Genomic DNA, 137,380 nt, shown 5'->3' on the forward strand with positions numbered 1-137,380 from the left:
TGAGCAGTAGACATATTTACTGCAGACACACAGACAGTATATCTGCAGTAATGATGTCTACTGCTTAGTATACTGTTTGTGTATCCCGAGCAATATAGATATTTACTGTACACACACACAGTATACTGAGAAGTACAGATATTTACTGCACACAGACACACACCCAGTATACTGAGTAGTACAGATATTTACTGCACACATACACAGTATACTGAGTAGTAGACATCTATACTGCAGACACATCGATGTGGTTCCTTGTGGTTTCTAAAAGTAGATTGGGAGCCATAGCTTTCAGCTATCAGGCTCCTCTTCTGTGGAACAAACTACCATTCTGGGTTCAGAAGGCTGACACGGTCAACATTAGACATAGTAGACCATTACCACCACCATCTGTAAACATACATGTCTCATTAATGCATGTTACTAACTAAACTTCTTCCCTGGAGTTTCTGTGCTCTATCGTCCAGCAGGTTCTCATGGATCGTGGCTGCTGCTGTGGTCCTGCACGACGTCCACTACATCCTTTATTACAGTTTATAGTTAGTTGATGATCTATCTCATCACAGGTCCCACTGCTACTGTAATAATTTTATCATTCATTGTAATTCATTGTCATTTTATCATTCATTATAATTGTTGGGGTCTGTTATGACTGTGGTCATTTTTGTGTCATTTGCTGTGTTTGCTTGTGTGCCTTGCGTGTTGTGTATCAATTTCATATGCAAACAGGGATGTGCCATCCCCAGGAGGCGATTGGTGGAGTAATTCCAGTCCTCACCTGTGATTGGCTGCAGCTGAAAGCACCTGGTATATAAAGAACCAAGATGGCAGCCGTCAGGTGGACAACAGCATTTCCGCATCCTCCTGCTCTCCCAACCAGCCACATGTCCTATTGTGAAGTCCTCTGTTTGCGATTAGAAAGTTTTTCTTTTGTTTGTTTGAAGTGTTTTGGTTGTTGTTTTGGCCTTGGTCCACCCTTAAGATGATTCCTAAGTTATAGTTATTTGACCTTTTGATTTTTGTAAATAAACCATTTTCTTTTGTACATAAAACTTGTTGTAGTGGCTACTTGGGACTCAGGAAAGATTGTGACACCTTTTTGTTGTTATGCTTTAGGCCCGTAGACTGGGGCATAACAGGGTCCTGGAACCCATTGTCTATGGCAGCCCATAGAACCGTATGGTTAAAAAGTTGTGAAATTTTGCACATTGGTTGAGGACAGTTGTATCTTTAATTACACCGAGTTACATGTTGGCAGTAAACACGGTATATCGCCACCAATGGGTCAACGTTGTAGGTACATTTGTGCATGTAACTTTTAAATCGTTAGCCCGATTTTTAAAAAACAAGGTATCGTTGGATTCCTTGGATCATAAGTTAGATAGATAGATAGATAGATAGATAGATAGATAGATAGATAGATAGATAGATAGATAGATAGATTTTCCGCCATCTTGGATTTTGTTGAAAGTGAAAAAAATTTCAGCGGTCACAAATTAGGACAGATTCTCACGAAATCCAGCACAGACCTACAAATGTAGGAGACAGATTTTTCAATTTTGCCTTCGTTCACCCACTACAGCCAATCGGTGGCGAAGGCGCCGATTGGCTGGCTAAATCTGATGCCATGCTTTCAGGCGTTCCAAGTGCAGGAAAGAAATCTGGTGTCATTTGGTTTCTAGGGGGTGCTGTAATTATCAAAACATTTTTTGCTCATATCTGTTGTGTTTTTATTTGGAATTAAATCATGGTATCCGCAGACACTGCAGGGGGGTTGCCCTATTGATAGTTCATGCCAACTTTTCACGTTAACTAGTCGCCATCGGCGGCAACGCCGCCAAATAGGAAGTTTGCTCATATCTCGGTGCCACTTTGACTGTCATTCAGTCACTAGGGGGCGCTGTAAGCAGCAAAAATGCTTTGCTTTTTTCTCTTGACGTGTTTGGATGTGAAACTAAATTTTCATGTCTGCTAATAATGTGGAATGTCCCATTTATGGACATGACAGAACTTTTCATGTCATCATAACAATGCAGCGGCATATTGGATTTCAACGAACTATCGTAAGTTACATGATCGCCTGATTTGCATGGGCCCCTCATTACTGCTTGCAGCTATATTTCAAATATTTTATTGATTTATGTCAAAATTTCTTATTTGCTTGTTTTTCTATTTAAAATTGAACAAAGGATATTATGTCATACTGGACAATGTGAGATAATCCGAGTCCAAGCCCAAAAAAAACATATTCTTCTAATCCTCAATGCTAGTGTAACTTTTTCACCAAGTTAAATCCAATGTGAATATGATTTTTCTTTAATATATACTGTACTTTTTATACTTTTATTAGCGTTTGTGTGCACACAGAACAAATGACATTTACAGTATTACATCACAATCTGTATGGGACATCAAATTTGTGCAATACTGTAAAAAACCTGTCAGGTTACTCTGTTTAAACTCTGTAATTCTGTGCAATATCCCTGTGTACACTTTTACTACTGGTATCACCATTTTAAATATTGAAAATGTTGTAGTATATCTTATGTATATAGTATCCGCTGTCGAAGGGACAGATATAGGAAATCAGGTCATAATTTACCGTCACTGCGCATTTTTCTTCACACAATAACACACATTGCACATTTCTCCTTTCTTACTTTGCACTTAATTAACACCGCCAATTTGCTGTATATACTTTTGTACAATATTATATTTTATCTATCTATCTATCTATCTATCTATCTATCTATCTATCTATCTGCAGTGTACCAGAGCGTCCAGCGGGGGGCAGCAGACATCCATCGGGCGCTCGTCGCTGCACCGGGCAGGGGAAGGAGAAGAAGCCCCGGCGGGTCGGTCTTGTTTGTGTCGGTCGTCGCACGCAGCAACTCTCGCTGTGAAAATGCGCATCGAAAAATGTTATTTCTGCTCGGGACCAGTGTACCCCGGCCATGGGGCGATGTTTGTACGGAACGACTGTAAGGTATGAGAGTGTCTCTGTGCTTTAAAGACCGTGTGGTTGAGCAGGAGCTCGTGTTTGGGCTGTTTAGTGTCGATCCGTTAGCTCAGCCTGCTAACGTAACGTGCTGTGTTCACTCACGTGGGATGAAGACAGGGTTTATTATCAGCCGACAGGCGGTCAGTAACTCAACTTAATGAGTATCTACAGTGTAAATACAACGTGGAGTACAAGTACAACACATTTACGTAATCACTTATGAAATGTTTAATCCACACCGCCTGTAATGATCTGATGAAGAGCCCGGACATTTAACTTCAGGGCCTCGTTTGTGGCTGGTGGAGCAGCTGCGCCCTCTAAAGGAGCTGCAGACTGATGAGCAGCTGTACAAGTCCAGATGTGTCGAGGACTAAATATTAAACATCTCCTGACAGTCACAACAAACACTCGAGCTTCACAAGGGTATTATGTAATCATGTCATATTTTATTTATTTATACTTTTACTGATAGATAATATTATTAGAAATGGTTGTCATTTCAGTATTTAGCTCATGTTTTGAATTTATTACTTTTGTTAGATTTTAAATAACTATGAAATCATTTTTGAAAAGTGCCATATAAATATTTTATTTATTGTTATTATTTAGTAGTGCCTCTGCGCAGCTTGATTTCAGTCACTTGGCGGATTATTGACGCGTTTCCATCAAAACAGGAATGAGAGTTTGTCTTAGGTTTCTCTGCTGTCGATTATTGAAAGGTTGCATGTGAATACTGGTGCTTACATTTGAGGACTTTGTGGTATACGCTGGTATTTCTTGTCTTGTGGCTAAACGGTACAAATCGTGGCATCCCTTCACCTACTAACCTTAAAAATTATCTACTTACACACCTGCTGCCCATCTGCATTTAGTGACACAAAACAACGTTCAAATCCAAATATACACACAAACGGCTTCTACAGGGGTTGTTACAACATACAAGTACGATACTGGTGATAAATATTGCTCATCACCAGGAGGTGAATATTGATTATGTTAATAATACTCATATGATAATATTGCATAATCCATCCATACATTATCTGTAACCGCTCATCCTCATCAGGGTCCCGATGGGGCTGGAGCCCATCCCAGCTGAGTTTAGGCGAGAGGCGGCTACACCCTGCACAAGTTGCCAGTTCATCACAGGGCACATAGAAACAAACAACCATTCACACCTACCGGCAATTTAGAGTCACCAATTAACCTGTTAAATGCATGTCCGTGGACTGTGGGAGGAAATATTATGATATATAATGTAAATAATCCAGCGTAATTGTCCTTTTTGTGTACAGAAGTTCATAGACTCGCTCTCTCTCTCCACCTCCCTACACTTGTTTTGTCTCTCTCTCTGTAATTAATTTGCCAAAAAAGAGACAAAACACACAATAAAAGATTAAAATGAAATTAACTAGTGTTTTTTGGAGAGAGAATATTGCAATCATGAATGCATTTGAAAATGAGCGTCTGATCTCACAACACACCTTCAGCGTTTGGCAATACCATATTTAACACATTATGGAAATGCCATTATTGAAGCTTTATATAAAGCATTTTTTATAACAGATTTATTAGGTTAGTAGATGAAAAATAAATTGTATTTTACATAACATACATAATTTTTTTGGGGTGTTTCTTTCCTTAATGTCAACACCAGTGTATCTGTAATAAGTTAATGTCGGATGATATTCAGTCAGATATTAATAAATATGTACAGTATTAAAATAGGTGCTTGTAACTGTTGACAAATGTCATGGCAAATATTTCAAATGTGCACCTCAACACTACAGAAGAAGAAACTATTCACAGGTTTCTATCTGTTAGAGGTCTCATGGTTTCTTTGAATCTTTTAATTATTTGTTCTTTCTGTCTCTCTCTATTTGAATTTATGTAGACGTTCAGATTCTGCAGATCAAAATGCATCAGGAACTTCAAGAAGAAGCGTAACCCAAGAAAAACAAGATGGACCAAAGCATTCAGAAAGGCGTCAGGGAAGGAGTTGACAGTGGTGAGTTTATCTACAGAGCATCATCTCAGAGTCCCTCATTAGTTTTACTCTTACTTACCCGACAAACATCGTCTCTTTCAGGATAACGCTTTGGAGTTCGAGAAACGCAGAAATATACCTGTGAAGTACAACAGGGATCTGTGGGAGAAGACAGGTAATGTATACGTTTTATTTCTGACGTGTACAGGTTGCTTTGATTTAATTTGTTTTAACCGAAGAGTCATGGGTCACTTTTATATTTCCACAGTGGAGGCAATGAAGAGGGTGGAAGAAATCAAACAGAAACGACAGGCAAGATTTATCATGAACAGGTGAGCAAATCCTTTTGAGTTCATTCTTATTAAACAGTTACGCTGAACTGTTTTTATGTAACAAGTTTAGCATCGTCGGTTTGACTCACGTTTACTGTTGTTGCCTTTACTTTATAGATTGAAGAAGGGCAAACAGCTGGAGAAGGAGGAGGCCATCAGCGAAGTGAAGAAAAATATTCATCTTATCAAAGCACCACATGCAGGTAAGAATATTTAGTCACCAAATAACCGAGTTTTAGTTATACAGAAGTATCTTGTAATCATCATGGTATCTGAATTAATGACACACACCAAGGTACGGCCCTCTCACCATCGATTAACAGATTTAAAAACATCTGCAGTGTTACAAAATATCTTTTCCTCAGACTATAATCGTCAAAATCTTTGAGTTGTTGCATTCTTACACTAGAGGTGTTTGGAATTAAACCTCAGGTTTTCACACTTTAGTGATGATGGATATTTGTTATGGGTTATTAAAATGCAAATCCAGTCGGGGAAACAAATAAAACACTGTTTAATGAATGTCGTTAAGATCAGTCTTTAGATTTTAGCATTGTTCACATTTTGTCTCCGTGCGTTACAGGAAAGGCCAAACAGCTGGAAGACAAAATGGTGCAGAAGTTACAAGAAGACGTGGACATGGGAGCTGAAGATAACTAATCTTATATCCAGAGTGGTTTTGTTTATGTGATGAACTTGATATTGTACTTCTTATTTGGAGTGAAATTTTCCAAATGGCTGATGGACACAATTTTTGCATTCAGTTTTAAATTTCCGTACAAGCATCGAAAGCATTGACCCAAGAAATATCTCTGAAGCAGCAAATAACGACACATCTCCTGCTTAATTCTTTTCCCCCCAAGTGATGATTGGGGCTGTAAAGAATTGACATATAATGTATTACAATAATGCAGATGTTAACCAACAAAAAATTAAAGGACATCTTTTTGAAATTGCTCCTCTGTTTTCTTCTTTCTTGTGACCCCATTGATGCCACATGGACAGTGGATTGAACATTTGTTAGAAGTGCTGATCGTCCTTGTGTCAGTATGAACATAATGGAGGAAGAGCTGCACTTTCCAACACTGCACACAAATGATGTATATATTGCATGTTATCAGCACCATAAATGTAGTGTATGCTAAAACATTTGCCTATGTTTCATAATTTCCACGTCTGTGACTCAACCACATGTACTCTGTAACAGACAGACACAAAATCAAGATTTAAAGCTAATTGTTTTCCTTCCCATTTTATTATATATATATATCTATCTATATATATATCTTATTATATATTATTATATATCATATATAGATATATATTATCTATATCTATATATATTATAAATACATCTATATTTGAACTGGAGGTATGTTTCTGGTGTTTTTTTCTCTACTGTTGTCTTTATCCAGAAATGTAGATTAAATGACGATCATTTTGTTTTTGTTAAAGTTAGAATGAATCTTTTATATCTGCAGTTGTTGAACAGCCATGTTTCTGGGCACATGGGTGCTTTAATAAGCCACCTGTAAAGACACTTACCTGTCAATCAAAGTGACCATGCTGTCAATTATGCACAACTTTAAGCTTTAATATAATTTAAACGGGTGAGTTAAACAAAATAATTACCCCCCTCACAGTTGTCATGAACAGGGAATGAGCTATAGAGACCAAAAACATTGTCTGAACCAGGCTGTAAACATGTTTATTCTGCTGTGAAGTTGGACATTTTAATATGGGCACTTACGGAGGTTGACCCACTTCTGCGGTCTGTCTCAAACAGCCGCTCGAGGAATTACAGTTTTTAGCACTTTAGCTCAGTTGGTAGAGCATCCGCCCCGTGTACAGAGGCTCAGTCCTTGCCGCAGCAGCCCAGGGTTCAAATCCGACCTGTGGCCCATTGCTGCATGTCATTCCCCATCTCTCTCTCTCTCCACATTTCTGTCACCTCTTCAGCTGTCTCTATCCATTAAAAGCCTCACAAAGGCCAAGAAATATCTTTTAAAAAAATCTGACTAAACTTGCAGTAAGCATGCATGACCTCAAATTGGGGCCCCCTCTGCGCAGCTTTTGTCACCACATCTCTAGGACCTAACTATCCCATCAAAAGCTTTACATAACTCTAATTAATTAAAGGCATGCAACTGTTTGGGTCTTGTAGTTCAATAACTAGTACTAGCACAATATTTACTGCTGGTGATTTGTACATGCATGGAAGTCTGCATACAGTATGCAGTGCAGTTCACTATTTAATGCAAGATTAAAGCCACCATACATTTTTTATTTAACTTTTACAGCCTAAAACACGTAAAAACAAAGAGATAATGAATTTCATTATTATATTTGAAATATATATACTCAATGATGATGGTTTAATCATTTTATATTGGTGTTTACCTATTGTTTGGGGCCTAACTTTTCCCCCCTTCCCCTGGTCTCTCTCTCCCATCTGCATCTCTGACATCGATTCACCGGCCTGTTGCTGGACAGGCTGCGTGACAGGCTGCTGCCCTCGCCCGCCTTAGTAGCTGCTGTCTGTCAGTAGCACCTTTCATCTTCCAGCAGAGCTGTTTGCATCTGTAGTGTGTGTTTTTTTTTTCTTTTTCTTTGGGTGTACCAGAGCAGGGATTCAATACAGCTATGTCCGAAGAGGTTGAAGGAACGAGGACTTGTGAAGAGCAGCAGGTAAACAACAACAAACTGCGACGACGACGAGCTGCGGACTGAAACTACTTTTAGCCGGCGCGGCTAGCGGCGAGCTAAGTTAGCACAGGAGCTAGCACGCTACTCTTGTGCTAAAGTAATCAACCGTAATCAAGCGTAATTAGCTGCCAGCGATTGTTGGTAAAGCAAAACTCTTTTTAGAAAAATCCTGCAGTTTCAGGGAAGCAACGAATAGACTAGCAGATCACCTGTAAGTGGATGGTTAATGATGTAGCTTAGCATGCTAAGTTAAATGGAAGGATTGGAGTCGCCTGCATGTTGTGCAACATAAATACAAGTCATGCTAGCTTTAACATGCTGTAATGTGTCCTTTTAAATTAAACTTCATCAAGTCATTTGAACGGGGCCTCGCCATCCATATGTTGTGTGCTCTTTGAACAGGAAATGGAGGACAAAGTCATCAGTCCAGAGAAAGCAGAGGAGGCCAAACTGAAGGCCAGGTATCCAAACCTGGGAGCCAAGCCTGGAGGCTCAGACCTCCTCAGGAAAAGACTCCTTCAGAAGGGGGTACGTACAATTAAACCCGAGCTGGCTTAAAACATTTTTGCAGTAGTCTCACTTTCATTGTCTTTCTTGTTTGTCCAGCAAAAGTATTTTGACTCTGGCGACTACAACATGGCCAAGGCAAAGATGAAGAATAAACAGTTGCCATCAGCCCCGACGGAGAAGACGGAGATCACAGGCGGGCACATCCCAACGCCTCAGGACCTGCCTCAAAGAAAGACTTCGATTGTGGCCAGCAAACTGGCTGGTTGATGGTTTTATGTTTACTGTTTTTGTTATCATTCCAAACCCCCCCACGTCATAATCTACCTGCCGTTTACATTTCTGTTTATTTTTCACCTTTGTATGTATTCTCTAAGAACAAGTTATGTACCATGTTCTTGAGGAAGAATTGGCGACTGTCAGGCGCTGAATCGTCAATGAGTCAAATCCAACAAAGAAAATGTTTCTCAAGATTGTAAAAAAAGAAAAAAAAGAAAAAAGGACTGAGTAGTAATTAATTTCTGTACATGATATCACACTCGTAAATATGAATGGATGTTAGTGGTATCTTACTTTCACCGAACGTTTTCACTTTTAAAGATGAGATATGCCTCCATGCATCAAACAGCAGCTTAAAGAGCCTGCGCAGATTATCTGGTGTCATCACCACAAAGGCATCTTTGTTCCACCGTGTCCCAGCGTTATAAATACTCGAGTTATGACCACAGAGGAAGAGTGAGGTGGAAGTGTAATTCACACTCATGGAGGCATGTCTGTTTAAACAGTGAAAAGTGAAGTATTCTTGTTTTGTTTTTTTTGTTTTCTAATCCTTCGATTGTGTGTCCCTTCCTCTTTCTGTGACGCTGTTTTGATTCTGTGTTTTGAAAGCACTGAAGGTTAGATTACACATACACACGCACATGCTTTGTAGCCGGTTGTATTTTAATTCATTTGCGTGACATTGGTTTGCAAAGATTTGCTGCTGGTCTCCATCTCATCCTGACCTCTAAAAAATGGCCTTAAAAGTAATGAACCCTCTTGAGCAATATTTGCTCCCTCAGTGAGAATCTATCTTAGTTTTGAATTTTGCCTGAAATGTCTGTCACTGTCTGACTGGAATCACTTCGGATTTTATGGAAAGAAAACTCCCTTTGACGTGTCTGGAGTGTGCATGTGCATTTACTGTGCAGTCACACTGTGCCATTTGTTTTGTAAATAAAATAGTTTTGCATAATATCTTCTAAGTACACATATTCAATTGAAATGTGTCCTTGCATTTATTTTCACACCCATATGTTACTAACAAAACCTCCAGTATAGTATTAGCCCATATTTAAGGATTGTATTAATATGGAATAGTCAGTTCAATATAAAAATGTAGTACAACATTTAAGGTGAGCCCAGTGGATACCTGATACTAGTATTTTGAAAATGTAGAAATAAGAGCAAGTAAAATATACATATGTATATGTACCCATCCATCTAAAGTGCTATATGAGTGACGTCAACGCAAGTAATTACTATTTTATTGTGCACGTAAATTTCTCTGTATACTGATGGGGACTGGAGTACTAGTAAAAGCTTTAAGTACCAAGATTTTTGTGTTAAATTTAAATTCACAAATGGGTCACTAGTTAGTAATTTGAAAAATGCAGGTCTAATGGAGCACATTTAAAATCAAAGTGAGATAAAAGATGAAAATGACAAACTGTTATCACGCAATATTTAGTATTAAACAAACCATAATTAAATGCTAAAGGACCAGTGTGTAGGATTTAGTGGTTTACTGACTGCAACCCTCTTGCCTCACACTCCTTTCTAGTGTAAAGGACAAACTACTTTGGCCATGAAACATCCAAAAATAACTTACATTTTTACACATCTGAGCAGCATGGTGGTGCAGTGTCACCTCACAGCAAGAAGGTTCCTGGCTTGAATCTAAACATGGATAAACTAGAGTGGCTGTGAAACAGAAACGGTCCTATCTCCTTGTCTGCTCAAGGATACTGTGTAGAACAATGGTGGATCAACATGGCGGACTCCGTGGAAGAAGACCCGCTCTCCCTGTAGATATAAAGGACTCATTAAAAGGCAGTGCAAACATAGCAGTTTTTCAGGTGATTATACACTAATGGAAACATGCTAATACATATTATATTCCATTGCTGCCAATAGATGCTCCTAAATCTTACACACTGGGTCTTTATCATTTAACTATGGTCTATTTAATCCTTAATATTAATTAATGTGATTATGTGATACATTTTTTATTTCCCCATTTTGATTTTAAACATTGGGTAAAATGATCTTCCTCTCTCCCACCACCACCGTGCCACACATACTGAATATATTATATATTAGTGCACTTGTAAGAGCAGCAATTTAAGAAGCTGTTGTCAATTTTTTTTTACATTTATATTCACACTGCTGTTTATATGTTTTCATACTGCTATAATTACACTGTGTATATCTTTTTATATTTTCTATATTTACACTGTTTATTTTCTATATTTACACAGTTTATATCTTTATATATTTGTTATATTTACACTATTTACATCTTTATATATTTACTATATTTACACTGTTTATATCTTTATATATTTGTTATATTTACACTATTTACATCTTCATATATATTTACAATATTTACACTGTTTATATCTTTATATATTTGTTATATTTACACTTTTTTATATCTTTTTCTATTTTCCCTACTTTTTTATACACATCTTTTTACACTTGTATATTTTATATTCCATGTTTTTTGCTTGTTTTGCACTGGGGATATGAGGTAAAATTGAAATTCTCTGTATGTCCTGTACATATGGCAGTGTTGACTTGGAGTGATGTCTTCACTTTACCTGTCCCTCCTCTGCTCCGCCCCGGTGTAACACGGTGAGAGGAGAGGACAGACAGAGGGTGAAGGTGGGTATTAATACTTCTACTGAAGTACTCAAAGTATCTGGATACTTATTCTTCCACCGTTACTGTTGCCACCACAGCCCTCTCTCTCCTCGTTAGTTGACATGCGCGCGTTGGCCGCCGGGAGGCACGCAAGATGCACGAGAGCAAAACGTGCAGGGGGCAGGCACGCGCAGCTGACTGACAACTGTTGGAGCAGCAGCTTCCTCCTCCTGCTCCTCCTCCTCCTCCTCCTCCTCCACCTCCTGCTCCTCCACAGAGCCCCGGAGAGGAGCTCAGAAAAAGTCCTGGGAGTCCTTAAAATGTTTTAAAGTGGGTTCCAGCTCATTTAGGAATACAAGGAAATGAAAAAGCAGATCAAATGGCAAAGGAGGCAGCAAAGAAAGAAGAGGTGGAAATGAAAGTAAAATTATCAAAAGCAGAAGGGAAAAGTTTAATATGGAAAGAAATAATTAATCAATGGAAACAATATTGGAAAATCCAGGAAAAGGGGAGACATTTATATAAACTACAAGATGAAGTAGGAGAGGTGGGATGTTGTGGAGGTAGCAGAGTGGAACAGGTGACAATGAGCAGATTAAGAATAGGGCACAGTAGATTAAATAGCACACTCAACATAATAGGGAAACATCCAACTGGTCTATGTAGCTGTAGAGACAGTGGAGCATGTGATGGTTGAATGTCAAGGATATGAAAGGGAGAGGGAAGAGATGATGGCAGGGTTGCGGAGGACAGGAGCAGTGGAGAAAAGTTTCAAAAGTATAATAGAATGTGGGAAATGTAGAGAAGGGAGGAAAATCATAATGGGGTATCTGGTTTCAACTGGGTTAATAAAAAGAATTTAAAAAAGGGAAAGGAAATTAAATAGTAAAAAAGTAAAGTCCAGAAGATGGCGGTATATGCAACTATAAGGATGCAGAAGAAGAAGAAGAAGTAAAATGTTTTAAAGTCGCCTCTACGGGCAGAGAGAGTTAGTGAGCGCTCACGGAGCGGACTGCAGAGACATGGCAGCCTCTGAACTTTACTCCAAGGTAAGTGACCGGATGAAATTAGTGTCGAGCTCATTCAACAGTTATCTGCAAGCTGACGTCAGTGAATGTAAATCTCTCTAGTGTTGACTCGTGTCAGTCACTTTGAGATGATAACTTGACAACTTAAAGAGGCTTAAAACTTTATTGATGTCTCTTTTTTATTTATTTATTTTTTTTATCTGCATGCCACTTAAAATACCCCGTAACCACCCACATTACACGCATGACTGCTGTCTCCTGACATAAAGTTAGCTATCCTGCCATTTTCCCAAGGTACACATCACTGTACATGTCACTGCTGTAGTTAAGTGTTTAACTGCATCTCTGTTTATTCATCTATAGACATTTATTTGGAGCTTTTAAGCTTTGATCGGCCTCTCTTTTTACCTTTTACCCCCTGTGTTTATTCACCTTCTTAAACTTCTTTTCACTTTTCTTACTGGCTTTTATTTATTATAACATTTCATTGTTGTAGGGGCCTCATTGTATTGTTTGAATGCTTATAAATCCATATTGAAAGACTCGGAGACTGAATCATTTGGGTTATTGTTGTTTTAAAGATCCAGTATGTAGGATTTAGTTGTATCCAGTGATGCAATTGCTTCATTGCAATCTCCTCACACCATCCTCGCCTATCTAATGTAATGGTGAAACTACACTTGAAAGACCCTGTATAGAGTCAGTGTTTAGTTTGTCTCTTCTGGGCTCTGGTCGCCTCCATGGAAGAGGACCCGCACAAAAACAAAGAGATCTATGATTTGATTACACATGCATGAAAACACTATGAATATTATCTTCCATGTTTGCCTTATTCTAAAAATAAATAAAGGCACCCAATCTTACGCACTGGACCTTTAACTGATGGCTTGTACTGTACTTTCATTATTTTACTAGATTGCTATGTGTTGTAATATTGTCCGTGTGTCTTGTATCTGTTTTAATTTACTTGTTCATAGTTTGTGCTGCTGCCTGTCTTGGCCAAGACTTCCTTGAAAAGGAGTTTTTTAATCCTAAAGGGACCCTTCCTGATTAAATAAACAAAAAAAATGTATTATCAATTCTGCTGGATTCTTTTCATTGTGTCTATTTCTGTTTTTATTTGCGCTTTGAAGCACTAAGGGCTGCATGTTTTGAAAGGTGCTATATAAGTAAATAAAGTTTGACCCGGTTTCCTCTCTGTCCGTCAGTATGCCCGTGTATGGCTCCCAGATGGAGAAGAGGTGTGGAGGTCAGCAGAGCTTATCAAAGATTACACTCCAGGCGACTCGACGCTGACTCTGCAGCTGGATGATGGCACGGTGAGACAGGCAAAACCCAGACAGACACACAAATTCACACACAGGGAGATGGAGGTACTGAAGTGGAAATGGGTGTGTGATGTTGTCAGAGAGCCATGCACACATTTCTCTTTGCAAGAGTACTGGCAATGGACACATGCAAAACTCTGTGTGCTGTGGGATTATTGGAGGCAGCTGTTGGAGGCACAGCATCTTGTGCCCTCTGTGTTTAAAGCTTCGAATCCTAGAAGCCAGTGTTATGTCCTGGGTTCACAGTAGGTGGACTGAGTGTGGTTGAAAATGTTTCGCTCAGTGCTGTAGCTACCTGCAGCTGTGTTGTCAAGTTTGGGCATGCACTTCAGGTATGGAAATGAGGCCAAAGTATTATCATGAGTGAACAAGCCAAGCTCAGTGTTAGTTAGATGGATTTAAACATGAACTAATGTTAGGATCTTTGTACTTAACCATCTGTTTTTACTTGTTTTGTATGATTCTTTTCCTAACACAAACGTCTTGTGTCTTTTTAGGAGGTGCATCACAAAATAGACCCCAAAACCAACAACCTCCCACCACTAAGAAACCCTGACATCCTCGTGGGGGAAAATGACCTCACAGCTCTCAGCTACCTCCACGAGCCTGCAGTGCTACATAACCTTAAAGTGCGCTTCATGGACTCCAGGTTGATTTACACATACTGTGGTAAAGAGCTTCATCTCCTTTGACTCACATTATCACTGCCACTGTAGACTTTGGAGCCCTGCTCACTGACATAATCTACAGTACAGCATGCTGATTATCGTGGCAGAGGCTGCTCTTAAAGAAACACACACTGAAACTTATTACATGATATCATACATTTAGGCTTTTTAATTTTCTGCTTGTTGTATCAAGGAATTGTCCTGGTTGCCATCAATCCTTATGAGAGCCTGCCCATCTATGAAGCTGACATCATCAATGCCTACAGTGGGCAGAACATGGGAGACATGGACCCCCATATATTTGCAGTGGCAGAGGAAGCATACAAACAGATGGCCAGGTTTTGTAACCTCAAAATACATTTTTTAATGGTCACTCCCTTTCATGCATACACTCTAAAATTGTTTTAGCTGACATGTGATGTCTGTATGTCAACACATCCTTTCATACAGAGATGAAAGAAACCAGTCTATCATTGTGAGCGGTGAATCAGGAGCTGGCAAAACTGTCTCTGCTAAGTACGCTATGCGTTACTTTGCCACTGTCAGCTGCTCCTCTGGTGAAGCCAATGTTGAGGAGAGAGTCCTTGCCTCCAGCCCCATCATGGAGGTAACATTTAACACTGCAGGGAAAGAAGACACTATTATAAAATGACAAAGGTTACTGAAAGCCTTTTGTGTGTTTTTCCTAGGCTCTTGGGAATGCCAAGACAACAAGGAATGACAACAGTAGTCGCTTTGGGAAGTACATTGAGATTGGCTTTGACAAGAAGCATTGTATTATTGGGGCTAACATGAGAACCTACTTACTGGAAAAGTCAAGAGTTGTGTTTCAGGTAAATCTCTTTGGTATGGACTTAACTTGCATGTCTTTAGGTGGCCTAGCCTCAGTGTCTAAACGTGTCCCTTCCGATCTGTCACACTTAATTGATTTAAAACACTCTCATATGCATGTAACATGTAACGTGTATCTTAGCAACGTAATAACAAACAGCATAAACAGCGCACAGTTTAGCCTGTCTGGTCCTTGACACAGAAAGATGGCAGCATATTAGTTCAGTTATGCAACAGTCAACTATTTTCAAGACAAGATTAGACGATCTGAGTGTAAGTCTGGGTTTAGCAATGTGCTTGTAGTTTGTTCATGCAACTACAGTCAAAAGAGCTATGAAGCTAGTTTAGCTGTGTTAGTGAATGTGTTTGCACTACTTGTTTATTTTACATCTGTTTGCACTACTTTTAGGCCCACAGCGAAAGGAACTACCATATATTCTACCAGCTGTGTGCCTCTTCACATTTACCAGAGTTCAAAGACTTCAAGTTAGGTATGAGAGTCACTAAAATATCAGTTATCATTTGAGCAGGATTTAGAAAAAAATTCAAAATATTCAGCTGCTAAGCAGTCATAACAGAGAGACTATTTAGTACAACATTTTATATGATGTTTGAAGGTTGCGCAGATGACTTCCACTGTACTAACCAGGGTCAGAGCCCAGTCATAGATGGAGTGGATGATGCCAAAGAGATGTGCAATACCAGAAGCGCTTTCTCCCTGTTGGGTGAGTGTTGGATGCATATCAATATGGTTTGCATTTATATGTTGACTGGAGAGTACTGGACATACAAACATATGCATATTTTTCTATTGGCCCTACATGGTTGATCATCAGTTATCGCTTTATTGTTTTATTCTCATTGTAGGAATCAATGAAAGTGATCAAATGGCAATTTACCAAATCCTGGCAGCTATTCTTCATCTGAGCAATGTGGAGGTGAAAGACCAGTCAGCAGACAGATGCAGCATCTTGGTAAACACTGATTCCCCCTGGACACAACAAGAATATTTGTCTAAAATTATTATTATTTTTTGTTAGTTTTGTCTGGAGGTTTTATTGAGGATGTTAACATCTTTTAACATTTAATGTATTTCCAGCCAGATAACATGCACCTGATGGTGTTTTGTGAGTTGATGGGGGTTCCCTGTGAAGAAATGGCCCACTGGTTTTGTCACAGGAAACTCAAGACAACCACAGAAACCTTTGTCAAGTCTGTCTCTAAAATGAGTGCAATCAATGGCAGAGATGCCCTAGCCAAACACATCTATGCCAGACTCTTCAGCCGGATTGTGAACAGTATTAACAGTGCCTTAAAATCTGCAGTGAAACAACACTCCTTCATTGGTGTGCTCGACATTTACGGGTAGGTTTTCATCATCAGGTTTGTGGTCTTTTCATTTATGTTTCCCTAGCTAACCAGATGACTGTGTTGTTTTAATTTTTTTCCCTCAGATTTGAAACATTTGATGTGAACAGCTTTGAACAGTTTTGCATCAATTATGCAAATGAGAAGCTTCAACAACAGTTCAACCAGGTGTGTGTATTTTCTTGCTCATCAGGTTCATTTTGTAATCCAAACAAACGTGACTTTAAGCTATTACTCCCTTCAGCATGTCTTTAAACTGGAGCAAGAGGAGTACATGAAAGAGGAGATCCCCTGGACATTGATTGACTTCTATGACAATCAGCCGTGCATTAATCTCATTGAGGCCAAGCTGGGTGTCCTGGACCTGCTGGATGAAGAGGGCAAGGTAAAAAAAAAGTTTCTGTTCAGTTACTTTCCACTGAAGGAATCTCCACTGTGCTATGTTTGGAGGTAATGAGTAAGGCCATGACTAACTGATGTGTCAGCATTTCCTTTTTCCATAGATGCCCAAAGGCTCTGACGACACATGGGCCCAGAAACTGTACACCCTCCAGAAGCAACATGCTCACTTTGATAAACCCAGGTTATCAAATCGAGCTTTTATCATCCACCACTTTGCAGACAAGGTGAAACACAGTTGTATGTCTCATACTAAGGTGGGATTGTTTCTCAGTAGTCAGCAGATGGATAAATGACTCATGTTTTCTGCAAGCAAGCTAGTTGAATGTGAAATTGCAATTACTGTCTACATAGTCAGACTTCTATGCCTTCACTACATATGTTTGATGATTATATTTATTAAAGCAGTGCTAATCAGTCTACTGCTGAGTGATAAGCATGACCATTGCATTTTAGTCAAAGAACACTATGTGTGATCTGACTCTTTGTGCCTAGGTGGAGTACCAATGTGTTGGTTTTCTCGAGAAAAACAAGGACACCGTCAATGAGGAGCAGATAAATGTGCTGAAAAACAGCAGGGTGAAAAACAGTTTGAATTTATTATATTTCCACTCCCTAGTCCCCCCCCCCCCCCTCTCTCTCTTTTTGGACATCCAATGAATTCAATGCCAACACCTCATTCGACTAAAACCAAATGGCTGTAGGCTATATTTTGTGTTGCAAGTCCCTGGGCACACCCTAGAATTGTTCAACCATAACTATTGGAGGAAATACACCCACTTTCAGATTGAAAACACTGCCATCTGCTGTTCAGTGATAACTTTGTGTCTTTCAACTCTGAAAATCATCTTCTCAGTTTGATTTGCTGCTGAAGCTGTTTGAGGATGATGAGAAGGCCGCAAGTTCTACTAACAAGCGCACTGGTGTCCTTGGAAGGGCTGGTCAGGCTCAGAGGGAAAATAAGAAGACTGTTGGACTGCAGGTAAGAAGAATATAAGGAGCAGGCGACATGGCATTTGGTGGTATGTGACAGTTTGACATACAGTTCACATTGTTGTCATGAAAAAACAGAAGAAATGGACATTTATTTTAAATTTAGTCTAATATAGGTTTCCTCATATGGTCAGGTTTAATTGCCTTTAAGGAAATAAGTAACCACCAAAGAATGTACGAAAAAGATTATATTGGACACTTAAACTACAGTTTTATAATTCATGTATTTCCTTGCCCACTAATCAAGGATTTATTGTCTTTTTACTCAGTTTCGTCAGTCTCTACATTTGCTGATGGACACACTAAATGCTACAACTCCTCACTATGTACGCTGCATCAAGCCAAACGACCATAAAGCTTCATTCACGTAAGAAAAATTATTTCACTCTTTTGTTTTACACGATTTGCACAACAAGCACAGGTATATACACAGGCACAGCAGTATATTCATTTTTGTAACGTGTTTGCATGTTTTCTTTCATAAAGCTTGGACCCTGTGAGGGCAGTGCAGCAGCTTCGAGCATGTGGCATCCTCGAAACAATCCGGATCTCAGCAGCAGGCTTCCCATCAAGGTAGAGTATCAACAGCCGCATTTGTTACAGAGCAAGAGACCCTTGGGAGTTGTACGCATGCTTTTGTGTTTATAATACATAGACTAAAAAAAAAAGATCTATGCACCTTGTCTTATTTATATGAATATTACAGATGGACCTATCAGGAATTCTTTAGACGTTATCGGGTCCTCATGAAGCAAAAGGATGTGCTGTCTGATAGAAAACAAACCTGCAAAAATGTCCTGGAAAAACTGATACAGGTATGTCTGAATACTGTATTCCCACAATGCAACTTTCACAGGCCCACTCAAATATTCCATTTTATATATGCTACTGTTTTGTGTTTTGCTCCTAGGACCAGGATAAATATCAGTTTGGCAAAAACAAGATCTTCTTCAGGGCCGGTCAGGTGGCCTACCTGGAGAAGCTGCGTTCTGACAAGCTGCGTATGGCTTGCGTTCGCATCCAGAAGACTATTCGCTGCTGGCTGGCTCGCAAAAAGTACCTGAGGATGAAGGAGTCTGCTATCACCATACAGAGACACGTACGGGGTCACCAGGCACGCTGGTGAGTGGAGACGTTAAACAACAGCAGAATAAGAATACGCTGCTCTAACGTATTTCTCACGTTTATTTTTTTTTTCTCAGTTATGTTAAGTTTCTGCGAAGAACCAGAGCAGCTCTTGTCATTCAGCGCAATGTTCGTATGTGGGCGACCAGGAGACACTACCAGCAGCAGCGTTCTGCGGCTATTGTTATCCAGTGCTTCCTGAGGGCCTATATGGCCAGAAAGCAGTACTATGAGGTAATGCCATGCTTTATACAAGTTTGGAGGCTTTCAGAAATTAGATAAGACTTGATAGGACAGATAAGTTTCCTTTACTGGACAGTTTGTAGTCAAAACAAGATTTTACTAATGCAATTCCAGAAACCAATAATAACATACCCTTGGTTTTAGTTGAAGTTTTTTTGTTTTGTTTTTCAGTTTGTTGAATGAGGAACTCAATAGTTAAATTTCAGAACTGGATTTAATATGTGCCACCAAACAAACAGCCTCTTTAAGTAATATGAAAAAGTCTCCGGCTCACAGGAAGCCCAGATGTGCCAGATTCCGGTAGTAACATTGTTGTGGTAGTTTGGTTTTGTAGAATCAGTTCAGCAGATTGTTTTGCACTTCCTAGACCTTGATTGTTGTGTTGGATTCTTAGTAATGAAGTCATATGAATACACAAAATTTCCTGACCTCATTGGCACTTTTATATAAGAAATTATTTTGTATCTAATATATATAATAATTATATCGTATTGCTAGGCAACTGCTTGATTTCCATGTTTACTTCCTGTCAGATGATGCCATTCAAGTACTCTGCAACAGGAAATAAACTGGGACATATTTTGAAGGTTTACTTACTAACTGTGAAATAGTCTGGCCACAGATTTATGTAAGACTAAAAGACATGTTGTTAATGCAATTTAATTTATAGAAAAACACATCAGCACTTTTTATATAGAAATAATCTTTACACACGGCCTGTTGATTTTTCACCTCACCTGTTCTTAACACTTGTTGCAACTCTTGTCATTACAATTTCATGTATAAACATGATATCATCAACATATTTGTCATTCTTTTCACAGCTGATGTTTGAGCAAAAGGCTGTGGTCATCCAGAAATGGGTGAGGGGCTGGCTGTGTAGACAGTATTTCAGAAACACCGTGGCCGCCATCGTCCTGCTGCAGAGCTGTGTACGACGCATGAGGGCCAAGAAGGAACTGAAGAAGCTGAAAGTGGAGGCACGCTCTGTGGAGCACTTCAAGAAGCTCAACGTTGGCATGGAGAACAAGATTTTGCAGTTGCAGCATAAGATAAACGAGCAGGTGAGTAATGAATATCCTCTAGATATATACAACAGAGTATAGATATCTAATTTTATCAGATATCTTTATTTTATCTATGTTAGACAGTTGTTTACTCTTCAATCTACTGTTGACTGCTGAGGAGAAACATTGGGTCATTGGGAGTTGTCATGTCACATGCACAGCATGTGTGTGTCTCTTCCCCCACAGCAAAAAGAAAACAGGGAGCTCAGTGAGAGGCTTAATGCTGTGGAGAAGACTCAGGCTTTGGAGAGAGAGAAACAGAGCAGAGAGATCAAAAACCTACAAAGATCAGAACAGGAGACCAGAGCCAAAGCAGAAACACTTCCTTCACTGCTGGAGCAGCTCTCCTTCCTTCAGCACGAGCTGGATAACACCCGCAGGGAGAAAGGAGACCTGGAAGAGCAAACAAAGGTCTACAAGGAGCAGACACAACAGGTAGGCCTACTGTACCACACTCCATTTAAAACTTAAATGTTTCTATCTACCTAGCAACTTCACTTGAATTTTCTACATAGCACTCTTTCTTGTATTATGTAATAGATGAAATTAAAGAGGAATTTCCCTGGAGAGATGGTATCTATGCATGCAGTGGAAATATTATTATTGTAATTGTTGCCACATGATTGTATAAAACTGAGAAAAAGGGCCGTGGTATTCCCTTTGACTCAAAAGATATATACATCTGACAACTACCACAATTCACTGTGCCACAATGGACTAATAAATGGCGGGAGATGTACTGTGAGTTGAACAGTGCCTGGTTTGGGTTGTTGTCTTCAGGCAAAACAAGAATGGCGGCAGGCTAAAATACATTTTTGAAAACATTTGAGGCACTGCATAATGCCTGCATCGTTTGACAGTTTGATCTGAGTTTTGTGAGGCCCCTCACCCTCACTATAGCAAAGGTGGGATGGTCCACGGAGTTGACACAGGCATGTAAAATGTGGAATTAAAATCTGTAGTTTGAACAACAGTTCTCAGAGTTGTTTCATGCCATCCTGTGAACTTCTGTTGTGAAATGGGCAAGGATCTGGGCAGGCTTACTTGTTCTTAATACTTGTTCATTCATACTGACTTTGTAATGACACAAAGCTGGTTGAAAATCAGTTAAAGTTTTCCTTTAATGAGTATTAGTATTGGTCCAGATAAATCTTCAATGACATTGAGTTAAAATCATTTTGTACCTCACACCGAGTTTGTTCATTTTCCTCTCCGTGTCTTCGTCAGAAATTAGTTCCAGTTTATGAACTCAGTTGGTTGTTTTGCTTCACTTGTTGTTTTCTTACGTCAATAGAAGAAGATCACATGATTTTGTTTCCTCTCACAATCAGGTGGTTGAAGAGCTTAATATGAAGAACAGCTTGTTGAACAGCGAGAAAGATGAACTGAACAAATTAATCCTGGAACAAACCCAACAGATAACAGGTACCGAGCACCTCGAGCCTCCGCTGTTCTTGGGTAATGGCTTTTTTTTAGAATGAGTAAATAGAACAAAACTGTTTTTGTTTCAGATGTTAAAACCAACATCGAGAATACAAAACAGATGGAAAAGGACTTAACTGAAGAACGCGCTCGCTACCAGAGTCTGCTGAGTGAACACCTGCATCTGGAGGAACGGCATAGAGACCTGAAGGAAGAGATGAGTCTCAACATTGTGAGGAATACTTAATTTGGTATCACGGTGTTGACATAGCTGTCATTTGATATATTTTGATCTATGGATTTTAACAACATGGCAGTTTTAAGCTAGTGTCACAAAGCAGAATCACTTATATAGAGACCATTTATGTGTGTCAGTGTTTTAGATCTGGCTACTTGTTCTTTCTGTAATATGTTTTTTTTTCCTCACTCCTAACCAGAACAAATCTAGTCACAAGAGGACAGACTCCAACTACAGCAGTAATTCATCTGAGTTTAGTCAGAGTTTAGGCTCTACCGAGGGAGAAGACAGCCCCGTACAAACAGAGGTAATGTACAAAGTTACATAATATAACGGTGTATCACTTTTACTATAAAGATGGACGATGCATGTCCATTCTCCCACTGTACGAAGCTAAAATATATCCGCCCAAATACACACTGACCAAACCGTGAACAGGGTTCTGCTGTCAATCATGATGTGAACTCCTGTTTTCATAGCATTAAGTAATTAATTAAAATCAGAATTTAGAAAAATGAACACTTGAACATACACTGTTTATATAAACTAAAAACTAAACTGACAGAAACCATCCATGCCAAGCAACCATACTGTACATGTACAGGCTTTATGACCAATACTGCAGCCAGCCACCAGAGGGCGATCAGGATGCTTTAACTTCACTTTTGGGGAGCTGTAATGTCATCCATCTTTATATACAGTCAATGTTGTGTTATCACAATGGCCTCAAAGTGATACTCTGTCCAAAAATATTTGTATAATATTCTCTCTCCCCCGTGTGCTTTCTCAATGTTGACAAAGAATAGCAGCTTTGTGGAGTGAACACACTCTGTTAAGTTAAATCCAAACTTAGGCACCTTTACTGACATATCATTACAACATAGACATATTTACTTATAAATGGATTACATTTACCTAATTTGTGAATTCACATTATTTCTTTCATAGTTGGGTTTCTACTGAAAAGGATGTATTGTAACCTACAGGAAACATTTTATTAGTTAAATAGAAAAGTGGCTGCTTTGATTTACAGAAGACCTGCAGAGAACTGCAAATAATTCCTTTGTTAATGGCTGTTGGAAGATATTTTTCTGCTGTCTGTGTTTTTTAATCCTATTAGTGCAGCATTCTAGCTAGTTTGTGATGCTTGCTTGCTTGCTTGCTTTGTTAGGATGAAACCCAGTCGACGGTGGACCTGCCAGTCCTTCTGAAGCTCCAGAGAAGAGTAAAGGAACTGGAGCAGGACAAACAGGCACTATGGCAGCAGCTGGATAAGAAAGAAGAAGCACAACAAGAAAAGGCAAAAGTATGCACTGAGTCCAGTGGAAAAATTACAAAACATACAGATGAGTTTTGTATCAATACGCTATTTGTTATTTTTGGTTAATATCTGCATTATGTGTGAATATTTTTTTTTAAAGAAGGTGGAGGATCAGAGAACTGTTGGCAGAGCAGAACTGGACTTGGAAACACTGAAGGTATTTCTTAAAAGTGTTTTCTATTGTAACTCATTTTTGTAGTGAAATACTGAACCACAAATAGAGACAGAAATTAGTTTGTAGTTGTCTGATTTGTTCATGTCTCTCTAAATGTCTTAATGTAGCGACAAGAACTAGAGTCTGAGAACAAGAAGCTGAAGCAGGATCTAAATGAGCTGCGGAAGTCTTTGACCAGTGAGGACAGTGCATCGATGCCCCCTGCCCCCGGCTCTCTGCCCTACAACATACTGCTGGAGCAGCTCAGTTCTTCCAATGAGGAGCTGGACATGCGGAAAGAGGAGGTGCTGCTCCTCCGTTCACATATGGTTCGCCAAGAGGCTTTGAAACATAAGGTGAAAAAAAATATTGTTTATTCAGTATTTTGTATTTAAACAGAAGACATCTGTCATTACATATGTGTAATTTAACCAATATGAACTGCCCTCTAGGACTCTGCACTTGGGGAAGGGGTGAATTTGGATCTTGAAATCCCCTCATTTCAAGACTTTAACAGGTAAGACCGCATGGCACGCACAGGTTTAAATCCATCATGTGGTTCAGTTAAGAGTTATTTAATTTCTCTGATGCTGGCCCTCAGATCCACTGACATCCACACACTAAATGAAGATGGAGAGCTGTGGCTCGCTTATGAAGGCTTAAAAGAGACAAATAGGTAATGGAATAATATTCTGTAGTTGGTTGGTTGCCTTGAAAAACATTCATAGCATTATGAATCGAATACTATCCCTCCACCCTACAGAGTTCTGGAGCACCAGATGCAGGAGCAGGAGCAGTTTCACAATGAGAGGTACGGGAAGCTGCTCGAGGAGGTGAACAAATTGAAGAAAGAAAAGGAGCAACAGCAGAACCTGCTGACCCAGAGCCTCCTTCTGTCTGAGGAAGCCCGCATTGATGCAAGCCTGAAGCATGAGATCGCACGGCTGGCCAACGAGAACTTGGTGGGTCTGCCATATCTGTCACTTTACCTTCTATTAATTAATATGACTGTAATTATTTTTACAATGCAGAGCTTTTTCAAAATAAACAGATTTCTCTGTATAACACTGGATCTATATCTTTTGAAAGGGCTCTCTTATAGTTTCCAGATTAAATGTACTGTTCTGTGAGGACACATTGTGATGTTGCATCTACAAAGAATAGCATACACACAAATATACAATAATATACAAACTGAAAGGAGTAACTCAAGTGTTTTTATGAAGTAAAACAAGAGCTTCTTCCATGAAGAAAAAAAAAATTCTCACCATGTCTTCTCCATGTATTGAGGGTTGTTTTGCATTCACACTAATCTAATTATATTTGACATCATTTTAGGAACTCATGGAGCAGCAAGAGAAACAAGACAAAATCATGCGCAAGTTGAGAAAACAACTTAAGTTTTACATGAAAAAAGTTGAAGACATTGAAGGTACCATATGACAATTCACTGTGTTCAAAGGATATATTTTCTATATGACATCAGCACATAATTAATTAATCTGTCTTTGTCGTTTTTAGCGAGCGCTCAGCAAAGGCATAACGCCTCTGTGACGAACGCACCTGTCAGAGCGGTGAACATCACCCGCAAGGAAAAAGAGTACCAGGGCATGTTGGAGTACAGGGAAGGGGACGTGAGCCACTTGCTTAAGAACGTGGTTATAGGTACGTCAAGCCTGTTCTACTCAAGCAAATCATTTTATCAAGTGTTGGAATACAGGACACAGTATTTGAGGATTTAATTTTGAAATGTGGTAATCTTCTCAGATTTGAAGCCTCGTGGTGTAGCAGTGAGCTTCATTCCTGGACTTCCGGCTTACATCATCTTCATGTGCCTACGATATGCAGACAATGTCAACGATGATCAGAGAGTCAGCTCTCTGCTCAATTCCACCATCCTCAGCATCAAAGGGGTCATTAAGGTGCAGTATATAACTTTTATCTATGGTTAAAAAAAAAGTGACTGCGTTTGTTTTTAATTTTTACAATGTTTCTGCAGAGGAGAGGAAATGATTTTGAAGTGGTGTCTTTCTGGCTGGCCAACACATGCAGATTAATGCACTGTCTGAAGCAGTACAGTGGAGACGAGGTAAGGCTTTGATACCTGAGTGATATTTACTGTTGTACATTCCCCTTATTTAACCCTGGATGTCTGTCTTTATACTATAGGTCGTCATGACGCACAACACTGCCAAGCAGAACGAGCACTGTCTGACCAACTTTGAACTGTCAGAGTATCAGCAGGTTTTTGGTGATCTAAACATCCAAATTTATCGTCAGCTCATCAAATCCATGGAGGACATCCTGCAGCCTCTGATTGGTGAGGATATATCATCTCACTATAATAATAAGAAGACTAACCGTGACAGAAACACATGAAATGTATTTTTCCTTAATTTGTGTCTTATAGTGGCAAGCATGCTGGAGCACGAAACAATCCAGGGCGTGTTGGGGTCCAAACCAACAGGCTTGAGGAAGAGAAGCACCAGTTTCCCAGAGGAGGGAGCTATTACAGTGGAAGTCCTGCTGCAACGTCTTAGCCACTTCTACACCACCATGAGTCAGCATGGGATGGACCCAGACCTGATGAAACAGGTTGTCAAGCAGCTGTTTTACATCATCTGTGCGGTAACACTCAACCACCTGCTGCTACGGAAGGACATGTGTTCCTGGAGCAAAGGCTTGCAGATCAGGTACAGCACAGCAAACAGTTGTTATTATACTTTATGAACTCAAATTAGAGGGACAGAAGAGTGCAGACTGAGGTGTGTTGGTTCCTGTATACATAAAGAAAATGTTCTACTGATAGAAAAAGAAAAAGATAATATTTTAAAGAAACCTCAGGTAATATTTTACATGGTTAGGCTAGATAACAACATTAGGCATGGGGATATTTTTTGTGTTTTCTTAAAAGCTACATTAAGCACAGAAAAAGTATTAACATGTCTAAAATTAAATCTACACATTTTAAACCTTTTTCCTCAAGACCTCCATTCTGGATATATTGATGTCTGTAAATACTGGCGGGGTTCAAATAAGTAAAGTAAATAAATAAATTCCTTCATGTTCTGGATCATTCATGGATGATTCATAAACGGCATCGGTTCTAGGATATGTTTTTGCGTTAATTCACTAGATATGAAGTTATAAGAATTTAAAAGCTAATGTCAGAGAGCAGCTGCCAGGTTGGACCTCGCTATGCATTGCTGTGGGTGAGTTGTTTGTCTGTTGCCTCTGGCTTCAGGTACAATGTTTGGCAGCTGGAGGAGTGGCTGGCAGAGAGGGAGCTGGCAGACTGCGGTGCCAAGGAGACCCTGGAGCCTCTTGTACAGGCTGCACAGCTCCTACAGATAAAGAAGAAGACTGAGGCAGACGCCCAAGCTATTTGCAACATGTGCACCGCACTCACCACGGCACAGGTTCATTATCAGTAAATGTTCAGACTTCTTAATCTGCAGACAAATGTGATGCCTGAGCTTTGTTCATTGTTTGTCCATCTTGACAGATTTTAAAGGTGTTGACCTTGTACACCCCAGTGATTGAATTTGAAGAGAGAGTGTCAACAGATTTCATCACAACTATTAAAGTGAGTGGGCAAGAATGCTCTTTTATCCTCAGCCTTGTGCTTATCAACCCTTTCTAACCGTATCTGCTTTTTATTTAATTTAGAACATTTTGAAAGACAAAGGGGAGTCATCCGCTTTGATGATGGATGCCAAGAAGATCTTTTCCATCACCCTCCTCTTCACACCCTCCTCTGTGGCTCTGGAGACCATCCAGATCCCTGCTAGCCTCAATCTGGGATTCCTCACACGCATCTAGAGCAGTGACCTCCGATGCTCTTTTAATTCTGTTTACCAGAGTAAAAACACCAGACTGTTTCCAGAAAGTTTGTACTGGTTGTCACTGATTATTGCAGAATAGGTTGTTTAAATGTATCATCACCAAAGAGTATTAACTGTATGAATACTGAATCTGCAAACATTTTTAAAGGTCATCTCTTGCCACACATACAAGTTAGGAAATTTGACTTTTCACATCATAACATCTACAAGTGGAAGGTTTATGATAAGTGGGATAGATACACAACACGTTGTCTTAAGTGGATTGTTCATGAGCAATGTTAAAATATTAATGTGCATCTGATTTGTCTTGAGATGAAATTCAAGAGCACTGTTTTATATCTGTGGCGTTTTATTTCTCTATCTACTAGTATCAGGCGATGGTATTTATGTCAGGACGAGGTGAAGGAGCAGAAAATCATTTTATGTATTTAAAGTCTGAATGTTGTCGGTCATATTAAAGGCTGGCTTTTCAGTAAAAAACGGCTTGGAAGTGCTTAAAATACTGCCTCAAGGTTCATGGTAATCGAAAACATTGTGTGTACACCTCACATGGAGCCGTTAAGGAAGACAATGGCAGCATGAACAAAGGAGTTTTTTTGGGAAGGGTCTATAAGTTTTGCATCTTGGCAGACTGGATATGTGGCCTGACGCCCTAAAGGTCATTCAGAGTGTTGTGGGCCTCATGACGTGTCGTGGATTTTGTATCGTAAAGTGTGATCTTTGAATCACATGGGAGTGCCCAAGAAAATATAGAAAGTTTTAGTTATGTTTAATATTGTCTATTATTCTCAATGGCAAGCTTACTGTTGTAATACAAGGGTACATATAGAGGTGTAAAACTCATTGACATTAGATATCTTTAATGGGACAAATATAATAAAAGGGGTATGCAGTCTAATCCTTCTTTATTTATATATATATTTTAAATATATATATTTCTGTTATATCTATTATTTCCTTATTTATTCATCTCTATTCACTCTTGCCCTTGCCCTTCACTCTAGGTGACTTTATGCTTTGCTGTTTGCATGTTATCTTCTGTTTCCCATCTCTCCCCCGATCATCATCAAATGTTCAACATATGAAAATGTCTGAAACACTTGATTAATCTGTCGGTTTAATCTTTTCGCTGTGCACACCAGGAATGTGTTTATGTGTTTCCTTGTAGAAGTCTTTAAAGCTCTTGCATTCCCTCTGACTTCACCGGTGGAGTTTTGTTTGGATAAGTTGGTATAAGGTGGTGAAATATTTACTTCTCTTTAAAAACCTAATTTTTGTGGTGAATCAGTGGCTGACCTGAGTTCACATATGGTAAGCTGACTGCAGTCTGTATCCGGTTTCTTTTGTTGTCACAATCCTTGATCAAACGAGCACACCCACTCCGTCAAGCCGCTGTCACAAGACGGGAGGGCGGAGTCACGCAGTCAAAAGTCCGCAGCAGGTGAGCGACAAGTCCACCAGGAAGACACGAGACTTACCTGGAAGGTGAGTGACGGGGCTTTCAGAATAAAAGCACCGTGTTTGTCACTCACTGGTTTCCAATCCATTTAGCTCAAAGATTAAACACTGACTTCTCAAAAACCACATCAGAAGTTATTGTGAGTTATGAGATCAACCAAAGAGTAGATCAGTCGTAATAATAGTCACATATCTGAATGTAAGAAGTCAGTCTATGAAACACAATATAACACTATATAAATACACAGTATAACATTACCAATACATATAATTGAAACTGAAGCTTTATTAATTTAATTTAACCTGTTGGACAGACACTTAGATGCATATTTAAAGAGGTATGTGCGCAGTCAAACTGTGTGTTAATGTGAATTTAAAAGCGACTAAACGATTAACTATTTATTTTGAAAATCACCACCGGAAAAGCGATGTAACTTTGTCTATCTGTTTTGACTCCGGTGACTCTGCCATAAGTTTTGGAGACGCGGGGAGGAAATTTGTTGGCAACCTGGAAAGTAAACTGTCACAACAGGTGATAAACAAAATATACAGAGTGAGGACAAGTTAAGACAGCAATGCACAAACATGGCTTTGTTGGAACTATACACACAGGTAAGAGGAAAGAACAATCCCTGTTTTTATTACAATGGAGAAAAAGTTCAAGTTGTTTCACAGAGACATATGGAAACTTTGACACGCTCAGAAAAGTTACAGGGATGCTCAACTTCTCAAATGTAAAGCTTCATGACGTGTTAATATATCATTGCCAGTTTGTAATCTGATTAGATAAGACTATCATGACTTGGTGTTGATTAAAAATAAATTAATGTCCTCATAGTTTATATTCATACAGGAAACAACATTACTTTTACAGTGTTATATAAGATAAGACAAGATAAGATAGATTTTAATGATCCCATACTGGTAAATTCATCTGTCACAGCAGCTCGTACACACAAGGTGGATAAGAAATTACTCATAAATAAAAAAAAGATGCCATGCAGGTGTGTGCCTGTAGTCTATAGAGAGTCAATAACTCATAGTAAACACTGTCTCTATTGCTGTCTTCTCCTATAGTACAACAGAGTGTGGATACCAGATGCAGAATCTGTGTGGAAATCGGCCGAGATTAAGAGAGACTTTCATTTTGGAGACACTACTCTCCAGTTGCTTCTTGAAGATGGCACCGTGAGTAAAACTGTGACTAATAAAACTTTCACGTGTGGATTTATGGTGGTGAGAAGCAGCACCTGACTCTTTTTACATAACCTGTCTCTGTACAGGAGCACGACTACCCTGTTGACCCATCAAAACCTCAACTCCCTCCTCTTCGCAACCCGGACATCTTGGTCGGGGAGAACGACCTCACCGCTCTCAGCTACCTGCATGAACCTGCAGTCCTGCACAATCTCAAAGTGCGATTTGTGGAGTCCAGAATCATCTACACCTACTGCGGTACGGTTGGAACAAATCTTTGGCTGTCAGACTATAGCCAAGCAATGAGGTGCAGGTTGTGATCTTGGCTCATCGTGTGCTGTTTCCTCATTTTCAGGTATCATACTGGTGGCTGTAAATCCATACAAACAGCTTCATATCTATGGAGATGCAATCATTCATGCCTACTCAGGCCAGAACATGGGAGACATGGACCCTCATATATTTGCAGTGGCAGAGGAGGCTTACAAACAGATGGCCAGGTAAAAAAAAAGCTGTAGTGATCACGTAAAGTAGAATTTACACTCTTATAACAGTGCTCATCACCTATTATTCTCAGAAACCACAAGAACCAGTCTATCATCGTCAGTGGTGAATCTGGAGCCGGTAAAACAGTGTCTGCTCGATACGCTATGAGATACTTTGCTGTTGTAAGCAAGTCTGGAAGTAAGACTCGAGTTGAAGACAAAGTCCTGGCATCCAATCCAGTTACAGAGGTATGATATGAGTGGACGAGTGAACTGGCTTGCATTCATTAAGACATCTTATATTATTTTGATAATGATCACATGAGGTGATTTTCTCTCAGGCAATAGGGAATGCAAAGACTACCAGGAATGACAACAGCAGCCGTTTTGGGAAGTACACAGAGATCAGCTTCGACAAGAGGTACCGGATCATCGGAGCAAACATGAGGACCTATCTCTTAGAGAAATCCAGAGTTGTTTTTCAGGTACGAGACTTAAGATATCTTAGATATCTAAGAATCTTATATCCAATCCAACAACAATGACACTCTGATTTCATACAGGCAGACAACGAGCGAAACTATCACATATTCTACCAGCTGTGCTCCTGCGCTCACCTGCCAGAGTTCAAGAATCTAAGACTGTGTGAGTGTTTGTGCCGATTCACATCTAAGTCTTACAATCATACGCACATTTATTGTGAGATTATTTTAGTTTAAGTCCACCTGATTATATATTTTTTTTCATCTGTAGTGAGTGCAGATAAATTCCAGTACACCTGCATGGGCGGAGAGATTACCATTGAAGGTGTAGATGATGAGAAAGACATGGAGGAGACACGACGGACCTTCTCACTGCTGGGTAAAAAAAACGACTTCATCTGTCTGACTTTAACTTTCTTTTAGTGTTTAAACTTTTGTGTCACACATGCAAAGGAGAGACGAGACAGAGTATGGAAGAACAATCTGCTGACGTTCATTAAAGCAAACAAACAGACGAATGATTGGGAATCTTGTTCAAGTATTTCACTGATGAACAACAACTCAACTGAGACCATGAAGGCAAAAGTACAATTAATTTACTGTTTAGCAACTCTTTACACTATATAAAACAAAAGTGGGAGAGATAACTGGACATTGAAATCCCCCCAGACAAATGGTCTCTTATAATCCACACCCAGATAGCTACTGCACAAGGTACTACTTCTCACAAAGTTGGACAGACTTTTGTTGGAAGAACTGTGTGAGATTTTTCATAACCCCAAAAAGAAAAAAGTCTGGAGACATTGTGGACAATTAATGGCAGACCTCATATTTTTTGATCCTGCCCTTCTGGACTCAAGTACAAAGCTACCATCAAAAGGATTCTGGGATTCAGTATTGAATTTACTTGTCTCTCTTTCTACTTGGGAAACATATCAAAGAAGATAGATAACAGAAAAAAGGCAATTACTGGATGCTGGCCTCTTAGAGAACCTCCCAATCATAAGCCAATGGATAGATATTATAAATAGCATCTACAGTATGGAACACAACGTTTAGTTAGTACGGAAGATGGAAAAGAAAACTGAGCTAACTGGGATACATACTTGGCTAATGAGGAGTCTGACAACTGAAATTTTAGGAAATACAAGTGTGAATGTAAATGAAAGTGTATCATCCTGTGTCTTATCCACATATGTACCACTGCTTCTCCAGGGTTGAAGGAGGACTTCCAGTTAGATGTGTTCAAAGTCTTGGCGGCCGTTCTGCATTTGGGAAATGTGGAAATCAGAAACTCTGGTGACAAATCATCAGTTCCTGTGAGCCTCAACCCACCATGGCTTAAATTGTTTTTCGTTTGCGATGTCAGATCTGATGTGTGAAAGATTAACCTTGATTTGTGTATCCTCCAGCCCAGTGATCCACACCTACAAGTCTTTTGTGAGTTGCTGGATGTGAGCTTAGAGGAGTTGGTGCGTTGGCTGTGCCATCGGAGGATCGTTCTGGTAGCCGAGACAGTGGTGAAGCCGGTGCCCAAGAAGCGGGCAGTAAATGCTAGAGATGCCCTCGCCAAACAGATCTACGCCCATCTGTTTGACTGCATTATTAACAGGATAAACAGAGCACTGCAGGTTCCAGGAAAGCAACACGCTTTCATCGGCGTTCTGGACATTTATGGGTAATGCTGATACAACACTTTTCTCTTGAGCTGCTTAATAATTCAGATATTTTTTAGCTGAATTCTTTAATCTGATCTCGATGTCCTTTGTCTTCAGCTTTGAGACGTTTGACATCAACAGCTTTGAGCAGTTTTGTATCAACTATGCAAATGAAAAGCTCCAACAGCAGTTTAACTTGGTATGCATCTCTGTCGTCCCTAATCATTGCAACACACAGTGTACACCCAATTATCAGCTCAGCGGGTTATTCTCTTGTCTTTATTTAATCAGCATGTGTTCAAGCTGGAGCAGGAGGAATACATGAAAGAGGACATCCCTTGGACGCTGATTGATTTCTACGACAATCAGCCGGTCATTGACCTGATTGAGGCAAAGATGGGGATCCTTGACTTGCTTGATGAAGAATGTTTGGTAACTGAGTGATTTAAATTTTTTACACTTTCGTTTCTGTTTTAATTCCCCCTCAGATGTGTTTCATCTATATGTGTGTTTTTACTTCACAGTTTCCTCAGGGCACCGACCAAAGCTGGCTGCAAAAGCTGTTCAACTACCTCGAAGCCAATCCTCTGTTTGAGAAGCCCAGGTTATCAAATGAGGCGTTTGTGATTCAACATTTTGCAGACAAGGTGTAGTCTGGTGACACATTTATTTACAAAAATTAACTCCTTTTATAATGAGTATCTAATGCCTCTGGATCCTGACAAATGCATTTTTTAAACTATGTATCCATTACATAGGTGGAATATCAGTGCAGGGGTTTTCTTGAAAAGAACAGAGACGCTCTCTATGAAGAACTTGTTGACATTATGAGAGCCAGTAAGGTAATCAAAGGCCCTATTTTCTTGGGCGTTAAATTTTTCCACTATATCACAGTGGTTAAAAAATCAAAATCAAAATCAAAATGTAATGTGTCATTAAAGCCAACCCATGCAGCATTGTATTTTATCTCATTCTAACACATTTCCTCTGCTTGCTACTGTTATCAGTTTCCTTTTCTGGCCAACTTTTTCCAAGAGGAGGAGCGAAACACTGCAAACAGTAAAGGTATCAAAGTGAGGCCCGCCAGGCCTGGAGTGAAACCAGCCAATAAACAGCTGAGAACCTCTGTGGGAGATAAGGTGAGCATGTTTACTCGCTGTCACCACCCACTACACATTGACCTCTCTTATTCTGTATTATAATATTCTGTATTTATGTATAGAACAAAACTGAGTTTGCATCTTGAATTTTTATCCTTTCTCATGAACTTTGTGGTTGAATGTAGTTCTGCAGCTCGCTCTCTTTACTGATGGAAACTCTGAATGCTACCACCCCTCACTATGTGCGCTGCATTAAGCCCAATGATGAAAAACTTCCGTTTGAGTGAGTACAGATGAAGCTGTGTTTGACTTGATGCTCTGCGTCCACCTGTCTTTTCTGTTTAAGTGAGCATTTGTTTGTTCTTTGAGGTATGACTCCAGGAGGGTGGTGCAGCAGTTGCGAGCCTGTGGAGTCCTTGAAACTATTCGTATCAGCGCACAGAGCTATCCTTCCAGGTGATTCTCTATTATTAGATTCTTTAAGAGCCAAATTGCAATATTCTAATCTCTATATTCTTGTGTTGTAATGACAAAAAAACGATGTTCACAGGTGGACATACATTGAGTTTTATAGCCGATACAGTATCCTGATGTCACATCAGGAGGCGGACCGAAGCGATAAGAAACAGACCTGCAAAAACGTCCTGCAGAGGTTAATTCAGGTTAGCCACCTTCTTTGCTGCCTTTATACACAGTGTCATGCATTATTATCATGCACTGCATGGTTGTAAATTATTCAATCACTGCATGTTTGTTTGTGGCCTCATGGCTACATCTCCAGGATCCCAACCAGTACAAGTTTGGTAGGACTAAGATTTTCTTCCGAGCCGGTCAGGTAGCTTATCTTGAGAAGTTGCGGCTGGACCGGCTGAGAGGAGCCTGCGTGACCATCCAGAAACACGTCCGAGGTTGGAGCCAGAGGAGGAAGTACCTGCGCATGAGACAGGCAGCAATCATCCTCCAAGAGTACATCCGTGGAAAGAGGACAATCCGGTTAGAGGTGTTCCCTTACAGTTTTATTGTCCTGCATCCTCTCTTGTATCTCTTGTGGTTCTGACAAGCACTTGTTTTGTTAATCAACCTGCAGTAAAACAGTGAGTGCAGCGACTCTGAAGCAGGGCTGGGCATCAGTGGTGATCCAGAGACACTGGAGAGGCTATCGCATGAGACAGATCTATCTGGTAGTCCGTGTGGCCTCCATCACCATCCAGGCCTTCACACGAGGTTGGATGGCACGTAAACGGTACAAGAAGGTCTGTAGCTGAAGAATCATTACTTATCCACTTGTGTCATTTAATATGACAGTCATACAAAATGCAGCCAGGTGTGATTCACGCCCCTCTGTCTCGTTGTCCATTCTCAGATGATGGAGGAGCAAAAAGCCCTGGTTCTACAGAAGTATGCCAGAGCGTGGCTGGCACGACGGCGATTTCAAACCATGCGTCGGCTGGTGATTAATGTTCAGCTCTCTTACAGGGTGCAGCAGCTCAGAAAGAAGATTGAAGAGCAGGTAAAGATGCTTCCCAAACTTAGTCCAGCTGTGGCTTTACATAGAGGACGTAACTGAATCCCTGTATCCCCACAGAACAAAGAGAACCGTGGATTGATGGAAAGACTGACAAGCTTGGCCAACTCCCACGCTCAAAACATGGATAGGGTTCAGGGTCTGGAGGCACAGCTGGAAAAATTAACCAACCAGAAGGCATCTTTGGAGGCAAAAGAGAAGAAAGGGAAAGAAGATACTACTCTGGTTAGTCTTAAATTGGATGTTTAAAATTTAATGTTGTTTGCTCATGAGACAGTCTTTAAAAAGCACATTTTTATTCTCACTCTAGATAATTGCACAGCTTCAAAAGGAAACACATGCATTAAACCTTGAAAAGCAGAACTTGGAGAAAAAGTTTGAAGCTTCAACCAAAGAGGCCAAAGGTAATAGTCAGAGTCAAGCTTCCTACTGTATGTACTGTATGTTATTCTTATTGTAATAACAAATCTGTGACCATTTTTACACTCTTACAGAAAGCTTTGATCAAATAAAGAGGAATCTTCTGGAAGAGAAAGAATATGAAGCAAGGCTTAGAAAGTAAGAGAGCAAATATGTCTTCAAGTCAAGCCAAACTTTGACTCAGCTGTTCAGTTTGTTCAGTTAGCTGACGAGATGATTCTTGGCAGGATTGCAGAGAACAACATTGAGATCCATAAACAGGACCACGAGAAGGAGGTGGAAACTCTGAAAGAGGAGATAAAGAGACTGAAAGAAGAGCGAGTCAGTCTGCTGAGAAAGATAGAGGAGGGGGGCCAGGTGAACTCTGACCTGCAGGAACAGGTCGTCCAGCTCACCAAACATGTCAAGGTCATCCCCGAGCTACGCAGAGATCTCAGCAACCTTCAAAATCAGAGAAGTAACATGGACCGAAGGATGAAGGAACACTCGGAACAAGCTAGAGGTACTGGCTTTTACTTTTATACCTTCAGTTAAGAATATGATACATACTTATACATGTATAAAGACGGTGATGATGCTCTCTGAATATTTTTCTGCAGCTAAAATGAACGATATTACGAGACAACTTCTTGGTGGTGTTGTTGAAGAGGAGGTTCTTTTGGGGTAATCCAAATATTTCAGGTTGCTGGATCTCTCCTGTAGTTGTTTGGCATTTTATCTCACACATTGTTTCTCTGAAGGCTTGCTCCAGACAACTCTGAGAAGATTTATGAAGTCGAAGATCTTCTGGAAGCCTTTGATCGCCTACAGAAAGCCACCAAGTGTGTTTTTACCCACCAACAATTCACTTAATATCAATGTTGTCCAATTTTGTACCTGTTTGACAAACCTTTGTTTGATGTCAGAATACTGGAAAACCACCAGAGGGAGCAAAAGGAAAACTACGAGACACAAGTGGAGGGCTTCAAATTGAAAGTGGACCACCTTCAAAATGAGAACAGCGAGTTGCAAAAGCTGTTCCAGGAGAAAAGTAACATCAACGAGAAGATTCACCAAGAAGTGTCCAGGCTCAGCAATGACAACTTGGTGCATTATCGCTTTCTTGATTCCATGTTTCGCTTCTTGCGATAAACGAGGTGCAGAACATACCATGATTTGAGCTTGCGATGTGATCCACAGGTTATACCGGAGCTGAAACTGCAGGTTTCAGAGCTGCTGAGGCAAAAACAAGAATTGGAGGTCCATGTAGAAGAGCAGAAGACAGAACTTGAAGGTAGATTGGTGTATTTCTCCCTGAGCTTTTTCAGATTTAGCTCTTTTGCAGATTAGTATTTGATGTCCTCTTTTGTCTGTGTTCTCCGAAAGAAAAAACTGAGGAGATCACGAGCGTTCTTCAAAGGAAAATTAAAGAAGAGAGCTCAAAACGCAGGTAAAATACTCAGATCGGGGTCTGTTTCTTGATTAAAGAAGTGGTCATTTCTGAGCTGCCCTGATTTTTGTTGCTTTTTAGACACTTTGAGGAGAAATCCGAAGAGCTGGAGGAGTTGAAGAGGGAGCTTCAAGGACAAGTAGAAGAGCTGAAAGAGGAGAATGATCACTTGAAGAGACACCAGCAGATGGAGAGCGAAGCCAAGAGCAAACTGAGACAGGAGACCTCACGGTTAACTGCTGAGAATATGGTGTGTGTGTGTTTGTGGATCAAATGGAGGATTACAGTTTAAAAGTGTGAATGCACTGATGGTGACAAACTTTCTTTCAGGACTTTGAAGAGCAGCTTGACCAGAAAGACAGATTAATAAAGAGGCTGCAGAATCAAATTAAGAGTCTGGAAACATCACAGAAAGGTAGATTTTTGGCGTGTACTTGTGCAATGTAAAATAAATCGGTCTCCTCCGTGTTCATCACTTTAATGTTTCTCACACAGTGAAGCAAACATCCACGCCTGCAACTTCCAAAGATTACCTCGGCATGTTGGAGTACAAGAGAGATGATGAACACAAACTCATTCAGAACATCATTCTGGGTATTCGTCTTCTGTTTTATTTTTATTATTTAGCTACTTTAAAGCGGTGATTTGTGTGAGTTTGTCAGGGAATGCATCAGTGTGTATAACAACAAGATGAAACTCGTTCTTCTCACAGACCTGAAACCCAAAGGTGTGGTGGTCAATATGATCCCGGGTCTGCCAGCTTACATCCTCTTCATGTGCATCCGCCATGCTGACTACCTGAACGATGAAGCCAAACTCCAGTCTCTTATGAATGCAACCATCGGTGCTGTTAAAAAAGTCATCATGGTGAGGTTAATTCTCCGTCTAATAGCCTTTATCTCTGCTGTAGATTTGCTAAACAAATAATCCAAAAGCTATTCAGAACCGCATCTAAGATTGGGTTGACAGGAGTGTTGTTTACTTTCATTATTTTATTTTGTGATGTTCACGATCTGAAACGGATAAACAGTAAGCTGCATAAATAAAAGAAAATGTCACATCTGTACAAAGAAATATGTATATTATATATTTACATATTCATTTCAGAGTCACCACAAAGACTTCGAGTTGCTTTCATTCTGGCTCTCCAACACGTGTCAGCTGCTCAACTGTTTGAAGCAGTACAGCGGTGAGGAGGTCAGTATTTGTGTCTCAGCTATAACTTCATGTACAGAAGCAGGCTTTTTTTTTATTTTACTGAAGGTCATTTTATTGCTATTTAAAATCATGCAAAATTCAAGAAAGCACAGCTGGATAAAGACAACATATCCCCCCACCCTGCCAGCCCCCTGTGTTTCTGCTTCAGCAGAGCCCCGTCCCTTTTATAATATAATTATACCATTTTATAACTGAACAGAATCGATTCCAGAAACAATAACATGTACGAGTCAATGTGACAACAATTGTAGGTGAGACACAAACACAAAAGGAAAATAAAAATAGAATTACTACTAATTAAAGGGCAGCACAGTGGTGCAGTGTTTTGCACTGTTGCTGCACAGCGAGAAGGTTTCCGTCCCAGCGTCCCCCGGGTCCTCTGGCTTCCTCCCACACTCTGTGTCAGCCCTGTGATGACACTGCCTCTCTTCCCAATGTGAACTGGAATTGGTTCTTTATAAGGATAAGCAGTTAAATGATAAAAAAAAAAAATAAAAAAAAAAAAAAAATTAATTAGTAGTAAAAAGGTGGCACGGTGGTGCAGTGGTTAGCACTGTCGCCTCAGAGCAAGAAGGTTTGAACCTCGGCTGGAGCCTTTCTGTGTGGAGTTTGCATGTTCTTCCCGTGTCTGCGTGGGTTCTCTCTGTGACTCTAAATTGCTCGTAAGTGTGAATGCTTGTTTGTCTCTGTGTGCCCTGTAATAAGCTGGCGACTTGTTCAGGTAGTACCCGGTCCCTGGCCCAAAGTCTGCTGGGATAGGCTTCAGCCCAACGTGACCCTGATGAGGATAAGCGGTTACAGATAATGTATGGATGGATAGTAGCAATAAAATAATAGTAAAATAATATCCATCATGGGGTCAGTACAGTATATCAGGTCACCATACAGCATCAAATTTGTGAGCATACCCTCTCGTAGAATAAAAGTTTTTCTATGTCAAATGAGTGTATAAGGTATAAGGTCTTTAATTCATTGCTAAAAAGACTGGAGGGAATTTTTCCTCCATTCGATAAATCTTTCAGCTCAAAGAGATGCAGAAGCTGTTATATTTTTTGCCTGGCGATTGAGATGTATATCTTGTGGAGCTATTCCAAATAGCTGCCAGCGTCTGGCATAGTAGCTGGTATGTTTTGACACTCTCTGTCTTGTTTTGCTTTCTGTTCACAAAAGGAGTTCATGAAACAAAATACTCCTCGTCAGAAGAAGAACTGCTTGCAGAATTTCGATTTGTCCGAACACAGACAGATTCTCAGCGACCTGGCCATCCACATATACCACCAGTTTATAACGATCATGGAGAAGAGCCTCAACCCTGCAATTGGTATTTTACACCGTTCACCATTATCACATGCAGACTTTGATAGTATCAACCTCTAGAGGCAACCTGAAATATGCTGCTCTGCTTCCTCTTCCGACAGTACCTGGTATGTTGGAGCACGAGAGTTTACAGGGGATTTCCAGCATGAAGCCGACGGGCTTCAGGAAGCGCTCCAACAGCATCTACGAGGACACAGAGGCGTACACCATCTCCTCCATCATTCAGGAACTCAGCGTCTTCCACTCCATCATGAATCAGCACGGCATGGAGCAGGGCCTCATCAAACAAGCTGTCAAACAATTGTTCTTCCTGGTTGGTGCGACCACTCTCAACAACATGATGCTCCGTAAAGATATGTGTTCCTGCAGGAAAGGGATGCAAATCAGGTCTGAGGTGATTCTTTGGAAAATAAAGGAGTATTCTGTGCAGACAAATATGAGTTTATAGCTTCTCTGTTTGTTCAGGTGCAACATCAGTTATCTGGAGGAGTGGCTGAAGGAGAAGGAGCTGCAGAGCTCTAATGCTATGGACACTTTGAGACCTTTATCTCAGGCCGCCTGGCTACTGCAAGTGAACAAGTCCACTGACGACGACGCCAAGGAGATCACTGAAAAATGCACCGAACTCAACCCCGTTCAGGTACTTTATTTATGCCACACATGCAGCATTTTCTATTTTTAAAAAAGGTTTCACACTGTAAAACAAAACTCACATTCAAATTTGTAGATTGTCAAGATTTTGAACTCCTACACACCCATCGATGATTTCGAGAAAAGAGTGACGTCGTCGTTTGTCCGCAAAGTTCAGGTGAGTCTCTGTTGTTCGTTTTTCTAATTTTAAAATCATCAAATACTTGAACTTTAACTAAATGTGGCAGTCTCTTGCATTCTTGTTGCAGTCATTACTCCAAGATCGTGACGGGTCCACGCAGCTGATGTTGGACTCAGATTATCGTTTCCAGGTCACGTTTCCTTACAGCCCATCCTCACAGGCTCTGGAGCTGCTGCAGGTGCCCAACAGTCTTCATCTGGGTTTCCTCACCAGAATGTGACGCCGCCAGCGTGTGACCTCTCACTCCTCATGACTAACTCATAGTCCTGTGGCCTTTGGCTGTATCTTATTGTACATATAAATATGTAAACACTTTTAATAAACTATGCACACCATATATTTAAAATTTAGATTTTTCAAGTACTGTACAGAGGTCATGTCACACCCCCAACGCACCACCTCCAATATATCGATTATTATAGTATTTTATTAGAGTAGCAAACAACAGTTGCATAATAACAATAAAAATAATTTGATTTATATAGCGCCTTTAAAAAGACAGTCTACAGAGTAGTTTGACAGACAAGCACATGCAGGATACTCAACAGAGAGCCAGGAACTGAGGCCAAACAAAATTAAGATTAAAGAACATGGTATTGGAAATAGTCTGATGTCCAAAGCATAGTCACCTTTTTATCTAAGCCTCAATTTTATAATAGCCAGGAGGGACTCACCTGAGGACTGGGGAACCAGACTGGCTCATAAGAGATCAACATGTCTGCTATGTAACCTGGAGCCAGAACCAGATTTGCTTTAAAAGGTGATCAGTAAAATCGAACATAACCCCAGTTCCACTGAAGAGGGACCAGGGTTGGTATGATGAAACCAGTAAGACACCTAGCTGCTGCATTATGGACTAGTCGGAGCAGTTGATCCACAGAAAATTCAGCTTCTTCATTGTGAGGATTTGTCTTTTTTTTTTTAAATCATTGCAAACTAAGTTTCTTTGGATTTTGAATTGTAGGTCAGACAAAACGATATAAAACATCTAAAAATGGCTGCCCTTGACATTTCAAGGTGTAAATACAGTTTTAAAGCTATCCTTGCAGTGCTTGGAAATAAAGTCTGATGTTTTTTTTTTATTTTGCAGGCTTAAATATTTAATATATCATATTTAAGATGTTAAAATAAAGTCTAAAAATACTGAAATATGAGCCGATACCCAGATGTGTATTTCACCTTCCCCCGGCTTCCAACAACAACAAAGACATGACCTCCAGTGTTAAAATGTGAAATCAATAAAAATTCAACAGTATTTTTATGCATTATATACCATTTAAATATTTTTTTATCTCAGTTTGTCTCGCAAAACAGCTGTTAAACATGATGCAATGTTGAAAGCATTTAAATAAATATCTTTATCTGTTATGGAGTACCACATTTGTCTGCTGTGTTTGTGCATTACAGGCAAACATTGAATATGTATATGAGTGCATTATTTAGCTGTAGGGCGGTGGGGCCGTGTTGTTGCTGAGGATGCAACAGCAGCATCACCGGGATACAGGACCCTCCTCCCTCTCCTCCTCCTCCTCCTCCTCCTCTGGAAACTGGAGGAGCATCTTCTCTCTCTGACGTCATGACAGCAGCATCAGCTGTTAGCCGTGCTTTAAGCCTTTTCGCTGCCGATCGCTGCCTGCACAAAGGAAATATATGAGATCCCCTCTAATCCCTGAAATGGCGACACAGGAGGTACAGCTGAACGAGACTCTGGCCCACCTCAAAACGGAGTCGGAGACGCTGAAGTCGAAGCTGGAGGAGGAAAGAGCGAAGCTGCACGATGTCGAGCGTGAGTGCTGAAAATGGAGAGGCCTCGGTGCACCTCTGCGTTTATACACTGTGACTGGACAGATCACCGCAAATATCTTATCTTACAGACAGAGTGTGTTTCAGAGAGAGAGGGCAGAGGATGGAAACATATTTACAGGGATGTGAATTTGTGGAAAGTGATATTTGTCCTGACGTTACCTCTGATATGACAGGCGACCTGCTGTAAGCAGACTGTTTGTTTGCCTCCCCATTTTACAGCCCAGTGCTTCCATCTGAATTCCTTCCATGTACTGGTTTTAGTGCAATCATGTCTCAAACAATATGGCAACCATGGAGATGTTTGATCAAAATTTGGACGATTTGTAATTTATGAAATGAGAGCTAAAAAAGGCAGATTAATCAAAGATTAATTCACTATATTTCCAGGCCTACTGTAGATTAATCCTTATCACTGCTATTATTAACTCAGTGTGTATTCAATTGAGGGTTTAATTTATTCTACATTATATCTGTGTGTGTGCAGTACATCAGGTGGCAGAGAAGGTGGAGGGGCTGGGTCAGTTTGTCATGAAGACCCGGAGGACTCTGAAGGGACATGGCAACAAAGTTCTGTGCATGGACTGGTGTAAGGACAAGAGGAGGATCGTCAGCTCCTCACAGGTCCGCACACTCTCGTCCTCCATCTCAGAGAGACAGTTTGTCATCAGATAAATGTGTTTTCTATCGTACTAATGTCTAATCTCTTGATGCAGGATGGAAAGGTGATTGTGTGGGATGCTTTCACTACCAACAAGGTAACTGTTTTTTCTTCTTTATGTACAGGTATTTAAAATTTTAAGACCGTTTCAGTAAAATGCTTTCACATTACTGCATCCTCCTCAGTGATGCTCCGTTACACACAAACCAACACTCTCAGAGGTTTTTGGTTCAAGTGTTTGTTCGTCTCCGGTTGTTTTAAGATTTTATTCGATTTGAAAGGATAACAACACGATAAGAATCATTTATCTGATTTCAGACATTTTTTGGGGGGAAACCCACTGGCCTAAATCATTTTTAACAAAGGTACAATAACAACAAATATTTGCAAGTAACAGAATAAAATGAGTAATAAAATAAGCATAAATACATCAAGTCATTTTTATTTATATAGCCCAATATCAGAAATCACAAAATTTTAAGGTTCTTTCCGGGACACATTCCTCTTTTTATTCCTATTTATACACATCAGGTTAATTGTGGTTTATTTTTCACTGTGATATGTTTTGAAGAGATCGATCAATAAAGTTTTGAGAAGATACATTTTATCTACCAAGAATGAATCACATTGTCACAATCATTTAAGGGGAAGAGATAAAAAAAAATATTTTATTATTTATGGGCAACAGTGTATCTTTTAAAATACGGTGCACGAATATCATTAGCTCACATCAACTGCAGTTTGTGTCTTTGTAAATCAATGCAAGAGTTGCCGTCTTATAGAAAAATCATCTGTTTTGCTTCTAATTGAGCACTTCACTTTCCCCAATATCATGTAGAAAATCGAATCAGTGGTTATAATAGATCAGAGGAGGCACAGAGGAGGATATCTACAGTGTGCTGTGGTGCAAAGGATCCTCTTTTATGAACAGGGAGAGAGGGGGGAGAAAACCATAAAGTGCACTGAGAGTTGTCTAAAAATGTCTTTTGAAATTGCACCATTGCTAATGTCGAACAGCTCGAAGCTTACTGTTCTGCTCTAATTATGCTTAATGAATCTGATTCATCTCTCTGTCCCAGTGCGGCTCATGCAGCTTTGTCTTTTGATGTCTATTAGGAGCATGCTGTGACAATGCCATGCACCTGGGTGATGGCCTGTGCCTACGCCCCCTCCGGCTGTGCTGTAGCTTGTGGGTGAGGGTCTTAATACTGTCTTTGATGATCCAAATGTTGTGTATCATGTGTTTTTAACGAATTGGGGTTCTTTTCTGTAACAGGGGTCTGGACAACAAATGCTCAGTGTATCCTCTATCTCTGGACAAGAACGAGAACTTAGCTGCCAAGAAGAAGTCGGTGGCAATGCACACAAACTACCTGTCTGCTTGTAGCTTCACCAACTCAGACATGCAGGTGAGAATACCCACCACACACAAAACAACACATTTTATTTCAGGTGTTATGTTTTCCTACTATTTTACTGACACACGTTCATGTAAAAAAGGGCAGATTTTTTTTATTCATCAGTATTTCTCTCTCATTATTAATCAGAAATCACTTCCCTGCATAAAAGAGCTCTGTTAATAATTCACAGCAGCCGGTTGCGCCTGGTTTAATATCCTGGTCACGTGGCGTTTCACTCAGCCAGGACAATCCATTTATAGCTGTGTGGTAGCCCATTTTTACTGAACTTAAGAACAGCCGTTACTCTTCCTCCTGATTATCTGCTTGTGTTAAAGATCCTGACGTCCAGCGGGGATGGTACGTGCGCATTATGGGACGTCGAGAGTGGGCAGCTGTTGCAGAGTTTCCATGGACATGCAGCAGACGTGCTCTGTCTGGACCTGGCACCCTCCGAGACTGGAAACACGTTTGTGTCAGGGGTGAGAAAGCTTCCTCCTCCACAGCTTATGACTGTTTAGACTTGAACTGAAATGTGCTGAAATATTCTGCATTATTCTATGTTACTGCAGGGCTGTGATAAGAAGGCCAATGTGTGGGACATGCGCTCAGGACAATGTATTCAGTCCTTTGAAACTCACGAATCAGACATAAATAGTGTGCGGTAAGTGATTATCTCGACATGTCCAACTGAGTGCAGAGATAATGTTTGTATAAATCATTTAGTGAGAAAAAGCTGATATCTTAAATCTTATATGTGTGAGTGTAAAATGTGTACACCACTATTCAAAGGTTTATTGATGTTTCTCTTCTTTACTTCAATAGTTTTAACAGACATTCAAATCTTTGTCCGACACCAAAGTTATTATTTAGCTTTGATTAAATCTTCAGTTTAGTCACACAGTGTTATTACCCTTTGAGTTTGTGACCTGAGATCAAGTCTGAATATTGTGGGAACACATTTTTCTTTAAGCCCTCTCTAGTGGTTAGATTCACTAGACTTAAACTTGGTTCAATAACTGATTATATCCTTATTTAACTGTCGCTCAGAGGGGTTCAGTTGTAACAACATTTTGTTGTCTGTTTTTTTGTTATTTGTAAAGAGGACTTTCTTCAACCTAAAATCATGAGACACCATTCAGACGTAAAGAGTAGTAGTCTACAATTTTAAATAAGACAATCCAGGGGAAATTGGTGCCACCTATGTGTTGCTTATAGTCCATTAGTTGTCAGCCACAGTGTCTGTTTTCTTGTTACCACTGGGAGTCGCTAAAGGCAAATAAGAGGGTAATTCATTCCTAACTGTGGCCGTGTGCTTCTTGTTTCAATAGATATTATCCAAGTGGAGATGCATTTGCATCTGGCTCAGATGATGCTACAGTAAGTAATCAGATACTTACCACACAAACACACAAGATGAAAACATGATGAAAAGTCTCTTTAAAATTCAAACACTGACCTTTGTTACAGTGCCGCCTGTATGACTTAAGGGCAGACAGAGAAGTGGCTATTTATTCCAAAGAGAGCATCATATTCGGGGTCTCCAGTGTTGATTTCTCTCTCAGCGGTAAGAAATATATACACTTTGTCACATCACTATCATATTTTAGAGTTATGCTGTTAAAAGCATTCACGTTTTTTTTTGTTTTTTAAATTATTCTTTTTAGGACGACTACTGTTTGGAGGCTACAACGACTACACCATAAACGTTTGGGACGTTCTCAAAGGAACACGGGTCTCTATCTTGTTTGGACACGAGAACCGTGTCAGCACGCTGCGTGTTTCCCCAGATGGGACGGCCTTCAGCACTGGTTCCTGGGACCACACTCTTCGGGTATGAAATATCAGTTTTTTTGTGTCTGATCTGTCGACTTTGCACTCTGCAGTGACCTTTTTGATGATGTCTTGTAATGTCGGCTGTTTCTGTTTTTTTTCTTTTCCAGATCTGGGCTTAAGGATGAAGACAGAGAAATAGTAGACAGATTTACAGAAGACACACCGATGTTTCTGTTTGCTAGAGTACAATCACAGAGATAGAGACTCAGTTTTTGGTTGTACATAATGCATATCAATAGCATTGTATATACTCCAGTCTTATGGTCAGGGTAGATTTACATATTTCAGAGAGAAAGTAAACCAAATGGCACGCTTGTATTACAATATGATTGAAAGAAAATTGCACAGAAGTACTTATGGTTACAACTTAAGATGTAAAATGTATATTGTAGAAAATACCATTGGTAGTGACTAGCATCAGTCTAGTTTAGAAGTGACACAATAAAATGGTGTATTGTATGTTCCCACATAAAGGACATTAATTGTTTATTTATTTGTTTTTTTAGCACAAAAATAATTGAGGAATGCAGTCTGTGGAAGAAAATGGGATGAAAGGGAAACAGTAAAGTTTAGTTATGCCGCAGACTGAGAGAAGAGAGAAGGAAAGACGTAAATGAGATATGTTTGATAATATAAGAATATGAAGGAGAGGGGGGACGATATAAATGCTAAAAATAATATTGGATATAATATAAAGGAGAATTTACATAAAATATAATAAACAAAAGTACAAATTTTTGGTTTATTAAAGATAACAATAGACAGGAAACCCTGTGCTCCCCTCCATTCCTAACAGCAACTCACCTGCCAATATTATACCAATGTAAGGAAAGCACATTCAGAGGTAAATGTAAAAGACACAGTGTAGTTTTCCATCCCTTTGATTTTAAAACATGGTTTACCTCTCATCTCTGTCCTCTGCTCTATGTCCACGTTAAGTCGCTGCAGACACCCTGAACCTGTGGTCCCCCCCACCCCGACTAAATATATACTACTATATGAAAACATGTTTAAATTCTTAGAATGTACTAATTTCCATGCGGTTGTCAAATGGCTGTAATTTCACATTTACTGTAATTATTTTATTGTAGTTTAGTGTACAGTTATACAAGGGACTGTTTATCAAAGTATTACAAACATAATAAACTGAGTTTTGAATATCATCACTTTCTCATTTTGTCATACCCTACACGTTACATTAACAGAGGGTCTACTGACTCTGTGCATTACATTAATTTAACATCTTTTCAGTTATACTACATATATCTTTTGCACATTTAAAATATTCTGCATGCTGTGAACCTTTGCACATTACCTGACTGTGCATCTCTTTTAATTTAAAAAACATATTGTATATACATTTATATCTTTTAGTACTTTTTTTGGATCTTCCTTATATTTTTACTGCACCGAAAAACACCAAGACAGTTTCTTCATATGTGAAAACAAACTTGGGAATAAACCAGATTCTGATTATTATTATCCATCCATCCTTATCTGTAACCGCTCATCCTCATCAGGGTCAAGGTGGAGCTGGAGCCTATCCCAGGTGACTTCGGGCGAGAGACGGGTGTGGTTGTTCTTCAGGTAAAATGCATGTAAAAATTTGATTGAAAAAAACATTGAATTTCCCCTCTTGGGATCAATAAAGTTTCTATTCTGGAAGTGTAAAACAGAGGTAGAAACTTTTCTGCACTGTGTATGGGAATGTGCATCAGTGACATTTTGGGTTAAGGTTGTGGATTTCTTGAGTAACTGGTCAGGCTCAGTGATTCCCCTGACTCCTGCTGTATGTTTACTAGGGGACAGATCACAAATACCAAATATATCAAATAGAACTCTGTCTGTCATTATGGTGGTCACAGCTTCCAGAGTTATTTTAAGACACTGGAAAACTGCTGTATCTCCTAATCTGAAAGACTGGACTAATGCAATGGTGGAGACTGCATCTTATAAGTCATGATGCTTCACAAACAGTCAGGTAACAAGGAGGATGGGATGACCTCTTGGGATCTTTTTTGGACTTACACAAGGACTAATGAAAACTCAGCCTAAGAAATCAAAGACTAGACCAGACAGAGGACACATACAACCCTCATTTTAAAAGCCTTGCACTGGTTACCTGTTAGTTTTAGAATTGATTTTAAGATTCTTATTGGTTTTTAAAACACTGAATGGTCTGGCACCGACCTACCTTGACCTACATGCTACAAAAGTATGCACCAAGCAGGTCCCTCAGATCCTCGGCATCTGGACTCCTAGTTGTCCCCAGAACCTCCACAAAGAATTTTGGTGAGGTGAGTTTTTGGGTCCTGATCACTCCCTGTTAATTTTATCTCTGGTGCTTATTCACTGTACAGGTCTTATCTACTTTTACTGCAACTGTTCTTAAATTATGCTTAATTTTTCTTCTTATTTGTTTCATTGTTGTAGTTTTATGCTTTTTTTCTTTTCTTCTAATCTCTAGTTTTTCATGCAACTGCTCTCTTACCTTAAGAACTGTTGTCTATTTCTTCGGGCTCCAATTCTGTATGAAAGCTGCTATAAATAAATAAAGTTGAGTTAGGTTAAGTTAAATACAGCACAGCTCCTTTCTTTCTTCTGTGGACTGAATTTCCCTCATATTTATTTATTTTTTCTTCTTTCATACTTGATTCTCCTGTTTTATTTTTCCTCTGTGACACGTCATAATATGTTTATGCCAAGATTTTGAAATGTATGATGAACCCTGTACTCATACACTCTGCTATTAAGAATTCAATTCAAGAGAGAAAAAAAGTCTCTTTTCTAGTCTACTCTTAGCAGTAAAATAAGATAAGATTCACTTGAAGCAGCTTTGCAGCAGCATGCATGGAGAAAATTTCACTTGAAGCAGCTTTGCAGCAGCATGCATGGAGAAAATCGATTATAAATAAGAAATATATTGAAAAAAGTGATTAAGTCACACAAGTTAAAGAGTGTGATAGCTGTGGGGATGAATGTGGTAGAGCCTCTTACATGGTGGGAGTAGCAGCTGTTTGTGGCCTCCGCAGTCTCTTGCAGGAGGTGAGATGTATGAGTGTTGTTATATAGTTATATAGCTCCCTGTCAGCACGCAGAGCCTTTTACACCTGGCAGCCACTGTTTTTTAGTGATGTGTCGGAGGCGAACGAGCCGGTTCAAAGAGCCGGCTCTTTTAAGTGAACGATGGGAGCCGGCTCCCGGCCGTCCGTGTGCAAAAATATATTATTTTTTACACTATACCAAAAACATTTTGGTTTTATTCGTCCAGATGTCAGTGGTGGGCATTAACAATGCACATTGTGTGTGTGTGTGTGTGTGTGTGTGTGTGTGTGTGTGTTTTATATATAAAAAAATAAAATGTCAATAGATGTCCTTTTTTTTAAATGTCTATGCTTAGGTTTTTATAGGCGTTTCTATCTGCTTTGTGTAGCAGAGTGGTCTTTCAAGCAAGTTAGTGCATTCATTGGACGGTTTCAGGGAGTTACAAGGGATTTTACAACTGTAAATGCAGTTGGCTAGAGCAAATTATTGAAATGCAGGTGATATATGCGTTCAAATACAAATCACAAGTAAAAACAGCGCTAAATTTGCCTGAATTATAAAAGGTAAAATGAAGAGCCACTTGGGAGCCGAAAGAGCCGGCTCTCCTTGGTGAGCTGAGCCAAATGATCCGACTCACTAAAAAGAGCCGGATTTCCCATCACCACTGTTTTTGTTCAAGGTTGCTAATAAAGTTTCTCCAAAGCACAAGCGGACGTGACGTCACCAAACCAGCCTGGAGTCAGTCTGCTGAATCAAAACAATGGCCGACTGTCAGGCTGCTGTCTCACCTGCTGTGACGTCTCCAGGTGTCCTCACAGGTGATTTCCACTGACTCTGCGTGTCAGAGCCTCAGCTGGGATGGACAGGTGATTTAACTCGCGTGCTGTGGAAGAAGAAAGCCTCGCGGTCGATCCTTAAAAATGAGCGACGTGGTGGAGAAGACCCTGACAGCTCTGCCGAGCCTCCTGTCTCTAGACTCTCAGCCCGGGTCTGCGAAGCTGTCCTCCACCTCCAAACTGGGAAACCTCATCAGAGGCATCACCGAGCTGACGTCCAAACATGTGAGTGTGAGCTCAGACACCGGAGACACGAGATGCGTGTGTGTGTGTCAATGTTTAACCCGCTTTATGCGAAGCATACCGAGCAGTGCCGTGCTAACTTTAAGTCCTAAAAGACTAACTTTATTTATTTATTTGCATGCAGCTCAAAGTGCATAAATAAGCAGAAACAGACAACATTAATAAAGCATAAATAAAATGAGACCATGCAGTTATTAAATGCTGTAATAAATAAACTATTGCACCATTGAAACCAATGAAATGTTAAAAGTAAATAAAAACCTGTAAGGTGAATAAACACAGGAGATAAGAGGTGGAAGGTAAGATAATCCAGACTTAAAAGCTCAGCAAAATAAATAATAAATAATTATTATTATTTAAAGCTCAGCAGCCTTAAATAAAAGCCAGGCTAAAAAAAAGATATGTCTTAAGTTTTTATTGTTTTAAACGTGTACCGAGGTGCCTCAGATCCAGACTGATCCAGAGACACAGTAACTACCTGCTTGGTACATACATATGTGTTATGTCAAAAACATAGGTCAGTGCCAGGACGTTCAGCTATTTGGAAAAAAAAAAAACTAAAAGTAGAATCTTAAAATCAGATCTAAAATAAAGTAATAGGCAAGGATTTTAAAATGTGGGCGGCACGGTGGTGCAGTGGTTAGCACTGTCACCTCACTCCTGGTTCTCCTTTCTATGAGGAGTTTGTACGTTCTTCCCATGTCTGCGTGGGTTCTCTCCGGGTACTCCTCCCACAGTCCAAATACACTTAATAGGTTAATCTGTGACTCTGAATTGTCTGTAGGTGTGTATGGTTGTTTGTCTCTTGCCCAAATTCAGCTGGGATAAGGCTCCAGTCCCCTCCTGCGACCCTGATGAGGATGAAGTGGTTACAGATAATGGATGGATGTGTCTCTCTGTCTGGTCTTTGTCAGTTTTTTTCATTGTGTTTTTAGTGTACTATCTCATATTGTTTTGATTATTTGATGTTCTTCTTATGTAAAGTGTCTTTGAGTACCTTGAAAAGCGCTTTTAAATAAGTATTATTATAATATTATTATTATGTGTTAAGACACATGCAAAAAAAACTGTGATCATTTTAAAATGGTGCGTTCATGTCCTTGTGATAACCTCAGACATTAGAGATGTTGCATTCACAAACACTCTTCCTGTAAACTGTTGAGGCCTTTAGCTCAAAACCCATTTATTCAAACGGACTCTCTTGCCTGCTGTCTCGTGTTTTAATGCTATGTTGATGCTTCTGTTTTATTCTTTGCATCTTTATATTGTTCTGTGCTTTCATTTAAAACGTTTTACTCTTGTAAAGTACTTTGGGAGCTTTCTCTGTGAAAGTTTATATACTACATGAACTTCCTGATATGGACTGAAGTAGGGTCTTTTTTTTTAATCTGACATGAACAGCGCATGGTGGTGCCAACTTTAGCAGTCTCTGTATTTAATTTTATTTTTATTTTAAATGTGAATCTTTTGTTCAGGAGGAGGAAAAACTTATTCAACGTGAACTGGCATCTATCAAAGAACAGGTGTCCTCCCCAAACACCTCCATGGTACGATTCTCCTTTTTTTTTTCTCCAAATTTGGTCTCAGATTATTTAAATCTCGCTCAGTGATACCTGTAATTATTGATGTGTTGGTTTCTTCCTCCAGAGGCAGATGAAGGAGCTCATGGTGAGAGCAATCTACTGTGAAATGCTCGGCTATGAGGCTTCGTTCAGCTACATTCATGCCATCAAACTGGCTCAACAAGGCACTGCTCTGGAGAAAAGAGTCGGTATGTTGTAACTAATTGAAAAGTTGACTCATTCCTCAGTGTCTTTACTCAGAGGTCCTGCAATACTTACTTAGTCTAACACAATTTGTCATCACAACAACTTGTGTGTTTGATTTTCAGGATATCTGGCTGTGTCTTTATTTCTGAATGAAAGTCACGAGCTGCTTCTTCTCCTTGTGAACACCGTATTAAAGGTGGGTGTCGTGTATTCACAGTGTTTGTCATCTGGTGTCTGAAGAAGGGATGTTGATATATTTTTGTGTCTTTTCAGGATCTGCAGAGCACAAACCTTATTGAAGTGTGCATGGCTCTAACAGTTGTCAGCCAGATGTTTCCCAAAGATATGATTCCTGCAATCCTTCCTTTAGTCGAGGAGAAACTTAACCACCAAAAGTAAGAAATGCTCTTTGCCTTTGCAGTTGATTAGTCTCCTGTAAGCCTGTGAAGTGTGTTCATTCTTATGATGGACAATCAGCTTGAATATTGTGGTTTTTAAGGATTTCTTGTTACACATTTTGCAGAGAAATCATTCGGAGGAAAGCAGTCCTAGCGCTGTATAAATTCTACCTAATAGCACCAAATCAAGTTCAACACATCCATAACAAGTTTCGTAAAGCTCTGTGCGACAAGGATCCTGGTGTCATGACAGCTTCACTCCACATCTACTTACAGATGATCCAGGTAATTTGTTTTTTAGACTCTGTAATTATTTATCATGTTACGACTTTGTTTATTGCAAAAACATCATCCACACATCTTAGTTTGGTTTACTTTGGTGTATTTTAATCGTGTCACATATTTTCTTTTGTTATAGGAGAATCCAGAAGGTTATAAGGACCTGACGGCCAGTTTTGTCACCATACTGAAGCAAGTGGTGGGAGGAAAACTGCCCATGGATTTTAACTATCATAGCGTCCCTGCTCCATGGCTGCAAATTCAGCTTCTCAGAATACTGTCTGTACTTGGGAAAAATGACCAGAGGTAATTATTGCTTACATCGTCCATCGTGCTCTGTGCTCAATCCCTGCAAGTTGTGAGTGTGTCCTTTGTTTGACAGCACAAGTGAAATCATGTACGATGTCCTCGACGAGTCTTTACGAAGAGCGGAGATGAATCATAACATCACCTATGGTATATTGAATTTAAAGTACCGTGTTTTGTGATTGTGCTTGTTTGACATAATTTCACATTCTTAAACTCTGTCTTTATTTTCAGCAATATTATACGAGTGTGTGAAATGTATTTACACAATTCATCCCAAGTCTGATCTTTTGGAAAAAGCTGCAAAGTGCATTGGCAACTTTGTTCTGTCACCAAAGATTAATCTGAAATATCTTGGTAAGTTTAAGAAAACCTTTTAAATTAAATACTTTCAGATATACACTGTATTAAATCGATTTATTTGATGTCACTGCAGGCTTGAAGGCCCTCACCTACGTGGTCCAGCAGGATCCTAAACTGGCCCTGCAGCATCAGATGACCATCATAGAGTGTCTCGATCACCCCGACCTCATCATCAAGCGTGAGGTGAGGCAGATACTATCGCAGGCTTTGTAGTATTTTGGTGTCATATATAGGTTTACAGCAGTATGGGCTTTTTTTTTCTGTTTTCTTGTAGACGCTGGAGTTGCTCTTTAGGATTACTAACGCCCAGAATGTCACAGTCATCGTTGAGAAGATGCTGGATTTTCTGCGTGTCAGCACAGATGATTACACCACCATTGACCTGGTGGGGAAGGTGGCAGAACTGGCGGAAAAATATCCTTCCATCTATGTTGATCATACTATGAGCAGGAGCCGTGTTGGTGGCAAACTTTGGAAAACCATTATAAAAATGAGCCGTAGTCAGATAATTGAGCTATAAGTCACAAACTGCATTATTTCACCGATCTCAGAAGAATCAGCTGCTTAAAATCCCACCCACTACATCACCACCTATATAACTCTAAATATTTTTCAACCTTTTACCGTGGCAAAGTATTACATTACTTGAAACTTACTGTACTTCTTTGTTGCAGCTTTTCACTGAGCATAAACAGACCAAAGAGGCAATTATTTTATAAGTTTATAAGTTTTGTTTTCTATAAAATTGGAAGATCACAACCTTGACAAACAAGCCTATTGGTTTTGACAAATAAATACGTGTTAGAAAGCATGATTTGAGACACTATTTTTATCTTATGCACTTATACTCGTGGTTCGAGTCTTAAATGATAACTCTGTTATCGACACTAATCGTGTTAAAACCTGGTGAGCAGCTGAACCTCTCGGTTTCTCTGTCCTAAAGCTAAACACAACATTTAAATCAAAGTTCTAAGAAAACATACTTATAAATATCATATTTTATTTCTGGCATATTCTGTAAACCGAGCCGCCTAAATGTTACACCTCATACTGTGTTTGCTCCTATTGATTGTGTTGATTATTTTTCCTATAAACCATCTATACATATGCACCAGACAACGAATGGTTCATTGAGACCATGAACACCGTGTTTTCAGTGGGTGGAGACATGATGCAGCCTGACATCCCAAACAGTTTCCTTAAACTGCTGTCTGAGGGTGAGATAAAAACACACACACGCCTACACACCACAAACTTATTCTGTCGTGTTCATTATGTAATAGTCCGTTCTCTTTAATGGCCCAGGGTTTGACAGCGTGGAGGAAGACAGGAAGCTGAGGCTGTTTGCTGTGGATTCATATGTGTCTTTGTTGCAAGGAGAGCCTGGCAAACTGCCACAGCGCTTCCTCCAAGTCATCAGCTGGGTGAGTGCTGTGTGCACCGTGAGCAGTTTGTATAATTCTTATGTAATAGTGATGAGAACAAGAAACAGGAGAAGGAAAAGGAACACAAGGTTTGGTTTGCTGGCTTGAAAAATAACAGTGAAGTATAAGAGGAGATGAAAATACAAATCCAAAATAAACATTTGATGACAGTACTCTTCTTTTCTGTCCTTTTAAAATATACATGCATACATTCACTGCATAGTATGCTGAATACACTGAGGTTTTGTTCATTCTCTGCCGTGCACAGGTCCTCGGCGAATATTCCCACTTGAGGGCTGAACTTCAACCATCCACGGTCATGAGGCTGCTGTCCAAACTGTTGGACACAAAGAACACCAGCAGTGAAACCAAGACCTGGGTCCTGATGACAATGACCAAGCTGTGTGAGGGCGCAGCAGGTGTTTCTGTGGCTCAGGAAGTTTCTGAAGCGTACAGCAGCTCGCTGGACACAGTACTAAGACAAAGGGCTCAGGAGCTGCAGCACCTCAGCCAAGACTCTGAACTACGAGCCAGGGTTGTACCTCGAGACGCCGGCCTGGAACCCCTTGAGGTAACATACACACAGACATACTACGATACGATACAGCATTGTGTCATTGTCAGGTCACTTTGTGGTTGTTTCTGGCAGATTAAGTGTTCATGATCTGAGGGATGGAAGCAAAACCTGCACACGCTTGCCCTCCATGACAACACCAATTACCGAAATAACGCGGCTCATCATTTTATTTGTTATAGTAGCAGCTGTTGGAGCATGTCTAGAAAAGTTAAATGGGTTGGGATTACCACAGAACATTACAGCAGAAGTCTCACATCCACTATCATATTCTCATCGACAGTAAAGGAGAAGTTTAAACTTGCTGTTGGTTCCCAGGTGGATTCCTCTCTGTCATTTCTTGACGGATTTGTGTCTGAGGCGTTGGCTGCCGGAGCCGCTCCATACAAACCTCCCCATCAACGGCAGGAGGAACTAGCTCAGGCAAAAGGTAAAAACATATTAGATGTTGGCAGATTTAGTAGCACTGCTTTGTTTTTGGTTTGTTTTTGACTGTGACGTCTGCCTCAGCATTGAGCCTGGAGCCATACGGCCTGTCCCTGCCCATCAGCATATCCTCCTGCAGCATCGCAGACAGACAGTCTCCTACACTGTTGTCCATGAGCTCTGGTCTGTCAGGGGATAGCACCGACCTCTCACACAAAGGAGGGTATGTGGACACACTGTGCACACTTAATGCTGTCTGAATTAAAGTTTTACACCCAAACACATACTTTTTAAATCTTTGTTTCAGCTCTACGACTCTAAAGCTGGATGGCGTGAAGAGGGTTTGGGGCAAGGAGGGCTACCTGGCACAGAGGGAACCTGTAGAGGAGACCGCCCAGGTTGAGGTTCCCAGCCCCTTCCGGTCACCGAGCCAGCAGGCAGAGGCTGACAGCTCACACAGCCAAACTCCTACTCCAGTACCAACCCCGGAGCCTACACAAGAGAAACAGCAGCTGGCCTCTTCACTGTTTGTGGGCCTGAGCTCCCAAAGCTCTGTGTGCCTGGTGAGAGCTGTTTCAGTAATCTATTTCTGCAAAACATAAAGTAAATATGCAATATGTGATAAACTTTTCTTTTTAACAGATGGGAAAATCTGAGTCGGCACCCCAGCGATTCAGAAGAAAAGCCAAAAGTCCGAGCTCGTCTTCGGGTGCCAGCGAGCAAATATCCAACTCCCTGGTCTCTGCTCCGAGCACAGTGGATAACTTGCTGTGTGACAACCTCCTGGACGCAAACATCTCCTCAGAGCTAGCTGTATCTTCACCCACACAGACATCTCAACTCTCTCAGAGCCTCACGACCGCAAACGGCACCTGTGATGTTGAGTTAACTGACACAAAGGGAAGTAACCCTTCTCTCATTAGGGATCTCAGTGTTGCTGTAGCAGCTGATCCTACTCCACACGAGGACCCAGACAAACCTAAAGACTTGTGCCTCAGTTCTCATCTTCCTGCAGAGCTCTCTGGATTTTCCCACTCAGAAATCACACCTCTGTGCTCCAACCAAAGCCTGGATCTCTCAGCCTGTCACGTGCAGCAAAAGGATTCTTTAGTGCTCGTTGTTTTCATTTACAACTCCTCTGACTCTGACATTCAACAGATACTACTAGAGCTCGACTCGGATGATCTTGAGGTACAGTAATTATTGAGCAGGAACTAATTAGTGAAGTCTTACATGCTCCTTTTGCTTTAATGTTGAATTTTCTTGTCGTTTATTTCAGGTATCGGGTGTGTGTGGTAGTCCAGTGCAGGAGGTGGGAAGCCAGAGTGTAGCCGTGTGTCAGTATTCACTGTCTGTGAAGAGGCCTTCAGTGCATGTTGAAGTGGGTGGGATGGTATCTTACCAGTTACCTGTTGGGACACCTCAGTCAGCACTGTTCTCGTACAAACTGCCTCTAACCAGCTTCATCAGGTGAAATGTTTTCTTTTTTTTTATATGGCTGTACAAAGACGATCAGTTGCTTACTTTAATTTCACATGTTTCCGTCAGACCTTTGACTCTGTCCACGGAGGAGTACGGGACAATGTGGCTGGCCTTTTCTCACGATACAAAGCAGAACCTGACGCTGATAAATGAAGGCCAGGAATCTCTCGCAGCAACGCTGAATGTGCTGAAGAAGAAACTTCAGTTGCATATCGTGGAAATCATAGGTGAACATACATTTATTTTTAGGCAGGAAACTCGCCCACACACGTTTCTGTCTCACTAGAAAAATGGATATATATGAAACGTACGTTGGTTTTAGAAACACATGCCGCTACATGTATCCTCAGATTTCCTTTATCCATTTTCCCTGCAGGTTTGGAAGGTATTGTAGCCTGCAGGCTCCTCCAGGATCAGCCGTGTTTGATGCACTGTCGTGTGCATGCGGGAACGCTGGCTGTGTGGCTGCGCTCTCCAGTCCCCGATCTGCCCGACTGCCTGATGTACTACTGCCAGAGAGCTTTACAGGAGCACTGACCCACCCCGCGACTGCAACACCTTCACTGACAGCACTGAGCAGCATGACCGCCTGAACCCTCAACCACTGACAAGGAAGGTACACAGAGCAGTAATGCAGAACAAAACAGGAGACAGTGCAGAGCATCTGATGTTGTGCAGTCACATCTTTATATTACATTGTTTACCATCTCTTCCACTATCACAAAGTAGGATATATTTTGGGTTTGTCCAGTTTTAACAGTTGAATTTGTGGGATAATTAACAGCATCACAGTTGTTTGGCTGGTCAATAACCTCAGGGCCAAAGGATTGTGTTTTTACCCTCTGAGTGACGTTTCAGAATAACACTTATGTCTTAAAATGATGACAGGGCTCCACGATGACTTGAAAATTTAAATGGATTGAACATTTCTTTGTAATTAAAATGAAAACTAAGTAAGATATTCTTGGTGTAGAGGTAAAATCATACGTTGTTTTTTTTGTGTCCTAGGTCTGCATGCTAAATAACAAGAGAGATTGTGTCCTGCTTTTAATTGTGTGACATCATTTTTTCAGCTGCATTTTCTCAGTTTGAACGATAATGAAACTCACCAGACAAACATTTTATTGATCTTATTACCTACATTTTGTTGTTATTTTCAAGTTCATCAATACTGATTGAAGCAATACTGATTGAAATTGAGAGAATAACACAAATTCTTGCTGGTGTTATTTATTCTGTGTTTTGTGAGACGCACAGAGAAGATTGTTTCTAGTATGTACTTTAAAATACTGAATTTAATATTTACAGAAAGCTGCTCGTGTGAAGGATTACATTATACTGACATAAACCTCCAACTGCTGCAGTTACACATATTTGTTACATCTGTGTTGAGAGTATTTTGTCTTAAATGTAGCATTGAACATCTCGCTCTGCGATGTCCGTGTTGTCCATCATCGTGACGAGGAGTGCCTCACTTCTCTCTCATGTTTTGCAGACGCTGCCTTCTGTGTGATATGATTATCTATGCACTCATGTTTCTGGTTTGGTGAGAGGTGGATTTCAGTGGTCTTTGATTATTATATTTTTGTATCAATGCAGTATTAAAAACATATTTATTGGATTTATATTCTTACAGAAAACATTTTATATTAATTTCTCTGAAAGAAAAAAATAAATCATTGTGCTTCATGTACTGTTTGAACTTGGTGTGCCAGATTTGATTTGTCACAGCTGAAGGGAAAGTTTACTTTTTGTTCTTTTCTTTTTTTTGTTTGTGTTTTGCATGTGTCCTAATTTGACAGTGTGACACTAACAAATGTGTCTAAACTCTGACCTAACGCCTTATGTTCTAATGCCAAGGTGGCGTGTTTGATTTGTGCCTGTGGTACAGAGGAAATCATTGTTTCTTAGAGTGCCTGTCACTACATTCTGCTAACTTGTAAATAAATTCAACACATGTCACTCACTTGATTTTGACTCATCGATTATTCATGAAATAGATGCTGGTTTAGACCTGTGATAGCTGTGAAATAAATGTGTTGGACTTGAAGCAAAGAAAATGATTCTCTCCTGATATTTTAAAAATACATCACATTTATTTATTGAATGAGAATTTACTTTGAGCAAACATCACACAATATTAGTAACATTTGATTTAATGCCTGTGTCATTGTTTTCTTTCACCGAGACCTTTAAAAATAAACTATTTTTACCTTAACATAACCTTTTTTTTTCTAGAGATTTAATATATATGCGATTAGAATTGGATTTACAGCATACCAATATTTCACATTTCCCGTGTGTGCTGAAATTTTAACATGACGTTTATGTCTAACACTACTTCCTTTACCATATGACTGATAACACTGATAATGTTTAACACAATAATCTCTAAAGAAACAGTACCGTGTGTAAAATATCAACAGTATTAAACATGTAACTGGAGCTCTTTGTCTCAGTCCAGGTTTTAAACAAGTTGGCACCATGTTATTATTTCTAAAAAATAATTTGTGACCTCTCAAGTTGTAGTCTGTATCTGCCCTGGGTTTCCATATTGCTTTCTATGGGTCAGTAAATCATTCTGCCACTGCTCCAACTTTCAGACATATTCGCCAGAGGTCAGTGATGTCAAAGTGGACAAAACATCCGCTGCAACATCACAAATTTATTGTTTGTTTGCTCTTTGAAGCAGACTCAGAAATACACTATGAAAACCCAGAATACCAGAGGTCATGGGTCACATTTGTATAATTTTAGTGAGGGGATATTAGATCCTATTCATCAGCTACATTCTTCACCATGTTCAATACTTAGGATTGCACTGAATGTCTCAGTCCAGATTGTGTGGAGGTTGTGTCGTCCGAGGGATAAAGCGCATGGCCAGGCTGTGCTCGTCCTCCACGGGCTGCTGCGACAGGTTGTTGGTCTGCCTGATGCTGTTGAGGGTGCAGCCTTGGCGAGGGCACACAGTATAACGAGACAACAGAGTGACAAGGATGGCCTTCATCATCACCATGGCGATGTGTTTTCCCACGCAGGAACGAGGCCCACAGCCGAAGGGCTGGAAGAAACGACTGGGAACCTACCAAACAGAGGAGGTAAAGACTAAACTGCTGGAGGAGGCTTTGCTTTTAGAGTCACATATTGTTGCACAACTTACTGTTTTGTGAAAGTTGCTCAGGCTGAACTCTTTGGGTTTTGGGAAAAATTCTGATTTATGCATGAGACCAATGTTGAGAATGATGTTGGTCCCTTTTGTAATTTTAGTGCCTTCGATGATGTCATCCTCCAGAGCTTTTCGCATTGTGAAATCAACCACGGGATGAAACCTCATAGACTCATTGATAAAACTCTCCAGCACTTTCAGGCTTTGATAATTGATGTTTTCAGCACCTTTCTGACCTGGAAATAAAAATTCAAGAATTCTTGGAATGATTTCCAGCCGTCATAGAGTAAAACTGAGATTACAGTTTTACAAATATACTTACTCAAGACAGCGTCCATCTCCTCCACTATCCTCAACTCTACGTCTGGGTTTTGTTTCAGCAGCATCAGCATGAAGAAGAGGCTGATGGAAAGTGTGTCAGGTGCTGCAATCACCATCTCCAGCACGCACTGCCTGACGTTATCTGCTGAAAGCTCGCCGACATTCTGCATTCATCAAGCGAAAACGTGAGGTATGCAGAACGCAGAAAATACATGACACAAACTCTGTGACGCAAGGAGTATAGACAAACCTGAGCAAATATGAGCTCTGTTGCAAAGTCAAAATCATCATCCAACTTCTCAGACTCATTTATAATCTTTCTTTTAATTTCAAGAAGGCTCTCCATCACGTCTTGCAGCTCCTGGCTGTTGGCAGAAAAAGCAACGCAAACATCAAGCTGATGAAATCACAAGCCAAATGTTGGCTTACTGAGATGTTTGTGGATCTTACGCCGCTTTCTTGTGCTTATCGTACAGCCATCCAATCTTGAAGAATATATCAGGCTTTATTAAAACTGTTTGCCAGGTCTCAAAGTAGCTTTGGATTTTCATCAGCAAGTCCTTTTCTGAATCATGGGGAACAAAAAAAATCAATAGTCAGGAGATGGAATTGTCATCTGTCTTACTATTATTCAGTGAAGATGCAGCTGACCATTGAGCGGCACCCTGAGGAAAAGCCTGTTGGAAATGTCCACCACTATGGCTCTCAGCAGATTGAGCGAGTCCACATGTCCGGAGGGGTCAGTCATCTCCTGCAGGCAGTCCAGGTGTTTGGCTGTGGAGTGCACACAGATTCCCACAGTCCTCTGGAGACCGGGGCCTGTCAGAGCTGTAAAGAACCATGAAACAGTACGGTAATTCAAATACAATGATGCAGTTAGATATGTGAAAACATGTAGAAAGAGATGTGAAATAATACTCTGACTCTATATGCTCTGTGTAAGGAAACTGCTCACCTTTGGAAAAATACGTCCTTGCTTTTTTCCAGAGTGGGACATCACTGTTGAAAATAATACCCCTCCCTTCCATCCCAATACACTCCAACCCTGCTTTACTCCCAAATCTGGCTGTGTAGAGGTCACTCCTCAGAACATGATACACTGCTGAGGACCTACAAGAGTAGCCAGGCTTTGACTTATTATAGATTCACGGGATAAACTGTAATATAGTAATAACTTTTAAATGACTTGCCTGCTCAGAATGATGGTCTCTTCACCATTAATCCAAACCCGGACTATGCTGCCATATTTGTTGTTATAGTAGTTACATGCCGTTCCGATCCCAGTCCAGATGAATCTGGTGTATGTGAGGATCGGACCGAGTCCTGCCCAGAAGGAAGGACCTGGCAGAAAGAAACAGATAATGATTTAAGACATAATAGATCCTCTAATCTCTGTATGAGTGTGAAAACACAGTTAGGTCCAGACAGTGACACATTTTTCATAATTTTGGCTCTGCACACCTTCACATTTTTTATAGACATCCCCCTTAATTTAGGGGCTCAAAAGTAATTGGACAAATTAACATGATGCTAAATAAAACTTTCATTTTCAATATTTTGTCGATAATCCTTTGCAGGCAATGATTGCCTGAAGTCATGGACATCACCAAATGCTGGGTTTCCTCCTTTGTGATGCTTTGCCAGGCCTTTATTGGAGCTGTCTTCCATTGTTGTTTCTTCGTGGGTCTTTCTACATCAAGTTTTGTCTTCAGCAAGTGAAAATGCATGCTTGAGATCAGGTGATTGACTTGGTCACTTAAAAATGGTCATTTTTCGTCTGTATAGTGAAGCACTGTCCAGTCAATTTTGCTGAATTTGGCTGAATCTGAGCAGACAGTATGTCCCTATACACTTCAGAATTCCAGCTACTGTCTTTTGTCACATCATCAAAAAACACTAGTTACCCAGTGCCACTGGAAGCCATGCATGCCCATGCCACACACGGCCTCTGTCATGTTTTACAGATAATATGCTTCGATCATGAGCCGTTCCAAACCACAACCTGGAATCACTTCCAGACCTTTTACCTACTTCATTGATGAAGAAATAATAAAGGAATAGCCCACATCTGTCCACGAAACAGCCTTTGAGTCACTGTCCAGTTATTTTGGTCTCTTATAAAAGAGGGAGCTGCATATTAAAGAGCTGTAATCCCAAAACCTTTCGTCCAATTTGGACATGAAGAGTCTCACATTAAAGCTGAGAGACTGCACTTTTAAGTCTGTATTATTCAACAAAAAACTTGTGATGCAGAAATATATTTACTTTGGCTCTAAATTGAATTGGATTTATGAAGATTTACTGTCACTATTATAAACAACACAGAAGCTGAATCTCTCTCTTACCTGGTATATTTGAACAGTTTGTTCGGCTCCAGGTGGTGAAGAGCAGCAGCAGCAGTAGTAAGAGCAGAAGGACGGTGACTTCAGTCACAGTGTTAACCACCGTTTGGTTGGTGGTGAGTGTGTCCAGGGGCAGCATCTCATTCATAACTGCAACACCTGAGCAGACCTGAGCTCATAAAGCTTCTGTCTCCTTTAAACAACAGACAAACTGATCTGTCTCATCAAAAAAGACAAACCTTAATCTGTGGACAGCCTTCATTTTCATCCCTTGTAATCCCTTTTTCCTTCAGCACAGGGACAAAATACACCCACATAAAGCTCTAGCCAAAGCTATGATGAACTGTCTGAGTGGGGCGACAGACTATTCCCTTATTTTGTAATACCATTACAGGCTTATCATACTCAAAACATTTGAGATTATGTAGTGTGAGATGCAAAAGTAAATTGATTATTTATGGAATCATTAATACACAGTGTATCATAGTGGAATAAAATGAGGAATTCAAAAAAATCTCACATAAATGATGGTAAGAATGACAATAATCATTTATATATTCATTTATTTTTCATATTCAATATTGCATTCCTGAATATGTATCCTGACTTAATAAATTTTAAGTATTTTGAATAGACAGTCTCTCATAGTCTCTCAATAAAGGAACCAAAATCCTCATAGTGAAATGTTTTAATTGAAGTAAAAAGGTCAAGGTGGATCAATGTTTTTTTTCAACATAATAAATGCTTTGATATTTTTAAATCTTTAAAACATTAAATTCATATCTTAACCAGTGTCTGGCTTTTTAAAATTCTTTATTAACAAATTATCATAGAATATTACTTACGTGTGTCGATCTTTCCTACTCCTGACAAGTTAGAGTGCAGTTTGAGAAATCCTGTGCTTCCTCTGCTGGTTTTAAAGATAACCAACATTCTTCCACCAAATTAATCACTGCTTTCAAGGGGTTATAAATCCTTGGTTAAGCCTTCACATTAATGGTTGCTTAGAGACACTGCTGCTTTAGGGTTACAAGTACCATTACAAGCCAGATAATAGTGCATGTCTGGCCCACAAAGCAGCTTTAAACCGACAAATAAGTGTTTTGAAAAATGCAGGTCTTTCCACAGTTGCACTTTGCATCATTGTTTTTTGATGGGCTTCTTTTCATGTTTAGCTTTGTTTAAAAGAAAGAACCCTCGCTGTCCAATTGATTAACCGAGGAGGCTTTTCAAGGGGAAATTAATCAGCTGGGTCAGACTGACCTGTGTCAAAGGGATTTACCCAGCAATCCAACAAAGGAAAGAGAGGAAAGAAGAAAATGTTCTCTTTGTTATGTCAATTTGAAATGGACAATCGCCACATTACTAAAAAACTACACATGGATGAAAGATCGAGAAGGGGAAACAGTGTCCGTGCAGATGTTGTGTGCTTATAATGAGCTGTCCTTCAAGCTCACTATCCGAATGAATGGCTGGTATGCTGTTGATTAAGACGCTGGTCTCACATTTAGAGTTTTTGGGTGAGGGCTTTTATCCCAAGTTGGCTGAAAAACTTGCTTTTCCTCATTGTGTTGGAGACTGAACTGTATAATTAAGGCTTTTTGGAAACTTAAATGTTACCTGTTAATCCAAAAACATGTGTCTATTACTCTATATTTGGAAATACATGAGTGCAATAGATTAAAAAACAAACATAAAAAGACATTTATTAAAAGGAGATTTCAACACACAAACATGCGCACATGCCCATCCACACACCCACAGGCTTTTACTGAAAGAGCTCTGAAAGCTCTTTGTGGATGTGAAGAATGTTCCCCTTGTTCACGACTTATTTATCCCACTTCCATGTAATTTTGTGTAGGACAGACTGTTGACAATATTGAGAGGGAAAAGCACCAGAATGACCACTGTCTGCAGGATATGTCATTCTGGAAATATGTCCATTAGTTTCTAAATTAAGTAAGGCCTATTAGCTGTTAACTGTTTCCCAGATGCTTCTTGTTGTGCAATACATCATGCCTGCCCCCTGTACTACAGGCAGATTTTGACATGTTTATTCCTCTCCGAACAGCTTACAGCGAGTTCCCCCCTGACGAATCATCTGTTGGCAGGTTTTCAGATATGTGCTGTATGTGCTTGTGAATTTCAGAGCCCAGATCACTCTGCAGTGGAGGACCAGGGAACAGGACACAAACATGAAGGACAAGACTGGAGTTTTTCTCTTGTGGAAAGTGCTTCTGTCTGGGATTTGTGCGTCACTGCTCCTGATTTCAGCAGGCTTGTTGTTCCTGCTGGTTCGACAGAAAGAGCTGACAGCGGAGCTGCTCAGGTTGGACGTCCAGATGCAGGTGCTGTCACAGAGCTGCAGGCTGCAGGCAGAGATCCTGCCTATGGACCCTGCAGAAGCTGGAGAGCTGAAGAAGCTCCACCGCACCAGGAGAAACCATGAGAAACCAGTACAAAGTCAAGACGAGAAGGATATGCTGATGCTGATGACATACTCCATGGTTCCTGTAAGACACCAAATTGCTTGAATGTTTGTGACCATTTACTTCTGTTAAACAAAACAAATGAGAAAAGATAGATTTATGAATTATTCATTATGTTATTATGGCCGAAATCAGGGGAGCAATCAACCACTCATTGCTGTCGTATTGAATAGGAACATTTCCTCTGTTTTCCCTTTTGGGACCAGAAGCATGTCTGTGCAATGCAAAGAATCCAAGAGTCTGCTGCAGAGATTAAGCAGAAGTCTTTTTTTTTTTTACTGAGCGTTCCCTGGATAAACACTTTGAGCACTGTGGAGTGTTACTGTTGGCTGCTTCTCCCTCAACTGTAATCACATCCGCTGGGAACTGGCATTTCTTCAGAGGGCGCTACTGTATTTCTTTGTCAGTACAATAACCACAGATTTACCAAAATAAAATCTAGTTTTAATATTGGCCAACTGATTAGTAATCACCAATAATAATTAGGCTGCAACTAACAATGCTTCTTTGATTTCTATAGATTAATCTCTGATGATATTTTGGATTAAATGTTTAAAATAAGAAATATCAGAACATAAATGCTCAGACATAAGTTCTCAAAGCACAAAGTGCAGTCGCCTAGCTGCTTGTTTGTTTGACATTTGATTTACTGTGAAAAGACTAAGAAGACCAGCAAATATTCACATTTAAGAAGCTGGAACAAGTGAATTTGTGGCTTAAAAAATCAATGACACAGTTGTATTGGACAAAATGTCTCTAAAGAAAACCAAAAGTTTGTATCCAAGTGATTTAAGCACACCAAACTTTAGAGAGCTTCCAGATGTTCCAGGTGTAGTTATAATCGACACTGAATTCACCTTCGATGTTTCTTTCTGTGTGTCTGTATTTCAGGTCAAAGCCTTCGTAGATCTGTGTAACAGCTCCAGAGGAATTTGTTTAACAGGTGCACTTCATAAATATTCCTCTTTCCAGCACTTTGTCATTGTTGTTCTTTTGTCTCTTCTGTATTTGTGTAAAATATCCTGTGTTTTTTATTGTTCTCCCAGGACCACCTGGACCACCAGGTAAAAACATGCATTTTAATTAGCTGCATCATGTCCTTAAACTAAGCTGAATTTGTTGGAACAGTCACAGTTACTTTTGCCTTTTAGGTTTGCCCGGTAGAGCCGGTTCACCAGGACCACAAGGTGTGCCCGGGCCGGAGGGGAGACGAGGAAAACGAGGTAAGATCTGTCCATCCAGATAAAGCGTGCACCAGTTCAGACGAAAACAAAGAAACAGAAGTCAGTCACAAGTTTTGAACAGTGCTTCATTGTTCAGCTGCGTTTATGTAATATGATTTGCATTTACTGTCAACAAGAGACTTTGTCTATCGCTGCTACATCAGAAATGCAGAGACCGATGTAGTTTAAAAATGTTTGCTGGACTTTTCAGTGACTCTTGACAGCATCATAAATCCACTTGGTTATACTTGTTATCATTAACACACGATCATCCTGCTTCTAGTTTAGATTTTACATTTTCAACTCAGTGCTTTAAACCAGTGATGGCATGCTGTAAATGTCCAGGTCCCCGAGGTGAAAAAGGAGACCCTGGACCTAAAGGAGACTCTGGGCCTCCTCGACTGAAAGGCGAGAGCTACAATGACATTTTCATTGAGGGTGAGAGATGACAACGTCTTTAAACCTGACACAAATAATGTGATTAGCAGAGAGGCGACATCACATTTCGCCAAGTCAGTGATTACATATGAAAAGCTGATTTTACAAGAGTTTCTGATATATCTTCAATGGCCACTATGTTTGTTTTTCCACACACAAACTGAACTACTACTTTAAATTGGTTTAAATGTATTATTTTATATGTGGTATTGAACAATATTATGGCAATAGTCCAGCAGTTAATGATGATGATGATAAAAGTGAAAATATATGCATGTGGCAGACAGGTGGCAAGCTTTGGTTGGCTCAAGTCTCAGTGAGAGTTTGCCGACTTGTTGCTTTGAATTTTAAACAGCAAAGATTAAAAAAAACTTTTCTCATCATTGTTGTAATATAGTTAAGAATTATAATCTTAGGTCTTTTACATGTGAAAATGTTTTGTTTATGGCCAATGTTGGTTGTGGATGATCACTGAGTGGTTGATTTTGATTTATTTACTACTGATCTCTTCCCTCTATAACCTGCATGTCAATGGGGGTCTCTGCCTAGGACCTCAGCTCAAAAATCAGAAAACAGACAATACATGAACAAATATTGTGTATTTGGTCAGTGTGACATGCAGCTACTGTATGCTTATCCTATGTATATGAAGGTCCACCTGGTCCAAGGGGTCCACCAGGTCCACCAGGCCCACCTGGTCCATCCTGTCCTGCTTGTCATTCTGGTAAAGTGAGAAACAAGACCCTCAGAGAACAAAGCCATCGAACCAACATGTTGATGGGTGAGAATCATCATCTACAATGAATCAACATGTTTTATATTCACCATGACATGGTTATGTTACATGACACGAGATTCAGTTAACTATTTACTTTAAGTTATTGTAAATTTTATTCCCCAACATAAAATGCTTTTTAGAGGCGTCTCCACACTGCCAGGAATACAATTCTGGTTTGGGAATAATGTAATCTTTTATGTATTTATTTATATTCATTTTATTTATTGAGTCTAAAAATAATAAAACCAGCCAATACGATAATAACGCTTTGGTATAGCAGGATAACTCCCCTAGAAAATTGTTATGTTATCAATGACCCTGATCACATACACCACAAAACCACCAGTATTTCCATGTTGTAGTTTTTTTTAGGTTGGTTTAATCATTTAACTTTCATATGCATTGAAGAATCTCTCATTATAATTTGTAGTTGGAAGTTTTAAAGTTAAAAAACAATCGTTGACCTTTCATTTTATTCTATCCTCATATTTAGATTTATCTCCTGTTCTGCTCATTGAGCATGTCAATGAAACCGACACAGAAAACATCAGCAGCTCCACAAATAAGAAGACTGGTAGGAATTAAGAATTTACATAAATTATACAAAGAAATAACAGTAATTACAGACTCACTTAGAGCTTCAAGTTTTTCTTTAATGTTTTATGATGATGTTACAGTTTACTTAAATAAAGGGTCTGAATACTTCCTCCCCCACAGTGAAAAATATATGATGTCTGTACAAACTCATGTATTTCAATCAAATCTTTCTTTCCACAGAATCACAAACAACACATCCAGCCGATGATAGCAGGGATGTATTGAATATCAGCGACTCACGTGTGAAATCTGGTAAGCAACTGTTGAATGGAGTACAGCCATGACACCTTCAGTGTTTCTGTAATCCAGCCTAGAAGCAACAAATGCATGGATTCTGGTAAGCGACCATATTAAGTGGTAGGACGGCTTCATTGTCAAATGTTGTTTTGTTTTTTACTTTCTTTACTTTTTTATTTTACTTTCTAGAGTCAGTATCAGTTCATGAAAAGTACGGCCACGACACCTCGAATGATACCAAGAAAGAGAATGTTACAGAGACACCAATTAAATTATTAACAGGTATTAACTGTGTTTTGTATTACAAGTAAAAGTCTCTTGTATCTTAATTAAAAGTGCTGCCCTAAAACATTGTTAATATTTGTCTTGTTTCATTCTACAGTGCTTCATTCTCCAGACCTGACTGAAAACAGAGACATATTCAATGGCAGCAGAAACATCTATGATACAACGAAGAAAAGTGGTAAATAGTCATATTATACACTTGTTTATTATCTTAAGACTGTATGACATACTGCCTGGTTCAGTTTAAGTAAAGTTGTATGGTTTCTAAATTGTATTTGATTTTTGGTGTCAACTCATTCAGACTACAGACCTGATACATGGATTGAAACCAGCACAGAGACACCAGTGGACTTATTTACAGGTTTGAAATACTTGTTTGTACACACAGATTTTAATTTATATTTTTACTCACCTTTTCAAAATTGACCTGTTTATCTGTATATTTAGTCAAGGCACAAGTATAAAATTTAGTTCACAAGAATATAGATTTATTCCACGGTTTTATACCATAAACTTGTTTATTATTTTGAAATAAGTCTTTATGTTGACATACAGGTGTTTTTTTTAAGAAGTTGGTATCACCTCGTCCAGACTACAGACCTGACACATGGATTAAAACCAGCACAGAGGATGTTACAGAGGCACCCATTAATGTATTAACAGGTTTGTACACACAGATTTGATCTTACCTTCATAATGTTACTCATCTGTTTAAATCACACCTTTCTTTCTCGCAGTTTCAGCAACAACACATCCAACTTATAAAGCCAGAGATGTTTTTACTGTGACTGACTCTGAGAAAGTTCAAAACACACATAAGGAATCTGGTAAACAACATTTTAGTCCCCTTTTTAATCCCATAGACGTTCTTAATATTAGGAAGGAATGTAAAAATGTTGACAGTGACACGTGAAATGACATGTTAAACTCAGTACCTTTGATTTTTCTAGAGTCAGTATCACTTCATAGAGACTTCGGCCCTGACACCCTGAATGACTCCAACACGGAGAATGTTATAGAAGGACCAATAAAATTGTTACCAGGTACCAAAATACTGCAACTCATTCATGCAATATTTGTACACACAGATTTGATCTTCATAATGTTCCTCATCCTTTAAAATTTCACCTTTTATTACTCATAGTGTCACCGACAACACATCCAGCTCATGAAGCCAGAGATGTTTTTAACGAGACCAAGTCTGAGAAAGTTCAAAACACACTTAAGGAATCTGGTAAACAATTATTTAAGTCCACTTTTAATCACATAGATGTTCTTAATGTTTTGTTATGTCAGTGTTCTTCTGAATGCAGGATCCATAGAATAAACTATGAAACATGTTGAGCTCAGTTCTTTTAATTTATAGAGTCATCATCACTTCATAAAGACTTCAACCCAGACACCCTGAATGACGCCAATGTTACAGATGGACCAATAAAGATATTAACAGGTAGGAAATACTGTGTTCTGAATTACAAATAAAGTAAGCGACTGTAACTTTAAAACATTATATAAAATGTTTAATAATTACATTCTACAGTCCCACTTTCTGCGGACCAAAACAGTGATGCCTTCAATATCAGTGGAACAATTACAGATACACGCATGAAAAGTGGTAAGAAGCTGTCTCTTTAGATTCAGTGTGGGTTTTTTTTTCTTACATCAAAACCCATCTACTATCCTCAATGTGATGATTAAAGATTTAATTTATTCATTTTATTTAATGAATTTAATTAATACATTGACAGTGGTATGATTTATATTTGTCTACAAAATAAAACAGGTGTTAGACTATAATTACAGTTTGGTTCAGTTTAAATGAATATTAAACATTTCATAATAGTTGCATTAATTGCTTAAGACTATGGATTTTGAAATGCCTTGGTAGCTAAACAGCAAAGTTGTGGGTTCATTTAGAGCCAGAGTGCATTTGTTGCATGTCTCCCGTTTCCTGTTAATTTTAATAAATGAGGGAGAACATTAATTATTTTCTATTATTATTTTGTTCAACTTATTATTATTATTTTTTTAGACTCTTCATATCCACCCCAGAGCAACAACAAGCTAAATTTGACTAGCAGCCAGAAATGGACAAAACCTGGTGGGTAAACTTAATGATATGTTTGTAATTAATATCTTATATCTATATCATATTCAATTCTATTTAATTTTATTTAGCGTCAAATCATAACAGAAGTCATCTCACGACACTTTCCACATAAAGCAGGGGGTCTAGACCGCACTCTAACATTATTTATAGAGACTCAACAATTCCCACCGTGAGCAAGCACTGTTCTGATTTTTTATACATTATATCAATCTTTTTTTTCCCCACAGAATCACCAACAACACATCCAGCTGATGACAGCAAAGGTGCATTGTTTTTTACTGACTCTAAAAAACAACATTCGAAAACAAGTGTGGAATCTGGTGAGCTACTATTTTGAGTGGTGGGACGACTTCATTGTCCGATCGGTTAAAAAACGTGTTTAACCTGATACTTATAATGATCATAATGAAAACAATTTAATGGTTTTCTAGAGTCAGTATCAGTTCATCCGGAGAACAGACACACCAGCTTGGATGATACCAACAAAGCGGATGTTACAGAGGCACCAATTAAATTATTAACAGGTATTAACTGTGTTTTGTATTACAAGTAAAAGTCTCTTGTATCTTAATTAAAAGTGCTGCCCTGCAACACTATTAATATTTGTCTTGTTTCATTCTACAGTGCTTCATCCTCCAGACCTGACTGAAAACAGAGACACCTTCAATGGCAGCAGAAACATCCATGATACAACCAAGAAAAGTGGTAAAAAAAAACAAAACTTGTATTGTAAAAACTTTGGTATTAGTATTGACCAATTCACATACATGTTTAGTCACGACAAGGTGCAAGTATGACATTTTGAGGTCACAGAACGTCTTTATCAACATAAACATGTTCATTATTTTAAACAAGACTGTATGATCACATACAGCCTGGTTCAGTTTAAAGTAGAGTTGTATAGTTTCTAAATTGTGCTTAATCTTCTACAGAGTTGGTATCAGCTCGTCCAGGCTACAGACCTGATACATGGACTGTATCCAGCATAGTGGATGTTACAGAGGCTCCCAGTAACTCATTTACAAGTATGAAATATTGTGACTTATTCAAGATCAACTTTATGCTCTTAATCAACTTTTTTAAATCTCATCTTTCTTGCAGAATTGACCAATTCATACATATGTTTAGTTAACTGGAGATACAAATATAAAATCTAGATAACAAGCATTTTGATTTTGATTTATTCCACAGTTGTTTTTGTTGTCAGTTATCGTGTAGTGCACCATTAACTATAAACAATTTCCCCTTGAGGGATCAATAAAGTATCTATTATTATCTAACTTGTTTAATATACTGTAGTCTGACACTGTCTGAGAGCATGGGATCAACTTCAAGAGACAAAAATTGACTCTGGTAAGCTGCCATTTTGAGCTACAAAGACAAAACTAATCTTTGTAACATACTTTTTCTAGAGCCAGTATCATTTCATCAAAACGTCAACCATGACACCTTGAAAGATCCCAAAAGAGAGAATGCTACAGAGGCACCAACTGAATTAACAACAGGTAGGAAACACTCAAAAAAATAATTATAATCTAAAACTTTTGATTTTATCTTTATCTATTCATCTATATATGTTATTTACTGTAGACCAGGCTCAAACGACCTTTAATAACAGTGGAAACATCATGGATACACCCATGAAAAGTGGTAAGAAACTCTCTAGCATATTTGGTTTGATTGTTGATTATTCTCATTTAAATTTAGTTTATTAGGATTTCTCTTTTCTCTCAGTCCATCCATAAAAACACTGATTTAAAGATTTATTTTATCACAATGTTCAATTAATACATTACAACTTTTGCTGTATCCTGTGACAATGTTCTTCCTCTTCTTTTTCTTTAGATCCCCTACAGACCAACAACAAGGTCAACGTGCCAACCGATGAGAGATGGACAAGAACTGGTTAGAAGATGTTGTTAATTTGATGTTGTTAATATTTTCTCTACCTATTTATCTATTGGTTAACAGGTTTTTCAAATAGTAAAGTACATATCTCTTATTTAGAGTGCAATATTAAAAGTATTAAATGCTCGGACAAAGCCACCAAAATGCAAAGCACCTTCGGAGCCTGGATGTCCGATGCGTCCCAGCTGGATGACGGACGAATCTGGCTGGCTGAACATTTTTCAGGTAATTTTTTAACCACAGATCTACAGTTCACATCACAGAGATTTGTATGTTTGTGATTCAACACAGACATTTCTTGCCCAGGTCGACTTTTGGCTGAGCACAGGGATATTTCAGCACTTCAGAATAAAAGCAACAAAATTATAGACGTCACAAGATTCTACCAGGGCTGTGGTCACGTTATTTACAAGAGGTCATTGTACTTTCACAACGGAGGAACAAACAGACTTGTAAAGTAAGTGTCTGTGTTAAACATATATGTATGTATGAGACTGTTTTTTCTATATACTGTATATATAGTGACATATTTTTTATGTTTATGTCTTTTAAGCTTCTTAACTTACCTATTACTGTTTTTTTACAGATTAGACCTGAACACCAGGAGAACAAAGACTCTGATCATGACAAACAGCAGATATCACAGCCTGACTTATCTTTTCCGCAACTCCAAGACGTATTTTAAGTTTGCTGTGGATGAAAATGGGCTGTGGGTGATTTATGCACCAGCAACAGGTGATAATATGAGGGTCGCAAAGATTAACACTAACACATTCACTGTGGAGTCATTCATTGACACTCAGTACCCAACAACTAAAGCAGGAAATGCTTTCATCGTATGTGGGATCCTATATTTTACAGACGACAAAGACAGAGCAGTTACATATGCCTTTGATTTAAAAACTGGGAGTCCTCAGGATGCAAGTTTTGATTTAAGGTCAGATCACGGCATATTGGCTATGTTGTCATATTATCCCAACAAAAATCTTTTGTACATGTGGGACAACAGCAGTGTGAAAACCTGCAAAGTTAAATTCAAAATGACACAAAACCAACCATGAAGTTTGTTAAAATGGCACAATTTTTAAAGCTCAGTTGACTTATATTTTGAAACAGTGACCTTATTTTGACACATGATGAAGTTTCTCCTGGAAGTTTGATAAACCACATTGGATATTGTTTGAAATAAACGTCTAACAAAATTACTGACAGGCTGATGTATATCTGTTGATTGCAAGAGACCACAATGCTTGATTTACGCAGCATGAAAGGATGACTACTAGCGGGAAATGTGGACTTTGCATTACAGAGCTATTTTATTAAGATTCACAGAGCTGCAACAGTCTGCTTTTATATATATAGTGTATATACACAAGCATATTGTGTGAAATTGATACACTTAAGATCCTTGATTTAAAGAAACACATAAAAAGGGGAAAGACCTTCAGCTGAAGGCACTCACCGTGGATGTAGGAATGTTGTCCTACATTTTCAACACAGAGCTGACAGACAGAAACACCCACTGCTGTGCAGCTCAGCCGAGCAACCTGACCACGAGGGCTCACTGTGACAGCTGTGAACATGAACTGGAAAAGCAGCTTCTATATAAGACAACCACTGCAGAAAAGTCAAGGCTTGATTACCATCCGGGAAAAGTAGGCCACTGTGCGGAGGCCCACTGTGATGGGGCTCAAACAAAGTTTTCACTGCCTGTCAACTGTTTTTTTTTTTGGGGTAATTTATTAGAGAATTTTAATAACAATATGATCTTGAGAAAGTTCTACATTATTAGCTTGAGAGCTTGACCCTGCCTTAATGGAAACTTGGAGGCAACACAATATATAAATGCACAGACAGTGGGAGGCGGTGGTGGTCAGAAGGGACCCGACCTTCTGCACAGTTTTATGAGCTGTAGAGCTAAAGCCCACACAGCAGAGATGAAACCTTCCCCTATACATCTAAGTGGGTTGTTTTCGCTGGCCATAATTTTCACTGTTACAATACAACAGTAGACATCAGACTTCCTGTACCCCTGCTACAAAGAAAGAATAGTTAAAATGTCACCAGTTTAGAGTTGGTATATTGTATTAGGTCAAAGGGTGACAAAGTTTTTAATAAAACTAAGCTTAATCACATGAGTTGGTTCAATACCCTGTGGACAAGGTTAACCTGTCCGGTGTGACTATTCAAATCACACAGCCAGCCAATGGTTTCGTGATTATCTGGGGAAAAATAGATGACTGCTCACTGTAGATGGCTTTGTTTTTATGCCTCAAACTTTCTTAAAAATCACAATATATATATATCTTAATATTGTCTGTCAAGGTTCAAGGTTCAAGAGGGGGTTTATTGTCATTTCAACCATATACACAGTATAGTATAACATAGTACAGCCAGGACTACAATAAAGTGCACAGGCATTACAAAAAACAAGAAGGGCTATATACATACATTGTCATGTATATATAGACAGTATGATATTGATAGATTTTTTTCAACAATATTTTTAATTGAACTTTATATATATTTTGCATATACAAATAGACAACAATCATAACAATAACATTCATAAAATACGCAGTCAGAAGTCCCACAAGACATTTCACATACTTCGCACATTTAACAGATTAAATAAATTAGATTAAAACACAAACGTTCAACAACATACATCAGCACAGCAGTTTTTAAGATGGTTGTCCTTCCCCTGGTAATATAAGTCAGTTTTTCCAACATATCAGCCTATATTTGGCTGCATAACTAGAAAAAATAACTCTTTATTTATTTCTAAGCTAATTCCAGAGAACCATAAACATGCCTTAATGAATCATAACCAAGTAGTGTTAATTTAGCGACCTCAGAACTCAATGTTCCTAAATATTTAGTTTTGGGACAACATTACATATTTACGAGGATCACACAAACGCAACACAAAGTCACACTAATGATTATTACGAGGGTGTTTGAACGCATCAGCAGCCCCCCTGTGTGAACGCCTCCTCGGGTGATGAGCGGATCTGTAAAAGACGCGGATGGGGTGAACTCCATGGAAACAAGCGAAGCCGCCATGTTGCTTTACCCGGTCCATCCCTTTTATGAATCTGCTAGCTTACTGCACCTAGCAGGCTAACGGGTAACCGACACCTCACTAGAGCTAGTTCATAACAGCAGGCGTTACATCACTTCGGGTCGTGTCCCACCTGGGAAACAGGGGCTTAAAATAAAAACTGGAAAAAAAAACACTTCATGCGATAAGTACTGTGACATTAGCTGAGCTGTCAAATAACAAAAAAAAAAACAACAGCAAAAGAGTGAAAGCTGCGGTGACTTAGCATTTTTGTTTTTTCGGGGTGGGCTGTCAAGACGCGGCTGGTTTCATCGTGCCCTGTGAGTAAAACAAGCTTTTTTATATATATTTATATATTTATATAATGCTGCTGGTGCCGTGCTTAAATTAAACTTGCCTGTGGTCATTTCTTCACGTCCACACAGCAGAGTAAAGCCACTCTTCAGCTTGCTTTAACCCTCTGAGCGACATTGCTTGTTGGTCAGCGCTGGCTTGGGCCTAGCCTGAGTAGCTAACCTTTGCCTGTTTTTTAAAGCTCGCTTAGCTTTCGTTGTTTATTTTGCCATTGATTAGACAGCACGAGGTGCTCAGCTCGTAACGACCCAGTCAATACATTGTTAATAAAACAGCACTGGTGACCACCCTCGTTTGTAAAATGACCTGCTTCGCTAATGCTAACAGTGACGTTGAAGTTATGAAATGTGTGAACCGGCCTGCTACTTTGACCACCTCCCCTCCTCTGTACCCTTGCCACATCGTGTTAATTTTTGTGATTTATTTGCGCAGGATTTGGACCCAAAAGTCGAGTTATGTCCTGTCCATGCACGTCGGCTGCCAGGTTGTTCCTAAACACTGCTCACAGAGGTGAGGAAAGCGCACACACACCCTGTCAGAGCTGACCAGAAACACTGCATGACATTGTGCTGTTTGCTGCAGCCTTGTAAAGTAGGTCGCTGTTTGTTTTGACAGCCGTGTAATGCAAGCAGCAGGTGGAAAAGTCACTTTTTAAAAAATGTTCGGTAACGTTGCATCACCCAGACTTACATATAGTTGCACAGATGTGACGTTTAGAACAACAACAACAACAACACATAAGGGATAAAACACGAAACATTGTGATGCAGTATGTAACTTTACCACGCTTGTATAATGAAGAAACACGTGGTAAAACAAAAACATGCAGCAGCTACAGCACATCCAGTGAACATAATGTCCTTGACTGTTCAACTAGTACAGCATGTTGTTTTTCAGACACTCTGAAAGTAATTTAGGCGCATAACTACAATAATTTGAGGATTATTTTCTCAGTTAACAGACTCATTGATCGCTCTTTTTTAAAAAAAATTGGAATAAAAATTAGGAAGAATGGCCAGCAGTTTCTCAGAGGTTCATATATCTTAAAACGTTCTGTTTACTCTTATATGACTATATGTGACAAATAAAATAAGTATTCATCATATTAGAAAATGTTGGTATATTTGCTTCAAAGATGCGTTAAATGATTCATAGGTAGATACTTATGATCTTGTGTATAGTACGTACACGACATAAAGAGAATTGAAATTTAGTTTCCCTCATAGCCTGCATGCAAAACAAGCAAATAAACATCAAATAAAATATATACAAGAGTAAAGAGATAGAAAATATACAGCAAATATAAAAATATACTAACAGTGTCAATATAAAAAGATGTAAACAGTGTAAATGTAGATGGCATACAGCAGTTGGACTTGCAGCTTATTTGAGCATCAGTTACATGACAGACAGGAACAGTTGTGAAATTTGTATTTGTTTTTTTTTTTGCTATTTGCTTGCTGCATCATTATATTTCAGGGTGTTGTGTGCATTGTCATTCATTTAAAATGTGTGTTCCCCGTAGTCACACTATTGTTTTGTTGTCACAGGATTGTCCTGTTCCCGGATCCAGTTCTTTTTTCTAAGTCGTCAAGGTGCTCGGGAAACTCATCTACCTCCCCAGGTACGGGTGAGGTCGTTTTCAGAGACTGCTGTCTGCTATGCCTCTAAAGACGGGACAACAAAGGAGGGTGGAAGCGATGGTGGAAAGGTAAAGGATAAATCTCATTTGCACCTCTTTTCCATGGGAGTATTATCCTCCAATCTGCACATGGGAGAGATTGTAGTGATGTAATTTAATATATGCTGACGCATCTTTATACAGAAAAGCATCAGTGAGGGGAAGAGACTATCTGGCTCTGGTGGGTCAGGCAAGGGGGGAAGCCAGCTACGCTGCCCTAAATGTGGAGATCCCTGCACACATGTAGAGACCTTTGTATGTGAGTAAACTAATTTCTTCTTCTTGTCAACAAAAAAAACAAAACAAATTGTATGAAGTGAATTTTGGATGCAAAGTGCATGAAATTGCCTTAAGTCTAAGTCTAAGGATCTTCAAAAAAAGAGGAGTAGAGGTAATTCAGGGGAATACATTTGCACACAGCACCCTGGTTACATGAGAGACTCTCCAAAACATGGTACATAACACTGTGCCTTACTGCCGTTATTAGAAGGATGTGGTGGGTGTTGTTGAATGCAACACGGAGGAGGAAAAACAAGGATATGGTTTGTGCATTGGCTGAATAAAGAAACAGTTAAAGGGCAAACAGTGTAGTGCCCCAGGAGATGGAAAAATATGCATTCTAATCTTTTTATTTTATTTTGTACAAACTGTTGTGGTGGACTAAAATCACTATAAATATTGTAGTGTAAACACATGACACATAAAATGGTAATTTCATGGTGCAGTTTATCAAAATAAACACACGTGCATGTTTCATGGTTGTTCGGTAGGCTTTGTGTTGCAGCAGTGACAGTGTGAGTTTATAAACTGCTGCTTTGCTTCAGCTAGGAAGTATCATTTGGATTGTTACATGGAAACTTCCTCTCAAACATTGTAAAGATTGAGCCAACAGTGCATGTGACACTCTGTGAGTAAAGGTTGAGTAACTTTAAGGAGAAAGTTGTCCGCCCTGATTGGAATTTAAATCACACCTTTTTCTTTTCAGTGTGACAGTATGCAGAGGTTAATATACCTATGACTGATCTGGTAAAATCAAAAAACAAAGTTATTATTACTCACTGCACCTGTTACTATCTAGATATATTTCCATCACTTTCACATTGTCTAAAAAAAACATTACAAGTCAAGAGGAGGTTTGTGGTGAACCATTCATGCGCTGTTTATAGCAGCCTCGGTCACCAGTAACCTCTGATGTCTGGAAGCAGCGATGTGTTGTCTTCTGTCGGTAACATAGTATCCTCCTGCAGTGACAGTCTTGCTTGGCGATAGACCACTAGGTCACACATAAAGAGAGAAATTCAAGTAATCCTAGGGAACATGAGCAATCTTTTTGTCACATTTATCCCGTTTGATAACAGCATGCACTCAAACCTTTTATCCACTTGTTGCGTTGATGTAGATTTGAACACTGAATTGATGCAATTCAGTAGATGGCACTATTGTGATGTTATTGAAATGTTACAGTTTGATACTAAACTAAAAGTTTGAAAGCATTACATCAGTTTTATCAACAATTCTTGCTGTACTGTAGGTCTGGACAGTTTTAAGTTCTCAGTTGAAGCAGAAAATAGGTGTACTAAAGAGGCTGCCAAATTGTTATGCTGTAAATGTCTCAACAGTTTCTTTCAAACAGATTGTGCCGTGTATTAAATTTTCCCTGTGTTGTTCTTTTGTAGCATCAACAAGATTTGTGAAATGTGAGAAATGCCATCACTTCTTCGTGGTGCTGTCTGAAACCGACTCTAAGAAGGGGCTAAACAAAGAGCCAGAATCTGCTGCGGAGGCAGTGAAACTGGCATTTGCACAGAAACCTCCCCCTCCTCCTAAGAAGGTGAGAAACTGAAGCAGAAATATGCTTTTTAACGATGAAGTCCTGCTGTAGTAGCCCATTATACTTTTATACCGTTATAAAGTATTTTTTGTTTTTTTTCAGATATTTGCTTACCTCGACAAGTACGTTGTTGGCCAGTCCTACGCAAAAAAGGTGTTAGCAGTCGCAGTGTACAATCACTACAAGCGCATCTACAACAACATCCCCGCGGGGAGTCGACAGCAGGTGGAGGTGGAAAAACAGCCCGCTCTAACACCTCGTGGTCAGTATTACTCATTCTGTTGCTTGTTGGTGTTACTCCTCCCCAATTTGAATGAGCAAACTCTATTTCTAATGCACTGTCTAATGATTTGGAATAAAGTGTATATAAATTAAAGGTCTGTGTTATGTAACATGTAGGGTTGACCTTTGACCTACTTTTAGTATATGCTTTAAATGAGAGTATATATCCAAACAAGGCTGTTTTAGTGAAGAAGATTTAACGATGTGTTGACTTGCAAGTTTTGAAACAAATAAATAAACAATTGTTTGTCACATTGCAGGAGCATTTCTGGCACACGTTTTTATAGTTTGCGCATGGATACGATGTATAATCAAGAGCCATTAACTCATAAAATCAACGCAAGCACTGATAAGAGATTATTACTTTACGATTATAACTCGCATTGAATCATAATCTGTATTATTTGGCATTTGTTCAATAATTATCGCACACAGCAGTTTTTCTAGGACAGTATGTTATATTGGTACTGATAATATTGATTTGAGTACTTTCATCCTCCCTGTAGAGCTAGAGATGAGAAGACGAGAGGATGAGTACAGATTCACAAGTAAGTGATCGATCCTCCTTAGTGCTGTCTTTATCAGTGGCCATTTTAAAAGTCCCAACACTCAAACAGTATTTATTTTAAAGAGTTGTGCAAATGCCAAAATGTACAGACCTCTGTGGCTCCTTGGTTAAAGCTTTGTTTTGTTTTTTCATATAACTGTTTATAGTAATGTATTTCTAGTCATTGCTCAGCCTAAAGAATTATATGACCGAGGTATTAATTTGAAGAAATTCAGCTCCAGTTTTGGAGCAGTGACTGATCATTATGTGTACATTCACCACGTGTACAAATAAGCTACAGAAACTGAAGCAATAAACCGACGCTTGTTAAACTTTTGACTGAGCGGACAGTAAGATAACATAGCCCAGTGACCTATATTCACATCTGTACGTTGCTATTTTCAGCCCAGCTCCAGTCCAGTTTAGTAACTCCACACTGGCATATTTTTAGCCTGTACATGGAAATGTTTACGATGCACAGTTTGACTCATACACCATCAATGAATGTCCTGTTTTGATAGCGTCTTATTGTGCTTTGTAAAATACAGTTCCTGTCAGTCACAAAGCTAACCCCGTGGCTTTGCTTTTCGTTGCAGAACTGCTGCAGATCGCAGGGATCAGTCCTCATGGAAATGCTCTGGGTGCGTCCATGCAGCAACAGGCGAGTCAGCAGGCACCTCAGGAGAGGAGGGGCGGAGAGGTCCTGGACTCGACACACACTGACATTAAACTGGAGAAAAGCAACATCATACTTCTAGGTCCAACTGGCTCAGGTTAGTGTAGTGACAACATTGTCCTAAATTGTAGTATTGCAACATTTGCATTGCCAAATATGCAGCTTTCTGTAAATATCTGTCTTGCCAAACAAAATGTCACGATTACTCTCATTTTGAACAGGAAAAACCTTGTTGGCACAAACACTGGCACGCTGTTTGGATGTTCCCTTTGCAATTTGTGATTGCACCACATTAACTCAAGCTGGCTACGTGGGAGAAGACATCGAGTCAGTTATTGCAAAACTGCTACAAGATGCCAACTACTCAGTGGACAAAGCTCAGCAAGGTGGGCAGAGTGACTACATTTAGCAGCAGTGAAGTTTAAATCATACCATGTGTTTTTCTGTTTACCATTACAGTGTATCAGACGACACACTCACTCTGTCCTCTCATATATCAGATAATATATATCTTTGACATTAACAGAGATGGACTTAGGAGTACTTGCATGTTTCCAGTCATTTTTTTATATTTAAATTGGCATTTTGAAATCAGTGTGCACACACTACTGATAATTTAAAAACAAATCTGATGTACAGTCTGTTTTGTAGGAGCTATTATGGCGATAGAGCTGACAGATAAAACAAAAGTCAGTTGTAACTCCAAGGCACACGTCCAGAGAGACTAAGTCTGTATAAACATTATGACACAGTCAAAGAATATCTGTTTGATGGCAGCAAACAGCTTTATTTGTTTGTTTGAAACTGTCGTCCTGTTATCTTAGTAGAACCAACTTGGCAACTTCTTGCCAACAAGAAATTAAATTTGTGTACACATACAAGAAATCTGACTAAATTGCTTTCAGTGTACTTGCACATAGTTCCAAGAACAATTTACAGATGTAATACGAACTCTAAAACAGTCTTGTCAAAGACTCAGAGAGATGATACTCTTGTAAAGATTAAATTATGTTCATGTTTATACCAAGTACTGTGTCATTTAGCTATAACCTGTTGTATAAATTTGCACATTTATATCAAAGCTCCATTCCTTACATGGGTAAAGTTGGTGTTATTGCCTTGATTTGAGTAGACATGCCAACAGGAAGAGGAAGGGAGGGGAAGGAAATAGACGAGACTGGAAGTAAACGTCTTTTTTTTGTTTTTTTTCTCCTCCACTGGCCTGTTGTGTTTTTAACAATCAAACCTTTTTGACTTAATTTAAGAGGTAGTGAAGTGTAGTGGCATTGTATACATGAATGCATACATACATGTCTAAGGTAATTAGGAGAAGTGGATCTCATACTGCCTCTGGCTGTGTCCTTGTGTTCACGTGCAGGTATTGTGTTTCTGGATGAGGTCGATAAGATTGGCAGCGTGCCTGGAATTCATCAGCTGAGAGATGTAGGAGGAGAAGGAGTTCAGCAGGTCAGTATTCAACCCAAGTTACACTAAATGAAACTTTAATGAAATGTCATTAATCTCACTATTAAACAGCCTGCATTATAAATTCTGTTTAAAAAAACAAACGGCAGCAGATACACTTGTTGATTGTATCTGATTTTCTGTGTTTTGCCTTGTCCTACAACACATACTAATTGTTTTTTTTCTCTCTCTCTCTCTCTTTTGTTCTCTGTCAGGGGTTGCTTAAACTCTTAGAGGGAACAATCGTCAACGTTCCTGAGAAAAACTCCAGGAAACTGAGGGGAGAAACGGTGCAGGTAGACACAACAAACATCTTGTTTGTCGCATCCGGTGCCTTCAACGGACTCGACAGAATTATTAGCAGAAGAAAGAATGAAAAGGTAAATTTAATGACTCGTGTTCCAACTCAGCCAAGGTACGTGTTTGTTATCACTCCTGCCTCTAACTCTAACTCCTCATGTTTCATAACTGCAGTATTTGGGTTTTGGAACTCCCTCCAACTTGGGCAAAGGGCGCCGTGCAGCGGCTGCCGCAGACTTGGCCAACACCAGTGGTGAGACGGACACAGTGGCAGAGATAGAAGAGAAGGACAGGCTGCTGAAGCATGTCGAGGCGAGGGACCTGATTGAGTTTGGAATGATCCCAGAGTTTGTTGGCCGTCTTCCTGTGGTCGTTCCTCTGCACAGCCTGGACGAGGAAACGCTAGTCCGAATCTTGACTGAACCACGCAACGCTGTGGTGCCCCAGTACCAAGCTCTGTTCAGCATGGATAAAGTAAGAGCTCTGATTTAGCGCAGCCCTCTCATTATTTTGAATGTGACCACTGTGTTTGTTCAACGAGGGGCAAAAACTCTACAGTACAATGCAGCATTGAGCAGTCACCTGGAAGTGCACTTTCCTAGTAGATTACTGATTGTGATGTGAACTCTGCTGCTGTTTACTTTGTGGTTGCTACGACAGAAGATAGAAGAATAGTTTCCCCACGTGATAACTGTCCAGAGCTGTAAAATCCTGTCTCACAGTATTACATACCACTAAGCAGTGTTTTAGTCTAATAAGTCTTTAAACACATAGATATAATAGTCAAACTGTCCTTCTTGGACCATAGTTTATCGTCTGGTACCTGAAATAACACACACTCTTTTCTTTTCATATTAGATTTACAGGAGAATACGTTTTGAAGCATTGAAATGAATCTGTTTTTGTTTCAGTGTGAACTCAATGTGACTCCAGATGCCTTGAGGGCCATAGCCAGGATGGCTTTAGAGAGAAAGACTGGAGCTCGTGGGCTCAGATCCATCATGGTATGTGATTTTACCAAAGGTATTAAACTTTTCTTTTTGTAGTGTTGATGTAACACAATAATTAAGCAAGTCCTTTCTTTTTCTTTTCATTTTTAAAACAGGAAAAGCTCCTACTCGAGCCCATGTTTGAGGTGCCGCACTCTGACATCATGGCTGTGGAGCTGGACAAAGACGTTGTCCAAGGAAAATCACAACCCAGATATATCAGGTCGGTCTCTCTCTGCCAACAAGTCAGGGCTACGTGTGTGTCATGTTTGAGATCATTTTCCTTTTACGCCCAGCTCGCTGAGTCTCCAGTGTGTTGGTTTGAAACCTGAACTGGTGTTTGTCATTTGAATTTCAGAACTCCAGCCAAGGAGTCTGCGGAGGAGGAATACGACTCGGGCATTGAGGAGGAGAACTGGCCTCGGCAGGCGGATGCTGCTAACAACTGAACCACGTCACTCATTTCACCCAAAGACAGTCTCTGAAATCATTAGATTACTATAAATCTTTGGATACCAACTCTGGGTTTTGTGATAGTCCCCTGACAAACAAGCTATGGACATTGTATTAGAGGTAACGAAGACTGGTTATTCTCACCGTGGAGTGTTTTATCATCATGAACCAAGCTAAGAGCGTGTAACAACATTTGGTCCTGTGCATCTGATGTTAATTCTCTATTGGTGCACTCGCAGGGTGGACCTTTTTATTAAATATTTCAATCTCTGGGGATTGTCTACATTTTATCTATATAAAGATAATGCAATTTTATTCATGAAAGGATTTGTAGCTAGTTGATTTCTCTTTTTGTGGTGATGGGTCGTGGCAAGGGAAGCAAATGGAACTTATGGGATCATACTGTACACTTGAAAACGTGAGGAGATGAGAAAGTGTCGGATGTGATGTTACCATGTCAAGTAATGCCTTTATATCATAAGGGCATAATATTCCATGAGCACATCAATATTTTGATGTTTTCTTCTTTACCCACCATTGTAATAATGGTGTTCACAGTAAAACTGGGCTGTAAATGTTAAGCTACACTGCTTCAGTAGCATTTGTATGACATGACCTTTTAATTAGGAGAACACATTGTGACGTGTAATGCACCAGCACACTGAAACAGAGCAGGTGAAAAATAATGGTGACCTTATTTTTCCAAATAACCAGAATGGTTATTTTTCAGTGTTTTGCTTCCTATTGTAGCCCACTCTTTAGGGAATGTATCTGTGTTTACTTAAAGACTTCTTTGTCACTGGACTGGATCAGAGGGACGTCTCACAAATCAGGATTAGCAGCCAGGTAACTTTGGTGTTTTTTGTTTTGGAGGTGCTATTCTCCATTAAATTTATATATAAAAAAACATATTAAATATATATAAAAAAATCATTATTAAACCCGTTATTCAAGCTTCATTTAAATCATGAGACAGATTCTCTCTCTGTTAACTGGCTGATGCGTTAAACCCGCTTTGTCAGACGCCCCTCAGAACAGCAAAGGTATTTTTAATTTCGTTGTGCGTACCCCAGCGTCGGAAACTACTAAATGGTACCTCAAAACACATTTGTAATGATGCTTCCATCTGAAATGCTCTCTGACTGAACCGAACCACGCTGCTGTTGTGCTATAAAATGACATTAAACTAGATCTGTTCTCCTTTTTGCTTTAAGTTTCCTTTTTCTTTCCACAGTTTCAAAACTGCTTTTTTTTCCCTCCTCTGTTTTCAAAAGGTCTGTTACAGAACCTGTAAAACCCCCAAGTTTGTGAATCTTAAATTTATTGTGATTGTTTAAAATATATAAATAAAATGTATATCTGTACAGAATTTGAATTGTTCTTTACTTTTAATGTTGTCCTCTGACAGAAACGTACACTTTCCTTTGCTTAGTAAAGTCGGTGTGATGAAATGTTTCTCAGCCCTTCTCTCTGAAACAGGAAGTGACTGCAGTAGGCATCATGTTCCTCACTGCTCCGCTGTCACCTTTATGTAATCTGCTAATCTCTGGAACGTGTCATGTGGTTGGTTGTTTCCAAATACCTCAGCATTTCCATGATCCCCTCTCAAGCCCACACTTAAAATTGCATTGTCTGAAATGTGGATTTCAACATAAATAAAAAAAAAAAGAGTCCAAAAAAAATAAATATATATATATAATTATAAACTGATATTTTAACATATTAATACTAATAATGTATTAATCATTAGTGCCATTGTGAATAATTAATGCTGTATATTTATATAGATATACAGTATATTTAAATACTCGATTATTTGGACTGCAGTTAGGATTACAACAGGCGTCGGGTTGGTAAACAACTCCTGAGATTATGTCAGAGACTTAGTGATAAAGAGATTTATCACACGCGATGTTTGCGTCTCTCGAAACACCTTCAGAGAGCTGTAGACCTCAGAGAGAACGCCTGTCAACGGTGAGTACTGACACAACAATGCAATGGAGCTTTGGTTGTCAGACTTAAAACTAAGGAACTCCTCGTGTTTTTCTTGATGCAGGTCACTTGTTGGTGCATTTTGGTGAAAATGAATGCTCTGGAGGATGTCCCGTTCCAGACAATGCTGGGCCCACTGGAGGAAGAAGTGCAGCTCGTGACAGCTCCGGACATCACTGTACCAGACTGTCAACAGATACTACGAGACAATGAGGTCACACATCAAGTGAACATTTAGAATTTTGAAGTAGAGCTGATTATCAGTTCAATAACGGCCATTCGGTGGCTTTTAAGATTTTCCAGGGTCTTTCTTGAGACCTGATTGTAGATTCTTCCTAAAACAGTTTCTAACTACATCAGATTTTATCACAACCCTGTATATGTTCTAATGAAAGCTGGTTATTTGGACACTGTAATGAAGAATTATGAAGATGAATTTAAGAGATGTGTTTACTAACTAGTAAACTAGATTTGGTGTTGCATCTGAACAGGTTATATGAATCTGTGTCAGGTCACTGCATTTGTATTTTCCTTTCAAGATAAACTCGTGTTTGGTGTTATTTGATTACATTTAGCTGCTTCAGTTTCAGGATCTTGGTACTGTCCAAGCTGGCTCACTGGGAATTTTGAATATAATGGCACCATTGTTAATGTTATCAGTGTCATCTGTGCTTTTCCCTACCATGACTAGTCAAAAATGTGTGCTGTGTACGAGGTCTGTTGCTGATTTTTATTTTTTTTGTTTGCTTGTTCTTACTGCAGTATAAATTCAGTCTGGAGAAACGGATTTTAAGTGGGCAAGTCTACCAGGCTCCATCCTGCCCCCCCTACTGGCTGTTGTTCTACAGCCCTCAGGACAGTCGCAGGTCCAGACGTAGGAGCCATCGGTCCCGCAGCCACAGCCTGAGCGCTGAAGACTCTCACCGCACTGTCAAGTTTCTCGTGCCAGACTCTGAGGATGAAGATGGTTACTATGACGATAATGAAGGCTCATCTGATGATGCACGTCGCCCCATCAAGATGAGAGAGCGGCCCTGGAGCGCTGCACCCAAAGACCCAATAGCCAGAGTCAAAGACATGGAACTTGGTCCTTCCACTTGCCACTGTAGGCCTGTTTCACCTCAGAGCGCCAGAGGCCAAAGAGGCACTTTACCTTCTCGACAAGACTCCAGACAATCTCTGCGACCACTGCAGACTAGCCCCCTCTTAGGACAGAAGTCCACCAAAAAGAGGACGCGTTCACTGGGCCCTGTGGGCAGAAAGCCCCCCCAAAACACCCCACCTCCAAGCAGACCACAGCAGCAAAGACCCTCATCTGCAGGGCCTGCTTGGAAAAACCGCAAACAGGTTGATTTTTTTTTTCTGTCAGTGTCTCTGAAAACAATATTTATCAAACCTTCATCTCTTTTCTACAACCCACTATGTTTGTTCTCCCTTATCATCAGACCTTGAGGACAGGTGGCCCTCGTGGGGTTTTCTTCGATTCAACATCAGAGTTGTTGTCAGCACTCAGCCTGGAAGAGAGAGAGCTACTTGAAACCATCACAGAGAGGGGATATCCCTTACGCACAGCTATTCTGGCTCTGCAGAAGACAGGCTACCGCAGCCCAGATAAGGTAGGTGCTGCTGGGTTTAGAAGTCAAAGCATCTTTCATGGATTAAACTCAGAAATAATATAAATCTTTAACAAAACCCAGCCTGTCGTTCATATATTTGTACCGTTATCAACAGATCCTTAAATACCTGAAGGCCAGTGACCGTCTATGTGGGCTGGGTTATGATGAAGCACAGGTGGAGGAGGCATTAGAGATGTTTCAGAACTGTGAGAGCAAGGTGACTTTTTTTTTTTTTTTAAATGGATAACCAGTCATACCTCATTGCTTCATGCATCTTATTCCTTTAAATTGTCTTTCAGGCTGCGGAGTTCCTGCGCCTTCTGACTCAGTTCAATGAGATGGGCTTCCAGCAAAGTGCAATTAAAGAAGTGCTGCTTGTTAATGAAAATCACCGTGAGAGGGCTCTTGAAGAACTCATGACACGCATGGCTTAAAACGAACATCTTCCCATCTTCAGTCAAGATTATTTTCACATCGAATATGTAAAATGTACCAAGGACACAGTATGTGGTCGACGTTGAATATTTAACTGCCTTCAGTACAGTTAACATAAATCCTGTGCAATTCAACCCTAGAGGCGTAGAATCAGGTATGATTAAAATTACAAGAAAATAAATAGGTACCACTTGGTTAGGAATGAATGTTTTAAAAGTTTATTTACAGCTTGATTTTAAAAAAGCATTCAAGCAACTTTAGCTGTCATTCCAGCTGGAGGAAGATAATGATGGTGCATTGGCTACAGTACTAAAACAATGTAGTGCTCCACTGTAGATCCGGTTATAATGATTCCCTTAAAAAAGGCTGTACTCTGAAAAGAAAAACAACAAATAAAAAGCCACAGCAGCCTTTGTACAAATGTCATCAACTTGCCACAAAATACACAAACCTGAAATAAAAATCGTAGGAAAACAGGACAGATGGAGAGACAGAATAAAATATTTACATTTTTTTGTAAGTTTCCATTAAAAGTTCCCTGTTGTCCACTATACGAAAACTACACCAAGCTACTGCTGAGCTGGACGACTTCCCGGCGATGGAGCAGCTGCTTTCACTCATCACGGGTTACTGACGGTGGAGTTCAGCAGTCCTGACTTCACATTCGATTTAGAAGCCTTCGAGAGGTCTCTCTGCAAAGAGAAGTCCAAATTAACAGTCAGTATCTTTGTATGTTAGTTTTTTGTTTTTTTAAATAAAAGGTGTCAAAATGTCAAATGATTAAATATACAAGCATGTGACAACATTGTAAGATGAAATGACTTGAATAAAAGAAAGAAAATCTGGCGTGTTATCTACTACTATGTGAACTTTGATGCAGATTGGCAGTTTCTAAAAATATTAAAATAAATTCAGTACATTCTGGCAGACTACTGTAAAGCCAACAAAACCCAAACTAAAGATGACTCAAAACTTTTTAAAATCAAGTTTTGTAAGCATGCATTTTACTGGTCTGGAGAAGTCTGTCTTTGCTGGCCTTGCTTTAAAGCTTTATATAAATCAGGGATAAAAATGGAGTGTCTGTAAAAAAGAAAAAATCTTCCTTAAGATTTGCAAAATGTAATTTTGATGTCTCAAAAGTTAAATGAAAGTCTGAAAGACAATGAAAGGGTTAATGATTTAAAATAAAATACTGATCTTGGTGGTACATGCAAAGGAACTTCAGTATTTTCCTTTATCAGATTGTAATTTTGTGAAGTTTTTGTAGTTGGGGACTAAACAAACGTAAAACCGCATTTACCGCAAAGTCCATATAGGAGCCAGCAAAAGAGAAGGTGTGATCTTGAGTATCCTGAGACCTTAGTGTGCCACTTGGAGTGTTTCTATTAAGATGGGAGATATTTTCCTTGTTTCGGTCTAGTGCACGGGGAGTCCTTCCATGTCCAGGGGTTCGCAGGCCAAGACCCTACAACAAGACCAACTGGAATGATAATGTGTCTTTTTTCCCCCTCATTTTACTTCATTTCAGATTACAGGGCCGTAAAGTACAAAAAAAAAAGTTCAATTATAATAATGAAAATAAAAAGATCTATAGCATCTACTATTCTGAGAACACTCCTGCAAAAACTGCCACATAAATATCACGGTTAGATTTTTGTAGAAACGTCCACTGCTTTGTTCAAATATACAAATCGGCAGATGGGCTTTCTTGTTGGTACACTCATGCTGACAATCTGACTAGCACTATTTAATCATTAAGGTGAGCAGTATACAGGCGATCGTTATCAGTGGGGTTTGAGATCTGACTATATAATTTACATATAAATCATCTTGAAAAAACTATTTAATTGAATATAGTGTATGTTTACATCTCCTTTGATAATGATATTTGAGCTTACTTTCTTTTACACCCACTGATCATTGTCCAGGTCTGCACCATGAGAAATACAGCATTCTCATGTGTTAATTTATAATGTTTAGCTGTCAACATGCAAATGAAACACAAGTGACATGAGACATTATTGCACTGCACCATACCTAACTCTGTAACCATGAAGAACAGATTCAGAACATGAGTCAGATAGCGAACAAATCTAATAGCTGTCAACAGTATTTGAATTTTGTTGAGATGATTTGGACGATGGTACCTTGCTGGCAGACAAAGGTGGTTTCTGGATGGAAGACTGGCACATGGTTCCACTGAGGAAGCTGGTTGGAGTGGAGACTGTACCATTGAGCTAAGTGGACAGAAGAAAATACGGCAGCTCAGCTTCTGAATCTATTCACTCACACAGGTACAAACAGTGCTACTGCACTTGCAATAAATAAAACTGCTGCACCGTCTTACCTTTCTGACTTTTCCAGGTGTCGGAGTCCCTGCTACCCGCCGTTTGGATGGTGTCCTCATTGAAGTTCCATATAACATGTCCTCCTGTGTCTGTTTAGTTTTCTTCATTTGCTATTAAAACAAACAAAAATAAATAAGAATGTAGTCATACTGACAAGACGTTGGTCTTAAAACCCTTTTTCCCCCTCTCAGAATAATAACTCACCCTTTCCGTTTTTTCTTTCTCCTTTTCAATGTGGTGGTGTTCCCATTGCTGCTGCACATAATCAAGAAATTTCTGTCCATTCACCAGGAATTCTTTGCCGTGCTCTTGCTCCCAAACATCAATTTGGGCCTTTAGAGTCTTTTCCAGCTGGGAAAAAAAGAAAAAAGACATGTCATCAGATTTAGTACTGATTATCAGTCTACATTAGACAACAGTCCAATCTCTGAAATACCCTTCCTATGACCGTAGAGGAATTACACACAGATCATCTATGTTTAATATCCCCATCTGTTGGCCAGAACTAGTATTGGCCCAACCATCTCTCATCTTTTTTTTTTCCTTTTGAATTCACAGTTTCTCAAGCAAAACATGCTTCAACAGCAATCATGTTTTGTATTCACAGACAAAACGTGTCACTAAACATGACTTAAACATTTCCTCACCTTGGGCAAACTTTTCTGCAGATCAGTTCTCTGCTTCTCTTCTTTCAGAAGGTTTCCACCTCTGTTGTTGAACCTTGCTGGGTCGTTAGCCTTTTTCTGAGATGGAAAGTACATGTGTCATCCAGACGTTGCAACACCAAGTGAAGTTTGTTTTAAATGCTTCCCCACTAAATTCACACGGTTAGTACTTACGTCAAGTTCTAAGTACAAGGTCCAGTTCCCTTGCCATTTTGTTACTCCCTCGAAGAGTTCTTTGTGGTCCTCGTAATACTTCTTCAGGGTCTTGACCTCAGCCTCGTGTAGGTTGAGAAGCTCTTCAGTGAAATCATCTGTGAAAATAAAAAATGCACTAAGAACCACACTCCCTTCATGACGATCAATCGTGTACATCCAGTATGAGGGCTTTGTCATTATACATTACTCACCAGCATGATATGGAAAGAAAGACTGCTGCTGCTCTTGGCTGTAGAAGCATCTCTCCCAGAAAAGGGCAATCTCAGCTCTGATAACCTCGATGACACTTTTCATGCTTTGCATTTTCAGCACCTCCAAACGCTCGACCTCAGCCCGGAGCTGTAAAGACAGAACGAACATTAAAAACTGGCTATGGGAGAAACACACTACTGCGTTCTTTGAAGTCACTTGACACATATGGTAGATTTCTTACTGCCTCAATGTTTCTCTTCTTTGACATAGTCATATGCTCAGAGAGAGCTTCCTTCTCCTCTTGGGGAATCTGAAGTCTTTCCCACAGCTCCTGGATCTTAGTGCGAAGAGCTGAACAACGGAGCTCATTCTCAGTCTTGCGTTCTTGTAACTGAACGGGAGGCATAAAAATCATACAATCATTATTATAGTTATTATTGTAGACTATTAGACTGTTGCATTAGATTAACAAGCACCTAGATGCAAATATCACCTGACTGAGGAGTAGTTTAAGTGCATCAATGTTGTCATTTGACAGACAAAACGCCTCCTCGTCCTCACACATCACATCCACCTCGAAACTGGTCTCGGGGTGCTGCTCGAGATCATTCATGCATACGATGATTTCCTTTTTGATGCTCACAAAGTCATCGTGACGACGCTCCTGCAAAGACAACGCAGATTATAACCTCAATAAGAAAACCTAAAGTTAAGCGATTAACGAGCGCAGAAAGTCAGTATCACCTTCTCTTTGGTCAAGTCATCCAGGTAGGCACGGTATGTCTCTAGTTGCTGCACTGACGGGACACAGTCCGGGTCAATGCAAAATTGGGTAGTGCACATAATATTACACAGCTCACGGTCTTTGCAAATCAGGCTCTTAAGCTCTTCCAGTCTTTGCTTCTTGCGCTCCTTCAACACCTCCAGCCGCGTGCGACTGTTCTTCTCCATCTGCAACATGGTGCAGCCGTCCTCCTCCTTTAAAGAAAAGCGAGTTCAACACAATTTTCCTCTGACATTATTTAAGAAAAACAACCACACAATCCTAAATGAGACTGTACCTCAAAGGGGGGCATCTGAAGCTCCATGCACAAAGTATTAAGTTCCTTAAGATAGTCCTTTATCCGTTTCAGCAACCTCTCCTTGAGCTCCTCTTCTTCAGCAATCATAAGGTCCAGCAAACCCTGGGTGGATTTTAAAAAAGTGACGGTGTGTAAGCTCTGTGAGGTGAAGGGGCCAGACATGAATGGATTTAAATGAATGTGAGACTCACTTTAATGTGCTTGTGGACATCATTGGTCCTCTGTATGCGCTGCTCTTCGGGAATCCCAATTTCTTCCCAGATAACCTGCAACCTGACCTGTGCTCTGTTGAGGTAGGCAACAGACTCGGCTGCGTGGACTTCACTGAAAGCAAACAACACACATAAAAACACATGATACCAGTCAAACCGGCCCAGTACTGAGGTTAGCGCCAGTGACTCATTCAAAAAAACCCCGGCACTGTATTGTAGCATTACATTAGCTCTAACGTTGAACTACACTAGCTAATGAAACATAATTACCATTCAGAATCACTCATTGCAGCTTTACACAGACGGCTACTACCGACTCAGCGTGACACAACGAGCCGTGTGTGCGTCTGCTCACAACAAAGCTAGCTTTATATAAAATTAACACGCCAATCAGGAAGTACGTTTGAATATAACATCGTTATCGTAAACAATTCAGGCTCCAATTAGTACAAAAAAAGTTACGTTACTAACCTCACTCTCATGTTGCCACCGCAGTCCGCTAAAACCTATTTAAAAACTTGTTATTTGACGTAAAAGAGGCTTAAACTAACTAACTAACTGGTGTGTTGTCTGCCCGTCCGTTTGTCGACTGCGTTTGAATTTTGTACCGAGACAACATCCGAGCGCTGATTGGCTGAGCCAAGTGACGTCAGCGAAAACGTTTCTGTGGGTTGTCCTAAAAAGGCTTTTCCGCCCGTTGGCGATTTTTTCGGTTTCAAGCGTAAAAACAAAAAGAAACGCGATTAATTAAAAAGTTAATAATAAAATTATTATTATTTTTTTATCTTGACATGTTGTAGAAGTATTCTAGTAAAGTTAAATAAGCCACCACAGGCAGCTGTAATGTGTTAGCCCTTTATTTTGTTAGTGAAATCATCCGGAAATATACAAAGACTATACGATATAGTTACAACAAATACTTAAAAACATATACTTAAACATCAGTAATGTGAAACAATGACAGCACATATATATATTTTAAAAAAAAAGAATAATAAGTGTGATGAAAAATTTGAGCCGCTGTCAGGATGAGTTACCAGAGGGAAAGTTTTGTGTCCGACTGGAAACATCTAACAAAACGGAACGATTGTGCCTCAAAGGTATTCATAAGATATCTATCTATCTATCTATCTATCTATCTATCTATCTATCTATCTATCTATCTATCTATCTATCTATCTATCTATCTATCTTGTGGTCAAGGCCTTGCCACTTGCCGAATGTTTCATACAGATTCACACCAAAGATCTTTTTTTTGCAAAGTCCCCTGCATGAAAAATGTATTGCATTCGTGCATAAAGTGCCTTGTTGAATCTTCTAACCAGATCTGTTATGCTGTAGCTCTAGGCGGTAAATTGAACTTTCCCCGGCCCCTGCATCTCTGCTATGTTGTCTTTCTTGCTTGTCTTGTTAATTTAAACTAATCACTGCAGCTGATTATTGCCTATCTATACATGACATTAATGCACATCTGTCCTGAAAGAGGGATCCTCTCTCTGTTGCTCCCTCTTTCTCCAAGGTTTCAATGAGATATTCATGATGTATTGAATTAGAAAAATGTGTTTGGTGCTTGTCTAAAGGTGGATTGAGCTCATTTGACAGAAAGAACAGAACATAATATTCATTTTCAAAGTTTTGTGTCATTTTCTCTTGTACACAAACGCACAAAATTAATTTGAGTCTGAAATGAAGCAGTTTATATGGAAGCAAATGCCACAGAGGATACATCACAAATAAATAGGTGAGAACACTTGGTAGAAAAAGTTAAATTGCAAACAAAACAAAACAAAACAGGCAAATCTGGGCTAGGTTAGTGATTTCAGCAAAATAAATGACAGCCATTACTCCCTCATCAGTGAGGATACTGACGTAAGTAGAGGTTCCTCAGGACTGCCTCACTGAACTGGTAGGTTAGCTTCTTCTTTACTTTTTTAATCTCTCCAGTTTTACCATAGTTCCTGAGCGCTCGAGCCATCTTTTGGTAGGTCATTTTTTTGCGGTTTCCTTTCTGAGTACCCCAGTGGCTGGCCAGAGCTTCTTTGTGTTTTGTGGAGAACTGGAAGATGCCCTTGTCCTGGTCCACCCACCAGATACTGTCACTCATGTCACCGTTTCTTAGCAAGTCCAGGAGGAACTGGTACAAGCGGATTTTCTTCTTGTTGTCTTGATTGGAAAATAAGAGTTCAAGCTGTTTTTCCAGGCTTAATATGACTTTCATTACATTTAATGTCAGTAGAAAGAAATACTCACTAGTGTCTTTCCTGAAGGAGGAGTGGTTGTGGTCTTCAAAATCATCCTCTCCATCTGATACTTCGAGCGGGGGACTAATTCCTCTTTGTTCCTCTTCTGAGTAGTATTGGCCAGGCGAGACAGAGGTTTGGTACTGGTAGCACAGGGTCGGGGGGTAATATGGGATCTTTAGGAGAGAGTTAGTCAAGTTTACACAAAAGAGTGATAAAGCTGCAATGTGTTTCTTGTTTTGCAATTAGTCAGTCAGTTTGACATTTTCATGTAAACACAGTCATTGTTCTAAAAGAGGAAGTAACTCTGCCAAAATAGATTTCAGTGCTCAGCAAAACCACGTGGTGCAGATGACATTTAAGTGAAAAGATCCCTGACTGTCCTCATCATGAGCTGTGTTTGTAGACATTTATGTTTTTGTCAAACAGATTTCAAATGATTCCTGAATACATAATGTATTGTTATAACGGTGGCAGCGTGAGATTTAGTCGAAAAAAACCCTTTCTGTTATAGTATATATAGTATATCCACACATTTATTGATTAATCGATCAGTCAGTTCCAGCTGTAAAATGATGACTTTACACAACTTTTTAAAAACGTTATCGACTAAGCAATTGATCCAAAACATAATTAACATACTAGTCAATAATGATTAGTATACAATCATTAGTGAAGAGGGGGAAAGGCAAATAGTGCCAAACCTTAACAAAGAATTATCATAAAAACTAACAAAAGTAGTCTACTCTTTCTGTCTGAATGTCCTGTTCTTCACTCGGTGAGTAATATCACTTATGTAACTCACATTATGTAGCTTTTTCATCAGTACAAAACACCCATATATAAACACACAGTAAGCTCACATCCAAACCTGACCTCATATGAAGTGTAAGGAGCTGCTGTTGTTTGGGTATGTGTGAACATTTACGAATCAATATTTCAAATCATATATAAAGAGATGTGTGTCCTTTCACACTAGTACCATCATTCATTTTTTACACATGAACTCACTTGTTGTGACACGGAGAGAGGTCCGAGTTGCGGGTCCAGGTGAAGGGGCAGGGGCTCACTCAAGCGGTACGGTGGTATCAGTTGTTGAGAAGACACTGACTGAAGCTCTGTGAGGTGATTCACAGAAGAATTATTAAAGTCCGCTGGCTGGACACGCTCAGAGTGGAAGGTCCATCTATGGTCTTTAAAAATGACAGGAAGTATAAGGCAAAGGTAGTGTAGTGATTCAGGCTCATGCTCAAAGATCAAATCCAGTCTCACCTTCATAAATCTCCTCCGGATTAGTGAGATAGGGGTACAGCTCTGCAGGTGCTCGATAATCTGCAGGTTCATTTGGAATGACATCCTCTGAGGCCTTTGGAGGGGAAAAGTTAGATTTTGTCTTAGAGAAAAAAAAAATTTGACATTAATTGTGACACTTAAATTTCTTTTCTCTGTTTCTCTGATTTGATTTTTATTGCTTGTAAAAGAATATAAAGATAGGAAATGAAAAAAATAAAGTAACAGAGCAGACAAGTTCACTGTGGCAATAACACACGCATGTTACTCAAACACGTCTGTTAAACACAATCAAAAGTCTTTCTCTTCCTGTCAGATATAAATATTATTCAGTAAAGTGAGTCCCATCTTAGACACTGGAATTACTCTGTCACAAACATTTAGAGATTTCACAAGCTATGATCAACGCTCGTCTTCCAATCTGTTTTGTAAAAGGGTCAAACATAAGACAACAAACACTTACTGGTGATATGACATATCCGTCCATCGTGTAAACAAGGCAGCATGAGAATCTTGTTTCTTGAAGTCGGTGATGACTTTTGACAACTTTTTCTTGTTGCTTCACAGAGAAAGACGCAATGTCGCCGAGAACTGACTTCACCAGATAAATGGGAACTGAAACTGAGAAATAAGCTGGACTCTATACAGTCTACATTCATGTCAACCAATTGTCAAATACAAGTGACCGGCTAGTTCCTGATGCCCGAGTGTAGTCTACAGTATGAGCCAATCATATTTGCACATGTTTCCTGCATATTTAGATGGTATATTTGTTCAGTAATGTCAGAATGGTTCATCTTTTTAGAGCAGGTTAGAAATAATTCCTCTAAATCATACAATGTTTATTGAATTTGTAGCAACTTTGGGTGATTTGGAAGCAAAACATCTAAATAGACTTGTGCAAACAGTCACACTGTTTAAAGAGGCATTGTTTGTTATCATACATTTAACGGGGTGCCCTTAGTATGCTTAAACTTTAACTTTAACTTCCCCCTCATCAGTTCAAGTGCTGCTGTGATGTGACCTTAGTGCAACGTTAACTTTAATCCTGCACTCACTCCTAATAAACTGACATTAACTTCTCATAATTAAAACTTTTGTTAAATTTGGTTAAACTTTAGGGTAAAATGTGATTTTCTTGTTGTTGTTTTTTAGCCAGTCATCCCCTGTAAAGTTTATTCACGTAGGAATTTTTTGACAAGGTCCTGAATACTGGAGCCGAAACCAAAAGTGAAGTTTAGAATCGGGCTTGTTCCTCTTTTAGTTTGGCATTATGGTTTAATTTGAGGAAGTATTGACCAAGAGAGTGAAACCAGAGAATACATGACTGAAATGTCCGGACCTGCTGCGTCCCTGCAACTTGTTTGTGTTGTAATATTTCTGCCCCAAAGAGTTTAGAATAAAACCCAGACACACGTAGATAGATTAGTCATGATCATAAGTTCTGCTGGAGATATCATCAGCTGAAAAATAATATTTAAATACAATAAACACTATTCCTCTGTATTTGTTGGTGTTTGGCACCATTTGGATGGAAAGTTACCAGAGGCAACATGTTGGATGTGATGAAACTGTTTCCTGTACACCGTACAGAGAAAAGGAGGCCCTCTGTGGGGTCTGTGTTTCATAACTTAACACTTAAATAAACGTAAAGGAGGATCCTTTCTCTAAGTATAAAACTCTAGACATCTTGTCCTACAGATCATGAATATGTGCAGGCCTGGGGCTTGTTTTGCTTTCAAATATTTGCTCTGTCTCCATCTACTGGATATATAAATGTTGGACTGACCAGTATCGATGCCAGACTGAGTTCAGAGGCATAGAGGCAACAACCAAAATAGCTCATCGAGGCCCAGATTTATTTATCCGTGTCGGAATTTGTGACAAATCAAAAGAAATGAAGGCTTTGGGGATTTATCTGCATTACAAATTTCCACCAATTGCTGAATTTGCTCCCCACCTCAAATACTGACAGCAGCAGCAGCCAGGAGCGGAGTCCTGCTGTCCCGTGGAATTATCACGGCACCGAGGCGAGATACGCATGGAACATGGCTGCTATGAGGACTTTAACCGTGGCGGGTCTCTTTTTGGCGTTTTGCGCTTTGGGACTGATCGCAGTGGCGATCAGCACTGACAACTGGTACGAGACTGATGCGAGGAGGCACCGGCTACGCTGCAAGAATTATTCAAACAAAAGAAACGACCCAGGCTACATTTACATCTCCAACAACAACCTTCCACTTCGCATGTTGCCAAAGGAGAAAAATGTGGAGCGGAGGGGCTCCAGTGTCAGCGGCGAGATGCTGCTGCGGGCTAAGCGGCACTTCTTGCCTCCTGCCCCGGCCATGGAGTCCCTCTGCAGTCGGCAGTATAACTCCACCATCACCGGACTGTGGAGAAAGTGCCACCGAGAGGGATTTGACTTGGAGACGGAGGACTCGATTTTTAAAGGTTTGTTTTTTTTGGGTGGGGGTTGATCATATGTTTGTGCTATAATATATTTGTTTTAGTTTTAGTTTTTTGTTTTTTTATATTTGTGTGTGTGTGTGTGTGTGTGTTTGTGAGGCGCCGTCGGTGAATACTTTGTGCACGACTGCGCTATCCGAGGTGCTGAAGCTGCGCACGGACCCTGAAGGCCTACGCAGTATATAGGCACTGTTACAATGCAATCGACGTGTTGTGTTATCTCCCAGCACAAAAAAAGGGGGGCACGCTGTAGTAACGGAAACCTCGAGATGCGTACAAGAAGCCACTCTACATTGGTGTGGGTGGATGGGTGGGTGGTGGAAGAGGGGGGTTGGGTGTTTTTTTTTTTTTTTGGGTAGGGGTTGGTGTGGTGGTGGTGTGGTGGGGGGGAGTGCAGCAGTAGATCCTTGTGGTATCTTCTTCATTTGATCCCAGCGCTAATGTGACATCCTCTTTGTGTTGTTTACATCCTACAGGATTGGTTCCACGCTGCACACCAATAAAATACTACTACTCATCATCAGTGCTGCCCAGAAATCTGCCAATCAATCTAACCAAGACAATAAGGCAGGATGAGTGGCACGCTCTCCGTGAGTAAACCCCCCCTCCCTCTCTCTCTCTCTGTTTTTCCTTTTTCTTTCATAATCTGATGCATTCATGTGGAGGAACTTGGCATCACCCCCAACAAACACTGTCACTTCTCTACTGCGCTTTGCAGACCTCCAGAGGATGACTGCCAGTTTCATAGGCATGGCCATATCCATCATCCTGTTCGGCTGGATCATAGGCGTGCTGGGCTGCTGTAAGGAGCATGATTTGATGCAGTATGTCGCTGGACTTCTCTTTCTCATGGGAGGTAAGATGTACTTTACATAAAGAGCACTACCCTGAATCACCACAGAGGGGCAGTGAGGTCTTTGTTAATGAGAGGGCGGTGAGATGGAAATGAGTGTCTGACTCTTTTCTTTTTTCTTTCTCTCTGGTAGGAACATGCTGCATAATCTCTCTTTGCACATGTGTGGCTGGGATCAACTTTGAACTGTCCCGCTACCCTCGCTACATGTTTGGGATACCAGAGGATATCAGTCATGGTTATGGCTGGTCTATGTTTTGTGCATGGGGTGGACTGGGCCTCACGTTGCTGGCTGGTTTCCTGTGTACACTCGCTCCTTCGCTCTATCCTCCTCACACCCCTGTTGTGCACAAGCCCAGGCAGGAGAACGGCTGCGTGTGACAGGCTGCCACTCATCTAACAGACACCTGTCTTATCCTGAAACAGTGATGAGCCCTGTTCCAGAGACAGTTTCACCCAGGGACTCAGAGCATAGACAGAGAGAGAGAGAGAGCCTTCACACAGAGAAAGCACACGACACTGGCTCTCTCTCGCTCACATGAATATGAAAAAGAGGTGACATTTGACTGAAGACAATTTCAGTTCCTCTGGTGCTTTTTTTCTGTCCCTCTTTATGAATGAACTGTTCAGTGTTATTGCTTGCTCTTCGAGAGGAGAATAGTTATACAAAAATTTTCTTCCTGTAAAATCTGCTAGTTTGAGAAGAAACAAAAAAGAAAAAAAAAGAAAAAGGAAAAAAAAGAAACACTGGCAGAAGATCAATAGCACAACTTTGAAATCTGTACTAAAGATCAAAATATGGATGTGTACCGTCACATTTCAAAGGGCAACTGTGTATCATTATGTACCCATTCAAAAGAAAATATGTACATGTACTTTTTGAATTGTATGTATGCAGATACATTTGTGTTTATTCAAGAAAAAATATGAGCATCAAAACCAAACTGTGTTTGAGGGAAATGTTTTGTTCTTCATCAAAATATTTTTGAAAAATAAAACAGCCATGCCAAACTTTTTCTTCTTTTTTTTTGCATGATATGAACTTCTTTGTGGTGGGCCTTTCTCCTATTATGACATGTTTGTATGTGAGCAGACAGAGACAGGCCTGCTAATGGAGTCAAAGGTTCTACAGCGTTACTTTTAAACAGCAGCTGTTTATGTTTCTGTCAGTGCTACAGGGCAGTCTGTTTTATTCGACCACTTCTGAACACTTAAATGTGTAAATGCCCGGAGACCAAAGCTTGAGTCAGCGACCAAAACGGAGTGACAAAAATAAAACAATCCAAATAAAACGGAAAAGGAAAAAAAAAAGATGTAACTGCCTGCTGTGTATTATAGTCAAACAATAACTCCTTTAATAAACGTCCAAAAAAAAGAAATGAAATCCAGATAACTGCTCTCAGATCACATACTTTACTCTGACAACAGCATCAATTTAAACTTCTATTATGATTCATGACTGTTAAAGTTTTTTTTTGTTTTTTTTTTCCATTGATAACTTGCATACCAGCCACTGTGAGCTATAATTATTACTTTGATGAGCGATTAACTCTTTCTGACATGGTGATTCACTCACTGCTCTCTCTGCTCTTTAGCATATCCTCTTCACTGTTGTATTGCTCAAATTATATTTATTATTTTTACAGTGTTATGTGCAGCTACGTTATTGAAAAAAAAAATCTCTGCTGTTGGTTAAAACCATATCGGCCACTGTAGACCGTTTTAATCATCAAGTAAATAAAATAATAATATGATAAATGATGTGCTGCAAACTAGAAGCAGAAACCTGAAAGATGAATAGTTTTACAATAAAAAAAATGGACTGTTTTAGCTTAGTGCAGCAGAAGTAGTTCTATCAGTACCTCACTGGAATAATCCATTAAAATGTGATTTTATGTCATTTTAATGTATATAAAACTAACTGTAAATAATGTTTCCTGTTGCAGTGTTACATTAGCATTGTATTTGCACTGAGGTCTCTCTGGTAACTGATACAGAACACCTGCACCGCGTGTTTAATGAGGAGAAAATTTACATGTGCCCACAGCATTAAAAAGTAATTTAAGGACTGAGTAGGTGGTCTAATTACTCCGCATACCCCTGGCTGGTTTAAAGTCAAACAGTTAACAATGGGCTGAATCAGTGTTTTGCATATAAAACCTTTCTGCGAGTGGTTCCTAACTCCTGCTGCAGCAGATCCATGTAGTGGAATAAAAAGTGCATATTTACTCCTGAAATGAGGTCAGGGTTAGATAAATAAACACAGTCAGTGCTTCAAATATGAGTACAGCTTCTGAGTAAATGTAGGCTGTCTGAGCAGTGGTGGAAAGTAATACAGTTAAGCACATATTCTCAGTTATTGTTCAGCTTTAAGGTACTTTGAGGTACATTTCCTGGCACTTCTACCAGGCAAGTTGTACTTTTCACTTTTCCTTTATCTGATACTTTTGCATATTCAAATTATTAATGCAAAATACAACCATTTAATACATTATGGTGTATATATACAGTCGATTAAGACATACAGCAGTAGATAAAGTTAAAATAAGCTCCACCTTTTAATCCACTTATGTAATGTGTATGATTCTGAGTACTTTTACTCTCGGTACTTTGAGTATATTTTGATGCAAATACTTGCTTTTTCTTTCACTTAAATAAAAATTTGAACTTAGGGGTTTTACTTGAGTTTTTCTACTCTGTGGTATAAACACTTGAGTAATAGATCTGAATACTTCTTCCACCTCTGTGTCTGAGTAAATATTAGGCTTTTATGTTGTAAGACTTTAAGAAGTTCTTGAACTGAAAGAGCAGTTTGACAAAATAATCTTCACTCAATGTCTTGTTTGTTTTTCTACAGTTTTTAAGCACAGTCTTCATCAGCAGATGGACTTTTCTTAGTTGTCCGGAAAGTTCCTGAAAAGCTCAGTTTTCATGTGCTGACTTGCTGATGAAAATGATGGGGGTGGTTAAAAACCTCCTGTAAAAACTGAGATAAGCAGAAGCGTAATGAAGCTGGAGGATGGTAAACATGTTATTAGTAGTAGTTGCAATATAAAGTAGCATTCATTGCGGTGATAATAATGGTAGCACTAGAAGCAGTTGTAGTATTCAAATAGCTCTCATCTTCTGAATAATAATAACACTGCAGAGCCATGTGGTTTTGGGGCTTTGTACTCTGCACAGAGAGGGATCAGTGTGTGCTCAGGTCAACTCTGGTCTGCATTCCTGACCTTTCTTTGTTTGTCCTTAAAATATGTCAGTGAGGAGAACAGCACGCTCAACTCGCAGGAGTTCCTTCTTCTAGGCTTCATTGACCTCAAACCACAGAAAAATATTTTCCCTATAGGTGGGATTAATAATTTGAGCCAAAAAAGACAAACTAAGTAAGACGAGCGGGTTGCTTATGAGAGGTTCCACCTTTACTTACGCTGTGGAAATTTTAAGCAAATCTTTTAATCAAATCTTGCGAATCATGTGCAGTGCCCCTGAAAATGAAGCACTACACAGACATATAGGGTTTCTCTTCACATTCAGCTCCCGCAGCTCAGGGCTTTTTTTTTTTTTTTTGAATGGACTATGCTGAGCTACAGAGGGTTGTTTTTAAAAAAGGGGGTCCCTCGGGGGAAGCTGGACTGCGAGGAAAAACAGACAGAGGAAATCACACCCAGTTGCGCCCATGGCAGCCCATCTGGCTCCTTCACATCTGCAGAGACATTATCTCTGTAAAAATGAGGGCACGCTTGTGGCAGTTAGTTTGTGGTTATTGTAGACTTTGGCTGGAAAAAGACCATTTTAAATGGCATTGAAAGAAAAAATATACACAGATTACTACTAAAGGCATTCGAAATATGAAATTTAAGGCACTGCAAATAAAAACAGACAGTAGATTCATTTGAGTTAATGGCCTTCAGGAATTCAAAACAATTCTCCTCCCCAAAAAAACAGTGTTTAAAATATGATGTTTTATTTTGACACAGCAGTAAAAAGTGACGCTGTTTGTCTATTTCTAGTGAAATGACATCCCAAAACAACTCATCAACAACTTTTGGACACAATAAACATATCAGCTGAAAATTTTATAGGTCGTGACGGACAAAGGAGCAGATAATGACGAAAGTGACTTCGCCTTCAGCCAAACATATTTCATACTTGCGTAGATAGCTTCCAGATGTAAGTGGGAGGCAGTGACAGACTTCAGACGCCAATTAACCAGGGCCACTTGACGGGACATGTCAAGTCTGCCACTTGTAGTGGCAACAACAAACATGGTGACGTAAAGACACGACAGAGTAGAAAAATCAAACGTTCAGATTTCAAAGGTTTATACTGTTTATGGTAACCTCAAGCTTCAAAGGATGGAGATGTTTTTGTGTAATACAACACTGTATGGCAGTGTATATGTCTCAGGGCAAACCAGTAAGGTAAGCTGTAGAAATGCAACGTGTGTTGTATTACAACAAAAAACAACAACAAGATATGTGAAGAATATTAAGCATTTATTTGATCCATAATAACCTAAAATTGTATGAACGACATAATTTAAAGCATACATAAAAAATGTAGACATTAAATTGATTTAAAAACATTGATAAATCCACTTGGAGAGCTTTTATTTTCACATTCTCCTCTCTCTAGATGAGGTGGCACAGAGTGATTGTGCAGACATAATTTATGTCCACATTTCCTTTTTCCACTCCCAACTCAGAGGAATGTGTCAGATGTTTTTGTTAGAGGTCAATTTAATGACAGAAGTCCAAGGAATGGGGATAACCAAAGGTCAGAGACATTCAAGATACTTAGGAAGGATATTTATAAGTCACAATGAAAGTTGCACTGGAGGGTCTCACTCTCTCTCTCTCTCTCTCTCTCACACACACACACACACACTCTCACACACAATAACCCCACTATGAACCAACATGAAGATACTCTGTCTTCAGGCGGCTCAGTCTGGTGCCATGACTGCGGATGATGAGAGACAGCAGCTCCTGTTTATCTTTAAGTCCTGCAGAGATGTCCATGGTCCCCCTCAGCGCGTCCCTGATATCACCCACTTGCTTCATCACGTAGCCGTTCAGCTGTTGCTCCTCTCTCAGCTCCGTCTCCTGACTTTGTTTAAACTTCACCTCCAGCTCCACCAGAGACTTGTCCACGCTTGAAAAGGCCTCGCCGATCTGGGAGATCTCCCGCTGAAGGAACTTTCCGTAGCTGTCTTCTCCGTCCAGGTCGTGCGCCACAGTCCGGCCGATGCCCTCCAGCAACCGCGCCGCGTCCTCCGCCTGGAGCTTGCTGATGATGAAGTCGTCCCGCACTACAGAGTCCCTCTCTTCATAGGCCCCACATGGATACACATCCGAGAATTTAAACAGCATCTGGCACTCCTCCGGGTCTTCAGTCTCATCGTAATCCCCGTCCGGCACGAAGAAGTGATGAAAAGTGCCATTGGAGATCTCCGGTTGGAGGGGCCCGGTGTAGACAGCTGAACAAAATGGCAAAGATGTGAGTATGATGAGCAGCAGTTGGACGGGATCCATTATGCGCCTCCTCTCTCTCTCTTTGGCGAACAGCATCTGCACCGGCAGCCGGATCCAGCGCGCAGTTTTCAGCCCGGCTCATGTTACACAGTCCCCCGTCACCTAAAAGGCACAGACTGCCCTATTTGAGTCAGGGGGGGCCCTGGTGGCCCCTGGTTACTCCAAGCACACATGTTTCACATGAAACACTTTGACTACGTTTACACTATTACTCTCTTAGACATATTATCAGTGTTTTAAAATGTGTTTTTGTCTATTTTACAACATAGTTAAAAACATCAATCAGTTGAGGAGTTATATCAACTTTAAATATCTTGTGTTTTCAGCAGTTATATTTACATTTTCTATTTTTTCCCCCTTCAGTTTCTGTCACCAGAAACCTTCTCTGAACTTATTTTACAGCTTAATCAATGTCAGTCACTCACACAAACAAGCCAAGTTTCTGTCTTGTACTAAAACCAGAGCTGGTTTTCATAAAATGCAAGTAATGAGCCAAGATAAATGCTGACAAGGCATCCGAACATTTCCTTTATATAGTGTTCTTTTTTTTTTTTTTTTTACATAATTAAATATTAAATATATGTTAAATATTCAAGGCCTGATGGAACACTGCAGTATAAAGTCCAAGTCTCACTTATTGTATATAGTACATTGTAATAATTGATCAAATTGTATAGCTCTGACCGATAATAAATTAATAAATTCCTTATAGAATTAATTAAGAAATCAAGAATGCTGCCATTAAATAAATTGCAATGGTAAATTGACGTTGTCTAAAGAAAATAGAAATCATATCAGTTATTTTAGTTTCTAACAATCAATCAAATCATAACCACGTGCAATAAAAGAACCAATCTATCTCATCTTGGTCTGTTGTGTCTTTATATCACACATGAACAGTAGGAATAGGCTTTCAGTTACCTTTACAGTAAATGTAGTGAATTTCACCACAAAGGAGCTCTCAGTAGATGTGTTTCTGTGGGCTGCTCAGACTCTGGGGTTGCTGTTAGAGCTGACTCTGATGACTTCAGTCAGGTGATTACATTACAGCGCAGAGGGAGAGTCCCCTGGGCTATGATCCCCTCTACTGCACATCCTGTCTTCGGTAATTACATCATCACAGGGTGGTCTACGATACGGCTCTCAGCGTGTCAGCAGAAACACACTCGGACTGGAAACATATGGCAAGTTGTAAACAAAGAGCTGTTTTTGTCCTCTGTATGATCAATGCATTCATGCTCCATGTAGTATTTGGTTGTGTTTTTGTCACCATGCACAGATGTTTTTGGAATAGTGTGTGAAAGACATGATTTAATGATGAACTAAATGTCATAAATGACATACGTAACTAAATGTAGATATCTCAGTTCTGGATTGAGGGCAACAAGCAGACATCACGGGCAGCCGCAGTAGAATCCAACCAGGATTCACTTTGTCAAAAAGCAGGATACAGGTCAGTAACAGGTAAACAACAAAACCAGAGCAACAAAAAGAGATTGTGCAAAAAGTTTAAAGTCCGAAAACTTTCTGGGATCAAAGACTTGAAAAACAGGAAGACGGATATAGGACAACAAAGTTGAAACGCTATAGCCATGAGGCACAATGGACAGTCTGTCAGAAAACTAAAGGGCAGAGATAGAGTAGATGTATGCTGGGAGCAGATGAGGGAATGTGGAGCAGGAGTTCACGTGTGAGAGGAGGTAAGATGATGTGGAGAGGTTTTTCGATGCTTTTCCAAGCAGAAAAAAGTGTAATTAATACTGTTAACAATGTTCAGTTGATCAGTTAATCATCTACATCATTAACTCTTCACAGTAAACAATTACTGATTGTAATGTGACTCTTGGGCTTTCCGTAATTAGCTTACTTAGACATAGTTCAGTGAACTGGAGCCGATATGATCACCAATCATGTGCTTTGTACACTCTGAGCTGTGCTTGAAGCAGCAGTAATGGATTCTTTTGGACACTTGTTGGAACAAGCTGTAAACAAAACGCTGAAATCAGCAGATGTGGTGCAACATTACCATTAATCTGAAGACGTGTTTGTGTCCAGCTGGAAGACCCAAGTACAATATTCACTTCTCCTTTCAGCTCTGTTATTGGTCTCAACTCCATCTTTCCATTTTCCATAACTGCCTATCTTTATCGGGGTTGCAGTGGGCTGGAGCCAATCCCAGCTGACATTGGCGAGAGGCAGGGTACAGGCAACTCATCACACGGCTGACACAACCTATTAACCTGCACGACTTTGGACTGTAGCCGGAGTTCCCTGAGAAACATGCAAACTCCGCACAGAAAGGCCCCAGCCGGCTGAGGGGTTTGAACCAGGAACCTTCTTGCTTCTTGCTCTCGACTCCTGAGGTAAATATCTGTCTCTTTATGTTTGCCAGTTAGTTGCTAACTCTGCCTGTCATGCTGAGCAGGTCATGTACAGTTTACAGTAGTGTACAGTAGGTTTTAAGTGCTTTTTCAGTAAAAACAGCTGCCTGCTGCGACTGGAGATGATGCTGATTACCAAAACTGAACCAAGACAGCAACCAGAAAACCAAAACAATGCGCTGAAAGGTTCTAAAATGCCATTAGAGTCAAGTGATAATTCAACATCCTTCACTTTACACACAGTTTGATCTGCTGTTAATATAAAAATATTTATTGTTGCAACTATAAAAAGCCATATAAAAATGTATGCACCATGCCGCGCTGCAAATATGACTGAACTTTTATCACTGTGGACTGAAACTGATCCTTCTGCTGACTGACTCCATTCTTTGGCACTCTGTATTCAACACAGTTTACACTTTCTATTACATTTATTTTTGAAGTTCTGAGTCATGACCCAACGGTAGCTCATGAGACGTGTAGAAGTTGTGTCATTGCTGCACCACAATAGTGCAGGCATAACATTCAGTATGAAGTTGTGGAGGTATTTTGCAGTGGAAAACCATGTAAATGTTTTTTGCTTCTCATCAACTCTAATTTCGGGTCACCAGTTTTTAGAAAACAGAGTTGTTTTGTTTGAAAAAACACAGTTCAGCACTGCTCAACACACTTTGGGGGATACAAGAAAAGACAGACTTGAGGCTTCTTAAGTAAAACACCTGAATAAATACAGCGTCACTCAACATAAACACTGATAAAGTAAACTGACCAGTGGGCCAAAGTACAGTGAGGTACTGCAGGCCAAAGCTGCCTGAAAGCAGATGTAGCAACAGATGTAACAACAAATACAATTTAGAGGAGTTTGGGGGCGTATATGTGTGTGTGTGTGTGTGTGTGTGTGTGGAGATGTCTTTCAGATGGGGGTGATGGGTTTCCTCTCTGTGCAGCCTGAAGGCGCTCAACCCTGCAGGCTGTGTGGGAGGCTGCAGAGAGAGGCAGCTGACTCACAGTCTCACAGTGAATCTTAATGACCTCATGCGCATCACAATGTAAAAACATATTCATTTAGATTTTAGAATTCATTTCAGTTTTTAGCTCTCAGTCTGTTATTAGCAGTGAGGAAAGGACTGTTCATGCGGTCCATTGAAGGATCTACAGTAGTGGTAGTGGTCTCTCCACCCTAGTGTGAAGGAGAAAGTACAGTGGCCGTGAAAGGAACATTTTGGCAATAATCCTTTTGTTTGTGACACATCACTTCACATTTCCAGAGCAGCTGCATTGGATGCTGATTGCCAAAAATACATCAAAAGTATTAATTGTAATCATCAGTGTTTGGGTTTTTATTCCGAGGAGAAAAGGCTTTCTATTCTGCACCGGTGTTCAACAATCACACAAGAGAAAATCCAATGAAGCAGAGGAAGCAATTCCTCCACTGTCACAAAACCCAATAGACTATAATGCAGTACAGCCTCAAGACACACCATTTAGAGCCATCTTTCACCAACTATTATATTATAATCACTATCAGGGTATGTTTTGTCTCTCTCTTCCTACACATGTAAGCCACAGTTGAATGATGGCACTTTCACGAGCCCACACACTCACCATTGTTTGAAAGTCACGAACCTTTTGAAAAATGCTGAGCACTTTAAATGGATCCACTGGAAATGAACTAACTGAAGGTTACAAATGTATATTCAAGAGTGAAAATGAGAGTAGATGTCTTCATCGTACTGCTGATAGTTTTATTACATCGAACAATGTTGGTGACAAATAAACATCTGCTCTTAACTTTGACAGCAGATCTGAGACACGACACGCGGAAGCTTCTCTACAGTGTGTTTTCACTCAGCTCATCTTGACTCCGCTCTCCCGCTGACAGTAAATATATACAGGACTGTCTTTGTGTATATGAAGCATTGTGTTTGTTGATAGCTGTAGAGGATCACATCTCCTCCTCCTCACAGTTTTGTGACACGTTGCCTCTTCTAATGATAAGTTCCTCCTGTGCAAAATGTTCATGTTTTTCAAACCCCGTGCCTGCCGTCGTTTAAAACTAATAATTTCAAGTTCCCTGCTTCGTCAGCTGTATCTTGTCATCGAACTTCCAAGCAAAGTCTGAGTTTCCAGTACTGTTTGTCGTTTCCAGTGAATTTCGACAAGATTTGTATATTTAAACAGAGGATGTTATTGACCAAGCAACCCAACACCGTGGCTGCTAGTGTGTCCTTTCAATCGTAGCGTGCCAACAAACGTTTGTGTGAACATGGAAACCTATTTACAGATAAATCTGCACCACAGAGCACAGACATAAACCAGCAAAACACCAAGCAGATGCAATATGTCACATTTTCACATGTGAGGACAGGCTGAACGGACGTGTAGGTGTTTGCTCTGGAGCAGGCTCCACTTCACTGACTGCATCCTACACAAGAGGAGACATTGAAAAATATGCGAAAAATGTTCATTGTTCTGGTTTACAAAGGCACAGATGAGCATAAATTAAGCATATGCTACATAATTGCTCGATTCATCCTAGAATACATTGTGATGATAATTAGGGTTTCATAAGTAAATCATGTCTAGCTTGTGTAGAGTCTGCTCAGTTATTTCCTGGTGCTGCAGGAGGTTTGATAACAGGTTTTTTGCCTTGACCCTCTGTGCAGGTGTCAGTTCCTCCATCCATCCATCCTCTGCAAAGTAATTCAAGGCTGCTGCTTCTCGGCACAGCAGAAGCAGACTCAGGTCAACTCATCCGTCACTGCTGTTACTTGTGCCTCATATCTGAATGGATATGAGACACCACTCATACCTGAGTGCTGAAATGCCTGGCCATGCCTGCTATACTGTTATCTTTAACTGCTGCTGTGCAAAATGTATTTATGATCAAATTTTTACTACATTTTGTTGCTGGAAATTCTCAGAAATGTCTTTATTTGTTAAGGTGAATGAACCTAAAATAGTTTCGATCTGAGTGTGTCTGAGATTTTAAACAAGGTTTTTCCTGCTGTGCAGTTCAAATGCATAAAACTCATCTCACATGGACCCCAGCACTACGTAAGAGGAGCCAATAGAGACTTAAATCCCGTGGATTGATAGGAAAAACACTGACAGTTTGTGAAGAGGAATCCAAAGTGTAATAACAAGATTTCACAAAAGTCTATAGCCACGCTCTCTGCAAAGCCTGCTAACATGCAATGAGGCGAACATACTAAAGTTAAGCATGTATAATGTTTACACTGTTGACTATCTCAGTTTAGTATGTTGGCATGCTAACATTTTCCAATTAGCACATAAAGTACAGCTGAAGCTGACGGGAATGTCATGGTGGTATGGTTGCACAGAGGGAGACGTGATGTACAAAATCTAATGACAATCGATCCAGTAAGACATTTCATGCAGAACATTAAATGTCAACCACATGACATTTAACGTTGTTGAGGAAAAGGGGATCAACAAGATCAGTGGGCTTGAGCTTCTGGAGACCATGAATGTCTGTGCGTAATGTCACAGCCTTTCATCTAAAAGTCTGAAAGTAGTGGTTAAACCGCCCTGCCATTTCCAGCCCGAGATCCATGCTGTTAAAAATGAACTACTCAGATTAAATCCCTGGAAACTGTTTTCATTAAACACGTATCGTCATGACAACAGATCATTTTCAATACAGGTTATAGAGCCATGAACACCTCCCTTCTCTAATGTTAGAAACTTGAACCCAGCTAGCTGATGATTTGTGGATGTTGGTGTTGTGACTCCTTTGTCCCCTGCTGGTCATCCCTGGCTACATTTCCTGTTTGCACCTCAGAGCGGTTGGATTTATGGGCACAGTCTCAGTGGGCCTACTGATTACCTTCCTAACCTGCACTGTAAATCTGTGCTGTGTGAATAACATCAGTCACCTGGAGGTGCTCGTAGAGGCCAAGAACTAATATCTGCAGTCTGTACGAGAGGGAGAGTGGTTAACATAACTGATATACGATGCTGTGGTTGGAGTTATGTCTGCTCTGGAAAACTACTCTGCTCAAAATGTGACTACCGCTGCTTCTGTTTTATGGGTAGACAGACCCGCAGATTTAACTTTGGTGCCCTGTAGAAAACCCCCCAACCGCTGCAGCTATGTGCAACTGTGCTGAAGAATAAATCTCATGCTGAACCAGAGCATCTTTCATTTTGTAGGGAGCAGACACTATTTGGGGCTGATTGCCTCTCTTTTCCACTAGAGATGTGTGTATATTTGACAATACTAACTTTGTGTTAAATTCTAAAAAAAATAATACCCCGTTGACCACTTTCAGCTTTATTGTAACAATATTTTTAGGTGTGGGTCCCCATTTAGTTTGTTCCCATTCACACGTGATACACATTCCCACCATTGGTTTCTCATTATTCCCCTAATCTACAGCAGGAATCACAGAGCAGTACACCAACAAAGGCAGTGGACTGCAAGCACAAATCCATAGATGTAAACAAAGCAAGCTTTAAACCTTCTAATGTTTTATAAGAAATTAATTCAATACATTTGCATGTGTGTAGAGAGAAACAGATTTTAGTCAAATGAAACCTACACAGGGCCTCTTTCATGTCAGTCTAATGTTTTAGTCTATTAATTTTAAGATGTGTACTTTTAGCAGCTGTAGTGCTCAAGGTAACCCGGGCAGATGGTAAGGTTCCAGTTCGGTGCAGCAGAGAAGGTAAAAACACTAGTTTGGAGTAATAGGAATGAAAGAAAGAAACTAAGCACATTCATTCAGAATCAGTACTTGGTTCAATTACAGTAGTATAATAAGGTTTTAAAATACAATGTATTGTTAAGTTAGAAGTTTGCAAAGTACATTTTAGCTGTTGACCCTTTTATTCACTAGCAAGGACAACACCATCAACAAGATACGTTCAAATGATTTATAAACTAAGCGAAAACATTGTTAATGGAGCGTGAACTTGTGAAGTTGTGGGCTGTAGTACCCGGGCTCGACGGACCCCCTCTGAACCCCTTGGAGAGGGAGGAAGGAGAGGGAGAAATAGGAGAAAGAAACGGGAGGGATGCAGGATACGAGTGAAAGAGGAGGAGAGGGTTAGGAGGATATTTATAGGAATGTCGGAAGTAGCATGGTTGAGGTGTGGTCCTGCTCTGGAAACTCAGCTAAAAAGCTTCAAGTCAAACAATGACAGAAGTTAAATGATCCAATATGTCAAAAAAAAAAGAGTTGTAATATACTAATAAATCACTTTAGGAGAGTAGCTGACAACTTTGTGGGTTTTGTTTTTTCTAGTTTATTCAAAATTAAGTTGTTATTTGTTGCATGTTGTTGATAAATTGCACCCTTTGCATAGACTTTGCCTGTACTTCTTCAGCATTCCCTTTTCAGTTTTCCAGTGCCACACACAAACAACAACAACAACAACTACTGCCAGTTATTGGACGTGGCAGCGCTGCAATATAAAATTGCATAAAGCCATTTTTGAAACCACAGCGTTTTAACGTCTGTTAGTCAAAGAGGTGAAAGGAAATATCTTGTGGGCATCCAACAGTAAGAGAGACCACAGGAATTGAATACAATATTAAACGTCTGTCATCAGAACTCCAAGTAAACCAGACCTTCGCATGTTTAGATCTCGCTGTAAAAAAAATGACGTCCAGTGTTAACCGACATGACATGAACGGAAAAGCAGTTAGAATTGAAGGCTGAACAGCAGTGGCAGTCGTAACGTCATAAAGTAGTGGGAAAATCCTCAAATAAGGGGGTTTGTGATAGAAACTCAATCTTTTTCATATAAACGCTCTTTGGCAAGAAGATGTGTGGTTTGTGATAATAGCCGGGGTGAAAAAAAGAGAACAATCTCTGCACTCTGCTGAGCTCGGGTTTGTTCCATGAGCAGATTTAAACTAAAAGTCATCAAGAAGACATCAACTAGAGGCCCTTTTCTCTGTTTTATATTAAAACAGCAATGAAAACAAAGAGAGCAGATTTGATTTAAAAGATACAATCCATGGTTTATTACAGAAAAGAGTGATATCCAAATTATTTTATGTTACATTATTTTTATACATTTCAATATGTTTTTACATGTAAACAGGAACGAAGTAAACAATGTTATTGATACACTTCATGTCACGACTGATACCATCCTATTGTACAGTTAATTCTATCGTCTAATGTCACTGTGCTTCAACGTCAAGTACATCACTTGCTCAAGCACAATCCTATTAGGAGGCATAGGATGGAACAGAAAGCTTAATCCCCCTTTAGACTGCTGTGTTTTCAGAGATGTGCAAGGTCATGCTGTTATTATTCATGATGCAAAACCCCATATTGTGCTATTGCCAACAGTAGAAGGCATAAGAAACACCTTTCCACCACTGTGCAGCATTTGTATTAGTGAGAAAGTGAACTGATGCTCTTAAAGAGGAGAGGATAGCAGGAAAAAAGATCCACTGGGAAATGATTAGTAGCCGGGCATGTCAAACATCCAAGGTCATGTAGTTATTCATTCATTCAAAATTACCCCAATGCCATTAGATTAAACTCTTCAGCTGTTAGGTGGTAAAACATATTTCTAATCCCCAGTTGAGTGTTCAAACAGAGCACGTCTTTAGTTTTTAATCAGACTATCCAGGACAGATTATATAAATCTGTCTAGAGTCCAAGCTATGGTTTAGAAAATACTCTTACAGTATAAAATTCTGCCACATCAAGAAACATAATGTCGTATCTGGACCTCCAAAAATGATCAACACTGAAAAAGGGAGGTGATATGTTTAAGACAACTTTACAGAAGTTAGCTCTGCTCAAAGCAGCTGTTAAGTCATGCATACTCTACAGTACAAATGTACCAGTACATTTACATCTGCATATGTTCAAAATAAATGTAGCACTCAGAAGAATAACAACATGCATAGATTTTCAATGTTCACATAGCAGGGAAGATATCGTGAAAACCTGGACTAGTTTCTTAAGCATTGGAACAAGAGTTAAAAACAAATATCTCTCTCTTGTGAATGAAATGAGGATCATCATTGGATTGAACGTTATGAAATCTTCAATGCTTCTTAATCAACAACCTTCTCAATACGTCTCTATAATGAACTGTGTGATTGTATTCCATGATTTCCAAGAGGCAGCTCTAATATATTTCCTGTGATTATGCAAAAAAAAACAAATAAACCCAAAGAACCAGACATGCTTTGATCTGTGAGTGTGCATTACCGTCAAGCAGAAGCACTGCAGTGCAAAAATATATATCTGAAAAAAGCGGGAGTGCGTCTTAGAAAATATGATAAAAAGTTGATCGTTTGCAAACATTCAGAGGACACCTGAGAAATGTGGACGTTACTTTGTCTATCTGAGGGTGAAAACAGGTGAACTCATACTGATAGCATGAAATAAAAAGTATAAAAACATTACATACATCATGACATGTATATACAAAGACCAGTAAATGAAATAAATAAACAAATGTAACTAATGTACACTTCTTTTATAATGATAAATATGTTTTCCAGTGTTGTACGATGCATTCAGGGTAGTGATAGTCTTTATCTTCAGCTGTTAGATTGGTGTAATCTTTACATTTACTGTGCATATATATCTTATTTACTATGATATGATCAACATGACCTATACTGAAGTTCTATACCTACAAAATAAAAATAAAAAATCCCTCATTAATACAGTCTGCTCCACGCGCGCCATCTCTCGCCAACTCTCCATCTCACTATGAATGAAACAGGAAATGATTATGATCCTGACTCAGCCGCACAGATGGATGTGTCACTCATGCTGCCTGTTTTCCTGAGACATCAGAACTGACCGCAACACAAGGCAATGTCATGACTCTGCATTTAACCAAACCCCCAATTCTCTCCCAGTTTCACTTCAATAAAGGTCAGAAAGCAGCATCTGACCATGTGCTTAGTGAAGAACTAGAACTTAAAATGTTGGGTGTACTTTGTAAGTAAAGAACAGTGGATGGATGTTCTGCATACTGAACATCCAAGCCACAGGTATGTCCAAGTGATTCAACTTTCAACCACGCTTCAGGGCTTCCAACAGCAAATGAAAAACAGGCTGCGAGTGCAGAACAGTAGAGCAGATTTTGCGGCTCCTGCATGTGAGTGTATACATTGTTCATGATGGGAGTCGCATTACAGCGTACACCGTCGGCATGTTTCAGTGCCATTAGCTGAGACCCGAGTAGGTACTGTGGTGTGACTCGCATCCAAAACTAATCCACACAGGAGAGTTCAGAAAGTTTTACAGGAGATCGGACAAACAGGACGAGGAGAGAGAATATTTCTTGCACTTGAGAAAAAGCACGTGCAGCACAAAACAGGCACACGTGATGTCGGTGACACAATTGTGGTGAGCACAACTGTAGGCACAATCAAATCGCACAAAGTTCACATTTCCTCAACTCAAGACAGTCAAGCTCAGCAGTAGCACAGACAGAGATTAACACACAGCTCACACTGAGTACAGACACACGTGAACCAGGCATCAAGACGGGAGCGTTGTCTATCAAAAGGTCTAAAACAATATTACCATGCACTTTATATGTTTTGAGTCCTTTGTCAGACGTACTAAATAGATGTTAACATCCTCCACGATGAGTGCAGTCATTTCTATTTTTGTTTGTTTTTACTTTGCAGTTCACGAAATGGCCGCAAATATTAATCAGCATGCTTCGAGGGCAATATATAGTTGCTTTGCGAGAACAGTGTGCATTGTATTTGGTAGCCACATCACCAGAATCACTTTTTGCAACAAGAAACGCTGAGTGCCGCAGAAGCTCTGTCACATAACCAGCAGAACGGTGGCTCCGCTGAAAAAACACGGCCATGCTGCACCAAGCTGCGGAGTCAAAGCGGGGGTGCTAGCTGCCACAGAGAGAGAGAGAGAGAGAGAGAGAGTGCAGGATGGGTGCCAGAAGTGAACAGTGGTGATCTGCAGCCCTTGATCTGCATAGTAAACATTACAATTGCACAGGTTTTTCCAGTGAAGCCATGACAAAGCACAGACAAGGGCAAACTGCTGGTTCAAGCCAGGTGAGGGTTCAGGGCGGGGCAGAAGGGGTCAGAGCCAGAAACCAAGAGCTACGCCAATCCTGAACGTGGAACAGATGGTTAAGGAGTGACCAGGACCAGGACCTGCAGCCAGACAGGTTTGTGGGAGGATCTGTGTGGTAAAGAGGGCGTCTTTGGTGTACAGAATCAGCCGAGTGAAGCTAGACTCTCAAAGCTAAAATACATAAATAAGCAGGCAGGTGGCTGTTTGTGCCTGTGAGGTGAGGTGAGGGCAGTGCAGCGTGTAGCGGGGATGTGAGGGGTGAAGCTAAGGCCACTCGTGGTGATAACGCCGTCCGTTCTTCTTTCTCTCTTTCTGCAGGTGCTCCAGTTCGGCTTCGTACATCATCTCCTGCATCAGGTACTTTTCCCTCCTCATACGATCGCAGAGACCCTTTGGCATGTCCGGAATAAGGTACGCTATGAAGGATTTGATCCCAAACACCAGGTGCTGAGGGAAGCATTACACATTTAGGAGTTACTTTCCACAGAACTCACACACTTTAGTTGCCAGTACTTGCTGCATAATTCAATAAGCATGCAAAGGTTAATACTGAGTGCACCACAATAAAGGTGTTTATATACCATTTAATGTTTTATAGATGTATATTATGCCAGTTTTCTCCATTTACAAATAATTACACAAGGCAGTGTTGCCATGGGAAAATTTCAAGGAAAGAAGAACAAACATGGTGTGTTTTTTTTAGCTGGACCACCTTGTAACTTTGGATTTATTCTGTTGGTTATAAGTGAAATTTCTCAACCCGCTGTAGCAGCAAGATTCAGTTAAACCATGAGAATGACCTAAATTGGGCTTATGAGGTTTTCATTTAACAATGACAATACAAACTACAAAATATTCTGTAATTTCACAGACTTAAAGGAGACATAAGGGGATTTGGTTTTTAGCTGCTTGCTTGCTGGTAAACACACACAAAAAAAAGAAACAGGGAGTGCTGACAGACCTCAAAGACGATGATGAAGGCCAGTCTGGCAGCCAAGACGTGCCAAAACTGCAGGGTGAATTCGTACGGCACCTGGCTCCAGGGCGGTGCCCTGTAGTCTCTGTACCTGCAGTATCTAGTCTGGCTGCTGTTCGTCTCCTTCATTTCAAACACAGACAGGCTACTGTCCATGTAACCTCGCAAACATCTGAGGGTGAAAGAGAAGCCAGAAATCAGACCATAACACAAACCACTTTGCCAGATATTTTTAAAAGCTTACACGTCATATTTTATGCTTACTCATTCTTATGGTGGTGTCCCTTGTCCACACACGGACCATATTTAAAGGCGTAAACAAAGCGTGGGATGTAGTCAGAGGTGATGGCAATGACAAAGGCGTTGGTGATGACTGCCAGCACGCCGATACCTTCAAGAATCCCATGCCAGATACCTGACGGCCAAAACCAGAGGATAAACAAACAGTGTAAAAGAAAATTAGCAGTTAGAGTATGATGGTTTATACACCTGCATGCTTTCATCTACAACATAGTTTATTAAATTATAAGTGGCTTACAGTACTGAGACTATTGGTGAAACATTGAAGCATCATGAAATTACTCATTTGTGAGATTTATCCACATTCTAGGAATTATTGTGCGATGAAGCGTCTCGCTCATTGTGCTTCATTCACTTCTCTTTAGTTAATAATTTACCAGATTCAGCAGCCTCCAGAGACGGTGCATTGTTTATATATTCACAAATAAACAGCTGTGTAACTAAAACAGTTGTGAACTGTGTTCCTCAAAATATAATGTTTTTTTTGGCTGCACAACAACAAAGTCTATTGAGGCCACTTTATCATATCTCTCTGCCTTTCCTGCATTAGACGTGTCTCTGTATGATCTGTAAACGTCCGCTGAAAACTACAAAGACGCTTCGCTCTTTGATTCTGTGCGACAGAAAAATAATGCGTTCATTGCAGCTTCCTGAATGTTTCAGGGTGGATTCTTCCTTTAATTACAGGGCAACGTGCCACAAGAAGCATTTGGTCATATATTATATGGCAGTTGGAGGGTGGTGTTTGCAGTCATATGTGGAGGTGGGCTGGTGGGATGGGGCATATGGCAGTATAGAAACAGAGGATATGAGAACATATCTATCTCAACAGGATGGAAAATATTTGGTTCCCACAATGTTTTACTGTTGGGAAAACTGGCTCTGATCTAAAAATAAAACAGACATTGTGCAAGAGACCCAGAGGAGGTGCAGGGGCAGTCAGACAGAAACCACACTGACCTATGTCAGTGGCTCGGGCAGGCATGGGTCTCCTCCATTGAGTGACAAACTTGTAGGCATCAAGGCGAATCTCAATGATGTTGTTAAGCAGAGCCAGGAGGGGAGCCAGCGGGAAAGCTGCTACAAAGATGGTGGTGAAGCCAAACTGGAGAACTGAACAGAGGAAAGAACCGTTTGGATGAATTTCAGAGGATGTCCATCTCAACTCTGGAACTACATTAACAGCTATAATTTCTCCATCCCTCTTCAGACAAATATAACTCATCAAAAGGGTTTAATGTTTTACCCATTTCAAGGTATTCATCGACCAGTCCATGGGCGTTCATCGGCTGCAGATTCCAGTCTTTGTCCCACTGTGGAAGCTGGGATTTATTCTCTACATTCTGCCCTCCACCACCTCCTTTCTTCATCTTCCTACGAGACCACCAGTTCTGCAGCAAACTGAAAATGTAGCAAGTAGCTTAACTGTCAACTCAAAGCAATTATTTCTGACAATGCACCGAGCACTGCGGGAATCCTTTTGCTAAGCCCCACACGAGAGGATTTGATGTGTTTTTTGCAGGGGAAAATCTTTTTTCAAATGCAAATTAACTAAATGACACAAAACTAAACAGAATATTACACAAGGTTTGTAAAATGTCAATCACTTGAATTCACCGCATTGAGAATTAAATATGGCATTTCTAAAAAAAAAACCTTGTAAGTGATTATAATAACATCACTTACGGATAACCGAGCTCCATGAAGTTGTTCCAGATTTGTTTGAAGAACATGATGACTCCCATTTGCAGGCACAGATCAATCAAACAGCCGCTTGGGTGACACTGAGAAAAAAATTATAAAAAACAAAAAAAACTGTGACATTCATATTTCACGCCCAGTAATTCAAAGCCAAGAACAAATCATGGGACACACACATCCCATTCTGTTTTTTGATCATTAAAATACAAAATCCCAGTAATTATGTGGGAGATTAATGGTTCTCATAGTAATATACAGACAAATCATTAGGAAGATAAATTATTTGAAAACTCTAAATATATCCTCAAACAGAAGGCAACGAGCAGCTTACTTATGGTGATGCCTAATTGCACTCACCTCCTCCAGCCTCCATCGATTAAAGAGTTTATTGTATTTTCCAGGCCTGCCAGCAAACCTGAGCAGATTGAGATTGGCAACATTAGCTGTGAAATTCAATCAGAGGAAAACTAATAAACTCTTAGCAGGAAAAAAAAGAAACTTAAAAGTGGTAATTATGTCCAATAAAGCTCTCACACACACTTCATTACATTTCAAGTGCAGTGCAAGCAGGATTTTGTAAATGCTGAAACATGAAGAAACACAAACTCAAATATACAGCGAGAAGGAAAAGGGAAAGAGGCTTGGCAGTCATGACATGGGAGTTTGAAATAAAACATTTTTGCACAATTGCTCATTAAATTCAGTGTAAACAGGAACCGTAGAGCTCGTGGCTGTCAGCCTACCTTCCAAGAAAGAAAGCGATGTAAAATGTAGAGCTGTTCAAATTTACAAACTGGAACAGGAACATCTTCAGAGCAAAGCTGTTCTCCCACTCAGACTCCGTCCGTGGGTGCTCTGAAGGGGGAGAGACAGGGGGTTTGTTTGGGGGAGACGGGGAGAAAATAAATGCTCGCCGACCATATGGGAGGTGAGAGAGAATTAAGGCATAAATTCATGCGGACAATGCTCACCTAAATTTGTCAGCAGGTAGGCCACCTTTTCATACACCTGGCAAAATGATAGTACTCATAAGCATTAACAGGACAAAGGTGGAGAAGGGTAATGATCATGAGAAAGGAGAGGCAAACAGGAGTCTCAGCAAAAAAAAAAAAAAGTATTTCTGGCTATGGGCGTGATAGTTCCTGGAACAAAGTTCTAGATAAACGTTTGATGAAACATTTGTTGGACAGTTTATGTAAACATGCCAGATGATGCTTGTCCAGACACCCACCACATTGAGAGACATGATGATCATAAAGTTGATGCAGACACCAGTGCCAGAGGTGGCAAACTGCCAGTTCTTCTTCACAAAATACCAGTTGAGTGAAGCGAACTTCTCCATCGCAATGAGACGGAAAACCACCACAGCAAACACGGCTGTCAGGACGAGAGAAATCTAGGCAGAGCGATGAAAGAGAGAGGCGAGCGTAAAGGAGGGGATGATATATGTGCTTAAAAAGTGTGTAACACTTCAGCTGAGGTTGTAAAGCTTTTAGCGTATCTTATAATGAACACTGCAGTGCAGCATCAAATGGAATAACTAAATATTCAGAGAAACAAAACACTCATCATTCAAATGTAATGAGTAAACAGGAGAAATTAGGCCAGCAGAAAATACCAGATCTACTATTTCATTTTTCATCCAGCAGGGGGAGATGTTATGCCACATCATAGCTGATCCAAAAAGGTGGATCACATAAAGATTAAGGGGTTTACCATGAAGAATATTCCGGACACAGACACCATGAGCCGGCTGAGTTTGTCTGAGAAGGGCTGGAAAGGCTCGGGCTTGCCGGAGATGGGGTTGACTCTCTCCACCCTGGAGTACTTGGCTTCAAACTGAGGCCTCAGCTCCTCCTGATTCACAACACACATTCCAGTATGAACTATTGAACTGTAGGTGTATCCGCCAGATGAAGCAATAACTCTCTTTTTATATCATCCAAGTCAAATTCAGAAGACGTGCTGCATGAACGCAGACTAAAATTACGAGGTAATCAAATGATATCGGATCTATTTCAGGATATTGCTGACGTACCTCTTCCTCCTCCCAATCAATGAGATCCCAGTCATAAGTCAGTTCTGCTCTCCTCCTTTTCCAGAACTCCAAGAATACTGTGGCTGCAAAGGGGATCGGGGATCAGTCAAATTATTGATCAACTTTGATATGTAACACACAGTTTGATTGATAATAATGTGACTGCAGAGGGTTATAAACACCACATCATGGTCAGATATCCTGAGTGAAACACAGGCTGCAGTGAGGAAACTGATTACACCCATCGGTTCAGAGACTGCTCTGTCTCTGTGGTAAAGTTAAGGAAAAGTGGCAACAGCAAATTGGCTTTCCTTGTACGTTTTGTCAGGCGAGATCCATGTTATGTTGAAAGACTTCAAAAGTAAAGCTTTCTGTGGGCAGAATCCCGTCCCGCATTGTTTCCTTTGTGTAGGACTCTATTGTGACTTGAGCTGCACACAACACCAAAAGTTCGTGTTCATCTTCTTTTTCTGTCAAGACTTTTCATGTATTCTGGTTCATTGCCGATACATAACCCCGGGAAAAAAGATTTTCAATCACTTATGTGGTTTCGACATATGTGGAAAAACGTGTCTTAGTAGCATTAGAGCAGACCAGTGGAAAAGAACCGTGCAATCATGTATGATCCTTGATGCGCAGCAGACTGTAATACTAGACTACTGATTCAGGCTTTTTGTCCGTTTTGATTAGACATACATATTATAGACATGTGTGGTTTTGTAGCAGGAAGACAAACGTCTAATAAAAACTGACACGAGTATTTCATCAGCGCTGTGCAGCCTTTACACAGATCTCTCTGTGACGTTATGAATGTTTCATACATCTGAACATGTTTAGAGGTGAAATGATTCATGATTAATCAAGTCAATTAGCGTGAAAGAAATCAGCATCTATTTTAATAAATGAGTCAAAATGTATCAGTTCGAGCTTTAAGAATTAAGTGCATTTCCCTGTCATACTCAGTAGAAGACTAAATGTTTTTATGGTTTTAGGCTGTTGGTTAGGATTACGGGAACATTTTTTAGACTAGAATCATCAGAATAATTAAAGATAATGATTGTTAGTTGCAGCCCTACAACTGTTACTTTAAAAACCATGTAAAGTAAATTAAAATGATTCCAGTGATGTCAGTAAATTTGGGAAATACAGAGAAACTGTGGCCTTAAAAAAGCACCAGATTGTGTATCCTCAGTCAACAACTTTCACTCATGTTCAAGATGTTGAAGTTTAATATAGCTTGACCCACTTTTGTTTAAAGAGAGAGAAAAGCATTCGCTCCCTTGGGCTAACCAATTTTTCATCTCTGTCTCGCACACACAATCACACAGAGCAGACCTAGAGTGCTCACACTCAGTGGCACAGTACTGCTACTTTGGTTCACATTGCCAAAAGCCGTCATGGAGGATTTGGAGCAGCAGACCTCAGTCAGTGAGACTGGCTGGACCTCCCTCGGCTCTCCAGTTCTCCTTGGCCTTCATTTAGCTCAAATGAAGAACACTACATGCCATGTGTTCCCTCCGGGCACAGGTAATTATTTAGCATCATGGCAGGTATATGGATGTGGGCCAGACACTGCACAGTAACACTCACAAAACATATTATAGCCGTGGGAACTGTAGCTGCAATACATCGCTATAATGGTGCAATTCTGAACCCTGACGGCAGAATGATACCACCTCCCTCAGGAGAAATGTTTAATTATCCGACTAATTACATCAGGACAGCTTTAGAAGTGTAAGTGCAGGCACTCAGTCAGAGAAACCATATGATGATTTCTTCGCTGACAAATGAATTGCAGAATGAAGACCTCCTGTATTTGCACTGCACTGTTCACGGTGCTGAAAAGCTTACTCAGTTTAAAAAGCTTAATGTGTTTGGAGGAGTTGAGTGGAAGCATGAGTGCTGGCACACTTCTGTATAAATAGATCTGAATTCCAGAAGGGTTTATATGAAGCAAGAAGGAGCAAAGTTGATGTAATACAAGTGTCAAAATCAGGAAAAGGGACAAACAAAAACTGCCTACACCTACCCCAAATAGCCATGAAGATAGCAAAGAACACAGTGCCGCCATTATCAAACAGATGGGTCACCTAAAAACACAAGCACACAAAGGACACCTTCAATAAAAAACAAAATAAAACATTCATCCATATAATCCATTCGGAGCTACATGATCTCTGTGATCATGATGTACTCCAATTCAAATTACAACTTGCTCATGAGTTTTACGACCTAAAAAGTTCATTGCTGGAAAAGGTTGAGAACATACAGAAATGCACGAATGCACTGCAAGAGCTGCACTGACCTTCGCATAGACGCAACTGTCACTCAGCTTCCACGGATCACAGTCCTCACACATAGGACACATGGTAGTGTTGGCTTCACAAATTTCTTTACTGAAGAGACAATTAAACAGTTTTAAATGACACACTCTACATTAATCTTATATGGTATGCAGGCTGTGTGAACTGACCTGACTTGGCTTGAGTCCATCGTGAAGAGACCATAAAGGAAGACGAAAACGCCAACCAGGGCGGCAGGGATCAACATGCCGGTGTACCAGCCCAACCACGCAAAGTAAAGGCCGATTTTCTCACCAAAGTACCTCCTGAGAGAGAGAGAGAGACGGAGAGACAGTGGTCAAAACTCACCAATAAACTGTGCTAATTAAACATGGCCTTCTTCATTAGCACTTGTGGGTGTAGTTAGTGTACTGTGTGGTAGTCGTGGTAGCTTAATGGATAAGGATGCTGCTGGACTGAAAGGTTACACAACATAATGTTGTGGTTTGGAAATGAATCAATAGCTGTATCAGCATCATAAACCACAGCTGTCAAGGTGCCCTTGAGCAATTTCTATTTATTCATTTCACAAATGCTCCAGTAAAGCAGCCCAGTGGCAATTAGCTTGTATCAGGCAACTCCCAAGTGTGTATGCAATGCTGTATTAACAGCATGAAGAAACAAATCTTCTCTAAGTCTGTTTACATGCACATTAGTATCCCAGTAATGGTTCCATTTTTCAGGGCTTATATTTACGCAAGGTTTCTGTAAGAGGTACAAGGATAAGTGACATGGAACAAACCTTATGTCTATAAGTATATGTAATTTAAAAACTATAATGTTTTGACAATACAACTGAGAAACCATTTATTGCCAGAATGTTGAGTATTTTATCAGAGTGATGCAAAAAGCCTTATTATTAATGTAAAGCTTATTTATCCAGCATATCATTCATCAACATCTTTTAACGCTGTTTTGGGTCTCTACCATCTCATGAGGGGAATTTCTAGCTTATAGCTGCTAAATCCACTGTGTCCAGCAGCTGGTCGCTAACTACCTGTGTGTGTTTGTAATTTGTTCTGAGCTCGTAGTGTACAGTGGGTCTTGAGCTTCCTCAGTGAAACGATCCTACGATCGAGCTGCCATGGTAATGATTCGACAAAATCTCAGATGGTTCATAAATTTATATGATGTCTGGAGCTTAGCATAAAAAACTGGAAGAAGGAGGAAACAGCCTGTCTGTAGCTGTGTACAAAATTTTAAATATCAGCCTACAAGCACCTCCAAAGTTCATCTTGTTTGTTTAATCTGCACACAAGCAATGTATTTTCCTGTTTCTGGTCTGAATGCAAAACTAAGCTCATCACCTCCTGGCTCCAGCCAGAGTATTTGACACGAGCGTGGTGTCGATCTTCTCATCCAATTCTTGGCAAGTAAGTGTCAAACTATTTAACTCTGTCTGCTCTTTCATCACTATTGAGGGTTCATTTTCAACTGTTATTTGATTTCAGAAATATCAGAGTAATAAGATTGGGATGTCAGCGAGACAGTTCAGACACCAGACTCTAATCAGATCTGAATATATTTATAATCATGCACAACTAGGTTACTCGATGTTGTTGTTGTTGTTGTGTCTGAGTATGACCAGACAGGATGAGGCTCATCATGCTGTGTCACGTGCCTCAAAGCTGATTACCTGATGAGGTCCAGAGGCTGGTATTTGTACCATATTCCCCAGCGGGCCCAGCGCTCATACAGAAGATGCCTGTGGTTCTGGGCACCATGTGTCTTAATTGGATGTCTGCTCTTATAACCACCCTGATGAGACAAAGAGGAGAGACATCTACATCATAAGAGGCATTTAACTGTTGTGTGACAATGTGCGAGTCTACAAATACAATAATCCTCTCACCTCATGAGGAGGAAATGCAGCCTCATATGTGTTGTTGCCCAATAACCGGTTGATACCTGCAGTAGAATAAACCAGGTCATGTCAAAGGATGCTCATACACGAGCCAGGGAAGAACAAGGACACCACATTAAAAATTCAGCACAGTCATTATAGAGAGATGAGACATTCATTTAAACCCACAGTCATAACAATTTACTGCATTATGTAAGTGACAAGCTGCATTAGACGAGCACATTAGAGGCTTGAAACACTCAGGTTTGAATTTCAAATTGCTGCAAGTACTTGAAAATTCAATTTTAACAATTACTTGTTGTAACATATTATTTCAATCGCAATAAACTGACTGAATCGGCTGCAGGTACTGTACTGCACGAATCAGGAATGAATTAAATGTTGTTTTTTGCAGGACAATAGTGATTGTATGGTGTATTCATTTGCATTGTCATCCTCTGAGTGAAACTGGAGATAGTGAGAGCAGGAGCAGGGAGGGATGGATTTGAAAAGGATTTTCCACTCTTGTGGCAGAGCTGATCTTATTTGTTGGAAAGTAGAGTAGTCAACAGCATTAAAATATTAATGTGAAATCCGTTCTAGGGCTTCAAGGCCAAACATTAATCAGCAAAACATGTCAGTGGCAGTCAGACAAGATAGCGCAGCGGGTGTGGACAGACAGTTTGGTAACTGCCGATACACACACACAAAAAAACACAAACAAAAAAAACAGCCAGAAGGAGAGGAGGGATCAGCCTCGAGTTGGAGGATACTAACAGCTCATCAGCAACCCACATTTTAATCGCCCACAGAAAAACAACAAACATAATTCCCCCACTACCCTACTATTGCTCTCTAAAGTCAAATTAACAGCAACATCAGCAAATTCACTGGTGTGGTTTTAAGTAGATATAAATAACACAGAGAATAAGATAAAGGCTAATTGAGCTTAATTGACTTCTTTTGTTCTGTTGCCACTAATTTTCATTAATTATTTAAGGCTCATTTTGTTAAGTCACTAACAGTTACAAAATGAACTCGAAATCATTTAGTTTCCCAAATATACAGACTTTACTCCCTTTGCAGTGAATAAATTGTCCTAAATAGATCATTTTGATAGATACTTACATGAAGCACAAGCATGGGAATACTCTGCCACTGCTAGAAATTAGTTTAGTATGCAAGGAGCAGGAAAAGAAAGGAGCGAGTGTAGCACCTTACCCATCTTTGATTTTCCGTCCTCATACTTGGTGCGCTGCAGAACATGATGGACTATTCTGCTTCTGGTGGAATTGGAAAAGAAGGTCCCTCTATTGCTGATAGTGAAGCTGGGAGGAAAATAACAGCATAGATATTCATCATGTTTATAAAATATATCAAGATCATACTTTTAATGTGAGCTGAGCCAACAAAAGTTCATTAAAACACAATTTAAGGTGCTATTAAAGACTGACAAGGAAAGGAAAAGTGGGAACAATTCACTGACAAATGAGATAAGATGATGCCTTTCATCAAAGCAATGCTTTGAAAATAAAAATGAAGACAGGAGGGAATGGGGGAGAAATCTAATTATTTCATGGACATCTGCTCCTGTATTTCGATATCTTATTTATGAACAACTGGTCTTCTATAGTTGTGTGTTCTGCCTCAAAGATATGAAATATACAAGACTTCATAGTGCAAATTTCATCTGCTGATTTCCAGATTCCACATCCACAGCTCAGGACATGAAAGGATGTGATGGATGAGAGTTAAACTAGGGATACCGAGCAGGATAAAACCATTGCTACAGACACTCATATGACATGAATTTCTGTGGCGGCATGCATGACTGTGTATAGGTCTTCCTTACTGATGCATGCGTGCTCTGCTGAAGGGTGCTGTGTAGCAGTCAGTTTCCTCCAGGTCAGGCAAGGCCTCTTTGTCCAGCTTCATGGGATTTTTGGGCAGCCAGCCTTTTATCTGACGACATCTCAGATGAAACCTGCTTCATGGGCACACAGAGGAACAGGATTAAGGCACAGATTAACATGAAGATTGTTTTCTTTGATATGGAACAGTGGATCCTAACCTTTTTCCCCTCACACAACCCAGACCGTCTCGCACCACCTCAAACCAACTAAAAACACTTTTACAGACACACATACACGCACATATACATGCGTCACTGTGCTGACTATTATTTTTCATTTGTTCTGTGCTCATGACACACAAAGCTAGAAGTCACTGATCCAGGATAACAGCTTGCTAAATCCAACCCAAAGGTTATTTTTAAATTTTATTTCAAATTAACTTAATGAATAGAAATCCATGGCTCTGCTAGAAACTCTGGGAGACTTTGCACAGTGGTGCTTTTTGCTAAACGCTAACATCAGCGTACTAATGTGCTCACAATGTCAATGCTTGTTATGAAATATTTCTCTATTGCTGAGACATTCAATTCTCATCCCAACCTCAGCTGGAACATTTTATCTGACCATGTGCATTCCTGAACCTAAACACCTCATGACAACCTCTTTTTCCATGTGATCTCTTTAAGTTCTCCTTCATTGTCCTCATGTATGTCTTTCTTATCTCAAGCTTTATATAATCTTATGTGCTTCATTAATCGTGCTCTTAAATGTCAAACCAGTAGCTGCTGAAATAACAGATCACAACAATGGTAACATGATTACCTTGGTTACCTTGTTCAACATCTTAATTTAGCGTAATGTTCTCATTAGCAGTAAATACAAAATACCGCTGAGGCTGATGTGAATGTGAATGTCGGTTTTGCTGGTATCGGGTCAGAAACCAATTGGTAGAAATAAAAATGTGACCTTATGATGGCGCTACATAAAAATATATGAGATCACCCAAGTTATTACAGTTCATCCAGTGGCGGACATAAATATATGTACCAAATTTCATGGTTTATATTTGAGTTAAAATCCACAAACATCAATATCATGGTGGTAATAGAGGAAAAGTCAGTCATTGGGGTCCATCCTCTGGGAACCATGAACATGTGTACATGATTTCATGGCAATCCATCCAATTGCTGTGCAGATTTTTCAGTTTGGACCAAAGTAGTAGACTAACCAACAGACCCACACTGACGTTCCTGGAGCGATGCTGTTAAAAATCAACTGGCTGGGTTATATGTGCCTGCTGCTTCTGCTGAGAGGTCTCTGTCTAATTTGTAAGGCTCTACTCTGATATGGATTTAATAAATATAAATGGGAATATTGGCGGAAAACACGCTGTTGCCAGACAGCGTTTTATGAATGTTGTTGTGAAGGGGACAAGAACTGTGAAGAAAGTAATGATATCAAACCAGCAAGCTGTCACCACCTGCACGCGATCCATTTGTTCAACTTTATAGGAGCGTGAGTTAGTGACAGACCATTAGTAAACACATTAAGCCTATTTACTATCCGGGGTGATTTTTCTTATTACAGCGGCAGTTTAGTGAAAGACTGCAGGACCTCTGAGGGAAAGTAATAATGATCGTCATTGTTCACAATGACTAAGATCGCTCTCACACAAGATTTTTAAGTGCTTTGTTCTCAGTTGGACAAGTGGGCGTGTGATTATTGCCTGTGTGATTTTCATCTGCTCAGTGTGTGTAGGTGTGTCCCCTAAAATGCACGTGGTATATACAGTAAAAGTGAAAAAACATCATTATCATAATTATCTACATTGTCAAGTCCTTCAGTTTTGAACTTCCATTCACTGCAGTATGTGTATCAATAATGTATTCATATATCTGCATGGTGAAGTATCATACACCTCTGATATCTGTACATACATAGAAAACATATCCTGGTTAACAATGTCTATAAGCTTTATTACAAAAAGAGCAAAGGATGGATGAAATTAATCACATCATATTTTCAGTTTAATGGATAAAAAACAGCGCTCCTTCAAGACCACTAGTATCACACTTCACTAACTGTTGCCTATTCAAAGCTTTACAAGGGCTCATTCAAAGCTTTCATATAAACTTCTGCCACTGTTGCTTTGGTTGAATCATCATTTTAGTGACTTCTTTTCACTGGAGTGAACAACAATACTGAGAAATGTATGAACTTCATTCTTAGGTGTGCTTTATTAAAGGGTTTCACAGTCACACAAAAAATCTGCTTTATTAAGACTGTGGGGCTGAGACGTGATTAGATTTGAACTAGTGACATGTTGCTAAATCCTGATTGATGCATGTTATGTTATGTGTGTAATATTTTTTACAAGGCACCCATGTCAAATCAGTTAGAAGAGCACAAACAAAGCAAAAATACACAAATTTCTTCTTTCAGAAGACGTTGAGTACATGTAGGAATTAAGATCACTTATGGTGAGATGTTAATTGAGAAAACAGTTCTTTGCAGCGTCTTACAGCAAAAGAGGGTTTGTACATACGTTGAAATGTACATGCTGTAAGTTAACTAAAGGTTTTCAAAATAAGAGATGCTGCAGTGAATCTATTTCAGTGATATGTCGTTCTGCAATCCAGTGAGATGAAGAGATGACAGTTTGTGGTCCTGTGCAGAGCTTGGACAACACTTGAACATCACATCAAAGCGCAAGATCGTCTCTCTAAAAATAGTATGCAAATAAGCCTGTGCAGCTCCACATATCTGACTGAAAGATAACATGAATTTTATAGAAAAACACTGTCAACATGGGCCTTGCACTACTCTTAACAATGGTGTGCAGGATGCTGTGGTCTTTGAAAAGGCCACATTCATTTAAACAAACATAACAACAGAACAAACACGCTGGTAGAGTAATCACTCATTTTTCCACGACTTTCCAACCATTTCAATTAAGCCTTTGTAAATACAGCATATTTACTCACAGCATGTATGAAAGATTGATTAATCCTGGACTAATTAATACTCACTCAGTGGCCAAATAAAAAAAAACAATAATGGTTTGTTAGACTTTCTCTGGTTGCATTCCTCACTGAGGTGACTGATAACTACAATCTTAAAACACCATCCACACCTCAGATAAGTGATGCACCCTCACAGCAGTGCCGCTCATGAATTTTATTAGACACACTGAAGCATCCAGCTTCCTGCCCCCGGAGAGCAACAGAGAAAGATAATCCTGTGCCTTCAATCTACTTACCTGCCCAAGGCTTTGCTCTTCCAGTCTGTAAAGTAACATTTTTTCCTTTAAGAAAAAACAAAGAAAGACAAAATAGAGCGATTAGATGAAGTTGCCAAACACTGCAAAAGCTGATCTAAACACTTTCCAGAGTTAAAGGCCCAGTTTTGTTTTTATCTAACCGTTACCTGAAAGGCATTCGGATGTTCATCTGCTCTGCATATTTGCAAAGCGTATCCCAAGGCGCGTGAACCTTCACAAACATGATGTCGTTGTTCGTCAAGGAGGGCTTTCAAATAAAAAAAAAAAAAAAAAAGCACAGGAGTTTGAGGATCAAATTGAGAATTCAAACTGGAATCTAAAGCCGAACCAAAATGTTTTACCTCCTTCTCCAGCATTAGACCCTCAGCCCGTAAATTCTTCTCAAAGGTGCACCTCTTTTCCACCTGTGGACTGGACTTCTTGTAAACCAGGATGTAGTCAATGCGCTTTTTCCCATCTCGGAAAAACAGCCCAGAGGAATCAGCTGGATTCTTTCCCTGTGGCGACAATGTTTCACCTCTGAATTTCAGATGCAGGGATGCTAAACTGCGAATGCTTGAAGCTTTTTTTAGCTGGTTCAGTGACAAAATAACTGCAGTGTAACATTACGAACATTTGTGGCAACAACTGATTGGTGGGAACGTGGTACCTGAAGTGAATCTGTGCGAGCCTCCAATTTAGCACGGGTGACAGGCTTTTGCAGCAGGAATGATTCGTCTGCCCTTGTTTCGCACGTAGTTGCCTCTGACTCCTCCACATAGTGATCCTTGCCATCCACTGCTGCACACAGACGGCACGATCAGTGAAGCAGTTATTGAATTGGTAGCAAAGTATCTTACAAGCATTGAGTCTTCTGCTGTTGTTCAAGTCAATACTTTCCAACACTGAAATTAGATCTGAGCAAAATACAAATCCAGGTTGGCTAAATGGGGTTGCCAACTTGAGAGCAACAGCTTAATGCAATTTAACAGATCCATGCATGTTGACAGATGGCCAATCGTGTTTACTTCCTCCCTGAATCTTTATGCATCCCACTGATTTGCACAAACAAAATAAAGTGAACCCACACTGCGTGAACCCAAACAATCATGAACTATCCAGACTGAACCAGCAATTCTTTTTCTAGCTGCTTTTGAAGCTCAATGTTTTGAAACCTTGTCATACTACCTTTCTTGGCACAAATAAGAAGTCTATCTAATTGACAAACAATAGCTCTTTTGCAACACAGCGTATGGAAACTTCTCCATTTTCAATAGCATGTGGTTTGTATTGCTTTACGAGGGGGAAAGTAGAATTACTGGGTACAACAATCCATCTCTCAGACTACAACGATGGCTCATCATGACAAACCATCTAACCCTCATAATGCATTTACTCTAACTGAGTGACATGGACATAAAGATTACATCCTATAGCTTTAGGCAGACGTGTTGTTTCACAGCACAGCACAAGTTATGTCTTCTTCTTCTAACACATGTGTGATAGATTGGCTCAGTTCTCCAGTGAAATGTGTCTGCACCATCACCACCACCACCACCACCACCACCACCAGATCAGCTTGGTGTGACTGCAGTCAGAGCCTGCTGCTATACTGCTGTGCTGAAACCGAGTGCAAGAAATCTTTCTACGATATCAGTGACTAACATTTTTTTACTCTAAAGAATACATGTGGAACGAATTGAGGACAAAAAGAAGTTGCATTGGTTCACTTTGTTTAAAGTGCCGAGACTTAACGGCTTCATTGAGTAACTGAAGTTAAATTAAAAGTCTCTAGTCAGCAGTGTGTTTTGGTGCGTGTTAGCACATTATTTAGCCTTTGACAGAAAGAATTTAGTTCAATTAGTCACTGTGACTTGTTTTTTTTTTCTTTCTTTCTTTCATTAATTTTATTTTAATCAGCATCTTCCCTGATCCAAGCTGGGATTGTTGAGAAAAGTGTCTCCTTTCTTCCGTCTGCTGTCTATTGTAAGATCACAACTGAGCAACGTGTTCGTTTTTAGATTCACTAGAACTCTATAGAAGAGTGGAAAAGGAGCCGTAGCTGCTTGCTATTGATTTCATTAAAGTAATGAAAGTGGGAGACTATATCCAGCACAAATAATCAAAAATATCAGAAGTAAAGATGAAAAACAAACTCATCCACTATATACAGTTAATATCAATGATGTAGTCCATAAAGATAAAAAAACCAAATGGGGTGATGTGTCTTCTTTACAGACATCAGTGTGGATTTCCTGGAAAGCCAACACAGTCCATTTGAAACTAGAGATAAAAGTGTCAACTGTGCTGAAAAATGACTCAGACCTTTGGGCGAGATGGGGTACTGTGAAGAATCCAAAAGCAGTCTGGAATTACACTCCTGGATCATGCTGTGTTTTCACACATCAACAAGTCATGTGATGTGAATCAGAAGTGTTCCCAGTTTAAGCATCAAATTCGAGATGTGGGTCTGTCATTGTTTGTCATTAACTAAATTTGGGCTGTTGCAGGCTATAGAGAAATTGGTACAATAACAGTAAATGTGTTGGGTTAATTCTTCAGCAACAGTGCGTCAAGCTTAGACCAAATAAACACATCTGTCAGTGTACACAGGTGGGAAGCTGATAAAGGATCACGTCCTTGTCTAGCAAGCCTGCACTGGCTGGTCTGTCTACACTCTCTCCTTCTGTCTGCACCCTCCACAGAACAAGAAAAAAAAACAGATCTCTTCCTCAGACATCTATTTTAAGCACAACGTCAAAAAGACACTTTTCACCAAAATAGCTGTAACTCACCGTCTCATCTGAAACTGCATCTCTCATAGCACTTTTGCACTGAAAAACCAAAGGGTCGGACAGAGGGTGTTTTCAAGGTCAGAGGAATGCCAATTGTTGTGGCTGCTTTGTGCTGTGAAAAAAATTGAACCCTCATCGTGAACAGCCTCTGAATATTCTTGAAAATATTAATAACGCTGAAAAATACCCCCTCTCTGACAGGCATTTCCATTTAACCAGTCCACACAGAGCTGTATTGTTTTCCTATGGTATTTTCCGCACACTAACCCTCTTCATCTGAAAGTGTAGCAGACACATGTGACTGCGTTTTCAAAATCCCCTGCAGCATTAACACAATCTACTCAGTCAATAATTGTGCACAAGCCCTAAATGTCAACAACATTTTTAAAAATCTGTGTAAGCAACTAACTCTGTCCCTGCTGAGCATTGTAAACAAGGAAGTAGAATTCATTTGTATAGAGTTTCCCCCAGTGAAATAAGTCTTGAAAAGGGCAATATGCAACAGACAGAACAGAAGGAGGTCTTATTAGATGACCACACAAGCTACAAGCCAAAACCAGGCGCACAATACAATTGTGCAATGCACTGACCAAATAACATTAAGTACGGTGCATAATATTGACTGAATAATTATTCACAATTACCAGTAACAATACACAAGATGCACAAAATAAGATAAATAAACTGCAATAGAATAATTTGACGGAATAACACCAATTGTTTGGATCACAGATGCAATGTAGCTATCCAAACAGAGTAGACATTAACTTTATAAAGACCATATGATTGCTGCTGGTTAGTATTCGCTAGCCTTAAGAGGCCAAGTAAATCAAATAATGTGCTAAACTTTAAGGTGCATCGGTAAAAATCCTGCAAGATCAACCAACTAATTCTGTGAACTAGCATGGAAACAACTAGGACCCTGCTCTAACACAGCAGTTCAATAGTAATTTACTTCCAATTAAAACATCATTAAGTATTTGTTGCTTAAATCCACTGCAGGTAAACATTTAAATCAAAATATATCAGTGATGCAAACTGATGCAGCCACTGTAGCATCTTTAGGCAGGTATCTCTTAGTAAGTGCTGTCCTCTCAGTAAACTGACCTGTTTGTGGGGGAAGCAGGCTGCAGGAAGTGCTGATACTCTGAGTCAGAACCTCGACTTCTGGTTTGGGCTCTGGGCTCAGAGGCACAGAGAGAAAGTGGTTGAGGTTGATGGGATGAGTCTGACTCTGGGCCAGGCAGGGCAGGCTGCGGCGAGATGGCTTCAGGCTCTTCTCCTTCAGGATCTCGCTGATGCTGTTGTGCATGCCTGAGGAGGAGAGGAAGAGTGGAAGTGTTTTTTCAGTAGTCACTTTAAAAATAAATAAAGAAAAGAAAGCTAAACTATATAGCGGAATGAATTTATATCACGTATGCTTATACTGATGAATAAAATGTATTTTAGCCAGAGACACTTGCATTAAGTGGTGGATTGGATTAGGCTCTGCTCTTTGATGTATCTCTGCTGGGAGAACTCATTACCCAGCACATACATGACGTTAAATCTTACTGAAGTGAACAATCTAAAAAATATATTACATAAGGAGGAGGTGGAGGTGGCAAATGTAGCATGAAGGTACCTGCAGAGTAGTAAGGATGAAGTATCAGATCATTATGGCTGCACTGCACACCTGCATGAATATGACTGGACATTACTCATCAACTGGGTAGCCAAAACAGCTGATTAATGAGCCCCAGTGATAGGGAAGCACAAGACTGGGGCACTCCAACTTTATGTGAAATATTAAATCACCAGAGCACCCCTCAGAAGGAGCAGCAAATGCCAATAAGCTAAGGCAAGTGCCCCTTCAGCGCTTTAATGCAATACCACTAACTATTATTTATGTATTTACAGCTACATCATATTTTGCATAACCAGTTATGCATATAGAAGCAGTAAATTAAGAACGTTAGCAACATGCTCATGTAACAACGCTACATAAACCCATAACTGTTAGTAATCAATATTTTTAGATTAATTTTCACACTGAAAGCTGCTAAAGTAGGTAGCAGTTAGTTAGTAGTTGTAGTTTTATTTTGCCATAAACGCACATACATATGTTTGTTATCATATTATCTTGCAAATATAACAAAAAACAAGAGTCCCTGCATAAATATCTAATAACAAAAAACAAAACAAAACAATATTCGTTCATAAGAAGGAAAAATAAAATGTAGGAAAGCCTGTTTGCAATAAAAAAAAAAACAAGGGAGTGAGTGGAAAATGGGAGGAAGGGAGGGACAAATCGCTTCCTCTATCAACTGGTCCATCATATTATGAGCTACAGTGGTGGTGATAATGTCTGTCCTTCATAGCAGAGTGCATTAAAACCACGAGCACTCCCCCTCCGTCAAATCACACAGCAGCGTGATGGTGCACCACAAAACTACATCCCGCTTGTTAGTTATGAAACCAGTTCAGCTTAGATACATGTCGTAACATCATGAATTGATGCTGTTCCAGTAGTTTTTCATTAGCACGTCATTGTTTTATTAATTCTCAGCAGAGGTCATTTTCACCAATAAAGGAGCAATATGGTGATAGCGGGGCTGTTGAAAGGGTGACTCGATGATACTTTAGTCATGAATTGTATGAAGAAGCTCAGAGGTTAGTCACGATAATGAATGTCCAGTAATGGAAGCAGGACATTGTAACCCGACCTTCACACCAGGC

At 39.8% G+C, this 137,380-nt stretch overlaps 15 protein-coding genes across 26 annotated transcripts in view; 10 read left to right on the forward strand and 5 right to left on the reverse strand.

Annotated features, from left to right (window-relative positions):
- The first annotated feature begins 2,828 nt into the window (after positions 1-2,828).
- On the forward strand, positions 2,829-6,276 carry rsl24d1 (ribosomal L24 domain containing 1). The gene is made up of 6 exons (XM_010748138.3): positions 2,829-2,986; positions 4,896-5,009; positions 5,091-5,163; positions 5,257-5,320; positions 5,438-5,523; positions 5,904-6,276. Exons 1-6 carry the CDS (start codon positions 2,906-2,908, stop codon positions 5,978-5,980), a joined length of 495 nt encoding a protein of 164 aa, XP_010746440.1. The 5' UTR covers positions 2,829-2,905; the 3' UTR covers positions 5,981-6,276.
- A 1,502-nt stretch (positions 6,277-7,778) lies between these two features.
- On the forward strand, positions 7,779-9,791 carry LOC113744237 (cAMP-regulated phosphoprotein 19-like). The gene is made up of 3 exons (XM_027273167.1): positions 7,779-8,008; positions 8,429-8,554; positions 8,633-9,791. Exons 1-3 carry the CDS (start codon positions 7,964-7,966, stop codon positions 8,801-8,803), a joined length of 342 nt encoding a protein of 113 aa, XP_027128968.1. The 5' UTR covers positions 7,779-7,963; the 3' UTR covers positions 8,804-9,791.
- Positions 9,792-12,167: 2,376 nt separating this feature from the next.
- Positions 12,168-27,940, forward strand: LOC113744229 (unconventional myosin-Va-like). The gene is made up of 40 exons (XM_027273073.1): positions 12,168-12,489; positions 13,677-13,787; positions 14,294-14,465; positions 14,658-14,802; positions 14,915-15,071; positions 15,154-15,297; positions 15,705-15,786; positions 15,913-16,020; positions 16,163-16,269; positions 16,395-16,660; positions 16,750-16,831; positions 16,908-17,048; positions 17,167-17,289; positions 17,558-17,641; positions 17,919-18,044; positions 18,325-18,422; positions 18,542-18,628; positions 18,762-18,870; positions 18,966-19,177; positions 19,258-19,414; positions 20,248-20,487; positions 20,677-20,925; positions 21,822-21,915; positions 22,002-22,144; positions 22,350-22,457; positions 23,322-23,456; positions 23,572-23,628; positions 23,754-23,981; positions 24,078-24,142; positions 24,227-24,301; positions 24,389-24,587; positions 24,964-25,057; positions 25,147-25,290; positions 25,393-25,547; positions 25,625-25,714; positions 25,795-25,945; positions 26,036-26,318; positions 26,870-27,044; positions 27,131-27,211; positions 27,295-27,940. The coding sequence occupies exons 1-40, from the start codon at positions 12,463-12,465 to the stop codon at positions 27,445-27,447; spliced, it is 5,457 nt and encodes a 1,818-aa protein (XP_027128874.1). The 5' UTR covers positions 12,168-12,462; the 3' UTR covers positions 27,448-27,940.
- A 1,441-nt stretch (positions 27,941-29,381) lies between these two features.
- myo5c (myosin VC) lies at positions 29,382-41,966 on the forward strand. Of its 3 annotated transcripts, XM_027273096.1 has the most exons (40): positions 29,382-29,540; positions 30,006-30,116; positions 30,212-30,383; positions 30,481-30,625; positions 30,703-30,859; positions 30,952-31,095; positions 31,174-31,255; positions 31,364-31,471; positions 32,308-32,411; positions 32,505-32,770; positions 32,868-32,949; positions 33,042-33,182; positions 33,275-33,397; positions 33,509-33,592; positions 33,758-33,889; positions 34,036-34,133; positions 34,220-34,306; positions 34,401-34,512; positions 34,632-34,843; positions 34,938-35,103; positions 35,214-35,360; positions 35,436-35,600; positions 35,686-35,779; positions 35,870-35,933; positions 36,023-36,297; positions 36,395-36,458; positions 36,536-36,616; positions 36,701-36,881; positions 36,975-37,068; positions 37,161-37,224; positions 37,306-37,474; positions 37,555-37,639; positions 37,720-37,818; positions 37,937-38,091; positions 38,332-38,421; positions 39,613-39,763; positions 39,861-40,146; positions 40,225-40,399; positions 40,487-40,567; positions 40,659-41,966. In XM_027273096.1, the coding sequence occupies exons 1-40, from the start codon at positions 29,514-29,516 to the stop codon at positions 40,809-40,811; spliced, it is 5,226 nt and encodes a 1,741-aa protein (XP_027128897.1). In that variant the 5' UTR covers positions 29,382-29,513; the 3' UTR covers positions 40,812-41,966. The 3 variants fall into 3 exon arrangements, with proteins under 3 accessions (XP_027128897.1, XP_027128898.1, XP_027128899.1); XM_027273097.1 differs by lacking the exons at positions 40,487-40,567; positions 40,659-41,966 and having other exon boundaries at positions 39,861-40,153; positions 40,225-40,393; XM_027273098.1 differs by lacking the exons at positions 29,382-29,540; positions 30,006-30,116; positions 30,212-30,383; ... (1 more) ...; positions 30,703-30,859; positions 30,952-31,095 and having other exon boundaries at positions 31,200-31,253.
- A 167-nt stretch (positions 41,967-42,133) lies between these two features.
- Positions 42,134-47,120, forward strand: gnb5a (guanine nucleotide binding protein (G protein), beta 5a). Its single transcript, XM_010748142.3, has 11 exons — positions 42,134-42,377; positions 42,882-43,018; positions 43,111-43,152; positions 44,172-44,248; positions 44,332-44,464; positions 44,791-44,934; positions 45,025-45,116; positions 45,784-45,832; positions 45,923-46,019; positions 46,120-46,286; positions 46,396-47,120. Exons 1-11 carry the CDS (start codon positions 42,242-42,244, stop codon positions 46,405-46,407), a joined length of 1,086 nt encoding a protein of 361 aa, XP_010746444.1. The 5' UTR covers positions 42,134-42,241; the 3' UTR covers positions 46,408-47,120.
- A 2,935-nt stretch (positions 47,121-50,055) lies between these two features.
- Positions 50,056-59,409, forward strand: ap4e1 (adaptor related protein complex 4 subunit epsilon 1). Its single transcript, XM_010748153.3, has 21 exons — positions 50,056-50,394; positions 51,888-51,959; positions 52,060-52,183; positions 52,304-52,377; positions 52,455-52,576; positions 52,705-52,864; positions 52,998-53,164; positions 53,241-53,314; positions 53,399-53,521; positions 53,601-53,710; positions 53,802-53,941; positions 54,632-54,744; positions 54,833-54,951; positions 55,220-55,522; positions 55,844-55,955; positions 56,036-56,174; positions 56,259-56,514; positions 56,594-57,142; positions 57,231-57,421; positions 57,500-57,660; positions 57,810-59,409. Exons 1-21 carry the CDS (start codon positions 50,254-50,256, stop codon positions 57,968-57,970), a joined length of 3,411 nt encoding a protein of 1,136 aa, XP_010746455.3. The 5' UTR covers positions 50,056-50,253; the 3' UTR covers positions 57,971-59,409.
- Positions 59,196-64,230, reverse strand: cyp19a1b (cytochrome P450, family 19, subfamily A, polypeptide 1b). 2 transcript variants are annotated; one of them, XM_010748143.3, is made up of 10 exons: positions 64,108-64,184; positions 63,266-63,455; positions 62,111-62,261; positions 61,876-62,030; positions 61,572-61,748; positions 61,371-61,485; positions 61,171-61,285; positions 60,922-61,084; positions 60,594-60,835; positions 59,196-60,515 (listed from the first exon to the last, which is right to left on the reverse strand). In XM_010748143.3, exons 2-10 carry the CDS (start codon positions 63,408-63,410, stop codon positions 60,264-60,266), a joined length of 1,515 nt encoding a protein of 504 aa, XP_010746445.3. In that variant the 5' UTR covers positions 63,411-63,455; positions 64,108-64,184; the 3' UTR covers positions 59,196-60,263. The 2 variants fall into 2 exon arrangements, with proteins under 2 accessions (XP_010746445.3, XP_019130613.2); XM_019275068.2 differs by lacking the exon at positions 63,266-63,455 and having other exon boundaries at positions 64,108-64,230.
- A 900-nt stretch (positions 64,231-65,130) lies between these two features.
- Positions 65,131-74,524, forward strand: LOC104932826 (uncharacterized). 4 transcript variants are annotated; one of them, XM_019275064.2, is made up of 29 exons: positions 65,132-65,221; positions 65,412-65,775; positions 66,643-66,694; positions 66,798-66,815; positions 66,903-66,974; positions 67,320-67,412; positions 68,065-68,193; positions 68,684-68,764; positions 68,968-69,039; positions 69,214-69,306; positions 69,407-69,487; positions 69,611-69,670; positions 69,865-69,972; positions 70,047-70,136; positions 70,260-70,352; positions 70,454-70,543; positions 70,676-70,759; positions 70,850-70,924; positions 71,342-71,410; positions 71,647-71,739; positions 71,851-71,943; positions 72,044-72,124; positions 72,352-72,444; positions 72,832-72,924; positions 73,010-73,069; positions 73,265-73,324; positions 73,427-73,552; positions 73,634-73,784; positions 73,914-74,524. In XM_019275064.2, the coding sequence occupies exons 2-29, from the start codon at positions 65,458-65,460 to the stop codon at positions 74,386-74,388; spliced, it is 3,003 nt and encodes a 1,000-aa protein (XP_019130609.2). In that variant the 5' UTR covers positions 65,132-65,221; positions 65,412-65,457; the 3' UTR covers positions 74,389-74,524. The 4 variants fall into 4 exon arrangements, with proteins under 4 accessions (XP_019130610.2, XP_010746446.3, XP_019130612.2 ...); XM_019275065.2 differs by having other exon boundaries at positions 65,131-65,775; positions 72,044-72,121; XM_010748144.3 differs by lacking the exon at positions 70,850-70,924 and having other exon boundaries at positions 65,131-65,775.
- A 1,895-nt stretch (positions 74,525-76,419) lies between these two features.
- On the forward strand, positions 76,420-86,337 carry clpxb (caseinolytic mitochondrial matrix peptidase chaperone subunit Xb). 2 transcript variants are annotated; one of them, XM_019275090.2, is made up of 15 exons: positions 76,422-76,711; positions 77,178-77,255; positions 78,296-78,456; positions 78,571-78,685; positions 80,103-80,257; positions 80,360-80,519; positions 81,046-81,087; positions 81,683-81,859; positions 81,984-82,148; positions 83,141-83,229; positions 83,442-83,606; positions 83,701-84,000; positions 84,438-84,530; positions 84,632-84,738; positions 84,874-86,337. In XM_019275090.2, exons 2-15 carry the CDS (start codon positions 77,201-77,203, stop codon positions 84,962-84,964), a joined length of 1,875 nt encoding a protein of 624 aa, XP_019130635.2. In that variant the 5' UTR covers positions 76,422-76,711; positions 77,178-77,200; the 3' UTR covers positions 84,965-86,337. The 2 variants fall into 2 exon arrangements, with proteins under 2 accessions (XP_019130636.2, XP_019130635.2); XM_019275091.2 differs by lacking the exon at positions 81,046-81,087 and having other exon boundaries at positions 76,420-76,711.
- Positions 86,338-86,879: 542 nt separating this feature from the next.
- LOC104932836 (ubiquitin-associated protein 1-like) lies at positions 86,880-89,485 on the forward strand. The gene is made up of 6 exons (XM_019275044.2): positions 86,880-86,942; positions 87,025-87,174; positions 87,723-88,307; positions 88,406-88,576; positions 88,692-88,793; positions 88,876-89,485. The coding sequence occupies exons 1-6, from the start codon at positions 86,880-86,882 to the stop codon at positions 89,008-89,010; spliced, it is 1,206 nt and encodes a 401-aa protein (XP_019130589.2). The 3' UTR covers positions 89,011-89,485.
- Positions 89,210-94,377, reverse strand: LOC104932828 (protein regulator of cytokinesis 1). Of its 2 annotated transcripts, none has more exons than XM_010748146.3 (14): positions 94,198-94,377; positions 93,706-93,838; positions 93,494-93,616; positions 93,177-93,410; positions 92,926-93,096; positions 92,674-92,823; positions 92,432-92,579; positions 92,199-92,335; positions 92,007-92,102; positions 91,564-91,710; positions 91,359-91,469; positions 91,159-91,248; positions 90,312-90,476; positions 89,210-89,703 (listed from the first exon to the last, which is right to left on the reverse strand). In XM_010748146.3, exons 1-14 carry the CDS (start codon positions 94,206-94,208, stop codon positions 89,632-89,634), a joined length of 1,788 nt encoding a protein of 595 aa, XP_010746448.2. In that variant the 5' UTR covers positions 94,209-94,377; the 3' UTR covers positions 89,210-89,631. The 2 variants fall into 2 exon arrangements, with proteins under 2 accessions (XP_010746448.2, XP_027128826.1); XM_027273025.1 differs by lacking the exon at positions 94,198-94,377 and adding an exon at positions 93,997-94,104.
- Positions 94,378-94,567: 190 nt separating this feature from the next.
- Positions 94,568-97,936, reverse strand: spi1a (Spi-1 proto-oncogene a). 2 transcript variants are annotated; one of them, XM_010748148.3, is made up of 5 exons: positions 97,720-97,936; positions 97,239-97,332; positions 96,978-97,084; positions 95,977-96,142; positions 94,568-95,889 (listed from the first exon to the last, which is right to left on the reverse strand). In XM_010748148.3, the coding sequence occupies exons 1-5, from the start codon at positions 97,741-97,743 to the stop codon at positions 95,579-95,581; spliced, it is 702 nt and encodes a 233-aa protein (XP_010746450.1). In that variant the 5' UTR covers positions 97,744-97,936; the 3' UTR covers positions 94,568-95,578. The 2 variants fall into 2 exon arrangements, with proteins under 2 accessions (XP_010746450.1, XP_010746449.1); XM_010748147.3 differs by having other exon boundaries at positions 96,978-97,159.
- A 1,069-nt stretch (positions 97,937-99,005) lies between these two features.
- tmem276a (transmembrane protein 276a) lies at positions 99,006-101,950 on the forward strand. The gene is made up of 4 exons (XM_010748149.3): positions 99,006-99,707; positions 100,199-100,312; positions 100,441-100,578; positions 100,709-101,950. The coding sequence occupies exons 1-4, from the start codon at positions 99,305-99,307 to the stop codon at positions 100,954-100,956; spliced, it is 903 nt and encodes a 300-aa protein (XP_010746451.1). The 5' UTR covers positions 99,006-99,304; the 3' UTR covers positions 100,957-101,950.
- A 2,581-nt stretch (positions 101,951-104,531) lies between these two features.
- fibina (fin bud initiation factor a) lies at positions 104,532-106,277 on the reverse strand. The gene has a single exon (XM_010748150.3). The coding sequence runs from the start codon at positions 106,143-106,145 to the stop codon at positions 105,483-105,485; it is 663 nt and encodes a 220-aa protein (XP_010746452.3). The 5' UTR covers positions 106,146-106,277; the 3' UTR covers positions 104,532-105,482.
- Positions 106,278-114,465: 8,188 nt separating this feature from the next.
- ano3 (anoctamin 3) overlaps positions 114,466-137,380 on the reverse strand; it is a 41,520-nt gene continuing 18,605 nt past the window's right edge. For 2 of the 3 annotated variants that reach the window (XM_027273035.1, XM_027273036.1), the window contains 24 exons: positions 135,770-135,976; positions 132,538-132,668; positions 132,230-132,385; positions 132,035-132,135; positions 131,868-131,912; positions 128,608-128,742; positions 127,977-128,083; positions 126,765-126,820; positions 126,549-126,670; positions 125,044-125,178; positions 124,876-124,966; positions 124,600-124,660; positions 122,571-122,653; positions 122,249-122,389; positions 121,764-121,928; positions 121,504-121,540; positions 121,276-121,387; positions 120,890-120,947; positions 120,518-120,615; positions 120,078-120,232; positions 119,792-119,944; positions 118,796-118,946; positions 118,517-118,703; positions 114,466-118,002 (listed from right to left, as the gene is read on the reverse strand). In XM_027273035.1, coding sequence (XP_027128836.1) covers positions 117,820-118,002; positions 118,517-118,703; positions 118,796-118,946; positions 119,792-119,944; positions 120,078-120,232; positions 120,518-120,615; positions 120,890-120,947; positions 121,276-121,387; positions 121,504-121,540; positions 121,764-121,928; positions 122,249-122,389; positions 122,571-122,653; positions 124,600-124,660; positions 124,876-124,966; positions 125,044-125,178; positions 126,549-126,670; positions 126,765-126,820; positions 127,977-128,083; positions 128,608-128,742; positions 131,868-131,912; positions 132,035-132,135; positions 132,230-132,385; positions 132,538-132,668; positions 135,770-135,976 — 2,870 coding nt within the window. In that variant the 3' untranslated portion in view covers positions 114,466-117,819. The remainder of the gene's footprint in view (positions 118,003-118,516; positions 118,704-118,795; positions 118,947-119,791; positions 119,945-120,077; positions 120,233-120,517; positions 120,616-120,889; positions 120,948-121,275; positions 121,388-121,503; positions 121,541-121,763; positions 121,929-122,248; positions 122,390-122,570; positions 122,654-124,599; positions 124,661-124,875; positions 124,967-125,043; positions 125,179-126,548; positions 126,671-126,764; positions 126,821-127,976; positions 128,084-128,607; positions 128,743-131,867; positions 131,913-132,034; positions 132,136-132,229; positions 132,386-132,537; positions 132,669-135,769; positions 135,977-137,380) is intronic. The other variant, XM_027273037.1, reaches the window with a different exon arrangement.

This window comes from Larimichthys crocea, chromosome XXI, assembly GCF_000972845.2.
Source record: "Larimichthys crocea isolate SSNF chromosome XXI, L_crocea_2.0, whole genome shotgun sequence".
NCBI lineage: Eukaryota > Metazoa > Chordata > Actinopteri > Sciaenidae > Larimichthys > Larimichthys crocea.

Coding starts and splice junctions, on each gene's coding strand:
- rsl24d1 (XM_010748138.3), top strand. CDS start 2,906: ATGCGCATCGAAAAATGTTATTTCTGCTCGGGACCAGTGTACCCCGGC. Junction 2,987..4,895: donor TTGTACGGAACGACTGTAAG/GTATGAGAGTGT, acceptor GAATTTATGTAG/ACGTTCAGATTCTGCAGATC. Junction 5,164..5,256: donor GGATCTGTGGGAGAAGACAG/GTAATGTATACG, acceptor ATATTTCCACAG/TGGAGGCAATGAAGAGGGTG.
- LOC113744237 (XM_027273167.1), top strand. CDS start 7,964: ATGTCCGAAGAGGTTGAAGGAACGAGGACTTGTGAAGAGCAGCAG. Junction 8,009..8,428: donor GGACTTGTGAAGAGCAGCAG/GTAAACAACAAC, acceptor CTCTTTGAACAG/GAAATGGAGGACAAAGTCAT. Junction 8,555..8,632: donor AAAGACTCCTTCAGAAGGGG/GTACGTACAATT, acceptor TTGTTTGTCCAG/CAAAAGTATTTTGACTCTGG.
- LOC113744229 (XM_027273073.1), top strand. CDS start 12,463: ATGGCAGCCTCTGAACTTTACTCCAAG. Junction 15,298..15,704: donor AGTCAAGAGTTGTGTTTCAG/GTAAATCTCTTT, acceptor CACTACTTTTAG/GCCCACAGCGAAAGGAACTA. Junction 18,423..18,541: donor GACCATAAAGCTTCATTCAC/GTAAGAAAAATT, acceptor TCTTTCATAAAG/CTTGGACCCTGTGAGGGCAG.
- myo5c (XM_027273096.1), top strand. CDS start 29,514: ATGGCTTTGTTGGAACTATACACACAG. Junction 29,541..30,005: donor TGTTGGAACTATACACACAG/GTAAGAGGAAAG, acceptor CTTCTCCTATAG/TACAACAGAGTGTGGATACC. Junction 33,183..33,274: donor TGCTTGATGAAGAATGTTTG/GTAACTGAGTGA, acceptor TTTACTTCACAG/TTTCCTCAGGGCACCGACCA.
- gnb5a (XM_010748142.3), top strand. CDS start 42,242: ATGAGATCCCCTCTAATCCCTGAAATGGCGACACAGGAGGTACAGCTG. Junction 44,465..44,790: donor TCACCAACTCAGACATGCAG/GTGAGAATACCC, acceptor CTTGTGTTAAAG/ATCCTGACGTCCAGCGGGGA. Junction 44,935..45,024: donor GAAACACGTTTGTGTCAGGG/GTGAGAAAGCTT, acceptor ATGTTACTGCAG/GGCTGTGATAAGAAGGCCAA.
- ap4e1 (XM_010748153.3), top strand. CDS start 50,254: ATGAGCGACGTGGTGGAGAAGACCCTGACAGCTCTGCCGAGCCTCCTG. Junction 52,577..52,704: donor GAGAAACTTAACCACCAAAA/GTAAGAAATGCT, acceptor CACATTTTGCAG/AGAAATCATTCGGAGGAAAG. Junction 56,175..56,258: donor GACCTCTCACACAAAGGAGG/GTATGTGGACAC, acceptor TCTTTGTTTCAG/CTCTACGACTCTAAAGCTGG.
- cyp19a1b (XM_010748143.3), bottom strand. CDS start 63,410: ATGAATGAGATGCTGCCCCTGGACACACTCACCACCAACCAAACGGTG. Junction 61,749..61,875: donor AAGGACGTATTTTTCCAAAG/GTGAGCAGTTTC, acceptor GGTTCTTTACAG/CTCTGACAGGCCCCGGTCTC. Junction 61,085..61,170: donor CAGAGCTCATATTTGCTCAG/GTTTGTCTATAC, acceptor TGATGAATGCAG/AATGTCGGCGAGCTTTCAGC.
- LOC104932826 (XM_019275064.2), top strand. CDS start 65,458: ATGAAGGACAAGACTGGAGTTTTTCTCTTGTGGAAAGTGCTTCTGTCT. Junction 69,488..69,610: donor TGATACAACGAAGAAAAGTG/GTAAATAGTCAT, acceptor CAACTCATTCAG/ACTACAGACCTGATACATGG. Junction 69,671..69,864: donor ACCAGTGGACTTATTTACAG/GTTTGAAATACT, acceptor GTTGACATACAG/GTGTTTTTTTTAAGAAGTTG.
- clpxb (XM_019275090.2), top strand. CDS start 77,201: ATGTCCTGTCCATGCACGTCGGCTGCCAGGTTGTTCCTAAACACTGCT. Junction 77,256..78,295: donor CCTAAACACTGCTCACAGAG/GTGAGGAAAGCG, acceptor TTGTTGTCACAG/GATTGTCCTGTTCCCGGATC. Junction 80,520..81,045: donor GCCCGCTCTAACACCTCGTG/GTCAGTATTACT, acceptor TCCTCCCTGTAG/AGCTAGAGATGAGAAGACGA.
- LOC104932836 (XM_019275044.2), top strand. CDS start 86,880: ATGTTTGCGTCTCTCGAAACACCTTCAGAGAGCTGTAGACCTCAGAGA. Junction 88,308..88,405: donor CTTGGAAAAACCGCAAACAG/GTTGATTTTTTT, acceptor CCTTATCATCAG/ACCTTGAGGACAGGTGGCCC. Junction 88,794..88,875: donor TTCAGAACTGTGAGAGCAAG/GTGACTTTTTTT, acceptor ATTGTCTTTCAG/GCTGCGGAGTTCCTGCGCCT.
- LOC104932828 (XM_027273025.1), bottom strand. Junction 91,249..91,358: donor CACCTGGAAAAGTCAGAAAG/GTAAGACGGTGC, acceptor CTGTCCACTTAG/CTCAATGGTACAGTCTCCAC. Junction 90,477..91,158: donor CACCTTTGTCTGCCAGCAAG/GTACCATCGTCC, acceptor GTCTTGTTGTAG/GGTCTTGGCCTGCGAACCCC.
- spi1a (XM_010748147.3), bottom strand. CDS start 97,743: ATGGACGGATATGTCATATCACCA. Junction 97,333..97,719: donor ACGGATATGTCATATCACCA/GTAAGTGTTTGT, acceptor TCCCCTCCAAAG/GCCTCAGAGGATGTCATTCC. Junction 97,160..97,238: donor TCCGGAGGAGATTTATGAAG/GTGAGACTGGAT, acceptor TCATTTTTAAAG/ACCATAGATGGACCTTCCAC.
- tmem276a (XM_010748149.3), top strand. CDS start 99,305: ATGGCTGCTATGAGGACTTTAACCGTGGCGGGTCTCTTTTTGGCGTTT. Junction 99,708..100,198: donor GGAGGACTCGATTTTTAAAG/GTTTGTTTTTTT, acceptor TACATCCTACAG/GATTGGTTCCACGCTGCACA. Junction 100,313..100,440: donor GGATGAGTGGCACGCTCTCC/GTGAGTAAACCC, acceptor TGCGCTTTGCAG/ACCTCCAGAGGATGACTGCC.
- fibina (XM_010748150.3), bottom strand. CDS start 106,145: ATGCTGTTCGCCAAAGAGAGAGAGAGGAGGCGCATAATGGATCCCGTC.